The sequence below is a fragment of the Lepidochelys kempii genome, chromosome 12 (assembly GCF_965140285.1).
Source record: "Lepidochelys kempii isolate rLepKem1 chromosome 12, rLepKem1.hap1, whole genome shotgun sequence".
NCBI classification, from domain to species: Eukaryota; Metazoa; Chordata; order Testudines; family Cheloniidae; genus Lepidochelys; species Lepidochelys kempii.
This window is the reverse complement of record NC_136391.1, coordinates 17,534,652-17,673,100: the sequence shown is the minus strand read 5'-3', so window position 1 is coordinate 17,673,100 and position 138,449 is coordinate 17,534,652. Positions and strand designations below refer to the sequence as shown.

Genomic DNA, 138,449 nt, shown 5'->3' with positions numbered 1-138,449 from the left:
AATAAAGAACAAGTTTTGTTCGTTAAGTTGTGCTCTTTTGGCCAGCTGGATGGCTCCTTCCTCAGCAGAGCACTAAATATTTTCGTTACCACAGACAGTATCTTCTGTTCTCATTATTTCTTGGCATCAAAGCGGTGGAAGCTTTTTGTGGTGCAGTGTTGTTTTGTGTTTTTTAAAGAGACTTAAAATTCAGAGGACAATCCCAATAGATATCAACATTAAGGCACAAAATCCAAGCTGAGATCAACCAAAACGTTACTTGACAGTATCCCTTATTTGGCTCTCCCCAAGTCTAAAGTGCATCTCCTCAGCCAATTTATGGTACTACCTTAGAAGAAGATCAGTCTCCTTTGTGCCAATATCATAATGAGGAAGCTAGCTCCTCCCTTTCTCCGTTTCCCACAATAACTGTTGCTTTCTGCACCAGCCAGCAACTGCCCAGATTACTGCCTCCAATCCAGCCCTTTTGTCCTCTGATTTTAATGACTCTTTAACAAATGTAAAGACCAAAGTAAACATGCCTTTGTAGACCCTGTGGAAAACAGTGCGAGACTTGCACTAAGCTTTACTTACAAAGTATTGAAATACAACCTGGATGCTCACGCAGCCAAGAAAACCATTCTCTCACATATAATCTAAAGCGACCTCTCTCATTAGCTGTGTTGAGTAACACATCCCCAGTTATGCATGGGGAGTCAGGTAAGACCCTCCTTTCACGTGGGAATGTGAGAGTATTTGATACATCTTGTAACAAAAAGTTTTCTGTTATTCAAACCATATGTTGCCATGCAGAACAATCACCTTCAGGCATTGCTCACATTATGCTTCCTCCATTTGTCCGAGTGGCCTTGAGGCACAGACAGTGCCATCTTCTGCATTTGGAAAGCACCTAGAACATTCATTTAGGAGTATCACTTTTCACTACCTCTATTCTATTCCATATGTAAGAGAATGATCTCCAGCAGTGCTAACCAGTTCACCCCATTTGCACCAACACCCAATTCCCTTCTAACTCAGCCACTCAGTGAGTCCAGAACTTTCAATTTGCTACCTTAAACAGGCAGATAAGTCCTTATTAACAATTTACTTGGACACTCCTTCCCAGCTGACTCCTCCTTCCCAACAGCAAAAAGTTATTTGGATGTGGAATTGCAGTCAGAAATTTATATAATGTTGCTCCTTTGCCAAGCAACAGCAGAATTTGGGGCCTTGTAAAGTATTACATTCATAGTAATAATTCAGGGGAGTTAGATTAAACACAGAAAATACTCTGTAAGGAAGGTTGCAACAAAACACTACCTTATTTCTTAAAATCCAGACTTTAAAACACAAGAACCGAGAGAGAGAGAGACAAAGCAGACTGCTCCCTAAGGCAGAGAGGCACAACTCACCCCACCTTGCTCTATGCTGGCTCTTTGTAGACTAACTGCTGCTAGGCCCAGGATGCAGGCTTCCCTATAGAGTTCTCCAGCCTACAAGCAGAACCAGGAAAAAAACCCATTGATTTTAAAGTGACAGCTCACAATTTTAACACAGTTTTCAATACACAACAAAAGGCCGATTGGAACAGCAATTGGTAACATGGAATCAGACATTTTCTTAGTGTAATTTGTTAATTTACAACATGTACATGAGTCCTGGAAATAAACCAAGGTGGCAACAGACACGCAACTCCCTTCGGTGGAAACCTCAAGTGAGGCACAACTGCCCTGTACCCAGAAACAGCTGTCTTGCTCCTCACTCTCTCTCCCAGGGCTCTCAACAAATCCCACCACCAAACCTTCTTGCTTAATGCACAGCCTCTTCTTCCTGCCCCAGGCCCTGCATTTTTCACCTGAGAAACTCCTAATCCAAGTCTGTTTATTGAGATCACATGGCCTGGAAAAGAGAGCCTGGGCAGCTACCCTCTTTTTGTGTAGCGGCTTTGCTGTACAAAGCAAGCTGAAAGCCTTCACTGCAAGGGCATTTAACTCACACAATATCCTTAACAACCCTCTGGCTGCCGATGGCACGTGACTATTTACGAAGAGTTTATTTCTTTGTGCCCACAAATCAGTGACCCCCTAGCGGAAAAGCTGTAACAATAAGAAATATGGCAAGTAGAATTAGAACCTGAACAACTGGACCTTTTTGTCACAGGCCCTTTAATGAGAATTATTTTAAAAACAAAATTCATATTTCAGTCTGGGGTAGCTCTTGAAATACAACTTTTATATACTTATAAAGAGATTGAGGTGAGCATACCTGTAGTTATCAAAGTGTGGTCAAAAGGATGAAAATTAAAAAATAACCCAAGGGACAATGTATACACTGAGTTGATTAAAAACTTACCTGAAGTTCAGTCTAACTAGCTGTTTGAAGCAGCAGTTACTCAATAAATACTCCGGCTGACATGTAAGTCAAGAGCAAGGGACGAAAAGCGGAAGATCCTAGTCTAGTTTCTGATCTGCGTTATGCCAATGTAAGTCCTTTCAGTGGCAGAACCTGGCACTTTGTGCGTGTGCCTGCAGGCACGTATCTGAGGGCATGTGCACAAAGGAAATATAACAGTAGCACAACAATCTTCATCCTGGAATGCTCATGCAGACAAAAATTCTCATGGTAATCAATAGGAACTTTGCCTGGATTGGGGCCACCCGGGCAAACCTAGGCACACCACAGTCCTAGGGCCATTGTGGTTCAGCCTTCATGACCTCATCCCTATGTCATGGCCCTGCTCCCACTTGGAGGGGCAATGGCTCCCTCTCTTGCCCATGAAGCAGTGGCAGTGCCATGGGGTCCCATAGGAGTGACAGTAAGGACCCTGTACTGGGCCCCTCTCTCTCAAGGCTCTTCCTTGGAAATACTTCCATGTTTTTAGTTTCATCAAGTAAATGCACCCTGGATGCAAGAGCAAGATGGGACCCTTCCCCTTTGGAGAGGTATGGGTAGCAGGGGGCTATTACTGACATTCATGGGCACCAGGTTTGTATAATTTTTGTTGGCACCCAGAACAGGTCCAAGCAGAGCTGTCCTGCCCATAGGATAGACCGGAACAATCGCCCCCGGCCCCATGCTTCAGAGGGACACGGGGGCCAGGGCAGCCTGAGGGGCTAGCGGGGGGGTCTGATGCTGGCAGCAGAGAGCAACCCAGCCCGAGCCTGCCTCGCTGGCTCCCCTCATCACTTGCAGGAGGGGGTGGAAGCCAGAAAGAGGTGGGGAGGGGGCTTGGGAAAAAGGGTGGAATAGGGGCGGGGAGGGGACGGAGCAGGGGCAGGAAGAGGCAGGGCAGGAAGAGGCGGGGCGGGGGATTGGGGTGGGGTGGGGGCAGAGCAGGGGTGGGAAGAGGTTGGGTGGAGCAGGGTGGGCTGGGGCCAGGTCACTCACTGCTTCTGGTGCTAGGCCCCCTCTAATGCCCCAGAATGCTTTGGACCTCACGTTCCCCTGAAACGTGGGGTCCAGGATGGTTGTCCCAGTTTGTCCTATGGACGGGACAGCTCTGATTAAATATAAGCCCAAACATTAGTGGAGCTGGGCTCACGTTCCTGCATATTGGAGGATCACGGGGCCCATATTACTCACTGCCTATGCTTACATCCTAGCTGCAGGGGTTTCTGGGAGGGTGGAGAGGCTGGACCTGCTTCATTCTTCTTGTCCTGTCACACACAGTTTTCAGGGGTGGTGGTGATGGTGCGGTCCCCAGAGCAGTGCATGTTGGAGTACACCATTGAGATACATGGCGCAGTTCGCCCCACTCAGAGTTATTATTCCAGGCTGTCTTCAGACTCAGGCAGACATTACTGTTACACTCCACTCAGATTTTCAGGCTTTTCCTCGCAACTCTGAGGGCTAGAAACTTACTTTGTGCCTTTTTTTTTTTTTTTTTTAATGTGGAAGCTGAATTTCTGGTATATTTACAAGACTTCAGGAGCCCTTGGCATAGGCCTGTAATGCCCATGTCTTGATCCAGCCCTGTGTATAAAAATTGCAGGATTGGGCTCTATATCTCCCTACTCTAACTTGTTGGAAAGCAGTGTAGCTCACCCCACTGTATTAATGATCACACTGTAAGAGTCAAGGAACAGTCTTGAGCGAGAAAAGCTCTGGGTATAGCTCCCACTGGCAGTATGCCCAGAGAGCAGCTTCACTTTCGCTCCCTTAGAACGACAGTGACCACAAGAAACAAGACATTTTGCTTTACTCACCGAGCAGAGCTGCAGGACAGCCACCAAAAGCATCTCAGGTGCTATCTAAGCTGCACAGGGCCACCCACCACACCCAGTGGGTGGCACCAGGACGCTGCAGGGTCTAGTTACAGTGCTGGGACCACCAGGTGGCAGGCACAACAGAACAAACTTAATTCTGTCTCCAGCAGATTCCGTAAATTACACTAATGACAGACACAACGAATAAACCCCCCAACCACAGTAGGAAGTGCTATTGTTGGTGGATTGTACCTATTTTGGACAGATACCTAAAGAGACGGGACCGTTATTTAACACCTGTATCTTACATTGCTTCTCATACCAATATTGAACTGTGGCCAAATGGAATTGATTATCCAGCTGGTCACATGTTAAGTATGGAATGTGACACTGCAGTTAGACGGCATTGCTGCTCTGTCCCTGTGTAGGCCATTTCGGAGTGACATTGGCTGGAACTGGAAGAGAGTTGCTTTTCAATTTTATCTATCGGCCTGTAGCAAAGCAAGAAGGAGTAGAGCAGTGGTTCTCAACCTATGGCCAATCAGCACACAGCTGCAGCTCATGCGGCATCCTCAGGGCCATACAGGTAGTATATATATTGTGTGGATGCAAGCCCACATAACACAGAGTGCTGTATAGGCAGCCCACAATGGTAAATAGGTTGAGAACCACTGGAGTAGAGGAACAAAGGGAAGTGGAGGGGATTATCAAGAGTTGATGAAGGTGGTATCACACTGCTATGTAGGGAAGCATGCAGAATGCAGGCTACCACCATGCAGACTTTATCCAGTGCTGCAGTTCTCTCTTTCAGCAGCACATTCATATTTCTCTCTCTTCCTTCCAGGAAAGCGCTGCTTAACAAAAAGCTAATTTTACACTGAGAGGCAGTATCGGCAGCCCAGCTGGCCATAAGAATAGGGACAAAGCAGGTATTAGATGCTATTGTCTCCTAAACTAGACTTGCCTATCTGCAGGGAAGAAAATTTTAAAATGTAGCAAAAGAATAAGTATCGTAGCCTGTATCTGGAGGTTTGATTTAGAATGACAGCCTGCTCCATCCAAGGATCTCAAAGTGCTTTAACCAACATTAGTTAATTATCCCTTAACAAACATCCCTAACAAGAAGGTGTTATTCCCTGTATCAGATCGGGAAATTGAGGAACAAAGGTTCAGTAACTTTAATTCCCAAGGCTGTACAGTAAATGACTGGCAGAGCCAAGAACACCACCCAGATTTCTTGACTGCCAATCATGTACTCTAACAGCTAGCGGAGACTTTGGTTGAGGCTGGATAATTACCACTACAGTGGACTGATTAGCTCTAGAACAGGCCAATGTTTTTGCTGCTTTTTAATTGAAATTCAACTTTTCACTGTTGCATTAACAGAACTCTGGAACATTTTTCCAAAAGCAAATGACACTTTCTCCCTTTCTTCCGACCAACTCTGAATATGTGGATTGCATCCATACCTCTTGGGTGGAAATCTGATAAGAATAGCGCCCCCCCCCCCCAAATGATCTGCCTCCAAGTAGGATGGAAATGCCACAAGACTAGCCTTTTCCATCATATTTTGTCAATATTCTTCCAGACCCAACCAGGACTAAAAATATACATCTTTGCATTTCAGTTAGTATTGAATTGAATTACAGTAGAACCTGCAGGTCACGGCCTTGTTGTGCTAGATGCTGTATAGACATTTAACCAAAAAGACAGATGGTTCTGGTTCAAAGAAGTTGTGTGTCATGACACAATAGAACAAAACAAATGGAATGTGGGCGGGGGCGGGGAGAAGGTATGCATGAAATAAGCAGGTGTTGTGCCATCAGTAGTAGCCATTTCTTACCACCAGACTAGCAGTGTGGGAAATTGAAACACAGAGATGTAGGGAGTCAAAAATAATCAACGTTAGCCAAACAAGGTGGGTGAGGTAATACCTTTTATTGGACCGACTTCTGTTGGTGAGAGAGACAAACTTTCAAGCCACACTGAGCTCTTTTTCAGGTCTGGGAATGGTACTCCCAGCATCACAGAAGAGCTCTGTGTGGCTCTAAATATTCTCTCTCTCACCAACAGAAGTTGGTCCAATAAAAGATATTACCTCACCTACCTGGTCTCTCTAATATCCTGGGACTGACAAGGCTACCATTACACTGCAAACAATGTTAGCCAAGCATTTTCAATTTCAACTCCAAACTAAGGTTCAAGCCAGTTATTTAACTGAATGAGTTAATCCTTTCCACAGCATTTATCTGAAAGAGAAGGATTCTGCAATTCCATTACAAAGAAGGGAAGCATAGTGCATTGGTTAAAGCCCAAGACTGAGAAATGGAAGACTCTACTACGCCATAGACTCCCAATATGCATTTAAGCAAGTAATTTAACCTGTCTGTCTTAATTTACTCATGGGCACAATGGAAACACTTGCACAACTCATTTGTGAAGCTTAATTAAATGTCTGCAAAGTGCTTTGAAATCCTTGGAAGGAACGTTTTGCAGAAGAGCTATGGCTTGTCATTCTAAAGGACAAACATTGTGGCATTTATGGCTCATATAGTCATTGACTAAGCTCATCCTTCCCATTTTTAAAGTTTTAACTAAGCAATGTTTAATGAAATTTGCTAGACTAACTGCTTGTGTTGTCTCTGCTGGTAATGCAAAAGCAAACTGCTGTAAGTACGGTACCCTGAAGGCAGACATTAGGAGTTTCTCTGTTGAATCCAGCAGAGAAGTTTCTTGCATCTCTGTTGAATGCCATCATGCTGTGATTAGTTAATCATTAAGTACATGGTGCTTTTAATTAACTGCCAACTCTGCTTGGGCATCTGTTCTAAAAATCACATCCGATCATGCTTTTCCCACTCTGTGGTTATGGAGCTCTTCAATAATACAATTGTTGCTCCGTTCTTCAGCTCTCCCTGCTGCAAGAGATCTCGTGCCCAGAAAACACTGCAAGGAATTAAAATGTAAATTAGTAGTGGATGGGTTTCTTTGAAGGGAAAAGTAGTAAATAAAAATTTTAAAAAATTCTTCAGTAACTGGTAAGAGAAAAATAATTTTTAAAAGCCAGTTTTGATTTTGGAGAGGTTCAAATTTTTGCTGGTGGAAAATGTGTGAAACAAGATTTTTATATTTTACTCTCATTACACAATTTTTGTAAATACTATACAATTTTTTTAAATTAGGGAAAATTTTCTCTGTTTTTCAAAGAAGACTGATCACAAATATAACAACCTCTGAGCCATTTCACTACACTCAAAGAAAGGAACAAATGTATGGGTCACATGCACACATCCACCCAGTTTACTCCACATTCAGCAAACACACTTCTCCAGCAGCTTCAGCTACATCTTTGCACACTTCACTGTTTTAAAAAAGGCACGTTTTGAGGATATATTTAAAAATGAGTTGATCACACACAACACAACAAACCTGGTGTAAACACCTCGGGGAATGATATGAATAGAAGAGGGTTTTTTTTTAAAGAAAGTACATATTGGTTTCAAGGAAACATGAAAACTGCAAAACTTGGAGAATGAAAAAGGTTTGGGAAAGATAACGAGATATGGAGACTTTCACTGCTGCTGTAGGTCTGGTTCAAATCTGACCCCAACTAGTAGCGTAAAAGCTGGCTGTGGCTATTTGACGGCATTTCTGAAATGGGAGAGGGGGTCAGTCCATTTTCTTGTGGGCATGCATCCAGATTACAACTGGTTCTTAATGGAAGTCTCAAGGAACCAAGAATTTGTGGGTACCTAAACCAAACTCCACCTCTCTCCCCTAGAAATGGTGGGCCAGATTCAGGTGGTGCAAAGTCAGCAGAAACTGCCGCCATCTCCCTTGCTGAGGGATTCCCGCAGTGTGGTGTTATGGCTAGTGTAGAACCAGCCAGAGAATCAGGGCATTGTAGCTGCCTATCTGCTGTCACTGGACCCCTCCCCATGCAGTCCTACTCCCTCCAGCTCAGGATTGGTACACACCAGCTCCGAATTTGGTCTGATAAGCGGTATAATTCCATTAAGCACCCACTTTCTCCAGCGCTGAGCTTGGCCCATGGAAAAGGCTCACAAGTGAAGTGGCCATTGCTGCTTCTCCCCATATTGTACATATTCCATGGTTTATCAGAAGGCAAGAGAACACATCAGTATGGCATCCCCAGTACTAAGAACAGGAGGAAGAGGAAACGTTATGAAGCTTTAAGAGATTTTGAAGGAGTGGAGTTTTGCTAGGTACATCTATTGTAACGTATAGTAAAACACCTATAGCGCATCAATAGCCAGTGTATAGCAAGTAGGCATGAGACCATTTTGGTTACTGTGACTTAAATGACTGTATCTAGAGCTATTTTTACATAAATAACGCCATTAGAACAGAAGGTATTCTCTCTCTTCTTTAAAATTATTTTTAAAATGTGTGAAGGGGTTGCATTTTACAGAGAAAAGAAATGTTTAGGAATTACATAGCAAACATGGTTTTCTAATTGTTTCCTGTCTGAACTATATCAGGACGCAGCACTTACTGAGTTCAAGGTGTTTATTGGAAGAGACTGTTTTCTGATGACATCTTAAGAACACTGTCACTTAGGCAACTGAAAGTGTTACTATAGTAACTACATCTTTTACAGCTCTGCTATTGAAGGACACTGACCGAGACGTTGAAAACGTGAGCTGGAGATTTGCTAGTTAAATGTTTGCTGATACTGAGCAAGCAGAAGGAATAAAGCCTATTTCAGACACACGCGATAGCAAACCACTTTAGACCTTCCTGAGAGTTTGAAAATGGGCATTCTTGTATGGGTAATGCAGCTTTGCCTTCAAAAACTGTAATGTTCTTAGAATATTCCAGGATTTCCAGCAATGACATTAAACATTACCTCAACTTGAGATAGGCCTAAGCCCTGACCTTTCCCCTAGTGCAAGGCTGTTAGGATCTGGGGGATTGCTTTAGAAAAAGCAAACAGCTGCTACATGTGCAGGTTATGAGATCTGGAATTTAGATTCTCTCATAGCTAGGGAGAGCCCATTGGTATGTGAGGACAGCAATTTGCATTCAGCTTGGTTCCATTCCGGGGTAGTGCTCTGAAAAAGAAGGGAGTTTGATGTCAGCTGGCTGTGAAGAGTTGTGGAGATGTAAAAGGGGGCATAGGAGTGAAGCTTCTGTTTTTGTCATCAGCAGTGCTGTCCAGATTAGGATTGGGTTAAACCCTCCAGTTCCACACTGCTTATAGTTTAATTAAGAAGTGCCAGGTTTGAGGCAAATGGGTTTACACTTCTTACTAGGTCCAGTCAAACCTTGAAACTTAAAAAAACCCTGAGAATGAAGCCACTGAGTTTCACCATCTCCTTCCCCCTGCAGGACCACCAAATCATTTGCTATTCTAATTATGCTGGTTAGCTGTGTAAACCGTATGGTATTGTTTCTGTTACCTGTCTGACTTATGCAACTAGCCAACAAAGCATGAATCACAAAGTTTTTACAATCAAGTACACAGTCAGTCAGTTCTCCTTTGGTAAGCATCCAAGCTTAAAATTTGCCATTTGTGGATATTTGTGCTAATAAAGCTTGAACACTAAAATATTAGAGGGAAATATACAGGAAAGGGTCATGAACACAGTCAGATGAAAATTCACTCTTTAATCTGAGTGAACGTTGGCAGACTATTTCTCTTTAAAATGCAACACTATAAGCTAGTGTTGTGGGTGGTCTACTGGTCACAGCATATGGCTATTAAGAATTGGGGGGAACTATGCACAGTAGTTCATGGAATTCTTGCTAATGGCAATGTGGTAGGGTTATTCTGAGGCCAGTTGAATTAAATTGTATAGTAAAAATAGAATGTGAGTGTGAATGTAAAAGGTGAAGGATAAAATTCTTCACAGTGAATCTACTGCCACATTTTGCACTAATTAGCCTACTTGCTGGCCGTCTCAGTAGAGAGGTTAGAACCAAATTACACACTTACCTCTGGAGGTGGTCTCTCAACAACAGGACAATGAGATGCAATGGCAAGCAGCAATGTTATAATAAGCCTGTGTTGTACCTTCCCGGGGAGAATGAAAAACTTCCATTTCCAGGGCTGTAAATCCACCACCTTGCCAAAGCACCCATTTAGCTACATTGATCTGAAAGAACTTCTTTTTTAAAAAGAACAGGAGGACTTGTGGCACCTTAGAGACTAACAAATTTATTAGAGCATAAGTTTTCGTGGGCTACAGCCCACTTCATCGGATGCATAGAATGGAACATATAGTTATACACACACACACACACAGATACGTTGGAAGTTACCATAGGTGTTTCACAGGGCTCAGGCAGTTTTCTTTTTATTGCCCCTCAAAAAGAAAAAAAAAAAGAGAGATTCAGGCCAATGCTACTATTCATTTCCCTGTATTACACTGTGTATCTATTTCCTATTGGCAGTGCAGTGCCTTCCTCAGCAGAAACGTACAACTACCCCATCATCTGTAAGAACAGGGATGTAGAAAAGGCCAATTACCTTTTGAAGACAAGGAAATTACTTGCTTATAATTGAGTTCTCTGAATACGGTGTCCGCTATTAGAGCTACACACATCCTCCCACCACCCCTTGAGAGCTGGGGTTTTATTCCTATTTAAGTTATAATTATAATAATTAGTCTGAAAAGGATCTGGGAGTTGGGGGCTATGATATACCATGTAGACCCCTCAAGGCATATTTTTGTACTAACTCATTATGACCAGGTCCAAACTTTACCATTTAATCTAGTTATTCAATATCCAAGGTCACACCAGCTGACCCACGAGCATGAATCCTTAGAGGCTCTCACCTTCAGAGAACTACAATTAAAAGGTAAATAATTCCCTAGCCACCCTCTCTGGGAAGCAATGAGATAAGTCAGGGAATGGGATCCAACCACATTCTCATTATTACTCTAGTAACTTACCTAATTGCAATGGTTACAATTTACCAAAACAAAAATGCAGGAGAAGTTACAGTTAATTTAGAATTGGACTGGGCAAGACTCAGCCATCAGTTAACTGAGGGTTGGGTCCAACTGTGTGTGGGGGGTGTCACTCAGACTCCAAGCAAATCTAAAGGGCTAAACCCTGAGAAATCAAATTAATTACCACTTCAAGGTTTGTACAATTCATGCACTGAAACTAGGTCACAGCCTTCTCCATAATAGAGCCGATTTGTTTGGATATTTCATAATACGTTGTATTGATTCAATAATGATTTTAAGTTTCAAAGTATTTGAAACAAAGCTTAAGTTAAAGGGGTTTTAGACAATTTTAGAGTCCGTTACCAGTTATCTAAACTGCAGTTCCTACATTAAAATGTTCTTTAAAATGACATCACGATCTGGGACAATAGATTCCAAGAAATTTTCCCCCACCTGAATTTCCAGAATAGGATCAGCCTCAAGCTTTGCAAACCATTGGAACAATAACTTTCAAGTGCATAGTAAGGGAGCCTGTGTGATGGGGTCAGAGCTAAAAATAGTTCACTAGAGTACTAAGGTAGTTAGGTTTCAGAGTAGCAGCCGTGTTAGTCTGTATTCGCAAAAAGAATGTTAGTCTCTAAGGTGCCACAAGTACTCCTGTTCTTTCTAAGGTAGTTAGAGCATCACTCTTAGTGGCAGTAAAATAGCGTTGCTCAAATTTCAAAAATATTCACTTTGTGACTGGAATTTTACAGCAGAAATTAATTTCACCTGCAAATCAGAGACCTCCACCAATATTTGTGTCAACAAAATCAAATCCATCATGCCATGTGTCAGCAATACATTCCATTGATTACAAGGACAAAATTAGAGGCTGGATAAAGGCCTTTTAGAACAGGTGGCTTTTCGAATCTAGGTTAGAAGACGTAAGGCAGAAGAAGATTCTATTTTCTAGGTACAGAATATATTTTATGTCTTCTAGAAAACCAGAGTTTGGTACATGTTGGCTTAGGGTCATTATGATGCAATATGTCAAATTTCTATGAGGACATCGTAGTACACATTGACATTGTGCTTCCAGATATCTCAAGAATTGTAATTCTAGGACTAACTGAGCACAGTGAATGTCATGCAGCACATAACACACAAACACCTAGAAACAAAGCTATAGGAGTCTTTTTGTTTTGCCTAGAAAACGACAAATGCTGATACTTTATGCTGAAGGTAACCTGAAGTCCTGGGAGCAGCAGGTCTGGCAGCCTCAGCTTGGTTCCCGACTGCACCCAGGCCTTCTACCCACAGGACACAATTAAGTACAATAGGTAATCTTTGCTCTGAAGCAGGTCCGCAAAATGAATTCTTTTATTCCCAGCCAGGGTTAATATCACATGAGGGAGCAATAGGGAGAAGTCTGCACTGTTATTGTCTGAGCTATATGTTTGCTGGAGATAAATAGACTTCAATTTCTAATGTTGCTGGTTCTGAAACATCCCACTGTTTTTCTAAATTAAATTATAGGGGCACTACCATACTAACAGCCAGGCACATTAACCACAGAAGCAACATTTCAGACCATTTTTAAGTCCTTGTGCTGTGGAATTTGAGGGTCAGGAGAAGCAATAATTTCAGACATTGGTATCTTAATTTGGACACTTAAGTGCTGATATGAATGTACAGTCTTGAATTTGGGTATGTGATAGGCTTTCAGGGACTCACACCCTGTGCAGAGATGCAGAGCTATTCTGAGGACTTACCCTGGTAGCCAGATCAGGTGAGTCTGTCAACTTTAATGTCTGAAACTCAGCTCTTGCCCAGGGCCATTAAGCTTTTCCCACAGGTCCATTGACCCATGGCCCTGTGGGTGACACCATTTATGGGAGAAGACTCCTTCGTCTTTACCCTTTTGACGGAATCCTAAGGGTGCAGGCTCAACACACTGTTCCTTCACTGCCTATGAGAGGGTAAAGGTTGTTTCATTACCAGATAGTCTAAAACTCAAGTGGTCTAATTAATTAACAGGCAAATTTATTAAGGTGCCAAGTACTTGATTTGTGCTCTTGCCAGCAAATTGTCAATAACATGTCTAAATGGACATTTGAGAGTAATAGTATGGTACTTGTGTGTAAAATTATAACTGCATCTTCAGGAGTTCTCAAACGTGACTCTTATAGCAGATTTTTATAAATCAAAAAACATTCCAGGAGAACATATTCATACTAAAGTTTCCCTATGGTAAGTTTCCCCAGGATGATCTATTCTTGTATTTAAATGTTACCTCAGTCAAAGCTACAGAAATTCATTTCCAGATCCTCTCACTCATACTGCCTAGAAAAACCTATACCAGCAGATATTATGAAATACTGAGCGTCTCAGACAATGTGATTAAATTCTCATTCAATAACAAATACATTACCCAATCTCTTGGTCTGGTATCTAGCACATCCTATAATGGTAAAAGACCACAAGTCTCTCCATTAAGCCTGCTTTCAGTACACTGCATCACCAACCATTAGTTAATTTCCTCATCCAATAGTGTTAATGTAGGCCGGTTGCTATCGATATCCACCTCCCAGTGGAAACACTTTCCTTTGAGTACCCTGTTTCATCAAGCTATTAGATGTCCTAAAATCCCTTGGAGTCCTAGATTAGTGAATTTGAACTTTTTTTGTATTTTCGTTTTGACTTTCACCTTTCTGAGAGATGTTGGTAGGTGAATGATTTCTCTGCAGTTTCCAAAGATATATTGGTTTAATTTAATGCAGCTCTGAAAACAGACAAAGACTTCTTCCTTTCCTAGAACAGTTACCATTTGTGAACACTACCAAAGCTCCTACTTTTCCCTTGTTACCTACAATCCCTCATCTCTCGCCTTTCACCTTCCCCCCCGCATAAAAACCAAAACCCCACACTTGTTATAATCAATCTGTAGCTATGAATTCTACATTGCAAGGTAGAAGCTTAGAAGTTTGTAGGACTAGCAAAGGAGATATCTTTCCTGTACTTCTTCATTACAATCACAAAAGAGACTAAGCTCTAGTGGTTAGAGCAGGTGATTGGGTTCTCTTCCAGGATCCATCACTGCCTCACTCTGTGGCATTTCACAAATCACTTAACCTCTCAGTCTACCCTTCTGGAGTACTACTTGTCTAGCTCCCAGGGATATTTTGGAACAAATTAGAGTTTATGAAGCTCCATAGCAAACACAGTGAGCATCACACATTGGAACCTAGACATGGGCCCAGGCCGGATCTTGATTAGTCTGGGGGTGTTTAGATCGGAGGTTTTGGTTCAGGCCCATTTCCACAGAAAACAACCTCTCCCCTCCCCCACAGCACACACACACACCTTTTTCAAGGAATATATTATGCAGTTAGGCTAATTTCTCTATACTTGCCAATGAGAGTTCATTTCTGATGCAGCACCTTCTCAAGCTTGGGTTTTGGTCCCAACATCAACATTTGAAATCTGCACCTGGAAACTTGGCATTCATACCCAACTGTGTATGTTCAGCTGATCTGTCCATGTAAGTGCCTAGATGTGCAATTTTTAAAACCTCTCTGAAAACTGGCCCCTAAAAATGCAGAAAGTTGCCTATTTATCACAGCCAATGGGCAAATTTATCTTGTAACTTTATTGACACAAGCTATAGGAAAGAAAGCATATATGTGATATCCCCATGGTCGAAGGTGATATTCTTATGCCAAAATGGTGATTTACGGTAATTCAGCTACATGGAAGGAGAAAATGCTTCTAACGTTGTGCATATATTAGGGAAAAATGTTTTCCAGACTGGCAATGGTTCAGCAAGAGAAGAGAGGTAAGAGAAAGGACCCACAGTATTATTTTGAAAAAGCTTTTACGATCACATAAACACACTGAGGTCTTTTATAGTGCCTCAAGTTTGCAGTCTGTAAAACACACATTAGTACCCTTTATTAAACAATAGAGTCAGTGTTGTTCTATAAAATATTCCCTTGTTTAAAATACTCTATTTTTAAATTGCCTTCAGTTTTTATATCAGTACCAATCAGATGAACAAGAGTACATTACAAAATTCCAATTGGGTAAGCTAGCTTTGCTCTTTTATTGAGGTCATTGTCCACGTAATGTTTTCATTCTGGTTGCCAGGACACCATTCAAAGGCATTATGCAAGAAAACCCACATTATTACCTCACAGTTCTGTATCCACATTCTGCATCCTCATTAACATAGGCCAGCAGTAGGTGTCTTTACATAGAATTGCTGAGTTTATTATAAAATGTAGGGCAATAACGTGAGCCATTTGCAGTTAATCTCTTTGCAGTGGCAGGCTCAATTACTTCTGAAAGCACACTAGGGGGCTCCCCCACAGCCCACAAGATAAAAAATGGCTGAAACAAGCTGGAAGGCCATGGATAGTGGTGTAATGGACTGGCTGGACAACAAAAGAGCTAAGACCTTGAGGGTCTCCAATGACAGGGAGTCATTTCAGGTATGGAGAAAGAAAATTAGATATTTATTTCCCTTAAACATCCAGGCAGTTCGTGGTACAAATCTGTAAGAAAAAAAAACGTTTCTTACAAATCTGTAAGAAAAAAAAAACATGTGAAAATGGCAGCAGTTCAACAACAATATTCTTATTCTCCTAGACACCTAAGAAAGCCGCTGTGGATTTCTTACCTCTATGAAATAAGATAAAAGATTTAACCTCTCCAGTGAGTCATATAATTTTGCAATGGTTCAACTCTTCTCCCTAAATGTACATAGACTGCTGACATAATTGTAGAAAACGAACTTGTTAAGGGTAGTGCAATTTCTCTCTTGTCATTCAGCTGAAAAAGATTCGGCGATCACTTGAGACTATGAAGAGCATGAACGATAATCTGATGAAGCAGGAAGAAAGAAAAGTGAAAAGATGGCTAGCAAAACAAGCTGAATTATCACCATCATCGTCGTTGTCATATAAGAACTTATACAAGGTAATGAACTTATTTTCCAAGGGACATCATGCAATACATAAAAACTATATAATAAAAACAAGAGTTGTGATTTCTAAATCAGTGGCTCTGCATGCTGCAGATGTAAGCAGACCATGCTGGTAAGGCAGGCCAGAGGTTGAGAGGGGAGTTCATGGCTGGGGAAAGCGGGACAAGTTAGGTTTTGCTTCATCCTCCAAAAATTCTATCCCACACAGCAACTTGAGCAGCCACCAATAATCCTTTGGGCCAGACCCTCGGTCACTGTAAATTGTCATAGCTCCACTGACGTAACTTGTTTCAATAGCCCCATGACAATTGGCTCCAGCTGAGCATCTGCCCCTCCTCATATGACCACACTTGAGGATTTCACCAATTTCCAAATAAATGGAAATTACATGAGCATGCCTCCAAATTCATGGATGCTAAAACACTGCAAAAACAACAATGCTTGGAGAAAGCAAACACTAGTGAATTTTGGCTTCCCATAAGCTTGGCTTGGACACGAATTTCTAGCAGCTGTCTCTGGTTTTGGCATTACACAGCAACAGAGGAATGTTTCTCAAGTTTTACTGTATTAACACTACCACTTGGCAGAAAAAGAAAGACCTGGACCCAGAAGATATTTGCAAATGTTAAAAAGAAAAGCAAAACACACCCCTTGTACTTGTGGGTATTACTCATTCATCAGTGACTGAGGGGGCAACTGCGGCTGCACTGGGTCAAGAAGGTTTATAAGGTATTTTGTTGTTTTGTGGAGGGGGTTTGGGGGAGTTATGTGTGTCTACAGTTTACTGGCTGAAAGAAAAGGAGTACTTGTGGCACCTTAGAGACTAACCAATTTATTTGAGCATAAGCTTTCGTGAGCTATAGCTCACTTCATCGGATGCATACTGTATACAGTATGCATCCGATGAAGTGAGCTGTAGCTCACGAAAGCTTATGCTCAAATAAATTGGTTAGTACAGTATGCATCCGATGAAGTGAGCTGTAGCTCACGAAAGCTTATGCTCAAATAAATTGGTTAGTCTCTAAGGTGCCACAAGTACTCCTTTTCTTTTTGCGAATACAGACTACCACGGCTGTTACTCTGAAACCCGTTTATTTGCTGAAATTCGGTAGCATTTTTAATGTGAATAAGGCACCTGGAGGATAAGACAGGTGCATGAAAACTGGATATAAATTAACAAACCCCTCAGACATTTGGAGATTTGCATGAGAAGAAAGGTTGGAGAAGATTTTAAAAGCAAAACCTATCATTATCCTAGCTTCCCCATCAACCAATAGTGGGGGTATGGAAGGTTATTAAAATATACCAATTAAAATAAATTGACACTTCCTTCTCCTCCATACCCCTAACATTCCACCCCCAACTGTAAATGAGTCCATCCTTCTTGGGGAAGAGTTAAAGAAACAGCTAATTTTTCCCCTTTTTGGCCACTTCATTCCAATTTGTGGGTTGGATTTCATCTGGCTCTAAAGTTTCTAACACTTCAGATCCTGGTATCCTTAAGTAGTAGCTCAGCATCCCTTGGGAACTGTTTCTGGCATCTGTCTTCTACACTCTCTTGTGAACACAGAGGCAAAGAACTTTGTTGTTGTTGTTAAGCAATATGTCTACCCACTTTCTGTTAATGAAAGGAAGAACATGCCAAGAAGTTACATAGCTTTTAAGGGCCTATTTTTCTGCTATTCAATTTAAAATGCATACTAATAAGGATTATACATCTGTTACACTTATGTTTATCTTAGTTGATATTGGCAAGTTTAAGCGGTCACTGTACCAGATTGTATATATTAAAGATACTCACTGTATGCATTATAGGACATCTAAACCAGCACCATTTGCTAGCTGTGTCTACCTGGGATGAGTTTTCATTGAGAATAAAATAAGTAGCCTATTCTGGAGCAGTCTACCCCCAGTCCTGAAAAACTAAACCACCAACTGGATATTGCATAAATCTACTGCGGGACTGTCCAACCTTTGCCACACACAAGGCAGCACTCATCATTATAAACATGCTGCCAGATAACACTACATTAAATTGGAGTTCAGGTTGAGTACGTATCAGCAATTTAAGAGTAAAAGCTATAGGGATGTTGTCATTATCTAACAAACCAAGCATACAAAACCCAGGTAAGGTTAAACTTACAACAAAAAAATCCAAACATCTTACAGTTCGGAAATGTACAGTGTAGGCTCTCAACCAACCTTATTTCTGCCCTGTAGTTACACTATGCAATAACCATACAATTATGATTAGCACATAATAGGATCAGCATAGGGGATGATCCAGCTTTTCTTCACTGGCAGTAGCAATGGTGGGAGGGGCTGACCATTCAAAAAGAAGGCATCTTTGCTGGTCACCAGCCATTGTCCTCCCTCCCACTAAGAAAATAGGAGATGGCAGACATTTTGAAAGAGGGGAATTCCTCATGGAAATCCATGTGGAAGAAAATTATTTGTCACCCTCTGCAGAAATTTTTTTTGTCATTAAGAATTATGGCAAAATGCTTTTTTTTTTTTTAAAGAACACCTTAAAATGTTTCCTGTGCACAAGATCTTAGTGAGTTTTAACTATGGGAGCTTTGAAGGTTCTACATTCGACTACTATTAAGACCATTAGAAACAAAAAATGGTCTGACATATGGTGCTAAATTTCTTAAAGGAACCATTTTAAGTTAATTTTAAATTATAAACTAAATTCACTCTATGCTCATGAGAAAGTGCTGTAATTTGTGGTAGGAAAGACTGTAAGTGCAGAATTCAACCACCCTTAACTAAGGACTAGGTCTTCTGTAATATAATTTTTAAAAGTAGATTATACCCCTCTAAAACTTGCTTCTACTTGAGATTTCTCCTTGATAGGTGAATGTGAACTGGTTTTTTGTTTGAGTTCACCAGTAATTAGAATGTGCTTATCACTCAGATACCACTGTTATGAAGATACATATATTGAAGATAACATATATTGCACCCCTGCTTTGTCCTGAACCTACAGCTAAAGAGAGGCCAATAATTTGGCCAGTCATTCAGCGTCTCTGACCTACACCCGTGTGCTTGACAGAATTCAAAACCTGTTCCCAATTTATTTTTTAATTCCTTTGAACCGCAGTGTCCAAAGTGCCCTGTGTTGCATTTATAGCTCCACGCTCTGCAGAAGCACAAGCACCATTTTTTTTAAAAAAAAAAAAGACGACTACTTGCACCAGCAATTAATATGAATAATAAATATTTATTTTACAAGATACCATCCAGTGAAGCGAACCAAGAGGCAAACCAAGAAGTGAAACAAGTCTCCGAGAGAGGCTCCACTGAAACTCCTTGGAACCAGTTTGGTGACCATTTGCCCAACTTTGTCAGCTTTCTGCGCCTACCAACAAAAAGACCAGGTTGTGGTAGGGAAGATAACATTCAAGTCTTTATGAGGCTTGATTGTCTTTCCAGGTTTTAAGCAGCATAATCAGTTTTTCTTATTGCAATAATTAGAGTTTCTCTGACTCTGCTCAGAACAGTACTCCCTCTCTACTTTATTGGTGTAGCCCTGTGAATGGTTCTTTTAGAAATGCATCCCTGAACAGTAAAGTATTAGTTCTTCTTCTTCCTGTCATTTAAGTATAATTAAGAGATAATGTCAATGGAACAGAGCCTGGTCACAGGATGATTTCCTGCTGATAGGCAAATGGCAAGGTGAGGAGGCATTTAGTGAAAATTATATTTTATATATCCATATTCTGTGACTTAAATTACTATTATAACTACTGATTATCATCCAAACCATAACAGACAGGTGCAGCAAAGCCAAAGCTGCTGCGGGTAAGTCCTCATCAAAGAGAAAAACAATATTTTCATTGTCTTTGAAAATTAGCTTCCTTGATGCCCTAATCAATGAGAAATCTTTTCCCCTAAATGTAGTGCTTTACTATTACGAATAAAGAGGTTAATGGATTTAAATTGCAGTAGTTAAGAGTCTAAACATCAAGCAACTGATGTGGCAAATCCCAATTGTGTGTGTTCTAAAATCTGAAAGGAGAGACAGACATCAAGACTACAGGTGCCCGAGGCCTTGTCTACATGGGGAAGTAGATGTATCACAGACTGAATGACTAACCTATTAACTATATTTTCAGGATCACAATCTTTATACAACATTCAAAAGTAACTGAAGCAGCATGGACCTGAACTCTTCTCAAATCCATTTTTTCCTTCTAAGTTTGTATCTATTTTTTTGCCCTGGAGTTTTACTGAAAATTATGAGGTCTTCTTTTCACATATTGTTTGGATGCCCCTTTTATTATTCAATACACTTAAGCATCTCTGACAGCTAATTTTGTCACAAACTCATTTTATTCACCACTCCAATTGCTCTCTTCTTGCTAAATCCACCTTGTAAAGAACCTTCCGTATTCTTATAAAAAGCTGTTCAGTATACAGCCAGTTTATCTACAAATAGATCCCTATATGAACACATTGTGTTCTCTCTCTTTTACTGGATGTACCCACCTATGAGTACAGTACAAAATGCTTCAGGTCCCTTTATGAAACCTGCCACTCAAACCCAATAAAGGAACTCCTAGTCTATTGCTCACCATCACTTAAACCAGTTCTCTCATAGGGTCTGATCCTGCAAGGTGATAAGTGCTCTCAATTCTCATGGACTTCAAACACCAATTTTGTGTGTTCCAATATCTGAATGGCGAAAAGGATATTACAGTGATCGTACCTTGCAGGATTGAGCCCTTAGTGCACATATTCAAATCCCAATCACAATGGAACCAACTGGATTCAAAAAAGATTTACAAGCAAGCCTCACCCTCTTCATCTGACCTTCTTTTGTGCACTTGTAACTTTGCTCATGCTTATATCTGCACATACGCTTTTCAAGCAGTAACACTAGTGAGTGCAGTAGAAATACTTAACACCTTCCTGCTGGGTTTGTAGGTGCAGGTTTTCACGCCTGTATTTTTCAGCTGCTTGTGGGTGATTGCACCAACAACACAGGTCATTTTTGAAAACTGGCCCAGAGTGTCCAGCCTATAGCTAAAGGGAACTGAGTTATCTTCGACGGACTGCATTTTTATTGGGCAATATTCTTTTATGTTTTCATCAACCCCCCAGGAGGTGATGCATAGTCAGCCATGGTCAAGCTGGCCGAGGATGTCTAAATCTGAGGGATAGGCAAGTCACAGGAAGAGCATACCAAACAGCAACGGGACCTGTTAAGATGGGAACTGTATGCTGTAAGCAACAGGCTGAAACTCTATTTAAAATGACAGTTTCAGTGCCACAAGTACTCCTTTTCTAGTTAAAATATGCATTACAGCTTTAAGGAGTGGAACTAAACAGAACTTGTGCAGGGGTGGGAGGTGCTGATAAAAGGCAACAATCAACATCTAATGATTGATGGTAGGTGGCAAATTGAGAGCTTACAGCATAATATCGGGGTGGGGGGGTTAGTGCAGATCTTGGATGAATATATAGGAGGACTGAGTAATGTACAATAGGGTGATAACAGTGCTTCTCAGTGCTCCAGCATGTAGACCCTGTATTTGGTTCAGATAGTTAGAGTTTAGGAATGGTGTTTAAAATATTAGAGAAAATACAAAGAAGGGCAACAAAAATGATAGAAGAATTATAGAATAAGAGATATGAGGAGAGACTGCAGGAACTAAACTTATATGGTCTCAAAAAGAGAAGACTCATGGGAGCGTGATCACAGTCTATAAATACCTCCAAGATAGTAATATAAATGAAGGAAGGGAATTCTTCAGTCTCAGAAGATAGCAGGACAAGGAGCAATGGCCTGAAGCTAAGGAAGGAAAAGTGTAAAACAGATTATAGCCTCAGCCTCAGTGGATGAATTCACTGTGGTAGGGAGCAATTGTTCTCTATCGACAGAAATGCACCTCCGCCTCCCCACTCCACTCAATTTGTCAAGGGAGGGAATAATCACTGCAAAGTCCTCTCAGACTTTACCCCTGTTGCCAGAGTGAACAGCCCCACCGTGTGGGTGTGATATGTTGACTAATTTTTCTCCAGATGTGCAATCAAATATCTGATTTTTAATAAGAACTACATGAAGAATAAAGACATTGTACACGGTAGGACTGCCATATGGAAATGTGTTAACACAGCATCATGAATTCTAGCAGAGAGGTAGCATTGTCTCCAAATAGAGGTACACCCTGTTTTCACACACACACACAATTAGATTTCTCTCCTCCTTCTAACGGTATTATTTCAAAAGATATTTTTGCACCTTCTGCAAACAGTGAATAAGATCCAACCCACATACTTACCCAGTGCACTTGGTGGTTTGCCTTCCATACATCTGCTTGACTCAACAGGGAATAAAAACTAAGGGGAGCTGCTCCAAATGAAAATCCTGTCACATGAGCACTCATTTGCTATCTATTTCAGAAGGCTCATCTACTAATCCAGGGATAGGAACAATGAGAATATGTCCCATCTCCTTACATTAGTGATAATTTTACAAGGGAAAGTTCTTTGACATTCAACCAGCCCTTTGTCCTGGGAAAAGCCTAGATGAGAAGGATTCTTTTTATGCTGCACTATAGACCAAATATCACATTTCAGGCGCTTGTGCCATCTTCTTGTCTTTCACCCTCTCTGACATTTGCAATGGTGGCAGCCTGCAAGTCCTGTGCATTTAGGAGGAAATATCTACAGACTTAGAGAGGCATATGCGTCTATCAGAGACAGAATGAGACCTGCAGGATAGATGAGAGATGACTGCAGAGACCATGATGGTGACCTGAAATGGTGTGGCTGTCTACTGAAGACGGGGCTGGAGGCAGATTAACACATCAATCCAGAGAGGTGGAGCTGAGATACAGAAAGCCACAATGAGGCAGTGGATCACTATTGATATTCTGCAAAGTCTTCAAATCACTAAGAGTAAAGCAAATGTACGTTAAACCCTTAGACCCCCAAAGAAGTCCCAAGGGTTCAAAGTTGCAGGATGGTAGACAAACAAACGCAGCTTCTCTCTCTCTCTCTCTGCCATCAGAAAAGCACCCTCCCTTTTTCTAATGAGACCCTTCTAGCTTGTCTATATAGACACTTTAAAAGCCCATCATCACATTCCCTGCTTGTCTCACCTCAGTCCCTAGCCCAAACTCCGCATTCTGCTCAGGTTGCAAGGTGCTGTTCCTTTTCAGTTATCCTGCCGACACTATTGGTGGGAGGCGGGTGGGATTTTAAGTAGACAAACTGGAATTTGATCCAGATATTGGGGGTGCACTACCCAGGCCCGATCCTGCTCAAATTGAGGATTGGCTAGATCACAGCTGAAAGTAGTTTTGTTGCAGGCCGTCATTTGCTCTGCTCTAGATTTGCACTTTGTCTGAAGTCTGATTTCTTGCTTTATGTTCGGAACTTTGGTACAAAAAATTCCACTTTAAGGCCTCAACCAAGAAAATCGTTGTAATTGTTAAACAATTATTATTTTTTTAAAAATACCATCCAAACTGGTTAAGTTATAATAGTCTAAAATTAAAAAAATATGGCCAGACATTTCATGTTTGGGTGCTCAGCACCTCTGAAAATCAGCCCTCTTATTGAGGTGCCTGCACATGGATGCTGGTGTCCAAGTTTATAGGCAGCCACGTTTGAAATTGTCGACCTATTTGTTTAAGACTCACTGCCTTGTAAAACAAACAGCTAAACATTCCATGTAGTAAGCAATTAATCTACAGAATGATTCAATTCAGTTTCTTTTTAAAAAGATCCTAAACCACTGAGATGATGCAGTAAAAAAAGAAAGATTTACACAATATATTTTGTCTACCCAGTTTTAAAAGGTGTTTTTATGGTTAGGATGCCCCCTCAATAAATTATTGCATGATAGAGCTGAACCTCTGTAAGACAGCAGTGGTTTATTTTTTAAATGTTCTCTAATCACATATTTACCAAACAGAGCACCATTGTCCCAAATGGGGCTCTTGGCTAATATGCTAATAAGATATGGCTCAAATCTGGAGCCAACATATATTTGATTGAGAGGCCAGACATCTTTGTATTTACACTTTTTTTTTTTAAACCAAACACCTTATTTGTGTGTTGCCTATAGACTGGAATATCTTCTGGGCAAATAAGATGCATTTTTAAAATCTCCCTGTGTTCAGTATTTAACCAGAAATATGTAGCCATTTTGGTCCCTTAGGGAAACAACATACATGTTTCATAACTTTAAAATAATGTTGTCTAATGAAATATTATGAAATAGGACAACATTAAAAAATTATACAGTCCCACTCTGAGACAGGTTTCAACTAAGTCTCGCATTTGCACTGCAAAGGCTCTTGCAAATTAGGTAACTGCTCATTTAACTCCCTGATTTGCTTACAGAATGTTCACAGCTGGTAGGAAAATATGGCCCCAATGTTTTTCCCAAAGCTAACTTCTATGCTCCCCTTAACTTTATGAACCATGGGCCTTATCCTGAAGACCTCCCTCAGGCAAAGAGTTCCACTAATGTCAATGAGACTACTTGTGTGACTAAAGTCTTCTTGCATAACTAACTTTTACAAGATGAGCTCCTATGAGAGTTCAGATGGCAATATTACTCTTAGCACTGAATTTGCTTCTGTAGCTTTCATTGTTTTCCTACCACAAAGGATATTTTAGAAGGCAGAGCTTTGTATTTAATGTACTCTATATGAATCGGAGAAAAATCTCCCAGTTTATGTTCAACTTTATATAATATTACAATTTAGAAAAACATACTGTTCTTATTTACAAACTAACAGGTAATAGTGGTTACCACTAAAATCTCAGCATTTGCTATCAGATACCACAGCTTGTCAAACTTAGAACAGTAAATAAACAGTGATAATTCTGATATTTTTAACAGCAACCAATGTACATGGTTCTCTCTGAAATAGCAACAACAAAAAGCAGATTTTTTTTTTTAAAGGAAAACATTTACTTGTCATTAGAGTTCTTTGGAGGCTTCATCCTTAAGCAGCTCCATTCCCAAGTAGTACAGATCCAGAAGACCAGGTCCAAAACTGGTGCAAAACTAGATTCACTGAGGGCTTGTCTACACTTACCAGGGCTTTGACACATGGCAATTGATGCATCCACGGTCGATTTTGCAGGTCTAGTGAAGACCCGCTAAATCGACCGCTGATCGCTCTCTCATCAACTCCTGTACTCCACCTGAACAAAAAGAGCAAGGGGAGCCGACGGGAGAGTGTCTCCAATAGACATAGCGTAGTGTGGACCCCAGGGAAAGTAGATCTAAGTATGTTGACTTCAGCTATGTTATTCATGTATCTGAAGTTGAGCAACTTAGATCGATCTCCCCTCCATAGTGTAGACAAGGCCTTAGCCAATTTCATCCTGGAGATGGCACGCTTTAAACATCCAGACTTGTATTTTATTTTCAAAATATTTTATAATAGTCAACAGGCATCTATTGCCAAGAAATCTATAATCTACTTCTACAGCTCTACACAGCAATTACAATATAACAATGGTCTCAAAATGGAAAATATGTGTTAAGCAATAGAAGAGAAAGGGTGGGCCAATGGTTAGAGTGCTAATCTAGGCCTTGGGAGCCCTGGTTTCAATTCCTTGCTCCACAACAGACTTTCTGTGTGACCTTGGATGCATCATGTAGTCTTTTTATACCTCAATTCCTTACCTGTAAAATGGAGATAATCTTACTTCCCTACCTCACAAGGGTGTTGTAAGGATAAATACATTAAAGATTGTCAGGTGCTCAGCTACTATCGTAATAGAGCCCATATAAGCACCTTGAGTAGAGAGAGAGAAGCCGTTTAATATTTCTGATTTTTTCAGACCAGAAACACTCCAAGGATTTCACACCCTTCAGTGGAACTGACTTGTCCATGCAGACAGTATCTGCTGGAACTTCCTATGGCCCAAGAGGCAGCTTTTACAATCCTCACCCAACTGCCAGTGTCTCCAAGAAGGATGTCAGTGCAAGACAACTTTACGTGGATAACAACAGTTTCTCCATGCAAGAGGCAATATCCATGTTTCCCTCCTTGCAAAAGCTATCGGTAACAGGAGAGAAGTTCTCTTTTTCTAAACTTCATCTGCATGAAACAGCCTCTGGATCCCCAGCATTTGAAAGAAGGCTGAAGGGCATGCTTGAAAGAGCTTGGGAAGAGGAAAAATTCAAACAAACAGTGACTCTGCCACAGATCAGACCTGAAGAATTTTTGAGCTGCAGGTTAGAAAATGTTTTGTGAAAATAGCAAAGAGAACTCCCCCATAGTTTACAGATAAATGAAAATAGGTATAATGGGTATCATTAAGTCATCACTCTCTCCCAACAACAGCTAGCATATAGTGCTGCACAAAATATTTATTTTCTGGAGCTTGCATAGGAAATAACTGCATGTAGCATTTTGTGCTAGCTTTTGGCAAATGACCTTTTAATGGTGACTAGTAATGTGGGTTGGTTCAAAATGATGATGAATGATAATGAGAAATGCTTACTTCTTTTTAGAACCATTTGAAATATCAAATATCCTTACTGCTAGAGAGTGCAATCCAGGGAAAGCTTTAAAACAGAGGCAAAAAATACCTTGTAGACATACAGAGTAACCATCTTAACCCTGAAAATCTGCAGTTTGCAAATTATTTCATTTGACTCTAGGTATATAAAAATAAAAATACAGCTCAATGTTTTGAAACACAAATACCTAAAATCAGAAACTTAATAGAGGACCTGATTTCCAAAGGTGCTGAGCACCCATAAGCTCCCATTCTTGACTTCAAACCATTTTTACCTAGTTTTCAAAAGTTAGATTTATGTGCCTATTGCTATACACCACATATGGAAATTCTGACCAAAGTTTTTGAGATACTTGCAAGATACTTTTGCTCTCTCTTTTTTCTTTTATCCAGATACCTACGTTTGTCACAGAGCAATATTAACACCTTGCTACAGTTGTGTAAGGAATCAGGAGTTCACATAGACATTCATCCCCATATGAAGGAATCTGAAATCGACATCAATACTGTTCTCTCTTCAAACCTCAGTAGGATAGTGTAGAGCTTAAATTCCCTACCCTAAATTTTACTGTCATTAGATCAGTTTGTAATTTTCCGAAGTTCTGACAACAGCACATTAAATTAATTCCCATCTGTTGCTATCCTTTAAAGCTTTTCATGTTTTGATTTTTTTTTAAAAAAAAAAAAAAAGAGAAATCAACTTACACAGTTTTTCAAAATGTTATGGTTAGTAAAAAAAAGGCTAATTGGATTCAAAAGATGTTATTTGAATAACCAAAATTAGATCCACTTATTAGAATATTGTATTTCACTTACTCCCACTGGCTCAGACTGGATTCCAATTGGTTGTCGTTAGATCTAACCCCCTTTTACTACAATCGAATCTCTGATCAACACATTAATAACAAACAAAACCGTATTAGCAACACCAAGCCGTAAGAGGGAACCCTAAAGATAACTGTACCAACCCAGCCATCGGAGTTACACTACATCACACATTCACGGTGGCAGAACAACATGCCCGTGGCCTGATCAGAAGCAGCTGAATAGCTTCAGCTCCCCTTTCTTGAACCCTCCGGATTTGGCCCTAATTATACAAAGAAACTAGTTTTTTTACAAAATGGTTTTGTTTTTTTTAATTTTAACTTCCCTCTTCCTCATAAATGTGAGTTATAGTTCCTGTTATACAATATGTTCAGTTTGCTGCGTGCACACACACAAACCACCAAAGAGTTTAAATTGTTGTATGTGAAATGTTTGTTAACATGGTAGGAAAAAAGGAAATAAAATCACCTTCAACAAACCACACTGCGTGTGCCATAAGGACCATATTCTGGAAGGCCCCATCCTGGAATGTGTCAACCTCCCGCTCTGTTTCCTACAGACTTTAACAGGAATCATGGGTGTTCTGCATCTCCCAGGAGTAGGCCCCAATAGTCATGTCAACCAATCACATATCAGTGTTCCTAAATCCTAGTAACCGGTTTCCTGGTTTTGCCAGAGTGGTTGTTCTGCCCCTTTGGGTTCAGATAAAAACCCAACACTACAGCAGCAGAACCTCTCCTGAACCTCTCCAGAACCTTTCCTGCCCTGCCTCTTCCCCCCAAAGCCCCGCCTCTTCCCCTGAGGCCCCATTCCATCTACTCCTCGTCCCCCCCATCCTGTCGCTCACTGCTGTTCCCCTCCCACCTCCCCACCCAGGTCATGAGGGACTCACCTGTGGAGCCGGGGCTGGGAGCGGCCCTGGCTGAGTAGGTGCTGGCACAGGTGATGACCCGGCACATCGCCCCCCGCAGTAACCAGACTTTGAGTGTCCAATCAGTAGATCTGACCAGACACTGTCAGGTCCCCTGTTCGACCAGATTTTCCAGTAAAAAACCGAGCACCTGGCCACCCTACTTTCTATATGGGATTGTTAGTCAATTAACATTTTAACTGCATGTACTTAGACTGAGCCTGTCAATTTGTTTATAGTGGGTAAAATTTTCCAAGGTGCCAAAGTGACGTAAGTGCCTAAGTCTCACTGATTATAAATGGGACCTTAATTGCTTTTGACAATTGTAGCAAGTATTCAGAACAAGTTCACAATTTATATGGGATCATTTTACTGGGAAAAAAATCTTGCAGGACAACAGGAATAAGCAACAGACATTTTTGTTTCGTCTGAGACGTGGCTGCGGTCATGATCATGGATGGCTGGTGCCTAAAGCGAACAGCTGAATTATTACCACAAACCTGTATTGCTGAGGATTAGCCTTTAAGGAGAGGCAAAGTTCTTCACTGTTCAGCACTGTTAACCTAGCACCATACCATTTTGCAGATGAACACTATTCAGGGCTCTGCACATGAAAAAATCCCCTACTCTCTCCTCCTAATGATTTAACACATGCAAGAGTGCCCCTTTCCAATCAGTAGACCTCTGAAAATCTGCGGATAGCCGCTTTATATCGGTAGTATCTGCAGACAATAGTTGTGGATCGGACATCAGATGCAAAGGGGCCCAACAATCAGCTTAGCTAGATTGACACACTAACATTTTGGCTTTTTCTGAATATAAATTCTGCCCCATTCCCAAGATATTTTTAAAAAAAAACATTTTGGGGGGGTTGGGACAGCAGGTGAAAGATAGATTCCAAGTTTAAGAACCAGAGACTGATTTTTATCTCATTTATCTCATCAGGGTTCAGTCAGATACAATTCCATAGAAATCAATGGCATTACACCGACATATAAAAGTGTGAAACTAGAATCAGGTCAAAGACTCATAGTAAATCTGCTTCCTAGCATTAAAAAAACATCAACCCTACAATATGCTCCACTCGAGCAATTTGGTAAGGGGGGTTTCATTTGATAAGTATATTACAGATGGCTCTAAGATGCACGTATTTCTCTCATTGAAATATGCCTTTCAAAAATCAAGACATTAATTTTAGTTAAATTAAGATTTCATTCATTCTAAAGAATTTAAAATCACAGTTACGGACCCCATTATTTGTATGTTGTTTGTCTACTCAAATCATAAGATCATTGAGGTAGGCACTATGTCCTTGTGCTGAGCCTACAAAATGGAAACCACTAATTTGGAGTGGAGCCTCTGAAATATAAACATTTAACAACAACAAACAACAGTGGTTAAGACTTCCTAGTATTAAACAGTGTAAAAGGCATAATTTTCAAACCTGAGCTTCATTTCTTTTGGTGCAATTTTGTACCTACAGTAGATTGCCTCCACATTTTATACCTGCAGGAAAATAAATGAATGAACGGATTAAAGGGAAAAATTGAGTGAACAAATCATTGTGGGTTGCAAAACTGTGGCAAATGGAATCTCAGTTTAAAAATCATGACCAAAACACAGAAGTTTAAAATTTGGCTGTTTAAAAATAAAGATCTAGTCAAATTACTTTTTAGCCCTATACTGAAGCATTGCATCATGCAAATTAAACAATACAAACTCTTCAGCATAAAATGGCACAAAGCCAATTTATGTATCTTACTTGCACTGAAGCCAAAAGGTACTTCATGTTAATTAACATATCTTTTTTTTCTGGGTGCATTTATGAAGTCAGATGCATTGTGAGTATCCACCCAAGTACAGTAATAGGATACAGAAGTCCTAATAAATACAACATCAGGCATAATAGTCTCTTAAAACCAATCAAGATTAGCAATTACATTCAATTATTGTATGTTCCAAATACCATTGTATTTCAACTCCTTAGGATATCCAAGCTGGCAAATCATCAAATTTTTCTGTGACATTGCAAGCAATGCTCTGCAGAGTTTCAAAGTTTTCATAAACTCATTGTGCCAGAGGTTAAAATCCATGGTGCTAAAGAGATGCTTGTTTTCTGTAGATGACATAGTAGTTCTTTTTTTTTTTTCCTTTAAGAGTGCTTTATTGCATGTAAATCATCAGTTTGAGGTTTCTGACCTGTTAATGCTTCTATGATATTTTTCATTTTCCTCCAAAATCCTATTCTGTCCAATGGGTAATTTAGCCAGCCTGGAAAGGAAAAAGTGTTGGGAGTTAAAAATATTTTTTCAATCATGTCTCTTTTTTGTCTTTCCCCTTGCTAAAATATTATAACTTGCTAGTTACTGCTCTTCTTAAGCATAACCTAAGGCCATTGCCAACCCATACATTAATGATAATGTTTAAAGTACATGTCAAAGGACTGTTGCAAAGTACCGTTAACGCCCTCTGCCCCCATTCTCTTTCTTCCGCCGCTGCCATGCATTCTTACATTTCTAGAGTATCACATCCTTGAGAAGACAAGCTGTTACTAGCCTGGGAATCGTTCTCTTGAGCTTCATTCACTATCTTTTATGCACCACTAGATCACTGTACTTTCAGATCCGTGCATTCTGTTCAGTGCCCCAATCTCAATACTCCTTCTGTGGGCATTATAAACGCTTTCCACTTAAATTACCCTATGAGCTGTAGCTCACGAAAGCTTATGCTCAAATAAATTGGTTGGTCTCTAAGGTGCCACAAGTACTCCTTTTCTTTTTGCGAATACAGACTAACATGGCTGTTACTCTGAAACCTATTTGAGATCTATTTTTAAAGCATGGACGATCAAAACAAATTTTTAAAGGCATCCTCAATAATGGAGTAAATAAAAAAAAACAACTTAGTAGATGATTATGGATTCATTTGAAACAGTACCAAAGAATCATCAACACAGAGTTGGTACAAACTAGCTTCACTAAATCATAAGTAGCTTCTATCCTTGAAGCCATGAGCAATCTAAAAACATATTTCCTTTTATAGAATTTCTAGTCAATTTAAAATTACAGCTAACAATTTACAGAGAAGGAGTTTTAATATAAGCACAGGTATGTTAAATAAAAAATTTTTGACGTTACTGCAATATTTGTTTGCCAATTATGTGTGTTACATTCAGTTATACAAATATGTTACTATCTGTGATACACACATCATACAATATATGAAGGGTTGAATGCTACTACATAAAACTGTTCCTGTAATACGACAGTACTGTATAACATTGAAAAATCTCTCTCCTCTATGAGTAGAGTTTCTAACAGTCTAACTTAGCATGAAAGATAAAGAATTCTCAGCATTGCACTCTAGAAAGCACCAGATTTATGTATTTAAAACTCCAGTTTTAAAGTGAACACATCTTATTAGGAAGCAGCACCAAATGAAAAATATCCAGTGTGCAATAATCCATTCCGATAGCAATACATTTTTTCGACTTTCTAAATTCTTCCTCCCTCCCCCCATGTCACAACATGAGACATGTCATGGTTCTCAGAGTTTTTATTTTACCTGCAGTGATGCAAAAATAGGTTTCGTGGGGTGCTACGTGATGGATTCTGTGGTGGTTCCTCGGTAAAATGATGTGCAGATCTTGCAAAACTGTGACCCATAGAGGCAGCCCAAAGTAGGAATGGGACCACTTATGAATCTGATTAGTCACTGTGACAAAAATAGCTAGTGCAAACATAAAGCACTCCCAAGCATATGTCTCATGTATATATTCTGTACAGGGAAACAACCATTTGATTAGTAAGCAGTTTGTAAGACTTTATGCAAACACATTCAATTTTAAAAGCAAATTGTGCAAGAGAAAGCTAAGATTATGTCATTCAGTAATACAGAGATATAGTTATAGGCAAGAGAACAGTTCAGACTTTAATAGCTACCCTTATACAATAGCGTCAATGACTAAACAATGCTTATGACATAAACCATGAGCTGCTTTTTCCTGAATAGGTCTAAGCCAGAGTTGGAGAACTCTTACAGAGACAGCCAACCTATGCTATTTTCATTTTGGGGGTCCTAAGACATTAATGAAAAGCAGACATAACCCACAGACATAATAGCAGCCACAGCAACTACAGATGAGTCCATGCTAAACACCGCGTATTAACTTACACTCCGCAAAGTAAAAAGTGCGTTTTTGGGGTTTTTTTAGAAAAAAAAGCTCAACAGTCAAAACAGCTGGGAGTAAAAAAAGTTGAACTCTGGCATGGAAATAGGTCTCACTGAGAAGTGCCGAGTGCTGCAGTGGAAAACTATTTCAATCTGATTTACTTACAATTCACCAAAACTCTCACTGCACATGTAGTCGATTTTACATGGAGTTTGTGCTAAGCTCCTAAAAATCCAGCAGCTAGTGCTGCATTAGGTCCCACTGCACTGAAACCAGTGCACCTCCCCCCCTCCCTTTTTGGCAAAGTGATGGGGGTGCTAAGCATGTAAGAACTGTGCATTGCAGGACTATGCTGCTGTGTGGATCCTCCTTTTCCTACCACTTCCACAGGGGATGGCATAAGTTCCCCTATAAACGACTTCAGCCATTCCTCTTCATAAAGCAGCCTCTGTGAAATGGCTCAGCAGCTGCTGAATAGCAAATGCGTATTTTGCCTCCCTTATGCACTGGATAATAAGGTGATACCACCTAGCTCTTATCTAATACTTCGGGCTGGATATTAGCCAAAGTGCACAGGTAAGGAAAATGTACTGTGTGTGTATAGCAAATTTAGTCAGATACTCAATTTCTTAGTCCCTTGAACTAACAGGAGCCATTTCCCAATGATTTCGGTAAAAGGAATCCACATCCTGCCCCATCCCCCCCTCCAAAGCCTACTTCATCAAAGGGAACATGCACAAGGGCAGGAGATAGGAAAGCCGAACTTCCGTTCCCACGTCTGCCATTCTTTGCCCTTCACAAACTTTATTCATTCATTTGCTACCCTTTTATTATGCCTATTTCATATGGCACAGCTCAGCACAACAAGGCAACATTTACCATTCTGTGATACCCTACCCGTAACAATTTTTCTGTATATTTAGGACAGAAAGGAACTGTGGAATCCCTGACCCCACTGTGGAAACTGTTGACTCTAATCGGTGACTACTGGATGTGTGCCCGCAAATAGATAATGTGCGTGCATGCACATGCCCATACACCCACAGCGCTCTGGCCATGTTGTGTAACAATAACTGAAGCACTGTTGCACCCGGAGGTCTTTAATAGAGGACTGCTACCTGCTATCTTCTAGCAGCCAACTCGGGAGACCGTGAGATCCCCATTCTTTCTTTGTGTGTTTGTTTTTGGACACTGATGGGGGGAAAAGTCCCATGAAAGTGAAAGATTAGCAAGGAGCAAAAAGTGGGATAGCCAAGCTTTGTCAATTATATTAATGAGTCCACACAAATAATTTAATCTGTTTTCTGGAATATGTAACAACTTGTCGAGCATTTTTTTTGGATCAGAGAGAGCGAAAAGGCTTCCTAGTCAGTGCAGCACAGGCAAGCAATGCTCCAGATGACACTTAAATCTGTATTTCTCACCAAAGCGATCGCATTCACAAACCCTCAAGACACACACACACACACACAATTATAAAGACAATTATTTTAAGATATGACTATCAGAAAGGAATATTATGATTAAAAGTGATACTATTTCATTAGCCTCACATTTATTAGTTAAGACTTAAGTCTTTTGAAAAAAGGTTTGAACTCTTGTGTGAACAATCTCTCTCTGCCATTGCAATAATTTATCCGTTGTTCCCTCATACCACCACCAGATGGGGCTCAATTATAGCTGAATTAGTTTATCATTCTATAATTTTATATTCTATACTCACACAATTTATATTAGACACATTATTACTTTTAAAATACATTATAGTTGCATACTCTCTCCTCTAACAAAAATACATATTTTAATTTCCAACATAACCAGTATTATACCCACAGGACTTTCAAAACTATTTGCGACATTGCATGCCCTGTTTAGATTAAGTTTGCGTAAATAAGAAGAGCAAGTGTGTTCAAGAATTACAGTGCTAGTTTTGTAGCAGGCTTCTGCCTTACTGGGATCTATAACATATGGAGTGTCTCACTGCCTGTTGTGAAATCACTACAAGTACTTTAAAGCTTGCTCTCAAGCCAGTGCCTTGTCTAGTTCCGGGTTAAACGGTAGCAGCAGGATGAGATGCAATTTTATTAATTGTAGGTAGAAATCAATTACAATCAATCCAGAATTGTTTTTGCTTTATAAAAAGTAATTTTTACCTTAAAAAAAAAAAGAAAAAGAAAAAACCTCGTCATACAGCTTCAAAATTCAGTAATGGAAATGTCCTATTTTTATCACCTACTCTCTGGCTTTCTGGAGGCTTTCCTTATAATGTGGTGGGTTTTTTTAAACTTTCTCCTTCGCAGTTGACACAAGCAATAATTCCCATAGAAAATAACTGAGCTTCCATTTTAGATACTCAAATGTTTCAGGGCTGACTTGGAGAAGGAGAGAGCAAGAGCGAGGGCATTCGCCCACTTTCTCAGCCTAGGCAAGCCATGCTGGGCACTCTGGTCCACGTCAATCAGCAGCACTCTGTGCGTAGGATCAGCAGCAGCAGGGACCTCAAATGTCTGTTTGATTAAGAGGTGGCACCATGGCAGCCAAAAACAGGTGATAAAAATCACAAAATGGTAGAAAACACTGTAAGTTCTACAGATGCTTTGCTAGAGTGGTGGGAGGGACACGTTAAACATTAAGATGCACGCCCGTCAATCCATTCCCTTATTAATAGTTTAGAGCCATATTCAATATTTTAAAAGTGAATTTCTATGACTTCAGCTTTGCAGACTCCAGGGGGCTTATCAGGCCTAGCTCCTGCAGAGGCTAATCGTGATTCAGCAGCAAAGAGCAACACACCTCCCCTCATAGAGCCCCTCTGACTCAGGGGTTTGGCAGCACCCACTTGATTCACATGGGGCTTTCCACATCAGTATTTCCCGACAGATGTGGTCACAAGGGCATTTTCTCAAAAAAGGATTGACCTAGCAATTGATCAGCCCTCAAGATACGCTCGCTTTTAAATAAAATCTGAACACAGAAAGAGGTCTCTCTTTATATAACAATAGCAACACATCATGGTGTGAGTCAGCCAAACACTGATAATGTGTATTTTATGCCAAGATTTTTATCAAAAAGGGGAGGGAGGGTGCCTAAAGATGGGCTTCTAAATCCTTCTTTACCGCTGTAAACAAAACAGCCTGAACTTTTGTGAGCCCAGGTCATTTATGTAGGAGCCTAACCTTAGCCACCCATTTTTGAAAATCTTTGTCTGCATCTTCAAAACTTCCAAGTAGGGAATATAGGACTGTTTCCATGGCATTTTGATCATGGTGTCATTCCAACGTATTAGTATAAAAAAAGAACCTAAGCACCCTGCAACCACAAAGTTAAAATGAGACAGTCTCTTGGAGACCCTGAGCTTTCAGGGCCCTTTTCTGACTGTGTGTCCTGATTTCTGTCTTTTGCCTAGCATTGCTACAGCTCTTTGGTATTTTAGATCTTCACTTCCACTCTGTGCTGTGGGTGCTTTTCTGGGCCAGAAAGGAGGTCAGCTACCTTCTCTAGCCAGCTCCTTGTACACATGCTGCCTCCATCCTTGTTCGGCATACTTGACTGCAGGGTCTCAGCAGGGAGAAACATGGGCAGCGAGAGCAGAGTGGCCAGAGGCCACCAGGGAGAGGAGTCAGACAGTGAAGCCAGATATCTAGTGGGATTAGTACCATCAGTTCCCACCCGTTCTTAAGGCACATGATGTCTTTGGGTGATGGTCAGGAAAGGAACAGAAAGGCTAGCAGATGTGAAGGGAAAACAAGGAAAAGAGGTAGAGAGGATGGAAGTCACGATTTCGGACAGAAAGGTGGTAGGGGAGGGAGACAGAAAAGAAGATATCTCCTGCTGTCTGACTCCAAACATATTCCCAAGTAGCCAACCTGGCTACTAGTTCCACACAAGGGGAGAACAAAGGACAGAGAGGCCCATTCCAGGACTGTGAGAGTAAGTAGTGCGTCACCACAGGACACGGGGTAGGTTTGTCATAGGTTCAAAACACTTGGGTGAGCTTGGTGTAAAAGCTTTAAGAGCGTATCCTACCAAGCCCAGTCTCCAAACCTGTTGAGCTTCTCAGCTTTTTCAATAAATCATTTTGCAAATTCTTGTGTGTGTTTTTGTCAAATTGAGCAGCTCATGTTTTTATTTCTCCTGCTAGTCCTAGAAGCAGGCCAAGAACTATTTTAAAAGGGAAAATTGGAGGGTTTTGGTTATTTGTTTTTAAACTAAACCACAGCAATACTAGTTTTAACTGTAGAATTGAAGAATGCTGTATAAATTCCTACCCAGGCCAATCCATCTAGGGCATTTCAGTTTCTCACTGTCAGTGGAAATGAGCAGACAATACTTACAATGACCTTCCTCACTAATGTTTTACTACTTTATGTATTGGTATCACAATGGAATTTGGAGGGAGTAGGACAGGTTACCCTGTGGTAAGCACAGTAGCTTGGCAATGGCAGAACAATAGCAATACAATAGTACATTTAGAAGTTTGTATGTGGGCATGTCCTAAAACAAACCAATGGAAATACTAGGTGTTTATGGTTTAGAAACAAAGCAATTTTTGAAATTGTATAAATTCACCCTGTTGGCCAGTTGCAGTTCATGCCCTGATTAATGTAGCTCTGACTTCAAATCACTCTATACAGCTGTGAAAATACATTTTATACCAGAAGGAAAATACGTATTTAACTCAATTTAAGTTTCCTTTTCCTTTCTTTCTATGTCCCAGACCCACATTATACCTACAGGAAAATAACACCTCTGCAGCATGCCTAAATTTATTCTGGATTACTCAGACTATGCCTAATTTGAGACCAGATCCAGTTTCCCCAGGTCCCTACTCCAAAAAATGTGAGCTCAACGTGCTCCTGGCTCTCCCAGCTGACAACGTTACCTCCCCCACACAAGGTGAATCCCAACACTCCCTCTACATGGATCCTAGGAGCCAAATGTTGTGGCTCCACAAGTCCCCCTCATCCCAGATCCACGGACACTATCTTAATCTATTCTTGCATGGATTAAGCGTGGAAGCCAGATCCAGGACTTTCTGTATGCTCTGAAGGCACAAAGGGACTTGAGTTCTGGTGGATCTGGCCAGCTACGCATTTCTAGTTCCCAGCCTGCTGTATGGGGGTCATGGCTAGGGAGAAGAGGAGTAGCTGAAGTACCTCTACATGCCAGTTATTCCATGAGGCTGGAATGCGGCTGTGCACAGCTAGGCACAAGTTAAACCAGTCACGTGGCAGTTTTAATTACCTCCTAAATCCAGGGAGTTCGAAAAGTGGCATAAAGACACCTTTGCATCTATATCCTGCCTCCCCTGGGTTCTGTGCAGAGTAGAGTTTGGTCACAAAGAGTGAGAGAACATTTTGAGCCCATCAGACTCCCTTTACTAGACTGACCCTGGGTGTTCCCCTGTACTTACAGTGCCCAAAAACCTGCCAGATGCTGTACAGAAATGTATTAAAACACCTGTTCCCTGCCCCAAAGAGCTAACATGTTAAATACTGACAAGACAGGGACGGACAACAAGGGGGGGGGGAGGAGGAGAGAAGGGGAGGGTTCAGGTGGAAGAGAAGAGGCAGGGAAGAATCATAGTTATAGGATCACAAGGCAACTTCATTCTGGCACATGCACATCTTGTCATATTCCGTGCGATATGTTTGGTTTTTTTTTTTAATTACCACACCTATGGGTGATAAGGCAGAAGTGAGTTCACGTAAATGGGGGCAGGGGAAATTAAATGGTGGATTCAGAAAGCATGTTTCATGCATAGGAAAGAGGTGCAGCTGGGAGAAGGAAACAGAAGAGGCAGGGGGCAAGAAAATGCGATGGGTCAGGGAGGCAGGGCAGAGTGGCGGACAACTTTGGAAAAGTGAGAGCGAACAACAGAGTAACTTCGGAAAAAGGGGATAAAAAGGTAAATTTAGGAAGTCACAATAAATAAGGTATTTAAGAGCCAAGTACTGAAATATGACATTTGTGCTGAACCCAAACGTCATAAAAATTTAACATTTTAGTTTGAACAGATGCTTAATTGTAGGCACTTAATGAACCACCATAAACCAAAAAAGATTCCTGATATGGTTGTAAGCCAGGTACTATACTGCATAATGGCAGGGATAAATCAAGGAATCTCAGCCTGATGGTTTGGTAGTCACAATGAACAGTGTGTAGCAGATATAAAAACAATGTGCTAAATTCCAAACCAATTAACTCTAAGTGCTTGATTTAAAAAAAATAGATTCTATTTAAAAATTAAATAGACAAAAATTATCCCTGTAAATGATGGGTAAGGACAAAAAGTTGAGTAGCCTTCATTGAGGATCATGGAGTTAAAAACTGGGCTTCATGTTAAGCCCTACAGAATTCAATGATAATACTGAAGTAACACAGAGGGTCATAAAACCATAGATCCTTAGTGGGGATTTTTAATATTCTAATGGTGAGGAAGTTCTAGTCTCATCTACTTCCTCAATCACAAGGCAAAACATAAAAAGGAGGTAAGATCTGGGGTTGTTAAAGGTCCAGTAGGCTCAGCATCCATAACATACTGCACACACGGCTCTTTTCATTTGCACTAAAAACGGAAAGGAGAGTGATTTATTTTGGTTACCAAAAAATGCCCCAAAACTTGACAGGTTCTTCCCAAAGTTTCTACGGCTTTTCTAACATTTCCTTAAGCTAAAGAGCTGAGCCTGAACTGCCAAGTTTTGATCTAGAGCTGCACTTCCCCAGAGTTTGAGGGGATTTGGATCTGATGTTTTAGTTCAAGTTCATCTCTATTAAATATCCCTTGTGGAATGTGAGGTTAAATGTCTCTTCTTTATTTGCACTCATTTCACACTGTCCCTTTTTCAGCCTTTGGACTGGTTTATCAACAAATTAACATGAGATGTTAGGAAGATTTTTAATGACTGGTATATGTTCCTAACATTGTTGCCTGCAGCCCCATGACAGAGAAACTGCATAAATGTGAATCCAAGATTTTCAGCAGTTAACTCTTCCACTTGGAGCTGCAGCTGCTCAGATACCATCAGCTAGCTAAAACATAGCAAAAGACGGACATTGTCAAAAATCTTCTGAAGTGGCCAACAAGAATACCCATGACTGCTATGTACCGGACACTTGGGGAGAAAATGAAGATTGCATGCTATGACCAGATTCTCTTATTAAGGCCAGGGTTAGTTACGGGTACTCCGCACCTTGCAAGAGTGCTCAACACTTTGCAGGAGCAAGCCATAGACCAAATTACCTACATCTGGTTTGCATATGTACATTCTAAAATACAGTGCTGATGAACAGAGAGGTGAATTGATTATTCAGTTAGTGTCTGTCTCCCTGACCGCAGATTACGGAAGTTAATGTTGCTGTGGCAGGAATATAAGCACACTATGGAGAGCTCTGCAAATTATTTGAAGGAAAATTAATAGGAAATCTACACACTACGTTTATTATTTGTTAAATGCAATATGCTTGGCGTTGTACTAGATAGACAAAATCCAGAAAGCCCCTGCCACAAAAAGCTTTGAATTTAAGCATTATATAGGACATAATTCTCAAGGTACTATCATTTCTCTCACTTGAAAAGTTATCCACCTGTGTATTTTATGAAATCTTTTATTCCATTTTTTTTAAAGGATTCAGCTACGGCACCACATTTTGTCAAAGTGCTCTTGATCTGCATGTTTCTTCCCCCTCTTAAATGAGTTGTTAGTGGGAACTGAAGGGTCTGTTAAACCTAGAATACATTAACAAAATATATATAAAGCTAACTTGTGATATGCACTTTAAGAAACGGTTACACTGCATGTTTCCCAGCTTCTAGCTTCTTGATGCTCTCTGCCATGCTGTAGGTGGCATCCAATCAGAGAGACCGCCACTGAGGGCCAGGGAGAAGGGCTGCAGTTTTTTAATTTTATATTCCAGCTAAGTACAGGGAATATAAGACAGTAAGGTGTGTATAGCACGAATAATGAGTTGTGCTAATTCACAGAAATTCATTTTTTGCCATCACACACTGCTCCTTTTTCTATAGACCAACACTTTGAAAGTTCATTTTTATATGTCATTTACTTCCCTAGGGTGTAATGCTTCCTAAAAATACGGCCATTTCTTAGGCTTTGATAGAAAATTATTTATGTTAAAGTGGATTCATTATTCTGGACACACTGGAAGTGGAAGGTTTTATTTTATTTTTTAAATTAAGGTGATTTCAAAGAGACACATACAGCAAAGACCAATATTGTCAGCAGAGCCTGAACCTTACACATGGGTCTTCTAAGCACAGAAGGGATATCAGGAGGTTTATTAAATGAGGGAATGCTAGTCGCAGTTGGACAGGTCACTTGATTAAAAAGCACAAAGGAAAAACTGATTAAGACAACGAGGTTGCTGTAAGCAGTTACCCCACTGAACCCCAAAGAAAACAAAAACAGATCTTTGTGGTGTAAAAAAAGAATAGCAATTAAAGCTGCATAGAAAATATGAATGTGGGGGGAAGCCTGACAACTGGCATCAAGAGGTTAATTCTTCCATTCTTTTTAATCAGTAACTAGTTCTGTCATCTTTTGGTTCAGTGCAAAACCTCCCCAGAGAAGCACCTCCATTCTTTGAATGTCCATAAGGCAATTAGGTTTTACATTTTAAAACTGAAGGGTTTTACAGGATGAGCCAATTTATATGTTTCCATAATAAGAAAAGACTCAGGGCTACTGAAGGATCTATTACAAAATGGCTTAGGTAGTGCATTATTGAATCATACAAAGCCAAGAAGCTTCCAGGTCCCAAAGTCTTTAACAATCATTTTGTGGGAACCACTTGGGCAGAATACAGAACAGCTTCATTTTTGGAAACCTATAAAGAAGCCATTTGCTATTTGGAGTTCCTTCAACATGTGCAGTACAAAGCACTATAAACCTGAGGGTCAGGCTTGAACCCAGGCAGCGTTTGGTAGAAGGGTGCTGCAATAGCAGTGGGTGGTTAGGTTTCTTAGTTCCTGAGCCTTTTTATTGTCTTAATAATGCCAGTCAAGTCCCAATAATAAAAACAGTTGGGTGAATATAGCTGTGAGCAAAAATGGGTGATAGCTTTCAAACTGGAAAATTGTAACAGCTGTATCTACCAATTAAAGCTGTTCCATGAACAAATCTGATGATTAACTGGATATGTAATTAAGCCTTTATTATTAGTCTAATTGGATGGTTAGGGGAATTATTAAGGCTGTTAAGATTCTGTGCAGCAAGCTGGCTGTGCAGTACAGGCAATATGAAATTCAGCTCATTATTAGCAGGGCCAGGTGAACATGTGAGTGGAAATTCAGGCTAGCCACACCCCAGCCTTTCAGACCTAAACCAAATAACCCTGAACACAGAGTTCAGTTCAGCAGAGAATGCTGTGATATTCCACTGCAACTTGCATCAACTGGCCAAGCAAAGACTCACCACCGGGTTGCAGACTAAAGGGAGTTGATTCTCAGACACTGGCCCAGGACAGCCACAGTCTTGGACACCAGGTCCTTGAAGCCTAGGTGGTAAGGAGCTCTTGCGACATAGAGATGTGGTTAGTTAAGAAGCAGTCTGCACTGCTGTAGTCCTTCTCCCTGAAGTGTGGAGAGGAGGAGAGAGCAGACTGATTCCCAGAAGAGTCTGGCACTCCAAGACTCAGTCCCTGGAGCACAAAGCAAAGGAATAAGATTGGTTTCAGATTCTTCAAATTTACCAATCTGTGTGGCTGCCTGCAAAACCTGAACTTTCCCAGGCTCACTTAGCTCATGACCCTTTTTGGATCAAGATTCTCCTTGCTCCATGCCTATACCTGCGACAGCAGTCAGTACACTTCAGCACAGACTCTGTGGAAAAGGAACAGCAAGAGACAAGCTGAGCATTAACGACAAAACGTACCTCCAGCCCACACTTTCAGCTGCCGCAGCTTGTGACCAAGGGACTGCACTTTGGAAAAAGACAATCCTCACCTTTAGACTCTCTCAGTGGTAAAAACCACAGGCCTGATTTCCCATTGCCCCATACCTTTTTTCATCATTTACACCTGTGCAGAGTGAGTGGAGAATTCCAACCTGCAAACATTAAAACTTTGCAGTGGCATCAATGACAATACAACTTGCAAGGCAGTAGAGAACCAGACCTCAGAAGTCCCTTGACAATGACCAGAGGTGCTCACCCCCTTTGTCCACCAAGAAAAAAACAAAACAAAACACAAGCTTACCTGGTGTTTGAGAAAGGAATTTATAGAACATGAAGGCCAGTGGAATTATGCTTATCAAACAGTTATCTCCATTGGTCTCAATGAAGTCATGTCTGGTTATTGCTGTTGGATCAATATGATGCTCTCTAAATGGCCTGATAAATGCCTGTTGGTAGAAAAAACAAGATTTATTTTAATTATTTTTGCAGAGGTCCTACAGACTTTCTCCCAAGTTTGTGTGTTCAGTGTGAACATACAATCCATTTTCCTACCAATATGAAAAATCTTGAATTTAACAAAGGTTACTAAAAGTATGATTTTATCAATTAAACGTAACTTGAGAGCATTAAAAAAAAAGTATAATTTATCACCAGAACGCAAAGTGTTCACACTGAAGAGGCTTGATGGAGCCCAAGAACTGTGGTTGGCTGATCGTGCAGGAATGCGGACATTTTCCTAGTTTGCATACCCATCCAGAACCAGCCACAACCTACCCAATACAGCAAAGGAACCTTCAGTGTTACCGCCAACACAGATATGTGACACAGATGCCATGCCAAACACAGCAAATAGCTTTATGTACTAATAGGCCGGGGTATAACAAATCTAGAGGACAAAATGGGCCACATTTTAAAAGACCAGTTCTAATTTTTGTGTCCACAATTAATATCAGTGGAGAAAAATATTAATTACAGTTAAGTGGCTAAAAATACTGCCTAGGGATAACCAGCCACAAGTAATCAATGGTGTTACATTGGAATGGCATGTGTGTGTGGAACATGTATGAATTCCCTAAGGGGTTGATTGTGGGTCTGGTATTCTTCAGCATACATCAATATCTTGGATGACAACACAAATCAGAACACACAAATTTGCATATGACACAAAAACTACAAGTTACAGATATCACAGAAGTTTGTGTTTTTGTTTGGATGTAAGTGCTAGCATTCCTGTATGAGAGCTAGGTATTGTTGTTATTATTATTGAACATCATCATCTTGGTGAGAATCTGCTACTGGAGCAATGCCGTAACTTGTGACCATTTAACATCCCAATTTTCTGTGTGGGTATATTCTATTCAGACAAGACCCTGGCACATCAAATGCCTGTGGAATGAAAACAAATATGGGATATCATTACCTCGGGAGACTGCGAGAACTTTATCTACACTGCTACTGTTACAGGTTTCGTATGTTCCTCTCCTATAACCACAGAACTGAAGCAACATTTAGAAAAATGTTTCCTTTGACAACTAGCTTTTTACCAACTCGCATGGTTGTGGAGGTTTTGTAATTATATCAATTCACATGCTAGATTAGCTGCTAGCAGGTTCATTTGTTGTACTGCAGCAAGCTAAGAAAGTAAAATTGTGGGATTAAAGCAATCATTTAAAAAAAAACATGGTAAAAATTCTTTTGGATCCCCACTTCTATAAAGGAAATACTTACACAACAGCCTAAATGACAACAGGAATTTTACAACACAGAACAGATAGTTCCCACTAGAGAGACTTTCAAATACTTACTTTTCTGTATAAATATCATGTCACAGGATTACTACTCAAATTCTCACAATGAATGGAATAATTTACTTTAAAGAATAAGCAAACTCTAAGTAAGCCAAACTCCACAAACAAAACTAAGGTTTACTTAACACAACTGCAAAGAACCTTAGAGACATTTCAATTACAACTTCTGCATTTGAATTTCCAGACCAAATGATTTAATATCAGATTTTTACAGCTACAAGATTTTACATTCTATGGGTACATGGATATTGACTGATACTACAGAACAAGGAAGGAAGGAATTCATTAGAGAAAAGACAATATAAGAAAGAGAGAGAAGCTCTGGTACAGAAACTAGATTATTAAAAAAATAAGTTAACCAACCTATAATTCGTACAATTCAAAGTTCAAGCGAAGTATATTTCCAACAAAAAGTTGACCAGCAACTACATTACCTAGGCCTTGTCTACACTGGCAGCATTATGTAACGTACATATAGCTACACTTTATATAGGAAAGCAGGCTGTAGCCACACTGTGGTATGTAGCTACATGCAGCAGTGAAAAGCTCCAGCTGGGGAGAGGTAGCGGGAAAAAGCTCTGGCAGTTCCCCACTGCTGAAGCCTTTCTCTGGGACGGGAAAAGGCTCCAGAAGCAGGACGCTACATGCAAAATATAAGAGCGTAGACAGGAGTGGCACTGCTCGGGCATGTAAAGAGCCATATAGGGTACATACCCTAAGGTTCTGGCATGTCTTTGCTCTACTCACCTAGCAGTGTGGATGGTGAAGCACTGCTTATTTATACCCATGCTTGGGGGGGTCATGCAGAGTCTGTACTCTTCATGCCACCACAAGTGTAGGCATAGCCTCAGACAGGTATAGAACATCAAAATATCTCATTGTATTGATGTTCATAAAAAAAGCCATACTAATCTCTTCATACTAATTCTCCTTCTTGTCTATCAAGCACCTAGAACATGTTTGGGGCTGACTAGTGAACGAGTAACCACTCAGTACAAATAACCATAAAAAGAAGTCTATCCCAAGTAAGGGAGAGTTAATTTGTGCTTGAAGTATAAACATATCTTGGATCAGTAAGTTGTAAGTTTCCTCTGATTGTTGCTAAATCATTCAATTTATTTTAATTGCTATATTTTTATAAAAACAACGAGGAGTCTGGTGACACCTTAAAGGCTAACAGATTTTATTAATTTTTATAAAACTCTTACAATCTTGTACACAAAATAAGTAATAGATTTGTGAATGACAGTCACTGTCGCTAGGTTAATTATAACCGTATACTGAGTTCTCCCAAAGTAAATTGTTTCCAGTTACTAGTAGACTCTAAAAGAAAAACTGCAGGTGGGCAAATGCAATGTATTACTTTTTAAGGCCCTGATCTAGCAACTGACAGCACACATGCACAGATAGGCGCCCAGACAGAACCCCATCCGTTGCAATGGGGCTCAGAGAAACCACAGTGGTGCATCTGCATGCGGTCAATTGCAAGATCAGGGTCTTAGCTGGTAGAAAAAAATTCTGGTTGGATGAAAGATAATTTTTTACATTTTGATGACAAGTTTATTATCTCGTAGAAAAATATATTTCTTAGATCAACTTTCAAAACACAAAAGTGAATCTGAAGACTGCTATGTATCTTTACAAGTTGGCACATGACTTCAGAAAAAAGAAAATGATCCCAAGAACCTTGAAAGAAGGAAACACCCCTGGTTCGAAGATGACTTATGGAATATTTTGTAAAATTTCTCAGGAGAAAGGGAAGCAAAGCTGCTTTTTCCCCCATATGAAAAAGAATGAAAACCTGTCATTCATCAAAGTGGGCTGCTGAAAGAAACAAAGAAAGAAACCCTGCAACATTTAAAAGACTGCAAAAATTTCTGAATGTCATTAGAAACATCACCAAATTTATAGTACAGCACAAATAATACACCTATGTATGCATAATGATAGAAGCAAATGGAAGGGAATAGCACCATGTTAAGGTTCTTGCATGGAAATGGGATTACAACACATGTCCCATTCTAAGAGACAAATCCCATGCTTTCAGACCAAATGGGAGTTCTGCACATATAAGGAGCTATTTGCTTTCAGGAGGATCTAAGAGAAGAATTTTACATGGTATTTCAACCATCTGTATCCACAAGTGCTTCAAAAGGGATTCTATGAATAGTGGAACAGCACTGGAACAAACGCCATGATGAACTGAAAATACTGCCAAGCAGCAAATAGTGACTTTTTAAGTGGTACTGTAGTTGCCAGCTCATTAACAAAAAAGATAATGAATATCAATTGCACAAAAAATATATTATTTTTATATTATTTAAGAATATTATTTGAAAGTTAATGTATATAAGTCCATAACAAACATTCTGATACTAAGCACTGCTCCAGGTAAAATAAAAACCTGATATATATCTGACCCATTACCAAATTCTAATCCTAATTTTTACGTATCCAGATAATGCAAAGGGTCACTTTAGTATGGACGGTCGAGATGAACATTGGGCTGAGGCTAACAGGGTACTATGTTTGCTCAGAGACTGGTGTGTGAGCATGGGAAGGAGGAGGGGAAATCTCCTGCCCTGGGTCTGAGGTGAGGCAGAGGAAGCACTCCATCATAAAACCTCCTCATCTTACTCTCTCTTTTCTTCCTGGCCCTGCTTTTCAGGGCTAAACAGAAATTGTACTTCTGTGGAACATATGTTTCTCCTAGAGAACGAACGTACCAGGAATGCCAGTCACTGACCAGGATCACTTCCCAGCAAGTGAGACAATATCAGAACCCTGGTGATCTTGGCATATCTCCAAGCCGAGGGAGAACCTCCAAGAAAGGGGAGGGGAATAAAGACAAGGCACAATCCTCTTACAAAAACCAACAAATTCAACAATACTAAACACTAAACTAATAAAACTAACAACTAACTAAAGACTAGTTGAGGCAAGCTTGACTGACTGAAGTGGGCATGCTGGATGTGCTGTCTCAGGTCAAGGTGGTTGAGAAGGCACTGAGAGGGATTCATCCATGCAGCCCTATGTAGCCTTGTTGCATGGCATGAGGATGAGTAGGGTGCACGAGTGCACCAAACGGACATTACTACCAAAAATCTCCAATCGAAAGCACATACACGCTTGACATGGAGCATCCATAGGGACACTACTCAAAGATCTGTGTCTTTTGGAAAGAATGTCCCTTTCTTGTAACTCATGCTTTGAAAACATAAGACAGTCAAGCCTCAGACCTAGAAAGATCCTACATTACGAAGAGATTATGGCATTAAAAGATTTTGTTATCTGGTGTGTAAGAAGCAAGGAATTTCTCAAAGAACTTTAAAAAAACCCAGCATGTTTAATTGGAGAAATGTGTCAATTTATTTTCCTGGTATGGCTAATAGGGTAGTAGCACTTTTTGTTCTTGCAAATCTCTGTATTCATTATGCTAAGGAAGTACAGAAATCAATCTGAGAAAAGAGAGCTAATGGGAAGTATTCAATTAAGCACCAAACAATCACCATGAAAGAGCATATATTGAAATAATTGCTTAATACAAGAGCAATGATGCTGATGTGAAGTTCTGCAAGTTACAAGCAAGCTGATCTACTGATAGTTTCAATAGAACTTTCTCTATGAGTGGATTTCAGAGTTCTTACACTTCCAAAAGGAAGCATGAGAAAAGTGAACAATAGGAACAAGAAAGGAAACATAACAAAATAGCATTCATTTGTTTGAATAAATAATCTGAAGTAAACTGAAGACTAAACTGATTTACACCAAGTAATTATTTGGAATTCTACAATAAGAAATTTAAAATACTCATATCCTCCACAGCTCCTCCAATGGACTTATAACAATGCTATTTATGTAAAGAAGATGTATAGTAGCCACTTAGCAGAAGATTAAAATAACTGCTGCAAAAGCAAAATTATGTACTGAAGCACTATTAGAACTATACCACCTCCTCCTAAAATAACAGCATTAATGCACTGGCTCTGGAAGCATGGATGGATCTGTGGTCAACACTAACCACCGAGCTAAAAATATCTGTCACACAGCAAATGATAAAAATGACTGCTAAGACTATACTCTGAATAAATACATAAATTTGAGAATTGTAAACTTGTAATCTGAATAGCTATGCAGGAGTCAAACTTCAGAAATAAGATCACTGATAGCTATTAAGTGGGAGACATAGCTTCAATGTGGTAAAATAACTAATAAAATCTCTTGGCATTTCTTTTGGCTAAAATACATGGCATACAAAATGACAATTGTTATGAAAAGTATGATGGCACAATGCTTTCTAGCCTTTACAAAGAAGGATTTTTGCCTTTAAAATCTTTTAGAAAGGCCATTCAGAAGAAAGATTTTCAAAAGCACCTAAGAGATTTGGGAGCACAATCCTCACTAACTTTCACTAGGTCTTGTGATCTTAAATCTCTGAGGTAGCTTTGAAAATTTCCCTATTAGCTACCCTTGGGAAGTCATAGGCTAGTTTCAATTCATTTTTTTTTAAGTGAAAGAGAAACAGTAGCTTGCATTGTTGGGTCCCAAGGCCCTTTCCCCTGTTTACTAGAGTCGTGTTGGGTCCCTGTAAAATAGGATCTGGCTGGTGCCCTGAGAGGATGCAGGTGACACAGTGAACAAAAAATGACCAAGGAGCTGCAGGAGAAGTAACCACTAAGGTAAGATGTGGTAGGGGGACAATCTTGCTAGGGCAAGCAAAATATACAAGTGATATTGTGCTGGCAGGAGACTGAAATTCCTCTTGTAAGACATAGCTATGTGACAAAGAGCTGTATTTGTTAAAACACTGAGATTTCCATTCTGGAATCTGCAGGATGGGTAGTTCCAGAATGCTTCTGGCTATATTGCTAGAAAATGGGTTAGGGGTTGGACACCAAGAAACTATACTGCACCAGAGAACACTGGAGAAAGATTGTGCATCTGCACCTCTGAAAACCAGACCCCTAATTTAAAAGGACAAGTTAGAACATTTTGGTCTCCAAGTCCATCTTCGGGACCAGATTCCTTCCATAATTGCTCATCTCATTGTTGGCAACTGTGTCAGTACATAAGCCAATTAGAGGGCTAATTTCCCGTCTGCAATCTGAAATTATTGTTATTGCATGTGCACTTGTGTGTACAGAATTATGAAATTCTGGCACTAAATCATAGACCTTCACCCTGGCCTGCGTGTCCAGTATTACTTCAGACTAATTCTTTGATGCTTCAGGCAGGAGCCTGGGAAGATCTTTTGTCCCTTTGTTCAATGTGTCTTTCAGGAAAGTCGGAGACCTCTCTCTCCCTGCCTCTGTTCTATGTCAGTTTTTCAATCCTATTGCTAAATGATGCCCGCCTCTGCACAATGACTTCAATGCAAGCAGTAGAAATGGAGTACTTCTGGGAATCAGGCCCCCTTCCTTTAGGTTCCAAAACACGGATTTAGGATTTAGGCACCCAAGTCTGGAATGTTCTATAGTTATCTGCCCCTTCTTCTAGTTTAAGCCTGTTATTAGCTAGATCCTAAATATGTTGTTATGAGTGGGAAAATGGTTCAAAAATAATATCTCATCTCTTTCTGATAATATTGGTATAATACTTCCTGTAATCTGATGTGCCTCCCCAGAGATATTAGTAAAATTAATGGTTGCAATTCTGGCATTATGTAAGAGAGAAAGATCCACCCTCAGAAATGGGTAGACTGACATTTAAGCTTCATGTGTTTGTACAGTCTTAGTATTACAGTTTCACTGTAAATTTCTTTGCCATGGAGATTGTTACTAATATGCGAACAACAAGTCTGAGGGTAAGCACTCTACCTTGAAAATGAATAAAATATAAACATTACAGGAAAGAAAGACCTTGCAAGGTCAACTGTAGAGCAAGGGCAAACCCAGAAGCTACACACAGAGGCATCAAGCTGCAGTATGTGTGGTTCACCGACAGGACTCTAAGGAAACTCTGAAAACAATGGGTCAAAGGAGAAAAGGGAAGAAGTATTACAGCATCAGATAGGTCATGGTCTTAGCAGCTCAGCAGCAAAAATATGTGAGGATTGCAGCGAGTATGAGAAAAATCCAACCACTCTGCCAGCCTCTCAAATACAGTCTCAAACCGGTCACTGTCTTGTGACTGATTTTTAAAGAAGGAGGTAAAAAGTGCTTAGCAACCACAAGCTCCAAACACAGCCATGAAAGGTCAAGAAATATGATATAAAAACAATCACCTAAATGTAAAGGGAAAATTCCCACCCCTCCATCAAGAGCAGTTAAAATAAATGCACAGTTCAGTCTCAACTATCCAGCCTCGGGCTATCTGAAATTCCAGGTTAAAAACAATGGTACAGCTCTTTCATATAGTTATGCACAATGCATTTCTATCCCTTTTATACAAAAGCCTATCTTCCAAAGATTAAAGAAAATTTGGAATATAATAGGGCAGGGGGGAAAAATCAGGGCTGTACTGCAGAATTTAGGAATAACAAGTTATTTTTACATAATCTTTTCATACTTATCTCAAAGCACTTTAAAAAGAAAAGCAAATATAATCTCAATCTTACAGATATGGACGATGAGGCACAGAAAGATAAAGGGACATGCCCAAGATCACATAATAAGTCAATGGAAGAAACAGAAATAAAACCCAGTTCACCTGATTCTCAATCCAGTGCCCTGATTACACTGCCTCTCAGTTTAACAGGTATATTGTACACACACAGAAAACACTTACTTTCAAAATATAAAAAGCTTGATTTTGCAAAAAAAGTGGTAACCCAACCACTCCCCACTGATTTCAATATTCGATTTTACCCTGGCCTAACAACTTTAGGGACTTGAATTCAAGGGGAGCTGTGAATGCTCTGCACTTTTGAAAATCTTGGCCATTGTTGAAGACACACACATTGCTCCTTCAATACATACAAAATGCAGCTGTTAAAGTCATCTCCCTTGATCCAACTGATGCGCATGTCACTCCCCAGTATGAATTCCTTCCACTATTGCATCAGATACAAGTTCATCATCTATTTCAAGGCTCTGTCCATTCCTAATTATCCACCTATATCAAGTTTAGCACTACCCCCCAGACCATCCACTCCATCAATATTACTTCTCATCTCCATCTGCTTCTCACAAAGTCACCTGACCTCCATAACATCTGCCATGCAACTATCTATGCAGGTAATTTAAGCTAGTCTGCAAGGGCCCTTTCCATGTCCAGAATTAAGACCCATTTCTTCCATCCTTCCTATCTTGAATCTAGTTGACTAATATAAACATTCTTATCTCCCTCAACTTCTTGAATGTCTGGAAAATACATTAGAGAGACAAGGTGGATGTGGTAATATATATTTTATTGGACCAACATCTGCTGATAAAAAAAGAAAAGCTTTCAAACTACACTGAGCTCTTCTTCAGGTCTGGGAAAGGAACCCAGTGTCAGAGCTAAACACAAGGTGGAACAGATTGTTTAGCATAAGTAGTTAACACAAATTCTGAGGGACTTGCCTCTTCCACCAACAGAAGTTGGTCTAATAAAAGGAATTACCTCACCCACCCCCTGTCTCTCTAATATCCGGTTACCAACCTGGCTACAGCACTGCAAATGGAAAATATACTGTGAGTGCTACCAAGTAGCTAAATATAAATAAGTAAATAAATAATATGCATTTAAAAAAATTCACCAGATAATGTTAGAGAGGACTGACTTTAGATGGAGACCCATAATTAATTTAATTGTACCATTTCTGCTAAATAAAAAGGTAAAATTATTTTAATTACAAAACACTTCTAAAGTAGTTACATTATTACATATTGTTCCTGGCTGTTGCTAAATTGCAATTAATAATTTTGAGACTAGTCCTTTAAAATAATCCACTCTTTCTTAATGAAAACTATAAGCATTTATATATTGGAAATTCAGATCAGAAGTCAGAGTGGAAAAATGAAAACATAAATATGCACACAAAGCCTAATATCTCTCTCATATATATGACCAAAATTGTTGATATCTAAGAAGTGTGTGTACCTGTGTGTAACACACACACACACACACACACACATACTTGCACTTTATTTATTTGTACACACCTCAGATGTCACCATTTTAAGCCCATGCCTCATTTATGTCTATTAATAATTTGTTTTGTGAAAGGCAGGCATATATGTTATACCACATACAAAATTAAGTGAGGATAAAATGGAGCTTTTGCTATGTATATCCTACGAATGGTCTCATCAACCATATTATTTTCATATTACACAGCAGCTTCTCATATAGTATTTCAATGACCTGATTAAGTGCCAGATTTGGCAAGTGTGCACACATACACACACACAAAAATGAAGATAAAATGGATTCTTTTGTCAAAGATGTATTTGAGATTAACGGCAAGCTGGCAGATTGAATGTGTTACACTGCACTAAGGCAATTACTGTAGTAGGTAAAGGAAGTGATAAAGATTTATTTAGTACAAGGCTGATATTCATTAATCTCTTTAAACCCCATGTTAAGGTTGTTTAAAGCACTGTAGATCTTCTCTGGGAAGGTCTGTTGAATCTATGACAGAAAAGGCAGACCTGCATAAATGCAGTCCAAGTCTCCATGGACTATGACATTTCTATACCTCCACAGGGAGGCCAGTATTTTAGATTAGTTTGGTTAGCACTGCAGATGTAGCATGCTGATTTACTAAACTCTGATGCAAGTACCGAAAATAATTAGCGTATCAAAGATCACTTTCTTTCCCCTCTTTTATTAGTGTGCTAAATATGGCATTGTCACAAGGAAATAACTTATTTCACTGGTGTTCAGACTTTAACTGCAGACTTACAAAAATGTACGTTTCTTATAAGAGCTGTTTTTTTCCAGTGCTGATTTTTTAAAAATGACCATATTACACAATTGCACAGAGATCACTCAATTACACCCCTCCTTCCACATATCTCAGTATAAGGTACTAATAAGCATTTCTAAAAATTAAACAGTTACGTTGGTGCTCGGATACTGTAGTAATAGGCATAGTAGAAATACCTAGATTTAGTGCATAAGCTTTTCTGTACTGCATTTTGTGTGTCACAGATAAACTTGTTCAATGGATAACCTGAGCACTAAAATTTCACGCTTTTACAGCATTTACTTTATAAAAAAATAATTCTTATTGGGTGGATACAGTATTCCCAGTGTTTAAGTGAGATCCATTTCTCAATACATAAGAAAGAATGAACACTGTCTCAAGAGTTTTGGGCAAGGTTCCCAGATATTGCTGGTGGATGGGTGCGTAAAACCAGAAAGACACCCACAACCCTTCCTGATTTTTTATCTTCAGAAAGCATATTAAAATGATTTATTTCTAGTCTACTGCTCATACTGAATACAAGTCAACTTCTCCTTACCTCGCCAATGACAGGGATATCAACGGAACCCCAGGTATCAGCTCCCCAGTGAACCATGCCTGAGGCAAAATCAGCTGTAATAATTCCAGCAACTGGAAATAAAAAAGAATGTTAACAGTAGAAGCTAATCTACACACTGAAGTTACATCAACCACTTACCCTATGCAGCAGATAAAATTAAAAAAAAAAAGTCCTGATTTCCAATGCAAAAATACTTTTTATGAGACCACACAAAACTAGCAAAATTCAGTTTAATCAATTTCAGTTAAAAGAAAGGTAAAGTCTACATTTAAAAACATATTAAAAAGCTGCTTCTGGAATCATGCAGAATCAGAAAATCACTTTTACATATAAAAATCCAGCAAGTCAGCAGGTGCCAACTTCATTTTAATAGTAATCCATTAATCAGTTTTTAAAGGTTTCTCTGTTGTAGGTTTACTTAACCCAACCTAGCACAAAATAATGGGGCTAGCCCAGTGTTTCTCCAACATTTTTTCAACCATATTTTTCCTTATCTCTCTCTCTCTCTCCCCATTTTTCTCTATGTGGCCTATACAGTTTTGTATCTTCATTGAAATACCTTCCCGAAATGCCCTTCATTCCAGCAACATAAAATGGTTCCATTGTGCAGAGAGCCTTTTCCAAAAGAGCAAAATTCTCCAGAGACTGCAGTTTCCAGATCTGAATGCTTAATTTCATATACTAGCTCAACAAGGGCAAGGATTCAAAAATACTGGATCAGGGGTTTATTGTGATCAGACTACAAGAGCTACTTACACTGAACTATTCCCTCATTTTCAAATGCTGGTTCAATATTAACATCTAGCAAAAATGCTGAAGTTTTATATTAATATTTCATAAGCTTTATATACAGCATATCAGTAACTCAATCCACTATCCATGAAACTCTATTCTAGTTATTAAAATACAACTAAAAGGAAAGGATTTTTTAAATGGGCTAATTATCTAACTCCAAGATTCATGATTTGCCTGTCAAACTAAAGTGAAGAAGTTAATTCAAAACAATTGCCATACCAGTTACATTTCCCCCATCAATTATTAGCATTGTCCTCCTTAGCTACCATGTAAACAAACTCCCCTTCACAGTAAATAAATTCTTCATGCAAACCATCTTTGTCCTGAATTTAAAAAAAATATTTGAAGTCAGTATGACATGTTGTCACAGCAACAACTAGATTTAATAACCACCCTGAACTTCTATTCATAGATTCCAAGGCTAGAAGGGACCAGTGTGATCATCTAGTCTGACCACCCATATAACACAAGCCATTTAACTTCCCCAAAATAATTCCTAGAGCAGATCTTTTAGTAAAAATATCCAGTCTCAAGTTAAAAATTGTCAGTGTTAGAAAATCCACAAAGACTCTTGGTACATTGTTCCAACAGTTATTACTTTCATTGTTAAAAATGCATGCTTTATTTCCAATCTGGATTTGTCTAGCTTCAACTTCCAGCACTGCATCACACTATATCTTTCTCTGATAGACTGAAGAGACCATTATTAAATATTTGTTCCCCATGAAGATATTTATAGACTGTAATCAAGTCACCCCTAAACCATATCGTTGTTAAGCTAAATAAATTGAGCTTCTTGAGTCTAACACTATGAAGCATGTTAGTATTCAGACTAAAGGATTTTCCTAAAGTCAACCGCACTTATCCTAATATTTCAAATGGGCCATTAATTTCATAGTCTATTTTAACGGCCAAACCCCAAAGTCCGATGGATTTTCGTAGGAGTTTACTTGAGCATGGGCTGGCATAAAAACAGAGCGAGGACTTCAGGATTTCTAATAGTGTCATCTACGTCACAGAAAATATCTCTCCCTCCTTCTGGGGATCTTATTTGTCAAAATCCAGAAATGTAGATAATTTCAGTGGGAGCAGGATTATACCCTTAATTCAGTCTTCCTCTAACATGCAAACTGGGCATAATTCACAAAAATAGCATTATAGTAACAAATGTGACAGTTAATTATGTTTCATGGAGTGACTACCACCGGTACAGACAAATGGGTACATCCTTGTCTTCTGTCAGGTAAGCGGTGCTGCCCACATGAGGTACAGAAATTTTTATGCACAGCTCTGCCTCCTCTTCCATGCAGGCAAACTCCCCAGCTGATGACTGCAAAGTCTGTATAATATAGGTTAGTCTGCCTTGACTTCCTAATTTCAGTTATTCAGCCCAAGCTATACATCTGATTAGACAGTTTTGTGGGCATCTGTACCTCTGTGGTCATGCCCTGGAAAATGTGATGTACAGAAAATGTATTAAAATGTAAAGCTAGCATTTTAATCCTCAGGGGTTTCCTGGTCCTGCTTGCAGGCTAGGGAAGCATGAAGGCAGCAAACAAAAAGCCTAGAGTAAGGTGGGACAAGTTATGCCTCTGTTTTAGGGAGCAACCTGCTTTGTGTTTCATCATTCTGAATTCTAAGAAAAAAATAGTGTTAAAATACTCTTTATGGAAGGTTGCAGTGTATCTAACTTCTCTGTTGGTATGCTGTTACACATACCAGAAAACCATCAGGATAGTCAAAAAACTAAACTGGTTTTTGCAACACAAATTAAACATTTGAAAGTTTCCAAATATTTTTTTTCCATTTCTGTCCACTCCCATGATGTGACTGTCACTGCCTTACACAAATAGGTTTGACTAGCAATAACCTCAGCTCAAAAAATAGACCATTATTTTTCTGAGTTAGCCCATTGCAAGAATATTTGAAGGCCTCACTCCTGCTCAGGAATCTTTCATTTGACAGCGGAGATTTTGGAAGTCAGTGCCATACGAGAAACCAGATAGGCCCACTGGTCTGGCAAGACCTTCCAGGGATTTAGTGATAAAGGAATAGGGTTGGGACAGGGAGAAAGCAAATCTAGATCTGGGAATCAAAGTCTACTTCCCCTCCTTAACCAGTTTATCCCATTTAAAGAGGCAAAGGAGACAGCGAAGTGACACCCATGACAGAGAAGTCGGGGACAAGATCGGAAGCAGACAGGTGAGACAGAGAGCTGAAAATGGGCCTTCAGTTAGGAAGATTTTAGGTGAAAAAGAGAAAAGGCCACCTATGAGGGAAGCTCCATATGCCTAGCTGATACAGGTAATGGCCTCTGGAACCACATGTTTTCCAAGTGGGGGCACAGAAAGGGGTAAAAGGATACCCTTACCTTGGGCTGGACAGCCTCCTCCTTGACACTGCTTTCCTCCTCTTTCTTCTACCTCAGGGGCGGGGCAGCTAAGAGATTTGTCCAGCCCTGTGCCAAGTGTCTGAAGCGTCGTGAAAGTGCCCTTATCAGCCTTGCCTCAGGTGAACCAGTGACCATCTGCGAAGAGGACTCCGTGCCTCATGTTCATACAATGCCCACAACAAAGTGCTGGAGAGTAGAGTTGCAGTCAGTTCCTGGCCAACTTCTTTTTCTTTCCCAGCTGAAGAATGAAGCAGGTTGAAAAGGTTCAAGATGCCACCTCAGCATGAGGCACCTGCTGCTTCTTCAGCACAGGCAAGAATCAACTGGGGAGTCTGGCTGCAGGGAGGTGAGAAGCAGCTGGAGTGGACATGAAAATTTCTGTATCCTGACTGAGTACCCCCAGTCTGATGCACAGATGATAGAAACACACAGTGCCTAATTTGTAATGAAAGAGGTGCCGGGGTTCAAGCAATTTTTTTTATATTCATAAGTGATGCAGTAAGCCCAGAGGTGCCTGGCTATGGACTGCCATGCCTAGAGGTGCTGGAAACATGCCTATTTGCCTGTATCAGTGGCAGCCACACCATGGGAAACAGAGAAGGCATGATGGTGGAACATGAAGGTTGTATCAACATCAACTTGGAATGGCCACATTACTTACAAGTGGTAAAGGCACATGAAAATTATTCAAATACATTAACAGTGCTGGTACAATCTTTATACCATACAGTCACATATTCTATGCATTCCACATCCTTTACAGAAAAAACATTTTAGAAACTGTTTGAAGGAGTTTTTCAAAATTTTTATATCCCTCAACTTGTAAAGTCAGATTCTCTTTGTGCCTTAATCCAATGATACAGGCCTCAGAATGATAGAAAGATGTTCTCAAATACATTTTAGAAACCTCTAAAATGTGATTACAATAGATTGTCTATGCAGAATAATGTGATTTTTTTAAGGTTTGCTCTTAAAGGACTCAAAGCAAGTTTTAATATTTGGCATCTCAGAGCTAAAAGCCAGTGGCTTATGCACTGGAAAGCTGGCAACATCCCCATTACACTGGCTGATATAAAGTTTCATTTTCTAGTCTGATGGGTTTCAAGATAGATATCTGACTTTAAACTTGTCACTGTTCCTAAATTGTTCCTATGCTTCAGGCAAATGTAATTCTGTGGGAAATTCCACATTTATGAGACAGGAGGAAACAGGCAAGTTGTTTAAAAATAAAAATAAATGGCAGCTGTCTGGAGGGGTCTGAATGTTTGAAGTAGTCCCAGATGAGACTGATTAGTGATGGTGAGTTGGCCAAAGGTGTCTGATAACCATTATCACACAGCCTTTCCACTTACCACCACCACGTGTGTTATAGAAGGTATTATCATAATTGTTTTTGATACTGTTTAATTCTTGCACTATGCATCTATATTGTAAAACACACTATTTGGAGATTCATAAGTGACTGGAAAAATATTGGTTTTTTTAAATAAATTGTACACGTATATATTTTAGTATATTGGAAGTTTTTAAGTCCTCCATTTAAAAAAAGATAATGTTTAACAACAGTGCAAGAAACTAAAACCCCCCACAGGCTTTTGGGTTTAACTCTCAAGGTCAACTGATATCATTAGACTTACATGAACTCACTTAAAGTTACAGCAGGGAAATCATGTTAGGAAATATGGGTCAAGTCATCAAGCAGTAATAAAGCTGTTACCTCCAGACTTAGTATTTGAAACATTCTTTGAAACCTGTCATAGTTTAGTATTTCCATTATTAGAATGACATTTAACAATGAAGTATATCATTTAAATGACTTTAAAAAACCAAAGGCCACTTAAAATGAATATCAAGTCAAATGTATCAGGAAAAAAGTTACAGACCAAATAACATCACATTTTATTTAGTCGATAGCCATTTTGTCCCTATACATAAGACATGAATGAAAAAAAGTGGAGAAAACTTCTTAAGCTTCAGGGTAATGAAATAACGATGCTATTTAGAGAGCTTCAGAAAGGTTTTTGTATGGCAACTGATATGGGCCTACATTTTGTATGGCAACTCATACGCAGCATATGAGTACCAAAGAATAAATTATATGTAAATATGAATTACAGTGCCAAATCCACATCAAATGGATGAAGTGACATCATCAAGCATCATCAAGCAGATGAACTCACAAATGTAAGTCACTCAAATAGCACAATCATAAGCACGGTATAAAAATTTATGTTGTGATATCCTCAAATGTATATTCTCATTTACAGTTTAGGGAGAAAGAAAAGGAGGACTTGTGGCACCTTAGAGATGAACAAATTTATTTGAGCATAAGCTTTTGTGAGCTACAGCTCACTTCATCGGATGCATTCAGTGGAAAATACAGTGGGGAGATTTATATACATAGAGAACATGAAACAGTGGGTGTTACCATACACACTAGGGAGAGATTTTCAAAAGTGCTCAGCTTTTGACTGACTAACTTTGCTCCCGATTAAATCAACAGGAGCTTTATAACTGATTTGAAAGGGAGCTGGGTTAGACCAGTGCCAAATGCTTTTGAAAATCCCACCCTAAATTGTTTTCATGAAGAGAATTTAAGCTTGTGTGACAACTTTGGTATTCCAAGTACCTCCACGTGCTTCAAAAAAGGAAAGATTAGATACAAACTGAATACTCATTATACTTGCACAAACCCTTGGCATTAGAACCTGTTTAACTAAGCACAAGGATTGGTGCAACAGTGCTGGCCCTTATTCTTTTCAGAAGCTGCCAGTCGTCCAGATGAACTGATAAAGACAATCACCAGACACTGCCAGAAGGGATTAAAAGGCCAAAAACCCATCCCTATCAACTGCTGATTCAGTGTCTCCCCTCTGTCTATCTTCCGCTCCTGATTTCACAATCCAAACACTCCTCACAGTGCTTCTCGATGGATCATTCTTATATGGATCATTATTAAATTCTAGCAACCCTGTTACCCTCTAGCCCCTGCACAGAATTAGATGGAGCTACTACAGAGGCAGCTGCGCAGACAAGCAGGGGACAGCCAAAACAGATCTTTGGGGCTGCTAGCAGGAATAGGCACACACATGCTAGAACATCCACATTGCCTGTATGCTGTCTGGGTTACTGGGGACCCAAACAATTTTTCAGGAGTTAAAAGGAAAGTTTCTGAACACCTTCAAACACTGTTTTATTATATAATGTATATATTGTTTCAAACAATCATAAGAATCAACCGAAGTGGTGTCGCTTTTTGTACATTTGTTTTATTTCTGGATTTTTAAATTACATTGAATTCAGTAAAGGTGTTATATTTCATTTATACAGGTATTCCACACATACTAAATAAAATTTACATTTCCATAAGTTAAATTTAGGGCTAAAAAATAAATGGCTGAGTGTCCTTTTAAAGAGCTAAGTAGAATAGAGTACAGTTTAAATGAATAATGCATTTTTTTAAAAATGGAACAAAGTAATATAAGTGGGGCACATTAATTCCCAAGCACATTAAATGTATTGTCATGTAGGTGCCCACTGGGAATAATTTATGCAACTTCTATTAAGAAAATATTTTAAATTTAAATTTGCATATTTTGCTCATTGGGACTAACCTTGCCAGGATCCTTTTTGGAGGTGCCAAGCCCTCTGCTGTGGACTTTATAAAATGTCCACTTAGCAGGAAAAATAATGAAACACATACATGGGTAAAAAGAAAAGGAGTACTTGTGGCACCTTAGAGACTAACCAATTTATTTGAGCATAAGCTTTTGTGAGCTACAGCTGACTTCATCGGACACATACTGCGGAAGTGATCGGATGCATACTGCTTCACTTCCGCAGCATGCATCTGATGAAGTGAGCTGAAGAAGATTCATGTGGACACTCTGCCACGCAGGACAAAAACAGGACATGGCTAGGATTGGAGAGGTAGGGGGTTGGGGAAAAGAGAGAGACACACAGGAGAGGTATATTCCTCTCCAGAAACTACAGAAGGATATACCACTCTGTGACACTCCCACACCCCTCCAAGAGTTCACAGTGTGTTATCAACAGATGGGGTACAGTAAAAAGGGGAATTACAACCAGAATGAGCCAGAAAGGTGATATGGGGATTGTGACCCTAGATATCCATGGATCCCTAGCTTTTTCAGGCTGTGGCCTCCCTATACCCTGATGGACCCCCCCACGCTGGGTGAATGAGCTGACCCAGAAATATTGCATTAGTGAGTTCCACTTCTTGGGTTTGAGAGGAGGGCTCAAAATACTTCACAAAACAGTAAACTTGGAGGTAAGACGTACAAGAAAGCATTTATATAAGGGTTTCCCACTTATTTTAGATGGCTTTAGAAATGTAGATAGTTGGGATGAGCCTCCAAGCTATTCACCTATTAGCAATAATTACAATTGATTTAAAATATCTTAAGACATTCCCATGCTTCACCTACAACACCACTGCCTTCCTATAACTATAAATGTAGATAATTGGAAAGAGATTTAACTAAAAAAAGAAAAACAAATATGAGACCAACAGTGGTCATACTAAAAATACCTTTGGGGAAAAAAATTAAGCCATATATAAACGGGGAAGGACTAGCTGAGATAGATGTCAGGGGAAAGGAAATTCCACATCCAAAGTCTCCGCACACAGCAAAGGCCAACCCAAAAAGCAACAGAGTGGAATTCTAGAGCACAACTAATCAATAAAAAGGAAACTTCAACAAGGCTGTTTTCAATATAGCCAGGGCCTACACCATTAAGGGAATTAGAAACCCAGGGGCCAATTTAAAATTAATCCACCACTTTATAGGCAGCCAATGTAAAGAACAAAAAGATGGAGGGGCATAATATGATTGTTCAAAACAATGAGCAAGGATACTGCTTCAAGCAACAGAGGGGCAAAACTGGAAGGAGTCATGCTATTAGGGAATTAGAGACACAAGCCTCATGGGCAGGGGACTGCAAAGTATTAGAAAGCTAAGACAACCTGCACATATTATGTACAAAGGTTCCCAAATAAGCAAACTCACACACTCACTCATCCCACACATGGCTTTCCACAGTCAGATCAGTGCTTGCTTTAACAATAACTGAGATGAGTTATGTCTCTAATTGGCCTTAGTATTAACACTCCTGTATGACCACATAAAATCACTGTACAGGCAATGAAATTCCAGGCAACCTCAGAGGCTTTTGTAGTTTATATTTTTTTAAATCATGGTTATCCTTTTAAGAGCTTCCTAAAGCAAGAGGCCATATTAAACTCCTAGTAGCACTAAACCAATTGTTCTATAAAGTCAAGTAGAATTACGATGGCACATCAGTTCCACTACAGCTAAAGACTAGGTGGACTTTCCAGTACAAATCCTTTATTAGTGCTTCAATCATTTCAAAACAAGTCAGTTGTTTTACAGCTTATTTCCTAGGGAGTATTGCCAATTTCTAAGGGAAGTGGGTGGGAAGGACACTTTTAAACAACTTGGAAAAGCTGGTGATGAGCAGTATAAGTAAGGGCAGGTCTACACTACCGCTTAAGTCGATCTAACTTATGTTGCTCACGGGTATGAAAAAGCCCCTCCCTGCCTGAGAAACGCAAGTTTCACACTGTCCACACCGCTTTCCCACTGACATAGCTTCTGTTTCTCACCGAGGTGGAGTAATTATGCTAATGGCAGAGCGTTCTCCCATTGGCATAGTGCGTCTTCACCAGACATGCTACAGCAACGCAGCTGCATCGATGCAGCTGTGCCGATGTAGCGCTGTAGTGTAGACTTGCCCTCAGTGACATGTAATGCGACTCCAAATACCACTGCACTCAACTGCATTACATGAGACCGAGTGAGTAATCAGTGTCAATTACAGATTGAATAGGAAAAATTCATTTTTAATTTATATTTATACGGTTAGGCCCCCTGCACTTGAATCCATGGAGCTGGGCCCCTATGACTGCAGGGAGACCCACCAAAGTCACTGGGGCTCTGCTGCATGGATCAGATTGCAGGATCAGGGCTTTAGTCTCTGAAAGCTAACAAGTGCCTTCAGAATATTTCAGGAAATGAAAACTGGAAATAAAATCAAGAATGCCTTTATAGTTGTTTGAGAATTAGGTGAAGAGAACGCATCTGAGCTGTTAAAATATTTGTATTATGGTTGTGATAATATGTCCATAAGGTATTCATGAGAAAGTACTCTCATATCCGTACTTCTCAAGACTATGCTCTCCCGTGTATAACACTCATGGAGCGTGGCTGGAACAAACTTTTGTACAAGTTCCCCTTGTGAATTAAATTCATACTTGCAGTACAGGAGCACTACATTATCCATAAAGTGCTCCTCTCCCTGCCTCATATACCCAGCACTTGAGAGGCCTTTTGTTGGGTAGAAAGTGAATAGGGATTTCAACTGAATCTGGTCCTAAACTGTTTTTCCACAGCTCAATTGGCTGAACAACCTACCATTGCAATTGCAAAGCCAGTCGGCTTCACTAGAGAGGAATAGCTACTGCTCTAAATGGACACCTGAAATGAAATCTGTATAGCACCCTGAGAATGCCTATGTTTGTACGTCAGGTTCTCATTTACAGTTGAGGCATTAAAATAGACTTTGAGGTTGATTGGTTCTTCTAGACCAGTGGAATTAGGCACTCTAAGTACCTTAGTATTTGGAGTATGACAGTGCAGACAGTACAGATGGCAAAACAATTAATATAGATACAAATAAATTATAATAAACCAATTCTTTTTATTTTTCAGTGGAAGTTTTGAGTTTGTGTTACTACAGACAGACTTGCCATAAATTTGTTGCTACATTTATATTTAATATGTTTAAAAGAGGGATGAAATAGACTTTAGAAATGCTGGTGAAATATTTATAAAACCACAAAGAAACTATGTAACTGGAAGAGAGGAAAATAACATAGCTCACACATGTTATTAAATATACAAGTCTACCTTTTAACCTGACAGTTTCCCAATTGAGTACACTGCCAGCATGCAATTGAGTACACTGCCAGCATGTCACAGATCTGCAACACCTGAGATGGCAGGGGGGGAAAAGTGATTAAAAGAGGGTGCAATAATGTAATTCTGTCTTTAACATGTTCATCCCAAAATACTCTTGCACATCTGTTCCACACAAAGGCATCCTCTACTACACAAGTTTCTAACAAGTTTCTCCCCTTCATGAAAATATCAGCAAAACACTCTTTCAAGGATTGCACTAAAGTTCAGGATTTCTTCCCTCCTTTTCTCATTATTTCAATATATTCAAGTGCCACAGATGAAAATTTCACAAACCATATGCCACAAAGAGCAACTTAGATGTGGCATTAAAACAATGTCCAGAAAGTCTATAAGCCTGTGGTAATGTCATCTAGTGAATGCTAATTATGGTGGAAAAGACACTGTATAGACACCAATTCATCTGAATAGTAAATGTGATAATAGAATCCACTGATCCTTTCTCAGTGTTTTTATATATACACATACATAAGTTATGCACATAACTGCTTTGCTGATTGGGGCCTATAATTCTATATCCTGCTATTTCAAAAATACAAAACATAGTAGTTTATTCAAATCCTCTGGCCTAGAACAATACTGCTATATTACTGTGTATCGGGGTAGTTGCAGTACCAACCTTAGTTCTGAATTTCTCTACATTTCTGATTTTGCCATTCTTACAGTTAATTAAAAACACATTTACAACAATATCTGCCACATTGCTGCAAAATGTGAAGATTTGAACTGTGCGTATTGATAATTTTAAAATATGCTGAGGGTTAAAAACTGAAATACTTACCTATACCTGCTATTATTTTATAAAGATGATTTGCTGAAAAATGGATTAACAGGAGCAGAAAGTCAACTGTGACCAAGATGATGCAAAGGATAACAGAAATCCATTCTTGCAACCGTTTACCTAAAAAAGAGAAAAAATAAGAAAAAATAAATTTAGTGCAAACTGAATGGAGAGGAGGAAGGAGAAGAACACCGCGGAAGAAAGCGGTGGGAAAGAAGTAAAGGAGGAAAAGAAGAAAAAACTACAAGTATATTACAAACACTATTTGTCCTACTAAAAAACTATTTGTCCTACTACTGTGATTCCTTAATAAATCTTGCCCAGAACATAGATGTTAAAGGTATGCAAGTGACTGGATCAGAAGAAAAAGAAATAACCAATTGCAGTCAGCAAAGTCATCTGCTCAAGGTCTAATGTTTATAATGAGGAAAATAACGCTTGGGTATGGAACCTGACTATCCCAAGGAACTCTCCCATCTTGAAAGCAGTCAACTGCTAGTCTGCATAAAGAAAGGATTAAGCGGAGCTGAAGTTAACCTGTTATTCACTGAGGAGCAAGGTAGTGCTCAAGCAATCCGTCAGAAAACATAAAATAAGGCCTCAGTCTTGCCAAGGGATCCACTGTACTTTTTCTATCTTAGAATCATAGAATATCAGAGTTGGAAGGGACCTCTGGAGGTCATCTAGTCCAACCCCCTGCCCAGAGCAGGACCAATCCCCAACTAAATCATCCCAGCCAGGGCTTTGTCAAGCCTGACCTTAAAAACTTCTAAGGAAGGGGATTCCACCACCTCCCTAGGTAACGCATTCCAGTGTTTCACCACCCTCCTAGTGAAAAAGTTTTTCCTAATATCCAACCTAAATCTCCCCCACTGCAACTTGAGACCATTACTCCTTGTCCTATCATTTGCTATCACTGAGAATAGTCTAGATCCATCCTCTTTGGATCCACCTTTCAGGTAGTTGAAAGCAGCTATCAAATCCCCCCTCACTCTTCTCTTCTGTAGACTAAACAATCCCAGTTCCCTCAGCCTCTCCTCATAAATCATGTGTTCCAGACCCCTAATCATTTTTGTTGCCTTTCGCTGGACTCTCTCTCCAATTTTTCCACATCCTCCTTGTAGTGTGGGGCCCAAAACTGGACACAGTACTCCAGATGAGGCCTCACCAATGTCGAATAGAGGGGAACGATCACGTCCCTCAATCTGCTGGCAATGCCCGTACTTATACATCCGAAAATGCCATTGGCCTTCTTGACAACAAGGGCACACTGTTGACTCATATCCAGCTTCTCGTCCACTGTCACCCCTAGGTCCTTCTCTGCAGAACTGCTGCCTCACCATTCGGTCCCTAGTCTATAGCGGAGCATTGGATTCTTCCATCCTAAGTGCAGGACTCTGCACTTGTCCTCCTTGAACCTTATCAGAATTCTTTTGGCCCAATCCTCCAATTTGTCTAGGTCCCTCTGTATCCTATCCCTACCCTCCAGCGTATCTACCTCTCCTCCCAGTTTAGTGTCATTTGCAAACTTGCTGAGGCTGCAATCCACACCATCCTCCAGATCATTTATGAAGATATTGAACAAAACCGGCCCCAGGACCGACCCTTGGGGCACTCCGCTAGATACCGGCTGCCAACTAGACATGGAGCCATTGATCACTACCCGTTGAGCCCGACAATCTAGCCAACTTTCTACCCACCTTGTAGTGCATCCATCCAGCCCATAGTTCTTTAACTTGCTGACAAGAATACTGTGGGAGACCATGTCAAAAGCTTTGCTAAAGTCAAGGAATAACACGTCCACTGCTTTCCCTTCATCCACAGAACCAGTTATCTCATCATAGAAGGCAATTAGATTAGTCAGGCATGACTTGCCCTTGGTGAATCCATGCTGACTGTTCCTGATCACTTTCCTCTCATCTAAGTGCTTCAGAATTGATTCCTTGAGGACCTGCTCCATGATTTTTCCGGGGACTGAGGTGAGGCTGACTGGCCTGTAGTTCCCAGGATCCTCCTTCTTCCCTTTTTTAAAGATTGGCATTACATTAGCCTTTTTCCAGTCTTCCGGGATTTCCCCTGATCGCCATGAGTTTTCAAAGATAATGGCCAATGGCTCTGCAATCACATCACCAATTCCTTTAGCACTCTCGGATGCAACGCATCCAGCCCCATGGACTTGTGCACATCCAGCTTTTCTAAATAGTCCCAAACCACTTCTTTCTTCACAGAGGGCTGGCCACCTCCTCCCCATGCTGTGCTGCCCAGTGCAGTAGTCTGGGAGCTGACCTTGTTCATGAAGAGAGAGGCAAAAAAGGCATTGAGTACATTAGCTTTTTCCACATCCTCTGTCACTAGGTTGTCACCCTCATTCAGTAAGGGGCCCACACTTTCCTCGGCTTTCTTCTTATTGCTAACATACCTGAAGAAACCCTTCTTGTTACTCTTAACATCTCTCGCTAGCTGCAAATCCAGGTGTGATTTAGCCTTCCTGATTTCACTCCTACATGCCCGAGCAATATTTTTATACTCACCCCTGGTCATTTGTCCAATCTTCCACTTCTTGTAAGCCTCTTTTTTGTGTTTAAGATCAGCAAGGATTTCACTGTTAAGCCAAGCTGGTCGCCTGCCATATTTACTATTCTTTCTACACATCGGGATGGTTTGTCCCTGTAACCACAATAAGGATTCTTTAAAATACAGCCAGCTCTCCTGGACTCCTTTCTCCCTCATGTTATTCTCCCAGGGGATCCTGCCCATCAGTTCCCGGAGGGAGTCAAAGTCTGCTTTTCTGAAGTCCAGGGTCCATATTCTGCTGCTTTCCTTTCTTCCTTGTGTCAGGATCCTGAACTCGACCATCTCGTGGTCACTGCCTCCCAGGTTCCCATCCACTTTTGCTTCCCCTACTAATTCTTCCCAGTTTGTGAGCAGCAGGTCAAGAAGAGCTCCACCCCAGTTGGTTCCTCCAGCACTTGCACCAGGAAATTGTCCCCTACATTTTCCAAAAACTTCCTGGATTGTCTGTGCACCGCTGTATTGCTCTCCCAGCAGATATCAGGATGATTGAAGTCGCCCATGAGAACCAGGGCGTGCGATCTAGTAGCTTCTGCGAGTTGCCGGAAGAAAGCCTCGTCCACCTCATCCCCCTGGTCCGGTGGTCTACAGCAGACTCCCACCACGACATCACCCTTGTTGCTCACGCTTCTAAACTTAATCCAGAGACTCTCAGGTTTTTCTGCAGTTTCATACTTGAGCTCTGAGCAGTCATACTGCTCCCTTACATACAATGCAACTCCCCCACCTTTTCTGGCCTCCCTGTCCTTCCTGAACAGTTTATACCCATCCACGACAGTACTCCAGTCATGCGAGTTATCCCACCCTGTCTCTGTTATTCCAATCACATCATAATTCCTTGACTTTGCCAGGACCTCCAGTTCTCCCTGCTTGTTTCCCAGGCTTTGTGCATTTGTATATAGGCACTTGAGATAACCCGCTGATCGCCCCTCATTCTCAGTATGAGGCAGGAGCCCTCCCCTCTCACACGCTCCTGCTCGTGCTCCCTCCCGGTATCCCGCTTCCCCACCTACCTCAGGGCTTTGGTCTCCTTCCCCCGGTGAACCTAGTTTAAAGCCCTCCTCACTAGCCCTCTTCTCAATATGTGAGGTATTTTCCAAGAAGCTGAGAGAAGAGAGACATCTTGTTACTTTGGTCCATTAGACCTTAAGAACCCCTCATAAAAAAAGTGGACTAGCCTCTGCCTTCCGTTTATCATCTCTCTAAGGAGGTCATGGGAGGAAAGTGCTAGGACTTATTCATTAAAATTGTGTTTTCTAAGTTTTCTACTCCTTTTAAATAATATAAATCCTAAATAAATAAAATGTAGCATGGAAGACGGTGCATCAGGTGCAAACCTAAGTGTCAATGTCACCCACACATGGGGTCTTCTGCAGTGTCATGGTACCAAATCTTGTCCTGCCACAGTTTAGTAACGCCTCAGATTACCTACAGCAGAGGCAAGTGCCACAAGCTTCAGCTGTAAAGGCTCTAACACAGTGGTGGGCAACTTGTGGTCCATCAGGATAATCCGCTGGTGGGCCACCAAACAGTTTGTTTACGTTTGCATGGCCGCCCGTAGTGCCCAGTGGCTGCGGTTTGCCATTCCTGGCCAATGAGAGCTGTGGGAAGCAGCGGCCAGCATGTCCCTGCGACCTGCGCTGTTTCCCGCAGCTCCCATTGGCTAGGAACGGTGAAGTGCGGCCACTGGGAGCTGCGGGCAGCTGTGCAAATGTAAACAAACTGTCTGGCAGCCCACCAGTGGATTACCATGATGGGCCGCAGGCTGCCTACCACTGCTCTAGCACCCGGCTGACCCCAATATACACTCTTCCACTGCCTTCAACTCAACGTTCTGCCCTGGGCCACAGACATCCTACTTCTGAGATTCACTTCTCCCACCTGGCCTCCTAACGGCCAAAGAATCTCCTCCTGGGTTTATGGCCCATCTTCCTCCTCAGCTGGAGGTTTAGAGCAGCAGAACAACCACCATTAGCAGGCTCCCCATACTGCTGTCTGCTGACCAGACACTGCTCTTCAGCTCACCAATCCACAAGGAGCCCAACCCTAAACTTCCAAATTCCACCTCTGATACTTCTCCCAAGCCATTCAAGACGACGGAGCTAGCCATATTAAGGCCTGCAGTCAATTTACCTGATTCAAATTACTTAAAGGGGGCACAGACTTTAGAAACTATCCACAGCTGGTGTAAAATCATGTCATCTTTGAACTCAATGAAGCTATCCTGATTTACACCAGCCAACGATCTGGCCCCAGAATTAAATCATCAAAAATCTTAATTCTCAGGCAGACTCAGAGAGAGATGACAAACTGAGGGCAGACGCTAGTCTAATCCTTATAATTCAGGTTATGTAAGGACTAACTGCCTCGACTAACAAAAACATCTCTTCTTGCACCTTCTGAAAAAATCACCACACAGGCTGAGAGTACAGGAAAAGTGAAAGTATTATTAATTAATGACAGTATTGACTTTGAAGAAGCGCACAGAAATTAGTTAACTCTTTTCAGAAGATCTTGCACTGACTTGCTGGAAATGTAATTAGATGGAAATGGTCCAATTAGCCACCTCTCCTTATTACAGTGCCACCAACTGACTCTTTGTAAAACCCTAGTTACTGAATTCAGGCTATATAGTTTTGCTGAATTTAAAGAAGCCTTCATAGAAATTGAGAACTTGATTCTGCTCCCATTGACTTCACTGGTGCATGACTGAGTGTTTTAAGATTGTTCTACGCCAAGTTAAAACGTCAATGTTACAGATATCTATTAAGAAATTTAGAAGCTTTTAATTGCATAAGAACCTACAAGTATAGAAAGCTGGCACCATAAACATCATGCTAAACACAGTGTAGTAGAATCAACCTTCAAATGCATATTACACTAGTTTTTGCATTTGGAATTAAGTTCCAACATCACATATAGCATAATATTAAATCTCACACAGTGTACTATACGCAATTCTCTACTGGCCCAATCTACTAAAATGATTTATGCACAGAAAGTTTAACTGTATAATAGGGAGACTGCTGCACATTTGCTCCTTCACAAAGAACTCTTGTCATGCAAGTCACTGGTATAAATGCTGTTTGGGCAGATTTTAGACTGGTAAGAGATTTAGAATTTTAAAATAAACCCACCTTCTTTCAGTGCAAAAGGACAACAAACACACTAAATGGAATGTATACCATTTCTTGTGCACAAACAAATATATTTTATGGCAATCACATCACAAAAAAACCTCACCAGCATTAAATAAGAGACCTGCCATAACACAGCCTGTTACTCCTCAGAGTATCAGGTAATTAAAATATGATTTTGCCATACTGAAGCACTTTCACCCCCTCGCAGTCAGCAACGCCCTCCCTCCTCACTGTATTCATGGTGTTTGTTTTAACAGATTACCTGCACGCCTGTCAATACGTTGATGAACAAATATAGGAGCATTTATGATTAAGATGCCTCTATTCTTCTACATAAAAATAAATACTTACAAGGAAATGTGTTCAGGTTTGTTTTGGTTTCTGCTCTCTGTTTCGTTCGGGAAAAGCGTAAATAAAATTACTGAAAACATTTTTGTGTTTCCTACTTGCAAATATAGAAAAACTTTTGTTTGAAAGGCCTGATTCTGCAAACGGTCTGCCCTCAAAACTTCCCACTGATATCTTGATTGGATACAAGCTACTCATATGACCATTTATGGCTGTAACAGAAATTCAAGAAACATTGCTAGAATGAGCAGATACCAAAAATATGGAGTTGTTTGTTAGCAAGTAGAATTTATATCAATGAAGAAACTATCTTCCACCATTCTGTACATTTAAGTAAGCTTGAAACATTCAGTAACTATAAAATTAGAACCTGATATTTTCCATTTTATTTTGTCTAAGCACGTGTTTCTCTCTCATTTTAGAGTCTCCACCGATTTTCATAAAGTTTCCAATAAAAATGATTTTGTTGAAGCTACAATAAAACAGGGTCTCAAACCCACAATTTAAAGCACATGAAACAACAAAATTACATGGGATTCCAGTATAGCTGTGAAAAGGGGACTGCACAATTTGCTACCAAGCGCCTTTCTCTCACCCCTCCAATCCTGTACCCTTTTACCCTCAGCATCCACCCTCTCCCCTGTTGAAATCAAGAATGCAGAGTAGATATTAAAATTAACTAATACAGTAAGTGAACTGAAGAATTAGTGCCAGTCTAGCAAATTAAACAAGGGAATAACATAATTTTCCCCCCCATTTTTTCCTTTTTTATTACCAACAAATTAGAGGGCTCCAGTAGATTTTATCAAATACTGAGCTCTCCACTCTCTTTCTCAAGCTGTATAAATGCCTTGAACTCCCAAAAGAACATCGCCATTCCTTAGCCCCATGTAGTTCTCTTTCATTTACCCACTTCCACAGCACCATTTTCAAAGATTTGTTACAGCCAAAGGGAACAAAGTGGAAATCCTGAAAGGATCTCTGCAGATTTTTCCAGAATTTTTACTCTGCCCCCTCCACCAACTGTCCATAAGACCTCAACTCCCCTGCTGCCTATATCCTTTATGGATGACTCCTAAGATACTTAAAGATTAAAACAAAGGACAAGCCTCACAAGTCTTCCACAGAAATGCCAGCCATAATAGTTTAGTCACACTATCTGAACACAAAAGGGAAGCCTTACCTTACCTTTGAAGTTGCAAGCCTTAGTCAAGTCCAGAAAACAGAAGATAGGCACGACAAAAACATTATATAATTTGTTTCATTACCTACACCCATGCAGACTCATGCTATACAATCTGAGCAGACACACTAAATAAAAAAACAGGTCTCATCTATTAAGTTCAATATATTTCATTTAAAAAAAATAGTATTAAGCTATGCTAAAATAAAATTTATAAACATCTTCATGGAGCAACATTGCAAACATGTAGGAAATAAGAAAAATGTCTCTTTAATGCACAAGCCTTTCAAAACTGGGCCCCAAGTGTTGCGAGAGGCTAACTACAATAGATAGCCTGCAGGCTCCTTTAGAACTGTACAGGCACGGAACGTAAAAAAGAACTACAGTGCTTCTATAGCAGCATCAATTCCAATTGAAGCAAAATAATAGGAAAGAGCACAATATTCTACACTTGTATCACAAAAGGCTAAATTTCAAATATTTGTGTACGGTCACTCAGCCAGATGCTAAAAAAAACAGTCATATGTATTTTTTAAATATGATCACATTTTGCAAACTGCAGACTTCTAATTCACATATGTCTAATTGATGGCAATTTTTCCCCCCCGTTTAAGATACCATTTGCTTTGCTTTCAAATGAGCCACAATTTCTAACTATTTCTGTGGTGCATTTTAACCTAAATAAATCTATGCAGGTATACTTTTGTAATCACTTATTTTGCAGTTTACTAACCTCTACTATCAATTGTATATAGATATGAGATTCCTCGGTGCTCTGGCACAGGACTGCTTTCTTTGAGTAGAACTGTGCCTACAGGGCCATCTCTGTAAGGGTTCACCACTGGTAGATGCTGTGGTCATTATGGTCACACAACTACATTGACTGTGCCATACTTAAAGCTTTCTGTATGTGAACGAAGAGCAGATATGTATAGCGATCACAGACTGAGGTGCTCCTAAACAATGGGCCAGTGTCACAACTGGACTGAGATCAGAAGGTAGCATGCAAAGTCATATGGATGGAAGCCTCACTAAAATGACTGGTCAAAACCACCAAGTCCCAGTGTCCTTTATGGAGCCAAACTAAATGCTAGAGATTGCAAGAAACTTCCTAAACTATGAAAGTGCAAAAGTTGCTTAAGATCCAGTCTCCTCCTCTACTGTGTGAGGGAAGAGGGTACGAATTACTTTACAGGAGGAAGCAAAAAGATCACTGAAAGCAGACAGCCTGGGTGAAGGTCCAAGGCACCAAAGGCTGTCTCTGAACCTCAATCTACAGGACAGAGAAGCATTCTCTCTCTCTAAGGCTATGTCTACACTGCAAATTACTTCAGTATAATTTACGTTGCTAAGGGGTGTGAATAATTCACATCCAGAGTGACATAAATTATACCAACCTAAGTGTCTATGTAAACAGTGCTATATCGGCGGGACAGCTTCTTCTGCCGATATAGCTACAACCTCTCACAGAGGCAGGAGTTATTAAGCAGACAGCAGAACTCCCTCTAGTTGGCTTAAAGCATCTTCACCAGAATATCACCTAGTCTGACCTCCTGTATAACACAGGGCACAGAATTTTACTTAGCAATTCCTGCGTTGAGTTCAGCAACTTTTGGATGAACTAGGATATCTTTTAAAAAGGCATCCAGTCTTGAAGTCATGATTTAAAGTGACAAAGAATCAACCACTTCCCTAGGTAAGTTATACCAATGGTTAATTATCCTGCGTTCATGACTGTATGCAGTTCAAAACTATTCTGCTCAGGAGACATACTGAAGTTAATACAGAACAGTCTAATCTGCCAGTTCCAGCTGACTTTGAGAAATAAATTTATACTAAGGAGATAGGGCACAACATACTCCCTTGCATAAGAGCAGGAAGTGATATACTGTCTCATATTGGTGAATGTTACTACCTATTTCTCTCTCAAGATCAATGGTGGGCAACCTGAGGCACGTGGCCCATCAGGATAATCCACTGACGGGTTGCGTGACAGTGTTTACATTGACCATCTGCAGGCACAGCTGCCCGCAGCTCCCAGTGGCCGCGGTTTGCCATTCCCGGCCAATGGGAGTTGCGGGAAGCGGCATGGGCTGCAGGGATGTGCTGGCCGCCGCTTCCCACAAGTCCCATTGGCCGTGAACGGTGAACTGCAGCCACTGGGAGGTGTGGGCGGCCGTGCCTGCCGACAATCAACGTAAACACTGTCTCGCAGCCCGCCAGCGGATTACCCTGACAGGCTGCAGGTTGCCCACCGCTGCTCTAGATTCTTATATCTAACACCACAGGATAGACTTTGATTCCTTAAAATATGTGCCCATTACTGTGTCCGATAGGCATCAGCCACGTAACCCAATACAGAGTGTCAGGTTTGGAAAGAGTACCTTTTCATGTTCATGTACTGGGTGTCACAGTGAGCTGAGACACAAGTAACAAATAACACGCACACACTAACAAATGAAGACCAAGTGACATGATGTACAATACACAATCAAATTCTGTAAATTAATGATAGTGTGTCTAGAATATACTGTACTTGAAAATAAACTAAAATAGGTTTAAAAGCATGAATTTTCAGCCACGTCTTTTAAGATGCCAATTGTATGAGACTACCACTACACAAGATATAACAAATATCTAACAAACCTCTTGTTAATTGATTTACCCACCTTTAATCTTTTAAGGCTAGACAATGCAATGAATAATACATTCAAAAAATATAAACACTTTTCATCCCAAAGTACTTTAGAAACTTTGGTTGTTGTAAAACAGGGGTTCTCAAACTTCATTGCACCATGACCCTTTTGGACAATAAAAATTACTATGCAACCCGAGGAGTGGGGATTGAAGCCTGAGCCAGCCCAAGCCCCCTAGTGGGGAGGGGGCCAAAGCCGAAGCCCAAGGGCTTCATCCCCAGGCAGGGGGCTAGGGTTGCCAGGAGTCTGGTTTTCGACTGCAATGCCTGGTCAAAAAGGGACCCTGGCAGTTCCAGTCAGCACCGCCAGCCAGGCTGTTAAAAGTCCGGTCAACAGTGGAGCAGAGTCCCAGGGCTAAGGCAGGCTCTGCATTGCTCCTGGAAGCAGCCCCCAGGTCCCTGTGGCCCCCTAGGTGCTGGGGCAGCCATGGACTGGGAGGTTCCACACACTGCCCCCGTCCTGACTACCAGCTCCACAGCTCCCATTGGCCAGAAACTGCGACCAATATGCACTGTGGGGGGCGGCACCATGCAGATCCACCTGCCTGCCCATGCACCTAGAGGCTGCAGGGATCTGGTGGCCACTTCCTCAGAGCTGCAGTAAGCTCTGCTGGGACCCCACACCCGAACCCCCTGGTCCAACCCAGAGTCCCCTCCCACACCCCAAACCCTTCATCCCCAGCCCCACCCCAGAGCCTGCAGTCCCAGCCCAAAGCCCATACCCCCTCCTGCACCCGAACTCCCTTTCCCAGCTCAGTGAAAGTAAGTGAAAGTGGGGAAGAGTGAGCGACAGAGTCAAGTGAGGATAGAGTGAGCGGGGATGGGGCCTCGGAGAAAGGGTGGGGCACGGGTGTTCGGTTTTGTGTGATTAGAAAGTTGGCAACCCTACAGGGGGCCTGTAACAGGAGTCCTGATGCCCAGGGCTAAAGCCCTTGGGCTTTGGTCTCAGGCCTCAGCAATTCTAAACCAGCCCTGGCAACCACATTAGAATGGGGCCGTGACCCACTTTGGGGTCCCGACCCATAGATTGAGAACCGCTGTTGCAAAAAAATGACTGAGTAGCACGAATAATTTAACCCAACTGTGAAACGCCGTTAATTTGAGTTCAAATTCATTTGAGTTCAAACTTAGAAATACTGGACTTTTGAAACAAAACCCCCTTTTAGGAATATAGTCCTACGTTAGACATGGGTGAACTATGATTTTAAATTGAGATCAGATGTTGGCATGGATAATTGGTTCAAAACATGTGACCAAAAAAGAATGAACTCATGAGAAAGGGGATTGTTTGTGTTAAAATTGTAGAGACCCTGGGAATATCAGTGTAATCTTATTTAAGGTTTGGGTGTAGGAAATAGAAATTTAAAAAACTATGGTTAATTGGGTACCCCCAAGTGCAGTAAAAAATTGGTTTGTTTAATTAGGCAGAAATATGGCAAAGTTAGACCAGAAGAAAATCACAAAGAGAGCAGATTTCACTGTTTCATCTGGTCTTAGTTAATAACTAGCAATGATTGTACTTGTTTGTTATAATGTAAAAAAAGCAAGGTTTTGTAGGGGTTTCTTTGTCAGAGCTTTTCCTTACCCCTCCTGAATCACACCATGATGGGAAGGTATCTCCCAGACCGGATTCTGTTGCAACTATTTTGGCCAATACTAATAACAGTATTGTGGCTAGGATATAGAATAAAAGACTGTAAGTATATATTTATATTGGTATTTTGGATGTAATCAACACTTGGTTTTGGACTAATAAAGGAATACTTGTGTGGAAATTGAGTCATGGAAAATCTTAATAAAATTATTAGGAAAATTATTTCCAGCACTTAGGTCAGGTAGACTGGAAGGCACAATTGCTTATAAAAACCTAGTCACAGTAATGTTTAAGATGGACTTTCAAATGACTAATTCACCTTCTTCCCCAAAAGCAAAAGCAACCAGATTTTAAACAACATCATAATATATTTTTCTGACAAGACTCAATTGAACATCTGCATGTCAGTTAAATAAAAAGTTTAAATACATTTGAAACGATATTTGGTTAATTTATAGATAACTATACACACCCAAAATACATGTCTATATCCCCAGAATGGTTAACTAAAGTTTTAATCAGTTAAAATACTATAATATTCTAAATTTCCACATTAAATCTGAAGCGGTCTACATTAGAGAAATTTTCACTGAAGCAATGATTGATGTAGTTACACTGATGCACATCCCTAAATTAAACTAGACACGTAATTCACACTGAAGTAAACCCAACTTTATACTAGTGAAACATGTCTATGTTGGGGAATTACATTAGCCTAACTGTACCAAATTAGCTACAGAAGAGCAAACTTCCCTAATGTAGACTGGGCCTTATTTACTCCTCAAAAAAAAACAAACAAACCAGGGAAAAATAAAATCCACCACATAACAGAATACATTAGAAGATCCAAACACCAGACATGCATCCTTACCTGGTATAAGTTTTTATTCAACATGTAGTGTTCAATATTGATCTTAGATACATGGGGGCGCATCTCCAAACATCTTGTAACTATTGTCATAGTAGCTGATTTTGCAAACTACGGTTACACACCAGTATCTGATGTCAACATTACACATAATGCACTTTTAAAAGTATTCGCCTCTCTCTTTGTATACTATCTTTTTCTCCATTAAACAGATGTGATCCAGAATTTAGGAGCTTTGCATTCATCATGATTCAAAGCCCTCATTTGTTTAAGAAAAATCTCTCTATGTCCATGTGTTTCTTTAAAATGCATGTTCTAATAACCCTGTTTCCCACGTAGCAGACAGCTGAATTGGCAGACGAGATTTTTGTGAAATAGACAACTCCAGAAGAACTCAGACCTGAGGGAATACCACAATTTATTAACTCAGATTGTGAAACATTACATTTATTACTCTTCTATCAACACGGAGCTGTTCCATAAAGGTAAATTTGGAATTAGAAAGCTGTGTTAAAAAGGCCGCTGAAGGAAGTTTAATGCAGTAGATCATAAAATTGTAACATGTTTACTCAATTCCAAAGACTTTCAAATTTACTTTAATTAAAAAAAAACCCTCCTCCCATGCTTCAGCATCCAACTTTGACGTTATCAATTCAAAAACTAAATAAAAATATATATTTGAAAGATTCTCTTACAACTGACCAGTAAGCAACTCAGTGAACATTGCTGGCTTTCAAATGATATTTAAGTCTTGGAGAGAAAAAACTCTTCCAAAGAATAATAGACTTTTTTTATTTTATCTTCAATGGTCGTATTTCCATAATATGAACTGCTTGATAGTCCCTTTCCCTTTAAATTATTTTTTAACCATACAGGCAGTCACATCTGATTTCTGATTTTCCTTACCTTACTTTTCCTTTCAATTACTTCAGTTCTTAATACGAACAATAAGAGTGCTCATCGCATGTCCTCTGTGGGACTCCTGGAACTTAGATACTCTATAGACAGGTGCATAGACAAGGATTCAAAGTCTTTGTTCCACTGTCCAGACAGAATATGTTTAATCTTTTTTCTACCTTTTCTATGCCATTTAAACTTTAACCTAGTAGTAAGTTTTACTGCCTTGATTCACAATTCAAAGGTTTAAAGATGAAAAGTCCTTGCCTTGGAACATAGCTTGAAAACTTCATTCTTAGTCTTTATTTCTTTTGAACTTCTTCTTGCGGTTTTTGTCTTTATTTTTCCAGGGTTCCAACTTTACAGTATAGCACTTTCCAAACCTAGCAGCAGGGCTACTCAGAGGGAAGAAAAGTGGAGCAAAAGTCACTGGAACCAGCTCACCCTAATGGAAAAATATTTAAATTGCTGACTGAGGCTACATCGTTTCTGATGTAGAGGGTTAGTCGGTGCATTTTTTTTCCGTATAACAAGCTACTGCAAGTCCCTTATATACCAATTACATACATACATCTTGATCTGCTAAGGCATCAAATGTGGGACAAGGACGAAAACAAAGTAGTAGTGGAACCACGCTTTGCAACATGCCCAACTTTTCCCATAAATTCATTATTTCATTATTCACAATTTTGAAATAATAATCACTCGCAAATGTGGAAGAACAGCAAGTTTATATGTATCAAGCTGGTTGGGTGTCTGATATGAAACACCCTGTATGAGGAGGAACCGTTCAAAGAGTTGTTAAAATATCCTTCATTCAGTGCAGCTAAAACATCCAGGTTCTGGAAAATTCAATAACTTTCCTGCGGTGTAAATGGTGTTTATGGAACACATGTGCCTCTAGGATGTTTGCAGGACCTACTTGTGGGCTGAAAGCAGCAGGGGGAAATGTCTGGTCTTATGGGACATGTAAAGTAAAGAGACTGAGCACAGAGTCATTCTGCTCCAAGAGTATTTCTTTTTATTTATTATCAGTGTAATAGTCCTGCCCTGTGCACAGGTAATTCAACAACATCAACAACCCCTCTGTTACATGGGTGGCAACGGAGGGCTCATATATAAACCTCCCAACCCATTAAAACAGCCCCATTCCCAATTTACAGCCCATTCCTCTGGCCCCTTGTGTGGCTGCACAGGGGATCTGTTGTTACTGTGGTCCTAGGCACTATAACTATTACTGCTACTCACCACAGATGAGAGCTCTCTTAAGAAATGGGAGGTTTCACTATTTACCCCCAACCTGTCTCTTCACCTATACATTGGTTTAGGGAAGAGGGAGTGCTGGAGACTGTATATTGCCCGCTTGCTCTCACACAATGAATTCCCCTTCAAAACGATCGGCTAGGAGACCTCAGTTTAAGGCTTCCTCAACAGACTTAGTCAGCTATGAAAACCAGTATTTCCTCCCCCACTGCTGGGAAATCTGTAAGGCCTGGAGAATGCTCCCCAAAGTGCAATTACCATATACAGCAGTCGAAGTAGAGGATGTGCAGTCTGCACTTCAGGGCATGGGTCTTGTACAGGTGACTACATAAAAATAAAACCAGCTTTATACAGTGAGAGACATGGGGCTGCAAGTTGCTTGGAATAAGGAGCAGCCCCCAGAGCCAGTGTTCCAAGGCAGGCCATGGAGTTTTCAAGGGCTCTACAACCTTTGAAGATAGAGCCCAGTGCTGGCCAAAACTATCTGGTCTCTATCACTAATAGCCTTCACATCCCATCACACTAAACCCAGATTTGACACCAAACCATCAGAAAGGTATTTCTAACCATTCTGGTGCCATTAAATTTTCACATCAAAACCATATCATATTTTTAAAAATATTTTCTCAAATGTAAAAATGCAACATTTTAAGAGTGGCCTCTAAATTATACCACGACTTTATTAAAATTACCTTCATCCATGGGTACTTCGAGATCAAGAATTCAGGGGCAGTCATAAGATGCTTCAAGAAAGTAAAGATTGCTTGTAGATGCTGTTACATTTTCTCACATTGTTCAAGTTATTTTAGTGTTACTATGTACTCTTTGATAAAATTATCGCTATCGGTTGAAAGGGAGATCTAATGAATGTCCTCTTCAACAAGGTGAAAGCCATCATGAAGGCAGGATTACAGCACACAGACTGTCAGGTAGCAATGTGATAAAGCTACTATTACAAGCACAAATCCGGAAGCTATAAAAAGCATTTAAAGTAATTATGTAAAGGATATGCCCTCACACTCTGCCATTTAAATACCATTTAATTCATCATTTAAATTTACTAACAGATGTAAACTCGGATCAAACACAAAAACGATGTCAATCAGTGCATTCTCTGTTCTTTTCAAGAAATTTCAATTTTAATTTATTCAGTCAGCACAACTTTCTAAAGTGCTTTATTCACTATTAAATTTAGATTTACAGCTAGACAATTAAAAATTTAAAGGGCATATGTACACTATACTTAGTCACAGTATATTTTTTAATTGGAAAAGTTGGTAAAGGTCTTCCTAACCCTCAGGAAGGAGGCCCTTGAAGAGTGGAGTGGAGGACCAGACAAAAGTACAATAGGATTGTGCTTTGGGAGGGCGAGCCAAAGGTGTTGTCCAAACTAGAACAAAATTAGTTCTCAAAAATGGTTCAAAGTCCTTCTCAATCCCTTTTTGGCCTATTTTTGTGGAGCTTTCCATATGCTGAGCAGTTCACCAACATTATCTCCATGCCTTCTTGCATTTTCACTATTTCCCCATGAATTGGATCGGTCTCATTTAGGGCACAATCCAGAAAATACCTCCCACTAGTCCCATGTTCATCACTGTGTATATATATATATATATATATATATATATATATATATATATATATATATATATATATATATATATATATATTTGGGAGGGGATGGTGCAGCAGGTGAATTAATAGGAAACAAGGTGAGGCAGGAAAAGACAGGGGACATTGAAAAGGAAGGAAAGGGAGGGAAGAAGACAGGAGAGATGGAAGAAGCATGGAGTCTGGCAGTGGAAGGATTGAATCTACCTAGAGTTTTATAGTGCCACCCATCACTGGTATCCAAGCACCTTCCACATAATAGCAATAGCTATGGACTTCATTGAGTCTCTGACACGTCTCCCTTTTCAGGGTCAAAACTCTTCTTGAGGTACAGAGACTGTGAGGGAAGAGATCAAAGCAATCAGCCAATCAGAGGAGGAAAGAACAGCCAGAGTCCACACTGGAGAAAAAAGGTTGTGATCATGTGTAGAGCCCTGCAAATCCATGAATATCCACAGATGTGGATATCCATAGACCATTTTTGCAGATCACAGATCAGATGCGGGTACAAGTTTTGTATCTGCACAGGGCTCTAATCACGTGCATCCAGACCTTTCTGAATACACCCTTGTGCTGCTGCCACCTCCACTACAATCCTTTGCTCACCTCTTTCCCCCCCTCTAGGGCTTTTCTTTTAAGACTAGCACAAATAAAAATAAAACCAAGATTACATGATTCAAAGGAAAGATATCAAGACACTAACAAGAAAGAAAAAATGAGAGAGTGCCAGATGAGTCATTGCCATGCCTTAACCACACTGCCATAACTCTGCTCATGGACCTTAACTACACCTCTGACATAGGTATGCGCATCTCACTTGCGCCTTTACTACATCAGCTGGGTTCTAGACGGCAGTGTATTTTTATACTGTTGTGCACAACGTAATCCACAGAAACAGAGTCTGTGAGTTTCTCCTCCAGGGGCTGTAAGATTAGCCGAGGAATATGTAAACGAAAGGAAGACTACAGAAATATACAAGATGTCGTTTGAAAATCCTGCAGAGAGATTTTTTTTCTTCGCTTATATATAAAAGAAGGCCTGATGGGTTTGAGGTTTTTTCTGCTTGTTTTATACTTGAGAAATATGAGATACCTCAAGTCCGTTCTTCCCAGATCTTGCTGAATGACCTATAGATCATATATTTTGAACTTGAACACTTTAATGGAAGAGTGAGGAAAATATTCCTTTCTCCCAATGTCAGCTGAAGAATAAGTATTAACCCCACACACAAAAATTTTAACACAGCAATTTAAAATTTCTTTCCCCTCTCATTTCCTCTGCATTCCTTCTCTTGGCTCTTGTGTTGTCATCATTTCACTAGTTCTCTCGTAATCATACAGTTTTCCAAACACAACATGACTCAAATCTCCAGTGTAAAAAACAAGCAGAAAACAAACCTTTTAAGCACCTTCTACATTATAAAGCAGCAATAATGGGCACAAACTGATTTTTTTCACCTTGTAGGTCATTTTTTAACAAAAAGGAGACGAGTTGAATCGTGAATGATGGAGGCATGATGTTATGAGTTTTCATGGTATTTGAGAATTTTCTCATCTTGTTGCTCTGGAAGCAAGGAGATAGTATATAGAACTCACTACACAAGACGGAGAAGTCACTCACCTTGCAAAGTAACTGGAGTTCTTTGAGATGCATGTCCCTGTGAGTGCTCCACTTCAGGTGCACATGCACTCCAGGTGTCTCTGATTGGAGAATTTCGACAGCAGTGCCCGTTCGAACTACACGTGTCCAACTCATCCTCGTGCCTCGGACCAAAAATAGAAAGGGCTGCACGGGCAAATTTGCCCCAGTTCCTTCTCCACCATATAGGAAACTCTGATGCAAAGGAGAAGGAGGGAAGGTAGTGGAAAATCCATAAGGACACACATCTGGATCTCCAGTTACTGCACAAGGTGAGTAACCACTGTTCCCTCTAAGCTGTGTGCGTGCACGCTCGCACACAGATTCTAAACCCTGCGCACATGGGGAAACACTGAGCGCACATTTGTCTCACGTCCTGACCACACATTGGTCAGGACACCCACTCACCATCACCGCCAAAGTCCCGGGGCTGGCGTGGCGGCACTTCCTGGGGCAGCTCCCAGTGGCACGCCCGCCCTCTGGCAGGAGCCTGCAGTGCAGGCGGCTCCCTTCTGTCCAATCAGAGCTGCAGGGGCGGGGCTTGCAGGTGCCACCTCCCCCCCCGACCCAACCAGATCCGACCCTAAGAGCCAGAGGGACCTGCTGGCTCTTAGGGTCTCTGCATGCTGCCAGCACCTGCAAGCCCCGCTCTGGGGCTCCGGCAGCTCCCATTGGCACTTTTCCCAGCCAATGGGAGCCACGGAGCTCACACTTGTGGTGGGCACAGCACATGGAAAGTGGAGACCCCACCCCTCACCGCTCTGACCCTAGGAGCCAGAGACCTCCAGCAGGGCTGGTGAGTGCAGCCAGGGAAGGGGGCAGGGTGTGGTGGAGTGAGTGTCTGGGAGGTGTGTGGGAGGTGCTGGGCTGTGAGGGTGTGGAGGGCACTGGGCAGTGGGGGAGGTTTGTGTGTGTCAGGGCACTGGGCATCTGTGTGGGGCATTGTTTAGTTGTGGTGGTGAGGCTGTGTGGAAAGCACTGGGAGGGAGGAGAAATCTGTGTGTATTGGGAAACTAGCGAGTGGGGGGTTCTGTGTGGGGTGCTGGGCAACTGGGGTGTGGCGGTGTGCACAGCACTGTGCATTTGTGTCAAATATGCAGGGTTGTGGGGGCCTCTGGACATAGTGGGTTCAGGGGGTGCAGGGCAGGGCAGGGGAGCTGTGTGGCTCTCTTCTCCCCTCCCCCCCGCTCACCCAATGTGTCCTGAAATTTCACTCTTGCGATCTGGTCACCATATTTACGGGCAACTTTTGACATTGTTCGCCCGCTATCTATCAACACAGCCAGATTCTACTAGCTGGCAAGGGGGGGAAAGGGAAAGGAGGGCAATGAATCGTACCCCTCACGGCCAGCATTTTTAACGTGGAAAGCTGATCACGTCGGGACGGTCGGGCGGGGGGGGACCCACACATCTCCTTGTAGTCTGTTCATTTGGCTGTGTACAAACTCAAGTACGTGCGAATAAGTCAAAATGCCTGGCCATAGTTGCTAAGGAACTGCAAAGATTTCCCAGAAATGAACAAAGGTAAGTGTTGTTTTCATGATTGAAATCTTTCAAAGGCATTGGACTTCATACATTTACTCATGATGTTTTACCATTTTCCCACTTTTTTTGCCACAGATACATGGACGTGATCAGATCTATGCGCAAACTTCCAGTATCCTGATCTGAATGATCTCCCGTTTGCCTTTTTGTCGAGTCATGCTGTTAAGAGCATTGAAATAGTAGCCATATAATAAAAGTATTAATTTTAAATAAACCAATCTGGTAAAAAAAATCAATCCCAAAATGTCACTGTCTAGAGGTCAAAAGCGTAAAAGAACAGCGACTTCATTTAAATCTGGATGGCTGGATGAGACTATAGAGACGGTTACACCAAAGTCACATAGTGTAATGCCTGTTAAACTTTGTGAAATATTCACGTATGATGAGGACAACGAAGTGGTTTGTGTATATTGTCAAGATGCCAGAGCTCTGGAAGAATTTTCAACAGGAAGAATGTGGAACGATGTATGGAAGTTGGATTTCTTAAAGTGTCATCTGTCAAATAAGTCTCATTTAGATGGTGTAACAAGACTTAGAAACAAAAACCCTTCCTTCCGGTGCGGATTGCTTAGCATGATTCTTGAAAGTCCAGCTGAAAAGCAGAGGCGGCAACTGGGGTACGCAAGCACTCAAACCCAGAAGAAATCAAGGTACTTATTGACAATGTATTGTTGGCTATTAAAATGAACAGCTCAATGCTTTCTGTTCAGGATATTAATGACCATATTGAAAAGTATGTGTGCATACCAGCGAGCTGGAGAAGTAAAAATTGTGCTTTTGAATTTCTTGAAATTATCAACTGCATTGTCCAAAACGACCTCATGCATGAAATAGCATTAGCAATGTGTCATACTCTAGCTGTTGATGAAAGCACTGATATATCCACTAACAGATACTTGATACTTTACTTTAAATATAGATCCATAAATTCTGCAGACTATAAAACTTCGTTTGGTGGACTATTACGATTGCAAGAATGTGATGCTGTTTCAATAGTGTCTGCAATCAAAGACTTTTATAAAAAACACCAACTTGATCTAATGAAAATGGTAAGGTTCACATCTGATGGTGCCTCCGTGATGTTGGGCAAACTCAATGGCGCAGCGGCTCAGCTGAAACATGATATTCCACACTTAGTCCAGCAACATTGCATTACACATTGGGAAGACTTGGGGGATTTCCGATGCATGGAAAGAGGTCAAGCTGATAAGAGACATCGAAACCTTAATGAGAACTGTCTACATGGTGTTCTGTCAGTCATCCAGGAGAAAATGCAAATTTCAGGAAATAGTGTATGTTTCTGAATGCGAATCAGTGGCTTTCAGGCCACTCAGTGAAGTGCACTGGTTATCTAGGCACTTTGCACTTCGAGCAATTATTCACAACTATAATCCTCTTCTGGAATATTTTGAGCAAGACAAAGATACTGATCCAGTTTCTAAATACTGCCACAAAAAGCTGAATACCGCCACAAAAAGCTGAATACCATGGAATACCGAATAACATTAGATGTTTTGAATGATGTTTTGTCGGAGCTGGTTTCACTATCCACGCTGCTCCAGAAACGGGGCCTTACACCTCTTGAAGCATTTCACCTCGCCCAAGGTAAACTGAACAAGAGCAGAAGACAGTACCTTGGAGATTCAGTCTTATGGAGTGACAAATTTAAGGCTCTCTTAGATATGAGCTCTCAAGAAAATAATGAAACTGATACCATTTCCATAACAACTTTCATAAACATCTTGTGTGCACATTTGACAGACGGGTTTCCAGAGGATGAAGTCCAGGAGTGGTCCGCTTTTGATTGTGCAGCAATAGTTAAGTGTGATTTCAATTTTGAAATTCATCAGGTCAAATCCCTATGTTCAAAATACAAAGACTTTCTTGCTGAAGAGATTGTTATAGTCAGTCAGTACGACTTCAAGTTTGCAGTAGCCGAAAGAATCAAAAGCCAATTAGTTTTAAGTTTTCTGGATATGGTGACAGTTGCTCACCAGAACGAACAGTTTCAGGATCTTGCAAAGTTGATGGATATTGGAGGAACATTCCTAGCATCAAGTGCAGACTGTGAGCGTGTCTTTAGCTTAATGAACACTCTAAAAACCAAACTATGGAATCGTTTACAAGTAGATCATTTGGACATGCTGATGTGTATTAAGAGTTACCAGCTGGATGGAGGACTGATAGATCTGGACAGAGTTTATACCGAATGGGCAAATGAAAAAGATCGCAGGGAAAAACAGTAAGGTTAGTTTAGCAGTCTTTGACATTTTGACCAATAAGGAAATTAAAATGCATTTGTAATTACATATCTTATTCTTGGCTGATAATCATTTATTGATATTTTTAAAGAAAATTTTAAATTTAAAACACAAACTCTTGTTTCTCTTTTTTTACTTATGATGTCTCTATCTGAAAACCCATATAAATTGACACAAATTGAAAATTAAAACTTTTAAAATGTATAAGCATTTTACTTGCTTGGGCGCATTTGCCTCATGGCGCACAAATTTGCACAGAAGAAATTTTTTGCGTACACGGCCTGTCAAAAATTAGAGGGAACACTGTGAGTAACCTTGTCTTCTTCTTTGAGTAGCATCCCTCTGGGTGCTTCTCCTCAGGTGATTTCCAAGTAGTATCCATGAAGTAGGGAGCTTTGGATCAGAGTCCAGTGCTGAAGCCAACTCTGCACTCCCAAGGACTGCATCCGACCTAGAAGAACGAACCACTACATAATGCTTGGAAAAAAGTATGTTTCGAAGTCCAAGTAGTAGCTTTCACATCTCAGCAATGATAATGTGTTTAAGTAATACCATAAAGGTAGACAGAGACCTCATGGAATGGGCTAACACCCTAGGAGGAGGTTGTATATCGGCAGATGCATAAGAAGAAATCATACGCTCCAAAATCCACCTCAAGTTTCACTGGGAAGAGACCGTGGACCCTTTGGATGTAACAGAAAATGAGATGAACAGCCTGGGAGACCTTTTAAATGATTTGGTTCTGCCCAGACAGAAGAAAAATGCCCTCCTGACATCAAGAGTATGGAAGGCAGCATCTTCCCTAGTCTGATGTGGCTTCAGGAAAACAAAAATGGAGATGGATGACGTAGTTGATGTGAAACAATACCTTCAGGAAACTTGGGATGTGGACATAACTAAACATCATCTTTGAAAAACACTGTTTAATGTTTTCTCCGCAATGCTTTCACCTGAAGAATAAATGTGCTTTCTTATAAAGGGCTGCCTGGCAACTTATAACTGTTGGCAATTATGCTGTTCATAAGATTTCTGAAAGAAACCAAAGCACTGGCCCGTTTAGACAGTCTGGCTTGGTAGGAATAGCACAGTGTAAGCAGGGAACTATGCAGCCTGTCAGGAGGGAGAAAGATGTGGATCTCTGCCCAAAAGAGGTGACAGCTAAGGATCCAGGAGCCTCGTGTGGGTGTCCTCAAGAGACCATGCAGGGGGAATACAGGTGCAGTTGCTCTCTACTGTGACAACCTCAACAAGCTGATTATCTATCTCTTACTATGCCACATAAAATTTCTGCAGATAGTCAAAGTGGGAGGATTTGCAGAAACTGTAACACTCAAGGAAGATCATTCATTTTTACCAAGTTGACTCAAGCAAACAAAGAAAAAACATACCATTTGAGGGTCACAATGTAAGGTATATAAAAGGGGTTCTAGATTTAGTGTTATTAGTTTGGTTAAATTGGGTGAGATTTGTATCCCGAAGTGTCCAAATCCCTCAAAGGGTGGGAAGAGGATTATTGACATGAAAAATTAGAATATGCTGAATTAGTACCTAATGGTTTCCCCTCAGCCTTGATTAAATATACATGGACAGTTATAGTGACATAGGCCTTTAAGATACTGAATAGAGGGTGTGCTTCCAGACACAAAGCAAGAGGTCACATCTGGAAAGGACAATTTATGTTCTTTATAGTGGCTCGGCATGGCCTAAGTCTCAGTATAATCTCTGATAGCTAGTGCAATTGGTTCAGTGGAGACAACAAAGGGAAGATGGTGGTGCTCTTTAAGAAGAAAGCTTCTGCTGTTATGTGCCATTCAAACGAAGGAAAACCGTAGAACAGTTGGACAAAGGTTATAAAGCGATGTCCAAAATTCAATTTCTCTACTACTACTGAATGATAGCCCCAAAGAACCCTGTTGAATGTCTTCTCTGCATCTAATGCTAGGAGGTAGCCACATTAATTCACTTGGTTAACTTGATCAATATGCTTAAATGCTTGTTAAATTGTTATGAATTGTGCCTGCTCATTGAATAAAGCCAGACTGGTCAGCATGAATGAGTAGTGGTAGGGCAAAATAAAGTTGGTTTGCTAAGACTTTCACCAGTATTTTATTCATCAAGATTAATTAATGTATTAATCCTTGGAGCCCACTTATAGAACCTGCACAAAAAATGTGGCATTATGTTTAAAAGGGACGATGAAAGAGGAATCTTTGGTCCTCCTGCATCACACCCATCACCTGTCACTTTCACGCCTCTACAACATTCCACAAGACTAGAACATTTCCCTTAAAGCACCCCCAATATGAGAGCAATAAAATTAGCTTGCAGGGACACAGTATAAGCACAACAAAGAATCTCAAATGGACTGTGCAGATTTGTGCAGAACATCTTCTTTCCTTTGGGGCATAGCCTCAACATTCACGTTTTTCCACTTTTTTTCTTTCATCTAATACATGGATAGTTCTACTTTCTACACCCCTATTCTTGTTGCAGCCACCACTATTGCTCCCGCATCCTATTTCTGCTTCCCCCAACCATCTGACTAGTTTCCTGAACATGTCCCACGGTCTTCTTTGACAGCCAATTACTTCCCTACCACTCTAGCACACTTACTTGAGTGTTGGAGGCAATACCTACCCTTCCATTGAGAGGATATGCCTGTCTTTTTTATTCAGATTTGCAACTAAGGATCCCTCTTGAACTTGCAGATGCTATTGGATGTACAGTGAGTGACTGTGGCCAAGTATGCTTTTTGAATCTGCAGTTGGCAAGGAGACCTATCCTTTCAGATATGAACCTAGTCATCAAAACTCATGCCTTTGTCACCTCCAAAACAAGTCACCGAAATGCATTTTATATGGGGGTACACTTGGAAGCTTCCTGTAGCGCAGAATGCAGTTGCCAGCTTACTTTGAAGGTATTTGCACCCATGCTCCAGAAGATGCATTGGCTGCTGCTTTCTTTCCATGTGCAATTCAAACTATTATCTTTGATCTATAAAGCCGTTTTCATTTGGACTCTCAGTATCTATGACACCCCCTCTTTCTGGGAGGTATCTCAACACTTGAGATCAGCTGGATAATTGTTCATCTGGGAGCTATGGGCAAGTCATTCTCAGCAGAGGGCCCTTCACTCTGGAATTTGCTTCCTGGCTTAGTCTGCCGGAGCTTGAACCTATTGACCATCAGGACACATTAACATTTTTCTTGAGAAGGATGATTGGGAATAAGAAGGCTTTAACTTGATGGAGAATCTTAGTTGGGGCTGAAAGATTGTAATGTTGGTATGAATCTGATCACCGCACATGTTTTTAAAAGTTTGAAAAGTGCCTAAAAGTAGTGTATAAACCAAAAGAATTAATAAATAATGATCACCACCCAACCACTTCTGCTTTAATCACCACCAGAGCAGCAGCAGTTTGAGCAGAGGCCAAATACAGCAAGTTTCCAATTGGCTAAGCCTCATCAATTAAAGGTGGGATCTCAATCTTGTGAAATCTAACACAGGTTACCGTCAGAGAGTTTAACACTGCAGTCCATTATATTAAAAATACATAGCTTTTCAGCAGAAGGAAGGAGCCTGTCACAAAAACTGCATGTAAAGGGGGAAGCCCCTCTATTGTTCATCGAATTGAAAGAAAATTCAAATCAACACTTCTGTATTTCTCCAGCCACTCACCCATCAGTGAATCTCAAGGCCTTTTGCAAATGTTTATTAATTAAACCTCACAATGCCCCTGTAATGGTAGGTAAGGCACCAGATACAGGAATATCACAGCTGAATTTCAGCCATCCCTAGGGTGGAATACAGCAGCTGTTTAATGACACACACAGCAGTACTACACAACTCTTTAGAGCAGAAAGTGAACAATACCCACCATATCCAATCAGAACTTTGCTGGGGATTCAAATAGATGGCATGTAATTATCCAAGCTGTAATTTGGCCAGGACCCATACTCCTCCAAGAAGTCCCATAGGATCTTTTAATGATCGGACAATCTCTTTTGTGTCCCATCCAAAAGAGGACACTTCCAGAAGCACAGAGAAAAGCAACATCGGCAGAATCACCCACACCTTCCCAGAGCACCTGTTTCTTAGAGGTCTCCCCTGCAACTACTGGCCTGATCTATGAGATCTGGTATAGCAAAAATGGCAAAAATTATGCTAGAATGTATTTCCTAAAGAATAGCTAGGAAGCTAATCTCAATTTGTTCCTGAGAAAGAACACTTTTAATTTTTAAAAGTTTGCATGCTTTAATATCAGACACCTGTTCTCTGCCAGTTTCACACAGGCCCAAGCCTTGAGATGTTGTGAATGGAAAAAAGAAACTTTTAATAAAATTTCTCCATGCTAATTAACAGGAAATGGAATAATATGATGCAAGGAAGAGACTACATTGAAGCAGGTAAAGCTTTAAATTAAGAAAAAGAAAAAAAAAAAAAAAAAAACGTATGGACCTAAAAAGTGGGGAGAAGAAAGCTAATCTTAGGATAAAAAAGAAAAAAATCTAACACATTTTAGAAACCTAAAACCATAAAACAATCATATAAGAGAAAATTGAAAGTATGAATAAAAAATTGCAATATAAAAGCTTAGGCAAAGATGATAAAAGATGGTAAAAGATCAAAAACTAAAGTAATATCTCAAACAAAGACACTAAAGATGAAGAAAAGAGAGTTTGTATAAGAGCTAGTAAGTGTTCTTCAAAAGAATTGTATTTTAACTTTAAGGAAGATTTTGCCTTCTTAGAGGAGAGCCTTTTATGTGATGCTCCATTACTAAGGGTCATCAAGAGAATTACAGTAAAAACCTAATCTTTCCATTACATGAAAAATCAATCTAGCATATTTATTCTAAAAAACTATCAAAAGAGACACAATCACATAGTTAGGTTCTAACATTTGGGTTTTGTATATGAAAAAAATAAACAAAACACATGAACACCAGAAACCACAAGATAAAAAACACTTTTTTTGCTTTAAATTTAAATATGTCCCTGCCATGTTTGCGGCCCAAACACTGTATCAGAGAACTGAGTATTTCCTTGTCCTGGAAGAATGAATTGGAAAATAAAAAAAAAAACCAGAAGTCGTAAAGTGGTGAAACATAAATTAGAAATTAGTCTTAGAGGTCCAGATCCCAGGCTCTGGCCAAGGCGCACACACTAAAACTCAGGAGAGAATTGTGCAGACCGTGTGCCAGCATAAGATAGAAAAGCCTGAAGACTACTCTAATTTGCACCACTGCCAATTGCTCCAAGGGGCCAGTAGAGCAGCTAAGGAACAGCAAAGCACAGGGAAGTGCCAGGCAGAAACCCTTGCACCAGCCACGCCTCCTACAGTGTCTGCAGGTGAGGGATAGCATAAGGGCTGCTATGTATCTATCTATACAGACAAGCACACTCAAATTTAAAACATGAGATTCAATACACACATATTGTACCCCTAGGCATCTGTGATAATGTGGGCATGCATCCCCAGGGGAGGCCATATGCTGTTTTCATGGCTGCCCTTCACACTGGTTCTGCATTTTGCACAGGAGCCCAACCAACAAAAGCTGCATGGAGAATATACTGACTCAGCAGCATTCAGCCAACCTGGCCCATATTACCTTCTGAACTGTGCCATTTGCCTCCCTGACTCCTTCTGTACCACCAGAGTGGGCTTGCTACTGTCGGGCACCCCTGCAGGCAGTTTTTTGCTAGCAGAAGTCGGTGGAAAACACTCATGAATGTGTCCCAGGATTGTAACCCTCCAATACCTTTTTAGCAATCTGTGTACTTATGCAGTCCCTGTACATGAGAGCCTCCCAAGCACATTAAAACCCCTATTTTATGAACTAATTGGAGACTAAGTTCATAAAATTGAATATCTCAAAGTTATGGTAGGTATGGCGCACACCTGGCAGTCTGGTGCACTACTTTGCTTTCTTTTTGTCCTTCAAACCATGTGCTGGATGCTCCCCTGCTGCAGACCTCCTGATGTAGGTCTCTCCAAGAAATATTTATAAATCTATTTTATGGGTCAGAGATAAGGCTATTGGAATGCGTAAATCTTACTGCTGGTAACCAAATGTATGAGCTGCGAAGTATTACAATATGCTTTGTAAATGACCTTAACTCATCATTTTGATACTTTAACGTTTAGGTTTGTTTGAATTTTTTTTGCATAAAGGCTTAAAGTACTTACTGAAGCAACTGTAACTTTAAATGAAAGTATTTTATTTGAGAATATGATAGCTGTGCATTACACACACACATACACCCCTGAAAGATGATACAGTTAAAAAAAAAGAAACCACCACAAGTAATAGAACTCTCGGAATTAAAAAGTTTCAGCATTTCTCTCAAGCAGAAGGACACACCTGGCTAGTGACTGTGGATGCGATTGCACAAAAATCAGTATTATGGAAAGAGGGTGGTGGGGAAGCTAATAATTGGACCCTACTGATTCAATGTATAAGCTTTCCAACCTTAAGCAAGAACTCTATGGGAGACACCCACCACAGAGCCAGATCTGTGGACTTCTGTACCACAAAAGTCTGTGGTTCTTTTCTGCTGAACAGAGCCCAGTGAGATTAAGATAAAATGCTTCCTCTCTACATGGCTCTTTTAACAAATCAAGGATTTTGCATGTGACAATGGACTGTGTTAAAGCATTTATTTCCCCCTTTTTATTACATCTTTCAGTAAATTAGGATTTTAATATTGCCAAAAAAATTGCAGAAATATCCCCTTTATGTGAGAATAAGTATACTGAAAGAGACAACAACTTCTTAAAAATCCATACATAATAAGGAATAAGGGAACAGGCTATTCAGCTATTCATTTAAGACACTCTCCCCTTCACAAAATAATGCTAACAGTATTATTTTATTCCCAGACCCGCAACAATGCCTAACCCTACTCTTCATTTCAGGGTTCCCCACAATGAATGTAGCAAGCAGGATAATACAGAGTTCCCTACAGAGGTCCACTACTTAGCAGGGAAGGAAAGTTATTAGTGGGTAACATCATGAAGGCTGAAGTGTTTAATGCCTGTTTTGCTTCAGTCTTCACTAAAAGGGTTAAATTGTGACTGGCTGCTTAACACAGTATTAGCTACAAGGGTGAAGGAATCCAAACCCAAAACAGGAAAAGAACAGATTTAAGAATATTTAGATAAGTTAGATATATTCAAGTCAGCAGGGCCTGATAAAATTCATCCTAGGGTACTTAAGGAACAAGCTGAAGCAATCTTAGAACCATCAGCAATTATGTTTCATAATCCATGCAGGATGGGTGAGGTCCAAGAAAACTGGAGAAGGGCAAACATAGCACCAATCTTTAAAAAGAGGAATAAAGATGTCCCAGGGAATTATAGACAAGTCAGCTGAACTTCGATGACTTGGATAATGAATTGGCATGAATGCTTATAAAATCTGTGGATGACCTCAAGCTGGGAGGGGTTGCAATCACTTTGGATGACAGGATTAGAATTCCAAGTGTCCTTGACTAATTGGAGAATTGGTCTGAAATCAACAAGAGCAAAACACTTCAGTAAGGAAGGGAAAAAATCAAATGCACAACTACAAAATGGGGAATAACTGGATAGCCAACTGAACTGCTGAAAAGGCTTTCAGTGTTATAGTGTTTAATCACAAATTAAATGTGAGCCAACAACATGAAGTTGCGAAAAAGGCAAGCATCATTCAGGTTATATTAACAGGAGCGTCCTATACATGACATGGGAGGTGAGGCCTCAGCTGGAGTACTGCATCCAGTTTTGTGCGCCACACTTTAGGAAAGATGTGGATAAAATGGAGAAAGTCCACAGAAGAGCAATAAAATATTTTTTTTTAGAAGATGTGATAGATGAGGAAAGGATAAAAATGGGCATGGATAATCCTGAAAAAAGAAAACGGAAGGGCAACCTGACACCAGTCTTCAAATATGTTAAGAGCTTTTTTAAAGAAGAGGGTAAGCAATTGTCCTCCATCTCCACTGAAGGTAGAACAAAAAGTAATTGGTGTAATCTATAGCAAGGGAGATTTTAGGTTAGAGATTAGAAAAAGTTTTCTAACTATAAGGATAATTATGCACTGGCTTCCAAGGGAGATTATGGAACCCCCATTTTTGGAGGTGTTTAAGACAGGTTGGAAAACACCTTTCAGGGAAGGTCTAGGTGTATTTAGTCCTGCCTCAGTGCAGGTGGATGCACTAGCTGACCTCTTGAGATCCTTCCCAGCCCTACATTTCTATTTCAAAGGAAAACTGCGAAGTGTTTTTTTTTCTTATACAGTCTGTAAAATCACAAAGCAGAGGCAGCTCAATTCATACTCACCCCTCCTTCCATTCTCCCAAGCAATGACATATACTGACATAACTCATGCATCCTTGCAGCCGTTATCAAAGACGTAGCCCAATTGGTGGGATTCATAGAAGTTTTAAACCTTGCCCTTTGTGGTGGGAAACCACCTCTCCTGTTATCTGTGGGGACGGCACCACCTAAACAGAGTCTGACCACTATATCTACAACTCAAGATTGCAAGGTTAGGGAGTTCTGGTTTAATTTAACCAACAGAACAGGAGCAGTGCTACTAGAAACAGTGAGGACTTGACTCCAGGAGATAAGATCACCTTTTAACCACACTAGCTTGATGGGGACAGGACAACACACAGTATCTGGATACTATAGTGAGGGGCAGAAATGTAACACACTAACACAGTGTATGATAAATATTCTGATTGGCTCCTGGAAAGGAATGGGGACAAATGGCCCTATAAAAGCTGTTCTATATCACTTGATAGAGGGTACGAAACAGAACAGCTGTGAAGCACTGAGGAAAGTGTTACAGCTGACTCTTAATCCATTAAGGGTATATATATTTATTGGGTTATTAGAAGCAGGAAAGAGGAAAGCATGACAGAACAAGGGTTATTGTGCCAGTTAAAAACTACACCATTTTACACTTTAAAATGGATTTCTCCTTTAACAATAGCTTCGCAATAACAACCCAAAGAACAGTTGCAGCTCATAACATCTACATGAAGTTGGAACTGCAACATGCAGTCAGGTAGTAATTGCAGGGCTTACACAGAGTTACAAAGATGGCTTGGTTAGAGCAGTTTGTCTGCAGCCTTGTCATGTGACTTCAGAGGGGGTGGTGACAGTGTCACAAAAGAACTATAAATTAAGCCTCAAAAATTCTATTATCCCATTTTACAGATGGAAAAGAGAAGTTATTTGGCACATAGGAGTTATTTTCCTGAAGTGATGCAGACAGCCTGTAGCACAGTGGGCAACAAAACATACACCTCCAGAATCCCTATGTCCTAATTTAGCTACAGTACCATGTTACAAAGATCATGATATAATATGTCAAAAGCATTATTTCACAATTACTCAAATTTTACAATCCAAGGACATTATTTTGCACAGATACTCGAAGCTACAGTTTCTATTTGTTGCACTATATATATATATATAATTTTATTGACTAAAAGTACAATTTGTAAAGCATTCACAAAAACAGCATGAGTGTGCTATATTGATTCCTTTGCTTGTCTCTTATCATGAACAATAGTCTATTGCCCAATCGCACTATCTAAAATTGTCATCACTGTGGTATTTGAGTGCTCTATTGTCCAGCTTTCTAGCAATGGCAGAGAATAATAACAAGTTGCATAGTGCTGTTTACTCAGAAAAAAAAAAGATGCAAAACATTAACTCAATTGTTATTTTAACAAAAACAACATTCCTGCTTTTATGTCAAATGGTCAACACCTACCAATGTGGATACATCTTATACGCATTACATGGTCTATTGCTGGTGACATTAAGTATTCCTCTCAACCATTTCACAGCTGAAACTATGTTCTGGAGTTGTTCTTTCATTAAGTTTCCCATGAAAAAGTGTTTTAAAGTAAGGGGGAGGGAGGAGTTTACAAAACTAAGAAGTTAGTAGAATCCATTGGTCTCTTGGGTTCCATGTATCTAGTATACTAAAATCAAATTCAGGCACTGCAATAATAATACAACCTATATGGTCAGCTCTCATGGGGATGAAAATAATAGAATTACCTAGAATAGCCAGACGTTATGTACCAACGGTCTTTGGGAGGGGTTTACAATGAACAGTGTGCGTGTGTGGAGGGGTATCACATAGATAGTACTAAAGCGTGATGAGCTAGTTTTGCTAAGAGATGTCAGTGCTCCAGTTTGAGAGAATTGTGTCATGTGGGAAAAATCTCCCAGGAAACCTGGCCTTAGGAAAGAGACTGTCACTAGGTTAAGTTTGTTAAAACTATGCAACTGGAAGCTCAAGGCAATACAGAACATGCTGTCAGCATAAACTCTAAGTGAATCATACTTGGAATGTACCACATTAAAAGCTCAGGATCCTAAAGTTACATGGTAGTAACCCTCAGTTAATTTCAGCATGCTGAAAGCACAAATTGTAAAAGCAAATTGACATGGGACCTTGCCATTCCTCGGTAGTTTCAGAAATACCCCTGTAACTGGTGGGAAGTCACACAAATGTGATGGATTGAAGGTTGTTAAGAAAGACTACAGGAAGTAAAAAAAGAAAGCAAACACATAAAAACCCCACCAGTTCACTTTAGTTGTTAGAGGACATTTTTAAAAGTCTTTGGAAAAAAATTAGAAAACCTGTGGAAAATGTTTTTTTTAAAAAAAACAGCTTGACGGAATCAGTAGGGGATGCTCTGAAACTAATGAGAAAATGCAGGCAAGCAAGAGAGGTAGATCAGGTCAGAAATGCCAGATATGATGGAAGAACTGTATGATGTGACAGTGGAGGCCCTGGAGACAACAGACAAAGACAGAAAAGCAGAGAAAGAAACAGTGCTCAAGGGATGGTACCGACAGAGAAAGAAGCAGGTTTTCTAGCAGAGAGGGAAAAAAAACTTGAGGACCCACAGAAAGCCAATACATAAGAACCAAAACTGTTTGCCAATCCTATTTATTCTGAATTAATCATGCAGAGTGACAGAGCTCGAACTGGGGTGGGGGGGGGGAATACTGAAGATAAGAATAGTAGAGATGGTACATTGGTAGGTTGCTTAAGTTTTTGAAAGAGTGATTGCATAAGCCGTTTTAAAGAAAGGTGGCCACCATATGCAGCAGAGATCTTCTGAAGGATGAAAGAGAGAGAGAGCGAAGCTGCAGATCATGCTGATGCCAAACAGACAATGAACATGGAGAGAGCTGCAGCTTCCAAAAAGCTACAGAAAGCACTAAATCCAAAAGAGGGAGTGGGATAAGAAAGGCCACCCAAGAACATGTGGAATCAAAGTGGAGGTACTAAAAGGACAGCAGATTAGAAGAAGAAGAGGCACAGCAGATCAGTGGTCAGAAGCAGAGAAATCTCATTTTATAATCTGTGCAGCGTGAAGGGCAAAAAAAAAAAAGTAACACAGAGCTGGAAGAAAGCAGTTGTTATACCATACAACAAGGAAATCATAAAGAATAGTTAAGAATGTCCATGAAACAGACCTGTCAAGGGTTCCAAGGAAAATGTAAAACAGGGTACAGGGTCACCTGAAATAAGTAAGAAACTGAATAAAGTTAGCACCAGGAAAGGCAAAAGTAGTACTTAGTTAAATTTCCACCTATAACAAATAACAGAGAAGTACCAGAAATTTGGATCTGACCTGTAGGCGTGTTTTCTGGACTTTAAACATTTATGGATTTTCTTTGGTGAAAGGAAGCTATTGGAGTTAAATGGTGTGCCAAGGAAGATCACACAGTTACTCACAGAGTTAAACAAGGGCACTGAAGCCTATGTTAGGGTTACAGGATAGAAAGTGCTGAATCTCTCTTACTTACTCTTTTCAACATTAATGAATCACATACTGAGGTCAATGGGAAACACAGAATAAAGTTGGAAGGAGCATCTGTTAGTTGATCTTGATGAGGAAGATTATGATACTGTACCTCGTTAGGAGAAAGGTTAATTGAGAGAAGAACTAAAGCAAGGAAAGAATATACTAATTCCCTTAAAGAAAAAATTAATGCTTGTGGGAAAGCAGGCTGAGATGCGAGTAACTCTCTCTTTTAGACCAGAAGGAACTAGAGAAAGTAAGTTATTGGATTCATTTTAAAAACATGTGCCAAGGACAGGACCTAAGTGAGAAGGAAGTAAAGTAAACATTTCTTTTGTGAAGCATGTTAAATGGGTTTTAATCCATTCTCTTATACTTTAAAATATTTGAGGCAGGGAGAGGACTGGGTAGGATTGTTTTTGTTGTGAAGTGCTGTGAGTTGAGCATGAGTAGCATCATATCTGGATTTTAGGACTACCACTGTAAGGAGGCAAAAAGCTAAATGAGCTAAATCCACATGAGAGGCAGAAGAAAGTAATCCAGTAGGTGTTGGTTTGCTGTTGAACAGCAAGTGACAAGTGACCTCCTGATGTCCCTTCCAACTCTGATATTCTATGATTCTAAGAGAGTTTGAGCAATTAATGCCAACAGGTACTTTTAACAGAACTCAGTCCACCCAGTACCAAGGTCCAGAGAATCTGTAATCTTTGCTGTCACACTGAATATCACTTACCACTCATAATTAATGGAAGTATTTTTGTACAGGAGAATTACTCAGTGTGAGCATGTGTCACAGAATCAGGCCCTCACTGAAGATGTGGTGATATTTAAGCTACAATAGTGAAGAATTTGCAGTGAAGATTCAGAGGTAAATACCTGGATCAGATTGAAAGAGTTACTTCCACGAGGTACATAAAAACACATGCACGAGGAAATCAGGACAAGGTGCTGGTGATAGAAATATCTCTGTGCTGTTTCTGACTGACTGACTGAAACACATATGCATAAAACTGTCACAGGGAGTAGCCAGACAGGATTTCCTTTGTATGAAGTTTGTTTTTTTTTAAAAATACGCAAGTTTTTCTGCATTGATTGAGTCATTGTGTAATGTGTATGTTATCATTTCTGAGCAACATCCAACCAGCGTCAAAATACCAGTAGATCATTTATTGAAATTATTTACCTGCTTAAGGATCATCACTTTTCCTGATGTGATGCAACAAAGCTTATTTTAAACCAGCTGTGCAGCAGTTTTTAATAGATGGAAAGAGACTGAAAGGTAACTTTGATGTGTAGGCTCTAGACACTCATTAGAAAATTATACTGACATCCTTTGTAAAGTGCTTTCAAATCTACTGATGAAGGTGAGATATTGTTATAACCATTTGTGTCTACACATGGAGGAAGGTGTGAGGGTGGAGGAGCCAGCTCCACTTCCTTTGTCACACTGATACCAGCAGTAACTTCTCCAGCATGAGGGGAATTCTCTGCCTGATGGCTATGACCAGAATCCTTCCACTTGGTGCCACCTGAGCAGTGCAAAGTAAACGTAGTGGACCGGAAATTCCAAATCAAAGATCAAAGCTTTGGTATATTGGTTCTGAACATAATTGCTTGAATGAGTATCTTCTTATACATAACAGCAATAATATGCATGCTGAAAATGAATCCAGGTCAGTCCTTGGGGTCCACAAAGCTTGCAACCCAGGCTCCCCTGGATTGAGAGAGAGCGCATGTGTGTCTGTGTGCATGCAGAACATGACCTTGATTCCACAAACAGGTTCACTTGCAGTGACCCTTTCACATATATTGAGTCCCGCTGGCATCAACAGCACTTAGCATAGGTGTAAAGATCTGTACCACCTATCCATTTGCAGACTGGGAGCCTGCGTTAGTAAACTGGGTCCTAGCTCTGTGGAGTGCCGCACCTTTTCTTTGAGACCTGCAATTGAAACAAATTCCAGAACTGTGACCCCCCCGCCCCCGATCTAAACTGCATTTTTCCAAGGAGGAGGAGGAGTACCATTTCCAGATTATGAACGCAACAGTGATATTAAACAAAAATACAAGTTACACCAAAAACTTCAATATTCAAAGAGAGACTTCACAAAATAGCATTTTTACCTTATATTTATTTAGCTGCACATGCTCCTATTCTGGACATACATTCAACACAGATTTTTAGCTGCAGAAAGAACTTTTCACCATTTCTTGATTGTTAGGGCTCATTTTTTATGTTTTAGTTACAAACATGTTGAAATTACAATTGTATTATTTTAAACTGTATACACAAATTAGTTGCCACTCTGAAGCCTAAAAATGTCACTGTTCAAGGCTAATTAAGAATGATTTTACTATTATATAATTACATCTAAAGAATTTTTTAGGAAAACGGGCATAGATATAGTTGTGCTATTCACATTAACATTAATGGAAGTCATGCGGCTCAATCTGTGACACACTGTGCCAAAAATACCCCCTAATCCACAGACATGACCTTTTCATTGTAAAATACAAGGTTTCAAAACCAGTTGAAAAATTAACCCTTCAGACCCCATCTCCATTAAAATTACAAACATCTTAGCAATTTGCTTTTCATGAAATAAACATATGGATACTCCACCAGATGGGACCTCTTTTTAATGAGTAACATACACAAACCTCTTCAGAGGTTGGCAACAATGTCAAATTCAAGGCTTTTGCTTTCTCCATATTACTGAAAGTGTCATCATTGTCTCCAGTGACCAATTCCTAGACAAATCCAAAGGTCTCTTCACTCTGTTTGTTCTCCTTGACCTCTTACCTACCTTAACATCATGGATTGCCCTCTTTACAAAGACACTCCCCCCTCCTTGGGCTTCCAGCACAGTGTGCTATCGTTCTACTTTGGGACTACTCTTTCCGCATCTCCTCTAGCTAGGTCTCATCTTCCCATCTCCCCATATCTGTAGGTAGCCCACAGGGTTCTCACTTCAGTCTCCTCCTTCAAATGCTAATTACTGAGGTGACATATCCACAGTTAAAACACAGATACAATACTTATGCCACCAAGTCCCAACTCCACCTCTCCCCATCTGTCACCAGTGACATCTTTCTGGATGTCCCGCCATTATCTTAACTCACTATGACAAAAGCCAAATTTCTTAGCTTCCATCCAAAACCCTCTTCCTTATTGCACTACTTACTTTATCACTGTTATTAAAACCACTACTCTCCCTGCCATACAATCTTGCAATCTTAATGTTCTGTTCTTCTCCCTGCTGTCTTTCAGCCCATTTCCAGAATCATGCTCTTGCCAAGTCCTGTCACTTCTTCCACTATATTTAAATATCTGACCCTTCCTCTCTGTACATTTTATGACAAACCCAGTCCACATTATGATCATCTCTTACCTCATGATCTGCAACTGCCTTCAGTCCTCCTACTTCACTAGTCTATCCAAAACACTGCAAGCTAAAACACCATCTGCCATTCCAACCACTTTGTCCCTGCTCTCAACTAACTTCGCTGGGCCTTCCACCTTTCAATCAAACATATGCTCTTTATTCTCAAATCCCAAGTCCTGCTCTAGCTCTGCTTGAGCCTACTTCTCAGCACTCATTTCCACCTCTACCCCAGACAGAAGCTGGAATACCAATCAATCCTCTCTCCCTAATGTTCCCTTTGTCTCTTCCACTTGACCTTTCTATTATCATGCTGTCCCCTCCACTTTGAGCAGCTTCCCTCTTCCCCGAAGCAAGCACCCTCACTCTCCCTCAAATTCCTCCTCAGTGCTTACTTCTTTCACTTATACTTCAAAGGCTGCTCTCTTCTCCAAAGCCCTCAGTTCCTGATCCTCTGTCATTTGTGTGGTATCTGCCTAAATTAGATTAGGAGCTCCTCAGTGAAAGAGCCTAATCTTCCGATGCAACTGTAAAGTGGTATATACAACTAAAACACCGTATAAACAACAGTAACTTTTCTACATCTTCAACATATTTGGGACTGTCCGGAAAAAAAAAACACCCAAAAATACTGGCCACATAAAACTTGAGCAAGTGTAACACTTAACTTGAAAAAATTTATGAAGTGTTTATTAAATACTGATCTGTTAGAACAAACAGTGATTTGCTAGTAGAGTCCTCCTGAGGCCAAAGGGGGGCGGGGGGAGGCCGTGTCAAGCTCTTTGTTTGTTCAAGGCCAGGGTACATCACCACATCAATCGGCTTCACCCATGACTCCGGGAGCGGACCACCTCTTTGATTGAGACCACAGTTCAAGCTCCATTCAACCCCATTCTCTGTCAAGACTGCTGACAAGGAGACCAATTAGTGCTACGTTTGTCATGCGGACTCTCATTCAAATAGATTGAGATCACTAACTCATTTCACGTAGGACACTGAACAACCTGAAGATGGTAGCCACCTCCAGTCACAACCAACTTGTCTCACATTGAAGGTGGCAAAAAGTGGGTCTGGTGACTTTTGGTAAGAAAAAGGAAATGTTAGACAAAACGCCATTTGAAGAGTATCTACTACACGTATGCAATATCAAGCTAGCATTCAGCTCCGCTGATCTGAATGAAACATTCTATAGAAGACACAATGTTAGCAACACTGACATTCCTAGAACCAAAGTAAATGCACCAGTGCTAGACCAAGAATGGAAAAAAAATGCCTAAAATTTTCAGTGTAGATGCAGTCAAGTGGTTAGCACACTAACATCATTCCACTGCCCGTCTAGTCAAAATTTTCAAGAGTGATTAGTGATATTGGGTGCCCAACCTGAGATGCCTTAAATGTGTGTGATCATCAGATAGTAGGAGCTCAGTCCCCTTCAGACAATCAGTTTGGGCACCCAAAATCACTGGTTACTTTTGAAAACCATAGTCTGTGGCTAGACGCTAAAGATTACTATCACAGAAAGAGATTACAGGGTGAAAAATATGTAAAATCTATTTTCCAAGAGAAAAGGAGGACTTGTGGCACCTTAGAGACTAACCAATTTATCTGAGCATGAGCTTTCGTGAGCTACAGCTCACTTCATCGGATGCACAAAAGCTCATGCTCAAATAAATTGGTTAGTCTCTAAGGTGCCACAAGTCCTCCTTTTCTTTTTGCGAATACAGACTAACAGGGCTGTTACTCTGAAACTTTTCCAAGAGAGTTTACTTTGTGCATTTGACATCACTCTACGCAGCTAGTCAGTTTCCTCTCTAGTTGCCTGGCCCTTTCAGACAGCACAGAAAAATGTTTTAAAAGATTAGAAAATATGATTGTAAAACCACAAAAGTATGGGGGACTCAGAGGTGGCTATAATACCCCCCAAACTACTTTTGACTTTTTATTTTTAAATTAATTAGATTTGGAATCCCTCTATCCCCGGCCTGGACATCCATCTCTAAGGCGGTATTTAAAGTCTTCACCTTAACATTGTCACTTCTTCATATGTTGTTCTATTACACTTTTACAGAGGACATGCAGCAATGTTGCCCTGTCCATCTAGCTGTTATCTTGAGTGTTTCACGCTGTCCATTGAACTAAAAAAGCAGCCACAGTCACCCAAATGGGCTTGGACTGAAAACCAGGATATTAGATTATGAAGCTAAAAGGTGCCAGGGCGAAGAAGAGCCCCAGTTTGGGCTCAGGGAATGGTTAGATCAGTGCAATCTACATTGAACACCGCGAGAAGTACGCAGCACCTGGGGCTTTGGAGCCAGGGGATAAGGCCCCTCCACTTTCCGCAGCTGTGGGAATCAGTGCGATGGGCGCGAGGTCCTGGGCCGCCACATTCGCCCTCCCTTCACGCCCCGTATCCGCGGGGCTCTGGGCCACTTTGCACCGCGCTCGCCTACGAACTGCATGAAGCAGCGGAAGCAGCTGGGGGGGCCGAGGAGGATTAAAGCGCCTCGGCAAGCCGGGGGCAGGATGGCATTAGCCCCTCCCTCCGCGCGAGGTCCCTGCGGGCGGGCCGGGGGCGCGCGCGGCTCACCGGGCGAGTGGAGCCGGGCCAGCCGGCGGGCCCCGGCGCGCTGCGGGCCCCCGCCCGGTGCTGCTTGCCGTTGGGGTCCTCCTCGGCCGTGGAGCGGTGCTCGATCTCCAGCTCGCCGCCATGCTCCCAGCTCCGCCGGAGAGCGGGGCTCCGGGCAGGCGGCGGCGGCGGCGGCGCCGCGGAGCAAAGCGAGAGGCGAGCGCACCTGAGAAGGCGGCAGCCCGGGCGGGGAGCGCCCAGCCCGGCGCAGGGGGAGCCGCCCTCCCCGCGGCGGCCACGCGCCCACACCGGGCGAGGGGCGTCAGCCCGGGGGAGATTCCCGCAGCTCCCCCGGGGTCCGGCCCCGCACACAGGGGAGCCCCGCCGGCTGCACGCGGCGCCAGCCCTGGGCGAACTCGCCGCAGCCCCCGCTCCATGAGCAGCGCCCGCTCCGTGTCCCCCGCCCGGGGCGGCGGCGGCAGCTCCCTCCCCTGGGGGTTGGGCGCGGCGAGCCCGAGGGGAGCAGCGCGGGAGCCCCCACTGAACCAGTAGGCCAGGTCCCCCCGGCGGAGACGCGGGGGGGAGCTGCAGCTGGGCAGGAGACGCGGGGCAGGGGCTGCTCCCGCTCCAGGGCGTCTCCACCCCGGCCCGCGCCCTTTCGGCTCCCGCATCCCCGCCTGGAGCGGGGGCGGCCGCTGGGGGGGGGCCTTCAAGGCACGCGTCGCCCCCCTCCCCGGCTCCCCCGGGGTTACAGCTGGCTGGGGAGGAGACCGGCGCCCACCTGCCCCACGTGGGGGCGCCCACGGCTACCGGGCGGCTGGGGTGTCCCCCTTCCCTAGTTGGGGATGGTCGCCCGCCCGCCCCTCACCTGCAGTCCGGCTGGTGGCCCCGGCGTGCCCCCGCTGACGGGGCCGCCCGCCGACACCGGCTGCGCCCCTTCCCGGCCGAGCGGGGCCGAGCCGTCCTCCCGCTACTGCGAGCCCGGCTGCCGCTTGGGACGCGGCGGGGCTGCCCCTCCCCTGGTCCCGCGGCTCGCCCCACGCCTCCCTGACCAGCTGGCGGCTGCTGCTCCCCTGAGCCTGCCGGCCCCGGGCCCGGTTACCCGAACCGCCCCGCGCTGCCGGGGTAACAACCCGAGTCTCCGCGTGCCCAATCCCGCCTGGCTCAGGACTGGAGCGCAGGGTTGGGTTAGGAAACGCTCTGACGAGAGCTCCCGCGACGCGGTGTGGGGACCAGGTTGTGGGCAATGGCCTGGCTAGGGGAAGAGATGAGATAGACTCATAGACTATCAGAGTTGGAAGGGACCTCAGGAGATCATCTTGTCCAAGCCCCTGCTCAAAGCAGGCACAATCCCCAATATTTTTTTTTATCCCTAAATGGACCCCTCAAGGATTGAACTCACAATCCTGGGTTTAGCAGGCCAATGCTCAAACCACTGGTAGAGGGGGGCCTGCAGGGACCCCTGTATTTGGGTTACCTAGCATGGTCCAGTGTAAGACTCTTGGGACCATATTCTGTGTAGCTCTGTCACCCCTGTGTTTGCAGCAGGCTTTTGAAATATGGCAGTGGCATGGCCTGGGGGTTGCAGGGGGAGTACCTTTTGTTGATCACCTGTATATCTGTTCAGATTTGGGAGTGATTATACACTATTGAAACAATTCTTTCTTGGTCTTGTTGTTAGGAACCACAGGGCTCCTCCTTGTGTCATAGGCATCCTCCAGGTACTGATTTAATTCAGGAGATCACACAGTTGCATTTTTCTATGCCAAACGCTGGATACTCATACTTTTCTCTCATTCACATAATTCTTTGCTATGATTACTGGGGACTTGTATAAATAGACCAAAACCAGTGATCATGGACATAGTGCTTTCAACTCCTAACTACTGTACAAACATGAACTAATGAATTTTAGCACTTCAACAATCTCCAGAGCCACCTGGCCTTCACCATTTCCCATACTTTCAGAAAAGCTGCAGGCTCAAGATGTTTAATGTAACAAACCTTAAAATTCTCCTCTCATGGCCACTCTTCCTTCTGCAACCAACACCTTTCCCTAGTCCACCTGTGCCATGCCATCAGTCGGACAATGGATGGGATATTTACTTAATTTTTGAAGCAATTAGCCAAAGATAAGGTCCACATTAGAATAATGGTAACTCACCTGGACCTCAGTAGTCATCTCAGATCAGCAGCAACTGAACGATAATACAGACAAATTGGTCTGAGTTTGACCTTTTGACTAAAATCAAGTGTAGTACTATCTAGTATCAAGGGATTACATTTTATAATGTATTGTATTCTGTAGGATATTTCCATACGGAAAATCAACGGAGAGTAACCTTTTAAACCAAGTCGTTCCTTGCTCTCTTACTATACCTTTATATATTAGCTACTCCTTTTATTACTTTGCCCTTGCACCGTAGGGTTTCATCCTCCTTTTCTCTGCATAGTATGTCACAGATTGCAGTACTCCTTAGCCAAGATTTAAAACATTTTAACTACATCTCTGTTTCTGTGCTTCTAAATTAAGCTCAGATACATTACGTTCTTTTATTCCTCCTACGAGTGGATAGCAATACATCACAGGTGATCAAATATTTTCAGATTCATTGAGATCTAACCGAGTTCTCTGAAAAAATAGCACTCAATCCTAAAGTCAAGGAATTGTACGAGATTTAGTGATTTGATGCCCACAGGAATCAATGGCCGTTTTGGGGTTTAAATTGTGTGCAATTCAGGGGCCCAATTATCCTGGCAAGTTCGTATGCACTACTTCCATTGCCTTCAGTGGGAATTGCACACATGCAACTAACAGAATAATCAGGCCCCTGAAAATTTAAGCTGGTGTCCCTAAACACATCTACTGTATTTTTAACTCATTCAGTGTTAGATGCATATGTGGCATCAGAGCAACAGCTAGAACCAGGCACTGGCAACTCAGAAGGGATTTTCTCCTAGCGAATGCTCTCTGTTTCAAATGGGATATACACCAATCTATAACCTGCATTGTCTGCATTTAAAACATAAACTTAGACATAATATAAGGTAAGTATTTCTGTTACCATGACATCAAGCAAGAAAATAAACATTACTCTCCATAGAAAATGAAATGCATGGTAACAGAACATTTTAGCAAGTCTAATGACAGAACTCAGCGCCATCATAACAGATTATAGGAGACAAATAAAAAGATTGCTTTTGATAATCTGAAATGAAAAAAAACTTAAATATTTTGCATACAGAAGGGGAGAGAGAGAGAGAAACCATTTTTAGATAATCTGTCTTTGTTCCAAGCAAATGACAGAAATGGACTAATTTAATTTTTTACTGTAATCTCCTTTTTCTCAGAAGCTGCTTTTTGTGCCTGAATTCACAAACTATGGAATGGGGCTGGAAAAGAAACTCTCTCTATATTTCCTACAAATCAAGTTATTTCTTGAAACACAGGAACAAAGAATCCAGATTACAGAAAGAGTTATTGTTTATTATCAGTAAAATATGTATTGTTGTGGTTCTCAGGAAAGAGAATGTTAGTTCAATTATTTCATACCTAATATTCATAGACATTTTAAACCCCAAGCCTTAAAGTTGGATTTACTCAGCCACCCACAGAGGTATGTAACAAAATATGTAACAATAAAATAACTAGAGCCCTGTGCAGATACAAAATTTGTATCCGCATCTGCAAACATGGTCCATGGATATAAAGCGGTTAGCTGCAGCTTTCCAGGGCTCTAGATATAAAATTTGGATCCGCATCCATCTGTGATCTGCAAACATGGTCTGTGGATATCCGCATCCATGGATACAAAGTGGATATCTGCAGATTTGCAGGGCTTTAAAAATAACTTTGCCTAAAAGCTAAAGGTTGCTTGACTACATTTGTGATTAAAATTACATAAATACATATGATTCAATGTAAAAAAAAAAAAAAGCTATAAACCAATATTCAAAGTGAACTCACATAAGGACAGAAATCAGACATTTCAAAGGTATACCCTAAAGCAGGCTAAGCATTCCAGAATCAATCTATCAAAGTCTCTTATGTTAGAGTAGATGAGATAAAGTCATTGATTTGCAGCTAAAGAGATTCTAATTCTAGTCCTAGCTCCTGTACTTGTTTGTAACAGATGTTAAATAACTTCTAGTGATAATTCAGTGGAAGTCCTGCTATTAGATGGATATAGGGGATAAATTAAATATCTTAGGCCCTGATTCAGGAAAGCACTAAAGAATATAAGTACATCTCTATTCAGGATAGCAATTAGGCCCCAGATCAGCAAGGTGTTTAAGCATGTGCCTACCCTTAAACACATGACCTTGCTAAATCTGGGCCTTCACTTTAGGCATGTGCTTAAGTCCCATTGTCTGTAATTAAGCATATACTTAAGTGCTCTCCTGAATAGGGATGCTTTCCTGAATTGAGGACTCCCTTCCAGACCTGAACAGTTCTATGATTTTCCACACCCTACTCATTTGTAACATTACATTAAGCAGGGCTTTCCAAGCTTCTTTGGTCTCATTCTGTAAAAGCCTCCCTTGGGCAGACAAGAGTCAGAGACGTTATTTTTAATGAGTCCCTCCACCTCCACCCAAATTCTGCCCAGTTCAACAAAGTAAAATAGAGTCAACACCACACAAGCTGATTTGAATTATTTATTTTTTAGCGGTATCTGTCTTAGAGCTGAATTAGTGAAACACATCTTTAACTGAGCCAGGAGTCTGGATTGTCATGTTGATGTTCTCATTGGGGAATGATGCTGTAAACACCCATACTTGATTCACATGCATGGTCTCTTGGTTGCCTAGAGTAATGCCCATCTGTTTGGATGGCATCATGCCCACACAAGTTGCCCCAGAGAATACGTGCTGGGCAATGATTGGTTTAGGTAAGTGTTTCTCAAACTGGGTCGGTGTCAACCTCTTTTGGGAAGCCTCAAGAGAAATGAAACAAAAAGAAATTTTATTTTTTTATTTTCAATGGATTGTTTCCATTTAACATTCAGCAAAAACATCACCACGTATTGAATATTAAATATTTAATATTCAGTAGATGGTTGTGTTAATTCTTAGGTAAATATGGCCCAACAGGAAGAAAAAATGAATAAGCACCCCTTTCCCTTTTTATAAACACCTGCACCATCTTCTTTTTCCAGGGGAAGGTTTTCTCTGTTCCTTTTGCAAAAGCCTTTACATCAGGGAAGGCTGAATATTTTGCCATATTAGGGATAGCATGCTGTGCAATGTTTGAGAAATCCCACTTTACATTATCATTCTGCATAGCACTGCAAGCACCATCCCATCTATAGAAAAGAAACCAGTCTCAGAAATGAAGCCATGTCACCAGCTAACAATTAAACCAATCGCTTTTGTTGATACCTAGTAGTATGTGCCCAAAAAATGATACAGAGTATAGTGGCAGGTGACTTTTGTGTCTCCAAATTATGATTCAGACCCAAACAAGTACCACTTCACAAACATAGCCCCACAAAAAAGAAATCACACACACACACACTCATACCCTTTATGTGTGTGGTGTCATGAAAGACTTAAAGCCCTTTTAATTTTATAATAATTGCCAGTTCCCAGAAGCAAAAGAACTTTCATATAATGACATGGACTGTACAGTGACATTGTTGTCTGTCATAGTGCTCTATAATTCAACGGGGCAAGAGGGAGGAAAGTGTGTCAGCCCCCTTTTTAAATACATTGCATTAAGAGAAGCTATTACTTAAAAAGAAAATGATCATGATCTTTTTCATTTGAGAAACAATATCCTTTTCATTGCTGCATCCATGATCTTTGATTCTACTGTGTTGACACAGTGTCAAGATGCTCCCTCTCTGCTCTAGGTCTCAGATCACAGTTGGAGTGTCTTGATACAGTGTTGAATCAGGAGTGGCAGCAAGTATCAGAGCAGAGTCAAAGAGCCTCAATGCAGCACTGGAGCAGGTAACATCAGTGAGCCCTTTCCCCTCAACTAAAGCAGGGAGTGGGGGAAAAGGAGAGGTGGTGGTGGTTCTTTTTTTTTTTTTTTAACTGTTTATTTTGTTGCTCTTTGACCCAGTAGTGCAGGTTTCATACATGTAACCACATGCCCTTTGCAATAAGATGCCAGAAATATTATTCTCCCAGCACCAAATCACTGTTAAAAAGAGTGGAATAATAATTATTCTCTTAAAAGGATTAAATGTAGAATAGGAACAGGAATCAAGGCACCAAGCTTCTAAATACCAGCCAGCATTGCCGGAATGCTGCATTAGCAGGACCAGATTGTGCCTTGGGGCACTGGCCCTCACTTGGGGATTGGGAATAGCTGCACCACCTCAGGGGGAGCTGCAGGGGAGATTGTGCCTCAGGAAGTCCCTCCTGGGGCTCCCCAGTGCAAAGGGGGACTGACCCATCCCTTCCTGTTAGAAGCCCAAATTTCAATCCCCCACAAACCTGACTGAGAATGTGAGTGCACAAGGGCAGTTTCATACTAATGACTGTGAGATTCTACACCCTTGTCTGGATGAAGGACAAGAAATCTGTGATTGTTCTAAAATGGTGACGCTGCTGAACGGCAGCTCACCCTCTGCCAACAGCATCACAAAACTTGGCATGTGGAATATTAAGCACCAACAACGACATGGGGTTTGATTCACCCTCAGAGGAGGCGCAGCAGCTACTGCCCCTCTTCAGCCCCTACACCGGACCAGTTAGTCTCATGTCCTTTTTTCAGAGTAGCAGCCGTGTTAGTCTGTTTTCGCAAAAAAAAAAAGGAGTACTTGTGGCACCTTAGAGACTAACCAATTTATCTGAGCATAAGCTTTCCTGAGCTACAGCTCACTTCATCGGATGCAAATCTCAATCAAATGCAAATCAAATGCAAATGCAAATCAATCAAAGAGATTGAAATGTTCTCTAATCACATCAGCCACACTATCAGAGGCTCGTTCACCTGCACATCTACCAATATGATATATGCCAGCAATGCCCCTCTGCCATGTACATTGGCCAAACTGGACAGTCTCTGCGTAAAAGAATAAATAGACACAAATCAGACGTCAAGAATTATAACATTCAAAAACCAGTCGGAGAACTCTTCAATCTCTTTGGTCACTCGATTACAGACCTAAAAGTTGCAATTCTTCAACAAAAAACTTCAAAAACAGACTCCAACGAGAGACTGCTGAATTGGAATTAATTTGCAAACTGGATACAATTAACTTAGGCTTGAATAGAGACTGGGAGTGGATGAGTCATTACACAAAGTAAAACTATTTCCCCTTGTTTATTCCCCCCCACCACCACCATTCCTCAGACATTCTTGTCAACTGCTGGAAATGGCCCACCTTGATTATCACTACAAAAGGTCCCCCCCTCCCCCCGCTCTCCTGCTGGCAATCGCTCAGCTTAAGTGATCACTCTCATTACAGTGTGTATGGTAACACCCATTGTTTCATGTTCTCTATGTATATAAATATCCCACTGTATTTTCCACTGAATGCAGCTGATGAAGTGAGCTCTCATGCTCAAATAAATTTGCTCGTCTCTAAGGTGCCACAAGTACTCCTTTTCTCATGTTCTTGTAAGCGTGAATCCAGTTTCACCTTCCCCATCCCACCCCAACAGCCTGTTCAGAGGCTCTGTAACATCCCAGGGAGCTGGAGGCTTTTCTGTGCAGCTGCTGCACACCCAAACATCTCCCATAGGGGGCATAAGTGGTGCCAAGGAGTCTACAAGGGCCCTCCACACCAGGGTGAGATTCACCCCAGAGAATAACGTAAGTGCCATAATCAGCATAAGGAACGAAGCATAGTGGATGAACATGATTATGTTTTATGTGATGAGTTACAGTATTAGAGCAGGAGGGGATGTAATTGATGTGATATCTTTAGACAGTAGTGACACAATTGATAAGTGACTCAAAATCTTGGCAGAATTATTTCACGTTGACTTGGATCTGGATGCTGCCATATATGGGCATGAAAAATGGCTGAGGATTGCAGACAAAGGGTAATGAGGCAATGCAGCATATTGGGTTGGCAAGGTGGCAAATAGCGTGCTGCTGGGATCAGTTGTAGACAAGGTGGGTTTTTTGTTGTTGTTGTTTTTGGTTAAAATCCTTGTTAATTATCTTGATGAGATAAACACCATGGTACACAAATGCTTAGATGACAATAAAGAGGTGCCTGTGAGGGCAGAGAACTAATGGAAAGGGACCTAAAGACAGATAGAAAATGGGATTTTGTCAAAGACGTGCTAGGCTACTGTACAAGCAAGGCACACACAACCTGTGTGTATTCCTGTAGCTGCCTGACCTTCCTCCGCATAGCAGCCATCTGCAAGGGAGGAACTTCCTTTTCTAAGAAGCCTTTTTAATCTGAGTAAGCTAAAACCTAAGCTAAAACCTTGGTCCATGCCTTAACTGCAGCTCATCTTAACAACTGAAAACTCCCCTCTGGTCTCCATGCATCTTAGCCCTCTCCTTCCAATCAGCCCAAAGGGCTGTCACTTAGACCATCTTCCTTTTATGCCCTCTACCCAGAAATCCCTTCACTGGATCAACTGCCTTCTGATCTTCCAAATTCTGTAGAATTCCACCCCACGTTACGTGATACCTCTGCTGTCACTTAATACTTCATCTTTGTACCCCTTCAGCAGCCTCTGCTAAATGCACACTTTGGCCTTGACTCTCATCTCATTCTTGATGTATACCAGTGTGCATAACTCCAGTGAAATCAATGGAGTCACACTGGTGTGAAACCAGTGCAAGGGAGATCAGAATCAGGCTCCTGCCTACTTGGACAGTGTTGTACTTTTTGTCCAGCTGCCTCTACACTTGGAACAGGCTGACACTCCATACAAGCCAAGCTCTCTCCCTCACCTCCTTCAAACCCCTCTGACCTCACTGCGTCTGTATACCTAATTGCCCTTTAACTGTTATCCTAGGTATTGTGTTTGCCTAAGTAAAACTGCAGGCCCTTTAGGGTGAGGATGCTGCCTTCTCTTTGTTTGGCACAGAGCAGTGTATGTTCATGGTGCTGTTTAAAAATATTTACTCTACTGAATGTACTTTAAACGTACCACCATTAGAAAAGTTTGCCAACATGCAGCTTTCAGGATGAAGAATACACACTCTTGGCTGACTCTTGGCCAGGACTTCACATATGGGGAGAGAGAGAGAGAGAGAGTGTGTCAGTCAATGGGAGCGAGCTACCCAGAAACCTGTAATGCTGACAAAAACCAAAGGGCAGCAAACTGTGTGTCAGCGTGTAGTACAACGTTGTAGCAAAAGAGCCAATGTGATTTTGTGGGCTGCATAAACAGATGGGTCATGGGCCTGCTCTTAGAAAAGGGGCTGAAAAATGCTGAGCTCCGATATTTTCAATGGGTGTTGAGGACATGCCACTCCTTGAAGGATTGAGCCTTGTGCCATGAATAAAGGAGGTGATCGTATCTTATGTACTACGGAGACTACACTGTGAATACCAACTACAATGCTAGTTACTGGCTTTTTGGTACCAGAATGATATTAGTATCTGGGGAGGAATATCTGGATGCAATAATAATCCCTAGTTTTTATATAGCATTTTCATCAGTAGATCTCATGATGATAAGATTGATTTATGAGGAAAGATTAGGAAATCCGAATTGTCAAATTCAACATTGGTGCAACATTATTGACTTCAGTGGAGTTATGTGGAATTTATTGTGTCCAGTTTTGGTCACCAATGTATAGAAAGGATGTGGAGAAACTGGAAAGAATCCAAACGTGAGCGACAAAGAGGTGGAAGGAACTGGGTATGTTTAGTTTGGAAAAGAGGAGATTGAGGGTGGACGTAACAGTGGTCTTCAAATATTTGAAAAAGATGGAGAAAAGTTTTTCTCTCTTGCCACAGAGGGCAGGACAAGAGGCAATGGGTTCAAACGACAGCAGAGCAGATTTAGATTAAATCTCAGGAAAAACTTCCTCACTGTAAGAACAGCAGGACAATGGAACAGACTGCCTAGGGAGGTCACGGAAGCGTCTTCACTGGAGATTTTCAAAAGGAGGCTGGATAGCTACCACTCTTGGGTGGTTTAGACACAACAAATCCTGCATCTTGGCAGGGGGTTAGACTAGATGACCCTTTCGGTCTCTTCTAACCCTGTGATTCTATGCCTGCCTGCACCAGGGAGATATGTAGCCACAGTGTATGAACTGAACCCATTCTTTTCATAATTGGGTCAAATTCACTGAAATCACTGTTACAGAAGGGATGAATTTGCCTTCTGTGTTTTATTGTACTTCTCAATAGCACACACGTATGTTAACTATTAAAGCAAAAATAGAAAAAAAAATACATATAGGTACAGTAAATGCTCATGTATTGGATTTGAATCAAGTAAAATACAATTGAGTTTTAAAAACATGTATTTTAAATTATATTATTTAAATCTATTTAACAAAACAGTAGTAGAGAATATAGTCTAGTGGTTGGTGCAAGTAAATGGGAAATGGGACTCCTAACCATTTTGTGCCTTAGTTTACCCAAATGGGGATAATTACCTTCCTGTGGAATTATGGTGCTTAATTAGTATGTGTAAATTCTTTGAGATAAAGGTGCTATTGAAGTGCAAAATATTATTATTAAAAACCCCAGCTTGATGGTTGTAAAGGATGACTTATTGGAGGTGTCTTTATAGTGTTGGTAGAATCCCATGGTTTACCCTTCTCTTCCATTATGGTCTGCCCAGAATTGTCTATTCAGAATTAGTCACACTTGTCTTTGGTGGCAAATTATCTTTGGGAGCACTTGCCCTCCTGCACCTTAACAAGCAGTTAAGCTAGAGCAGGAAATGGAGGAGAGAGAAATTAAAGAATGCATCTTCCAGCACACGAATTAAAATCTTTACAAGTAAAGACCGGATAGAAAGTCTCAGAATAGAATGAATTATGTATTTGAACACTTAAGATTTTCTTGCTTTTATTACAGCATGGGGTCTGAACTCTGTTTTCTTCTCTGCACTTTATTACATGGTTAGAAGTCCCACAGTATGAAACTTGTCGTTTGAATTTTGAAGCACCTATATTGTCGTGCTTTTTATTTTCATATTTGTCACCGACAGTGCCGACAGCTAAAAAGTGCTGGCTCCCCATGGTGTGATGTGCGGGATTTTCAATAGAGCTACACAATTGCATTTACTAAGTGCTTGCGGGGCTCACAGTGCCAAAGCCCGCAAATTGCCCCATTCATTCCACTGTGCAGCAGCCAGCCCTGCACTGAGGTGAACTGCATTGAAAAAGGGATTTACCTGCAGGAGGGACATTTGCCTAAATGGCTGATTTCTTTTTAAAGTCCTAAGCCATTGTCTTTAGCCATTTCTACCACACAATTCTATACTCGCAACTTTTAAGAGCTGGTGGGAACTTTGGTGTTGTTTACAGTTTATTTTATTTATTATGTGTGATTTAAAAAAAAAATCTGTGTTTTTCCATCCCCAAAATTTACTGGCCAAAGAATTCATGGAAATAAATGGCTCTAATGACAGTACGGAATCTACATATGTTACTCTTTTCTCTTCTTCCCTCTATATTCTTTTATTTTTCCAATTCTCATACTTCTGTCTTAATGTATGGCAAACCTTTCTTGTTGTTTGTGATCTACCTTCAGATCAATACTATTGTGTAAATCATTTGATGTGCACAGCAATGTTACACACTGTGACAGTTACGCTTTGGGTGTCAGGGGAGTCATTTGTATCCCCTGCCTACCTCCTTTGTCTTATTCACATGTCAATTAAAAAAAAGATGATTCCGACAAAAAGGTCCATGATGATAATTGTCAGAAAAAGATTTGGCTGAGGATTGGTTTATTGACAGCTGAACGAATCATTGGGAAATGCTACTTTTGTGGAGTCTAAGTTGTACTTAATGAGCCAAATTCATCCCATGGGGAGCTCCATAGGCTTTAGTGGAGTTACTCCAGGAATGAATTTGGCCCACCCTGCACATCATTGCAGAAAAGACAAATGATTCTTTTCAGAGTAACAGCCGTTTTAGTCTGTATTCGCAAAAAGAAAAGGAGTACTTGTGGCACCTTAGAGAATAACCAATGTATTTGAGCATAAGCTTTCGTGAGCTACAGCCCACTTCATGGCTGCATTGCGGAGCTTTGGTGTCCTTTATCAGTGTATGTAAGAGGCATCAACTCTTCCTGCATAGACTTGGTCTGCCTTTACTTTTGCACTCTGCAGTTACACGAGAGGGGAATTCTCCAACCATTTTATATATTTTGTTTCTGTCATTGAAGGAAATGAATTCTATGAAACAGATGGAAGTATAGGCCCAGATCATCTTCTACAAAGGAAAATGCCAGTCCAGGGGACTGAACAGGCAGGGATGCTCCATTCACAGAGTTTCCTTTGTATTTTTCCATCTGGGATTAGAGCAAGGGGTTCTTCTCCAAAACCTGCACATTTTGGAGATCTGTCAGGTGGCCTGTGTCTCTCCACTTCCTCCAAAGTGGCCTTTGATTAAGAGGAACTCAGCACCTGCAGCTCTTATGGACTTCAAATAGACTTGTGGGTGCTTAGCACTTCTAACAAAATCAGACACTAAGGCACCCAAAATCATCTTGGGCACCCAGAATTATTGGACATTTGAAAATTTACGCCTAAGTGACTTTCCCATGTCAATATCAGAGGCTGAGCCAGGATCAGAAATCAGGAATTCCTGCTTCCTGATGCTTAATCCACTAACTCTCACTTCCTGGACTTGGAAAGGTTGGTTGAAACCTTTCAACAAAATACAATTCCTACTCAATGTCATCTGCATTGCCGAAAGACAACTGCGAAAGACATCTCTGGAGAAGACTTCCATTACCAGGGCTATGCAGAAGAAGAATGAGAAACTTGCATCTGGTTTGAAAGACATTAATGAGACTCTCTTGCATTCAAAATATTTGTTCAAACACCCTTATGGGCAAAGTAACACAAACTTGAGTAAAGCACTGTCAATGGGGAGCTCAGAGTGAATGAGATGCACCAGTAGGGCTCAAATAAGGAGCAAAATGTCATTTCTGAGCATGAAACTGGGCAGGAAGCAGAGTCAGTTTTTCAGACCCAATTTGCAGCTATTACGAGGTAGGTACAGGTATGTGTGTCAGCATTACTTTTAATATTTATTTTCCATATTCTTGCTTCTTTCCCTGTTGTTCCTTTGGGGCATTGTACAATGCAGGGATGTTCTTGGTTCATCACATAGTTTGACATCTCCTCTTGTTTTCATTTTCAATAGAAGAAATATTTTACACCCTTTTAAATGTACTAAGAAAACCTGTAGACATTTTCACCTAATTTTGCCCCCCCAAAACCTCCCCCAGCACAAACCACACCAAAAATTCCCAACATATTGCAGACTTAGTTTTGAGCAGACTAGATGTACAGTATCATTCTCCAGCCTAAGGCCCTGATCCTGCAAGCTGTTACTCATAGGCTTTGCTTTATGCATGTGAGTAATTCCACTGAAGTCAACAGAACCAGTCGTATTCTTAGAATTGGAAGCATGCACGTGTTTGCAGCATCAGGATGAGAGATGCAATTTGCTGCCATTCCAGGGAGAGTGTGGGGAGGGGGGCGAAGAAAAGGAGAGAGTGCCCAGAAAGCAGATGAATTCAGTATCTTAAAAATAGGAGCTACCTGCAGAATGAAAGCATCAGACATTCTTTCTGCGAGGCTAATACACAGAAGAGTTTAGTTTGGGCTTATAGTTTGTGCCCTATCTTAGTTCTACACACCTTAGAAAAAGGTTGTCCAGTACTTTATGATACATTGGACTTGAATTTGCTGAAGAGAGTAGGTGCCCTCTTCTATCATCAAGGCTCGCTTCCCCTGCGGAGATGGATGTGTTAAAACCGAGTCTCCGCTTTCCCTCTTCCTACCCACCCGCCCTAGCTGTAAAGATCACAACAAATGTGGCCAGTGTGAACTCGCAAGTCCTTCTCCTCCTTTCCCAGACAATCAGCCCAGATACTCTGAACAAAAGGAGATCACTAATTCTTAACCGAGGGCCTGTGCTCTTGGCAGACTCTCAACAGAAACATTGGCAAACCACAAACCCCGTCACACATGAAGATACCGTCGTTGGGGGGAAGTTGGAAAGGAGTAAACACGGCACTGGAAATGAAACACATCCAGCAAGCAGAGCCACAGGCATCCTGCCCCAAATGTCTCTCAGCTGCCACCACTAAACAGGGCCCCTTTCTTTTGGGAGTGGTCCATGCACTCCGACAGCAACCCAGGAAATCAGGCAGCTGGTCTTGGAGAGCTACAGAGCTGTTTCACCTCATTGTGTCTCAGCCAGTGAGTAGCACCATATGTGCGGGTGCTGCAGTGCCTAAACCTGCAGGAGGTAAGTGAAGAACCGAGTGGCAGCCTTTAAATGCTGAACTGGCCTCATTTTTGTTTGCTTTAGTCAGAATTCTACCATGGAACTTGATTGAAACAAAAGATGTGCTGGGTATTTTAAGCCATCATTTCCATGACAGTCACCACCAGGGGAAAAACTCACCATGGACTCCCCAAGCATTCCTTATTCAGGTGAAATGTGACAATGCAGATGTTGCCTCTCTCGCTCTCGGTTTCACTCATCATCCTTTTTCCATCCATCATCTGTTAGACTCCATTTCCTGGCTCTGCCAGCAGAAAGACAGGAGGCAATACGTGTGGTTTCATTAGGCCGCAACTTTATTCACTTCAAATATCTGGGAGTACCCAGCAATACATTGCACAGGGCAGGTCTTCATCATTTGCTTCATAATTTCCACATAATCCCCAACCTGGTCCCAGCCATCCCCACATATGACGTAAAAGAGGGCTACAAAAGGATTGGCTCCCCACTGTACCAGACATAGGAGCCCCAACCCCCCCTTAGCTCCCTTAAGAACTCTCTTTCCTTTATATCCTTTTCCAGTTCATTTTATCTGGTAACCGTAGCTCTTCCATACCAAGTACTCGCACTGGACATCTGCCACAAGTTCTGCATACTAAGCTGCAATTTTATAACTTAACCCCTCCTCCCCTAAACCCTGCCCTGCCCCACCAAGTCCCAAACCCACTGTGGGGAAGGTGAAAAACTCTACCCTGCCTCAGCTGATCTTGTGGTGTAGGAAAAATTCATTTCCAGCCTCCAGGGAAAAAGAGGGACTAGTGTAATGCCCACACTGGTCCTGAGGTAACCCAGTCCTTTTGCAACCTTCATGGGTGGGTGGGTGAGTGCTGCCAGCCTGAGTCAGGTGACAGAGAGCTTCTCTAGGGCTGCATGGGGTATAATTGCCCCCCCCCCACACACACATACCCATTCTCCAGGCCAGCAGGAAGTGCAGTGCCCTCCCCTTGACATTGAGCTGTGGTGAGCACAGTACGTTCTGCAGTAAATGTAGCCCACCTCTTCAACTTCTGAATGTTTTTAGCACTCGGCATGAAATGCAGGAGAGAACATCTGATTAACCCTTAGACCACAAGACACCTCGTATGGAATGCGGTTCACTGTATCCTTCATTTGAGTGACTGTTTCTGCAGCATTAGTAAGGCAAAGTGTTCCTGCTACCTGGTACAAATGGAAGCTATTTACCATTTCCCTTAGTCTCATTACAATAGCAGTAGCTTTACAGTATGGTCACTTGCACACTTCCCTTAGCCCTCTTATGTGGCAAGGTTATATTAAGATCTTTTGTGAATAAGTCAGAAAACGTATAGTGGAAGCTATATCTTTTGCAAACAACATACATATTTAATAGCTTTCATGCCCAGAAGCCAGTTTCTTGAGGATACTGTCCATAAATTGCAAATGAAAGAAGAAGATGCACTTCTTTATTACATTACTTCCAACCAGGAAAAAAAATGCTGTCTCTAATTTAAAGGCCCAATGAAAAAAATCAAACACCTAGAGTATGTTGCTCAGACACGCCAAGTTTTGAAGGCTTTCCTGCTTGAGTATTTATTTGTGATGTAAGAATGATGCTGGGGACTCAGGTACCTCTTCAGCTCACATAAGGTTTAAGAGATAGGGCAGCATAATTGGTGAATTTCAAGGTGAGCTTAAGTACAGTGGTTGTACTTAAAGTTTCTTCCAGTTTGAGTTACATTACCGTAGCAGTATTTCCCTCAGAGAGCATAAGAGATGTCCCTGGAAGTGTTAGAGCCCTAGTCCATATTTTTTCATATATTATTTGTTAAGTGTGAAGGGTGTGCTCCGTGCTGCACAAGACTCTAAATACCAATACGCATTCTGGGGCACCAGGAGCAACAACATTAAGCAAGTGAATTCTTGCATTTTCCCAGCTACTCAGCAAATGTATTTGCATCTTTTCCCCCCTTTTGAAGTCACTTTTAATGCAGAATCTCATTATTGAACATCCAGTGTGTGTAAATTAGAGCTGGGCATCACTAGTGAAAATCTTTGCACAAAATTTCATCACTAGCTGGCTTCATGCAGTCTGTAGGTGTTGCCAATGGCTGGACAGTATCGGCATATATGTATGTTTTCATTTTCTGAATATCTGTATCCAAAGGAGATTTTCCACAATGCCTATGTAAGGTGATATTACTGGGTTTCAATGCTGGAAGGCCCCCCCGAAAGGGAGGGTGATTGAAAGGTTCAAGTCTGGCCTTGCCTTAGGAATGTGGGATTGGAGACAATACACTATTGGACTGATGGATTAGGGTGCTGGAGGAAAGAACAAGCAGATGAACTGCTCTGTATCAGAGAATAGCTGCCTGGAAAGGGGGACAGATGGTTTGGAGAACAGAAGGAGGGAGAGCAAGCAGCAGGGCAGCCTGCCATAAACTTGGAGAGACAGAGAGAGAAACAAAGCTAACGGGGCTGATGAGGTCATTGACATGTAACATTACCATGAATGTCCCTGAGCTTTTGTATTTTACACACTCATGGCCTACATTACTGTTGTTATTTATTGGTTGTGTTATAGTAGTGCCTTGGGGCCTGTAGCGAGGTGATGACTGGTGGTCGTCTGGGAATTATCTCTTTTCCAGCTTACGGAGCGCCCTCTGCAGGCCAACGTCTCGCTTGCCGCTGGCCCCATGTTCCTCCCAGACCCCGGTTCCCTTTGCCCTGGGGTTCTGCACACCGCAGTACCCCTACACTCTGGGTCTCCCCTCCCAGGGGACCCCCCCAACCCTCTAAACCCACCTTGCCTCAGTGGCTACTGCCAGTCATCATCTGGCCCCCGCGCACTGGGAGACTGCAGTCTTTAAACCACTCATCACTGGCAATGGGGGTTTGGACCTGCTGCCTTTCCCTGCCGTGCAGTGCCTCTCTTTAGGCCTTGCCAGGCTGGAGCTCTCCAGCTCCTCTTGCCTTTCCCCAGCACTTCTCAACCTCTGGTATCCTGCTCCCAGGCAGCTAGATCCTCCTTTCTCCACCACTAGAGAAAGACTCCTCTAGCTTCTGGCCCACAGCCTCTTATAAGGGTCAGCTGGGCCCTGATTGAGCTGGTCACAGATGTGGCTGCTTCCCCACTCAGCTTTTCCCAGCCACAGCCCTCTCCAGGGCTGCTTTTAACCCGTTCTGCGGGAGTGGGGCCACGCCACTACAGGACCTAATCAGGGACCTGCACCCCATTGTGCTAGGCACTGTACAAACATAAAACAAACAGCTGGTCCCTGCACTACAGAGCTTAGCACAATTTCTGGCAGTGGCATCTACACAAGGTATTGTAAACACTTTGCCGCCTTTTCTCTCTTTTTTTAAACAGCATCTTGCTGAAACACAGCTCTGATTGGCTAATACTGAGGTGCTGACTATACATCTTGGGAAACTAGAAAGGCTCTCGCCCTGAGAAGGAAGAACAAATGAATGACGCTTAACTGCTCAGCAGTGCCAGGGGCTCTCAAAGAGGTGCATGGGGTTGTGTGTGAAGTGCTCAGTGTATGTGTCTGGGGGGAATGCCCCGTTACAGTAGTTAACGCACACAAGACAGTTTCTTGAGGGTATTATTTAAAACAGTATTTCCAAACAGGGAAAAATATGCTTTTCCTAACTTGGAGACTGAACCAAAGGCCACTGAGGTCAATGGAAAATGCCCAGGCCTTGATTCAGCAAAGCACTTATGCACATGCTCACATCCCATTGAAGCCAATGGAATTTAAGCATGTGTTTAAATTTAAGCATGTGCTTGAGTGCTTTGCTGAATCAGAGCCAATCTGACTACAGTGGAACCAGGCCCATAAAACCAAAAGGAAAAATAAATTTCTCTCCAGAAAATTAAGAAAAAATAATGGTTTAATAAACATAAAGGAGTTCATTAATAAATTGACTTTCCTAATCTAATCTAATCTAATCTAATCTGTGTTTACTAAGTAATACCATAGTAACAAAACATAGATGAAATTCACATGCAATGCTTTCCCAAACATATCCAGCTATACTTTCTTCACGCGTATCAAATAAAAACTGTCCATGTAGTGAATGTCATAATAAAAAAATCATTTTGATTCCGTACTGAGATGCTCTCAAGCGATTAAATTACAGTTCATTAATAGGGCAATGAAGATTCATACTTTGTTAAGAATCCTGTAGGTGATGTGGTAATTATCTTATCTTACTCTTGGAGTGCTTGATTATTTTTTCCTTTGGATGCTTTCTACAGATAGGCATATGCTAGCTCTCTCTCTCATTTTATCTATTAAACTTTAGAAAAGTAACAATAATTCCTTTATAAATAGACCATAGGTCAGGCTGTGGCTGATACTATAAGAAGAGGATCTTGCAGTTAGGAGGACAACAACAATTAAATGAAAGATAAGCGAAACTAAAGAGCACACAGAATTGCAAGAAAGGAGAGTTTGGGGAGAAAAGAAAAGGTGCAGAGGGAAAAAAAAATCAGGAGGAGGAGATATTCATGTTCTGTTCAATTTAACTCCGAGGACCTTGTCTAAATTAAGGATTTTGGCACCCGGGTAGGCACCCCAATGTAAATTTGCAGCATGAAATCGTGCCTCATTGAAGTCAATGATAAAACTCCCATTTGCTCCAACAGAGTGATAAACTTAGAAGTGGAGGATAAGAGAAGGGCTGGAAGACCCAAAACTAACTGGATGGATGTAACACAAAAGGATTTGATTAGCCATGGAGTTTCCAAGGAACTGTTTCAAGACAGACTGGAATGTAGGAGGACTCAAAGAGCCAACCTGGGATGCGATTGGGCTAAGGCTAGAAGAAGAAGATAAGCTATCAGTGAAACGTATGAAATATTTAATGTTAAGAATTAGTCTACAGACAAAGATCTGAAGTTGTGGTCAGTCAAAACACAAATACTGTATGTAAAAGGTGATTGTACAGACACTGTAAAAATTATGTCCTGCAACATAGTTTAATAACTTATGCTTAGTTCAGAGTATTTGACTCTTCTTTTGACATGGAGGTATGCAGACACGGAAAATGTAAAATCATTCAATATATAAATGGTAATCTGTTAAATTGTTACAAATGTATTGGCTTCATTGAACTAAATTTACCAGTAATCTGTGTGTCAATGTTTACCTCGACTTTTATATACAAAAGAGCAATAAAGTTTTTCTTTATACTCTCATAGCTTGTATCTCAGTGTCCCTGATACCACTCAGGTACTTTGAAGGGTGGTTAGTCTAACGTGTTTTGTGAATTCTCTGATACGACCTCATCTTTATAGACCATCTTGCCAATGACGCTCCCACTTACCGGTACATCTTCCACATTAACTGGAATCTGAACAGAATCCTCCTGATCCATATCAGCAGCCACCAGTTTGAAGAATAAATTAATGTTACATGGGCAAGTAGATAAAACTTTACATGGGGCTTTCAGAGAGCATCTCCATTCAGTTTGACATGTTATAGATTCAGACAACCTTCCAGGCCAATATATCTCCTTTTGGCCACAGGCAAAAATGGGAACAAGACTCAGAAATTAAATTTTCCAGCAACTGAAACCCCTCTGTCTGCACCTGCATAGCCAGTGATGAGAGCCAGATGCAGTAACAGAGGAAACAGCATCTACCAACAAAGGGTCTGATAGGTGCTAAGAACTATTGTCAACGGGAATGGCAGGGGTTTGGAACCTCACAGGATCAAGCCCATAGAGAGAAATCATCACAGTAACTGTGAAAGCTGAACACTCTCCTTCCATTTCCTAGCACCAGATTTCATTTTCATATTCAGAGAAGGCTGAAATTCATAATTACTTATTAAAACAGCCCCAGCCATTTTGCCTACATCATCTTTGGCTCATAAGCAAAGCAGTAATTGAGGCGGCAGCATCGCTGGTCATTGTGTGTGCTTTCATTAAGTTCTTTTTTTTTTATAGACGCTGGTTATGGCAAATATTCCACAAAACAAGTTGCTAGACTATAACTTACATTAAATGTCACTGGACATTTGTAGGTATGATCACACTGCGGTGGAGTGAAAGATTCTTAAAGAAAAACAAAAGTCAGCATTTGCAATCAGATCACTTGAGTTCTGACATTACTAAAGTATTGCAAGGCACAGCGGAGACTGAAGAAGAGAGCTATAACTCAATTTTTTCCAGCCTCAAGCGCTAAGTGCAGCCTAGTCTGGCCTTCCTTTCTTTTCTAACTTGTGCTGCCCATCCACAAGACTCAGATGGCAGAAGAGGCAAAAGGAAATTGCCCACTCTTCACATCTCTAACTCTTGATGACCTAAGCCAGAGAGATGGTTTACATCTTGACCCACTGCGATTGGGGGCAGGAGGAGAGCAACAAGAATGTGCTGAGCGAGCTCTCAGACACATTCAGGTGACCTATCCAACTGTGGCATGTTTTGCAACTCATCCAAAATGATTCATTCAGTATAGGAAGTCATGTGGGTTGGTGGATAACACTGAACAACAAGTTGGCACAGCTTCTATTTCAAGGAGAAGTAGCAGGTGTTACACCTACCTCCTTGTCAATCTGCATGGAACAAAGTCAATTCCTGACCCCTAGGGTTGGGGTTACCTACCCTTTTAACCTAGTGGAAAAGTAAACTAGCATGCGGACACAAACACATTCTTCATCTTCTGGGAGAGAGTTAGTCTCTCATAGTTCCCTTTTCCTCAGGGTAACGTGGCTGGGCATGCGGTGGTCAGGTAAGCAATTTTCCCATCCCACTGCCATGAGCGTCTTTGAACCACACTCTCTGATATGACATTGAATACAGTTTGACCTTGGCTAAACTTTTAGCTAAACCCTGTTCAGCACCAGATCAACCGCACCAGTAATTTTTGTAGCATAGCTAAGGCGTTAGAGAGCAGTTGGAAGCAGGAGCCAGATTCTTTGCACCATCGGAAGGGTGACTAAGTTACTAGCTGAAAAAGGCTTCTTTTAGATTAGCTCAAATGTTGGCTGTACAAAGCCACCCCTTATTTAGTTAATTTAGTAACGAGGCTGAAGGCAGCCTTTTTTTGATCTCCTAGGTTAAACCCCTAACTATAAGAAGTTTTCGTTTAAAGTGGTAGTAGGTATGGTACATTTAATGGATGGTATTTTCTAAAAGCATGTAATGGAGTTAGGCATACAACTGCGTTGAAATTCTATGTCCCGAAGGCACTTTAGAAAATCCCATATTAAAATTTTGCCTGCAAGTTGGCTGTGGGTACAGTATGTGGTTAGAAATGCATTATTACATTATTTGTGGTATTATTAATTGCTGCAGTTCTTATTTAATTCTTCAGTGCTAAAACCAATTTAGTGGCTTACATAGAAAAAATGTCTAAAAGGTTAAAAATTGAAGCTGTGTTTTTGGAACTGGATGTATTTAGAACAGTGCTTAGGTTTCAAAGGTAGCAAGAGAAAATTTATTTAAATAAGAACAGACGCATTTTCACTGAAATGAAGAAAAATTATAACTAGTTTTCTTTTTAAAATTGAGTTTTAAATTTAATAATAAAAACAAAATTTTGAGCCTAAACTACCTGTCAGTGTCCAAGTCAGCTTTCACTAAGAAGAAAATTAACCAATTTCATGTCAGCAGAGTAACTGGAAACAAAAATGCTCTTATTTCCCCGAACAGGGAAATGAATCTAATTCTCTTGAGAAATGTGAAACATTTCTCAAAATAGCTGTGTATAATTTACATTTGCCCTAGTCCTTTCTAGTTTAGGAATGAACCCAAATCCCTCTTTGTAACCAGGAGTCCCAGTCTGTCCTCAGTTACAAGTGGGTATCTCCCACTGCCTTAAAGGTGTGGTGCGCCAACGTAACAGAGAACAATCAAAACCAGCAGGAAATTAAACATCAAAATATAATCTGCAGTATAGAAGGTGTACTAAAAAGAAGCTTCAGCCTTTCCATTTGTTACACAGTGTATTCCAATCCCAACTGTAATGCACTGCATAAACCAACTGAGGTACTTAGTGTTTTTACACTAAAGGGTATATGACCCTGTAAAGTACTTTCTACAAGGTGTTAGTGACATCCTCCAAGCTCAGACACAGGGCAAAGACAACAAATTGTGCTCAATTTTGGTATGCTAAAGAAATCTACTAATTAGCAGTATTAATATTAGATCATAATTAGGGCCCTAACAAATTCACAGTCCATTTTGGTCTATTTCATGGTCATATGATTTAAAAAATAATACATTTCATGATTTCAGCTATTTAAATGTGAAATGTCCCAGTGTTGTAATTGTAGGGGTCCTGACCCAAAAAGGAGTTGTGTGTGTGTGTGTGTGGGGAGGGGGGTTTGCAAAGTTATTGTAGGGGGGTTTGCGGTACTGCTACCTTTACTTCTGCGCTGCTGCTGGCCGTGGCGCTGCCTTCAGAGCTGGGTGGTGGAAGAGCAGCGGCTGCTGGCCGGGAGCCCAGCTCTGAAGGCAGAGCCGCCGCCAGCAGCAGCGCAGAAGGAAGGCTGGCCTGGTGGGTGTTGCCACCCTTCCTGCTGCGCTGCTGCCTGCAGAGCTGGGCCCTTAGTCAGCAACCGCCGCTCTCGGGCCACCCAGCTCTGAAGGCAGCAGTGGTATAACTGCCCTTACTTCTGCACTGCGTCTGGCGGGGCGCCGCTTTCTGCTTTCAGGGCTGGGCATCCGGCCAACAGCTACTGCTCCCCAGCTGCCCAGCTCTGAAGGCAGCGCAGAAGTAAGGGTGGCAATACCACAACCTCCTCAAAATAACCTTGCAACCCCCCTGCAACTCCCTTTTGGGTCAGGCCCCCCAATTGAGAAACATTGGTCTCCCCTGTGAAATCTGTATAGTATAGGGTAAAAGACCAGATTTCATGGTCCACGACATGTTTTTTATGGCTGTGAATTTGGTAGGGCCCTAATTATAAAAAGGCAGTTTAATAGGTCAGGTGTGCGGTGGCTGAGTAGAGAACCCATACCAGGAGGTCTAGAAGTTCACATGGCTGATATACACACAGTCTCCTAACTGGCCCAGCATTTACTGCATTTGTATATAAGCATGAATGTTAATTACCTTGTGTTGAAACAAACAAAAAAGCAGAAGGAAGGGATCCAATCCTTCAAGATGCTACGTACCTTCAATTTTCATTGGCATCAGTAGGAGCTGAGGGTGCTCCAGCCCCCGATAGGGCCAGGGCTTGGAAACAAACAAACAAAATAAACCCAAAACCAATTCTATGCACAAGTTTTATACAGTTAATTTCTAAAGTGCCAACTGTTCCATCATAATGCATGTGCTTAATTCCCATTAACCTTAAAGGGAGTTCTGTGCATGCATCAAAGAAAGGATACACTACTCAGTACAAGAGTATATGTTTTGCACTCCTCAAGGCTTCACTTTTCATGGGTTACTTCCAGTGCTGAATTTGTAATGAAAGAGGTGTTGGGGCTCAAGCAATTGTTTTACTTTCATAACTGATGTTGCAAGCCCAGAGGTATCAGGGCTGCGAATTGCCAAGCCTAGAGTGCTGGGGCTCAGTCCTGGCAAGCTCTGGCACAAATTAAGCTCTGGTTACTTCATGGGTTTACACGTGTATGGTAACAAATTATTTTATACTCTAGTCCTCTGACACACATGTACAGGTGGTAGTGACATAACGTGTACTGACAGATGCATTGAAGCTCTGACACTAATCTCATGTATTCCCTTTATTGAACTGTACTAGTTATTGCAATCAGATTAAGTCACATTTATAAAGCAGACCATCCAGTTGCACTGAAACCGATTATATTCATTACATAGTTTTAATCACTGTCCGGTGAACTGGCAAATCCAATCAAAGCATTAGTCTTTAATTAAAAAATTCAAAAGAAATATTCCGACAATAGCCAAGCAATCACATCACAATGCACAATTACCTAAAATTGCAATTAAAAAGCAGTTAAAAAAATCACACCTAATCTTTAACTATCCATATAATACAAGAAGCAACAAAGGGCAACAGCATCAAAGCAGATTTATCTAACACTATAAATTCAGTCAGAAGCAGAAGCTCTAAAGTACACTAGCTGAAGCAGGACAATAAAAAATACTGAGCATGGAATACTTTTAATCTCTTCCATTAATATTCATTTCCAGCTGCTTATAATAGCAGCGCCTCATGGCCAAATCATTAGAGTTTTACATCTGGGTTGCAAATGACACTTTGATTGGATGTAATGTTCAAATGGTCCTCCCCACTGTGCCTCCGTCAAGTCTTCTGCAGAGAGGTGTCCTGTAGTGCCAGTGGCTCACTGTGTGTGCTGACTCAATGTGTGGTTCTGGAAAGATGAAAAAAGGATACATGCATGAGGGGCAGACTAATAGAAAGCATGCCCAGACCCTCCTACTCACTACCCTTTATGCAGAGTTCTACATAAAAGCTTCTCAATTATTACAAAACAAAATGCAATAAAGAAAAAGTACTCATAAGTAACAGCTGCCAATATGACACATTCACTTTGTACTGATAGATCTGTTAATGTTGGCATGAACTTAGGAAAAAACATTTTTTTTCTACCAACCAAGTACAGCCTTTAAGATTTTCAATACATATAGAGAAAATGGTAACATGTCATGAGAAAAATCTGCCTTCAGCTATTCACTTAATTGTAACAATTAAAACAAAACTGTATCACTGAGGGATCCCTTCCCATATTTTACTCTTGATTCTCACTAGTCATTGGTAGAAGTACTGGCAGAAAGAGACACCAGATTGTGACACACACTTTGCAATCCAAGGAATACTTCAGCAATAACAGCTGAACCACTAGTTCTGGCAACAGGGTAATTTACACTGCAGAAAACAAGCTGGATATGTCCCCCAGAAGTTCAATCTCTTTACAGAATAGACTATGCTGCACATCTTTGTGAGCAGTCCTCCTTTTTTTAGTAGAGCTGTAACCACCACCTGCAATCACAAACAGCTCTTTTAGCATAGGATGGAGACATTACAGTCCAGTCATGCCACTTTGTGTAGAAGCCAAATAAATCCAGAAGCAATTTCAAAGCGGTATTTTCAGTGCAGTACATACCCATACATTTTGCTTGCATACTACAGCCCTAATCCTGCAAACATGCATGGACGTAACTTTATCGCATGAGTAGTCAATAGGATAATTTGTGCAAATAAAGGTATACTTGTGCATAAGCCTTTGCAGGATTGGGGCCTAAATGTTTTCAAATTTTGCCAAAATGCCTACCAGTCAAAATTCACACATTTCACTTCATGCTAGTTTTAATTTACTAATTTCTATCTCTCTAGTAATAGAACCATGCAGGTCTCCCAAAGAAAAAGGAAAAGTTTCTAAAACCCTAGCTTAATTTTGAATTAAATTATTTATGTACAATGTATTTCAAATACATGAAGATATTTTAACTTTTCATAAATCATCTGTTCCTTCTAAATTATCTACTGTTACATCTCAATCAGAAACAAATGGGTCCTCTACTTCATTATGGCAATGGCATCTGTCTAATGAAAATTGTCTTGTGGAAATAGTTAACTAATGAACCTTCCATTCGCAGCCGTAGTCTCTCTAGGTAGCAGTGACCCCATTTAAAGCTGGTATTATTTTCTGAACTGTGCACTCCCAATAACTGACCACAAGGTGTCAGAAGTGCTGTTGAGTTTCTAAATCATGTCAAAAGTTATCAGCAATAGATATTGTGGCAGGCAGATTCTTACGAAACTCTACACAATGATCAGTCTTTCAACATGACAAAAGATTAAGGAAACGGAGGAAGTGTTATAGTTTAAACATGCATAGGATGATACTTTGTGAATTAAACAATCTGATAAAATAGCAAAATAATGGCATCTTGCTTAGCATAACTATAGCCCATAGCACAGCTATTGCATGTCCTGAATATTGCAACAAATTAAGCTAAAATATTTGAGATCCATAACCAAAACTACTGTGTAGAGAAATGGAAAGCTTACTAATGTACTATGAATCACATCTGTAGAATGTAAAAAGAAACTATATTTTTTGCTTTTAAGTGATTTAACATAATCAAGCATAAAATCTGACAGTTTGTGACTTTTTTAAATATGGAGATATTACCAATCATACAGAAGAACAACCTTTGCAGTGCTGCATGTTATTCACAAAGGGAACAGCAAGTAACAAAGTTATGTAATAGGACTAATGTAGCTGTATAGGGTAACAGCAACACCGATAAATGAGCTTGCACACCAAGACAATTGAAAAGATTTTTTTTTTAAAGTTGAAGAATACACACATATCCCCATGTTCAAACATGTTCCTGAGCATTTTAACCATGGCTATTTCTAGTGCACTTCATTGTAATTCTATTTTTAGATCACCCTCAATACCAATAAAAAAATGCAAAAGGTTTACCATCCACAAATTGAAGCAAGGACTATTCATGGTAGACAAATCCATACTTATTTAGGCAGTGTCATTTAAAAGATAATGCACAATCAGCACTAGATGCAGGGCGCACAGTCTACAGTCAGGGTACATGATTTCAAATCTGTGTGGCTGCTGCACTGATTACACCAGGCAGGTCAATAAAGGAATGGTATGTGACTCTAAATCTGATAATGAAGCATTCATTGTGAACCCTCCCTCTTCAAACATGGGTTAATGATATGTTCTGCCACAGATCTAATATAAAAAATAGAGTGTTTTGGTGAGCAGAGTCTATACAAAGATGCAAACAGATTATGCCCCAAACTAGCAGCTGTATGGAGCCGAGGTCATCTGTTTTCAAATAAAGACTCCTATACTGAACATAATACACAAGCCATCAGTCAAATGGATCAGATATACATTTTCCATATGCAAAACTTGATGTCCTGGGGAAAATGCTGTTCCCCCTTTCCCCTCACATGTATTGCAGGCAATTGACATGCTGACTAATCCCAGCACCAAACAGTTAACATATAAGGCCAAATTTTTAAAGAGCCTCAAAAATGCCCTTACAATATGATGGGTCTGTCTGTGTATACTAAATCCTTCCTCCGTCTATGAGAAAACTGAATCTACACAAGCGAAATGGATAAAACTTGCATGCACAAGTGCCTGAGAGTACTTGACTGTGGGGTTTCTGTACATGCAAAGAGCTAACCCTACAAATACCACAGATGCATATTTGGAAGGCCTATGGGAATGTGCTCATCTTCTGTATTTCCAATATACATTTTTACCTCCTAAATATGTTTCAGACCACAAAAGTGAGCCACTCAGTTAAAGCATTACGACCTCCAACCCACACTACCACTCACCAGTAACATTACATTTCTTTTTTTCCTGCCTAGTCCTGAGGTGTGTGTTTGTGGCTTATTGCCTCTGCATTTTGGTGAGGCTGAAAACTGGCTATGTTCAGTCCTTGCATTTTATAACTTTGTTCCCCAGCGTGAACATTTTTAATCCAATCATCACATGTTTTTGAGCTCAAATCTTTTTGATGGTAGCCATTTTGCAACATTTTGCACGGCTGGCAACAGACAGTGTACCAAGATGACCAGATTTTCAGACCAAAGCAATTTAAACCTTATCAGTACCAACTTCAAAATCTATTTCAGACCTTTGGGGAAAATGTGTTAACCATATTATAAATGAAAAAAATGACAAGAGGTAGAGAAATAAAGCACAGGCAGTAAGAAAAGCCATTAGCACATCTTAAATTAGCTAGTAGAGATCCCTTTTCATTGCACCCCTTTGTACTAAAACTGAACTATTACACCAGGTAGGCAGAAGTGTAAATTTGAAACCAGTGAACACTGTATATTTCCCAATATATCAATATTACTGCTATACTTCTGCTAAGTAACTGTTTGTTGACCAGCTGTGAAAATTCTCATTTCCTACCAATGGAGGGGTGGATTAGAACTGCAGTGGGAATCAGAATTGCTTCAAAGGGTTTTTCCAACACAGCAAGTTACACTTTACCAAGAACAACATAAAACAAACTATAACCGCCCCCCCCCAAACTTTAAAGGTGACCTGCAAAAGAATATTGAAGCAGTCACAGACAATTGTGCTAAACCTTCCTCATCTTCCAAGCATGCCCTTTGCGCATGGTTTGTGTGTTTGGTGGTTCGGGGAGTAGGGCATAATGTATAAACTAACCATTAAAAGAAAAGGAGTACTTGTGGCACCTTAGAGACTAACAAATTTATTTGAGCGTAAGCTTTCATGAGCTACAGCTCACTTGCTCACAAAAGCTTATGCTCAGATAAATTGGTTAGTCTCTAAGGTGCCACAAGTACTCCTTTTCTTTTTGTGGATACAGACTAACACGGCTGCTACTCTGAAACCTAACCATTAAAAGCTATTCTTTACATCTCCCATTAAGTCCTTTTACCAGGACATGGTGCACTACCGAGACCTCAGCATACATCATTCTGAGACATCATGGCAAGTGGAAAACTGCAGCAGCACTAAGCTAGCCTATCAAGATAAGGTAAGTCACTGCCTCAGCATATGAGAAGGTTGGGAGATTTAACTGATGCCAATTCTGAAAGCCATGTCAGATAAAACTGGGCATCATCCCTGGGCCCCAAGAGTGCCTGAATGCTTATGTGGTGTTTTCTACTCGCTGTGGCATCCCCAATCATTCTGGAACTGGGTGACCGCTTTTGTGGACAATAAAAAGATTTACTGTAAGGATTAACTGGCATACATGCATTTAGTGATTGCTCCCCACAGGATAGTTAGTTGGGGACATCAGTGCTTGCTTTGGTGGTTGATTCAAGCTAACTTTGCAGCACACCTTGAATGAGCATGTCTTTGTTATCATATGTGTACATGGTGCATTATAATCAAAGCACTTGCACAGCAACCTCTATTTTCAGAGCACTTCATCAATAAGAAGGGAAACAGCATCTACAGCATTAGAGCAGTAGAAAGAAACTCTTACAAGCTGTATAAGGATTGGGAGAACCACCTCAAAAAAAAAAAGCAGCTCACGGTGGAGCAGAGCTACAAGGCTGGCACACAGGCTGGGAGTCTCCCACACTGCAACCAAATTCCCTGCCAATAAGTCACAGGTGTACTTCACAGGAGCAGGTGAAAAAAATAAAATGCAACTGCAAGGGGTGTGATGATGGTTTGAGGCCACAATACATCCAGTCTATGGTGGCATTGTGCATCTGTTATGTATTTAGTACAAGCTGTTATAGATATCTATACATTTGAGCATATACACCTAAAAGACTTCTGACAAACAGAAGCATATACACTTCTGACAAACAGTTGTACAGGCGTGAAAAGATGGCACAACAAGACTGGCAATATGTGCCCTTCTTGAGTGAAATTCATAAGCCTCATAGCCGTTTCATACACAGCCTGGGACTCTGATTAAAGGTTATAAAGTCTCTCACTCTAACTCCCATTAAGATGAACAGCAACCTCTCCTCAAATCATTCCAACAGAAATTATGCAGATAACAGATCTGTCTAACAAACAGCAACATGAAACTCGACAGGTGTTTAGCCCATTGGATACCCATGAATATGAGCATGCCTAGGTATTTCTGAATAGAAGTGGATAGCAAGTATTTTACTGCCCACATATCTCTTTAATTCAGCCTGATGAACACATTATCATCTGGCCAGACAGCACACCAGGTTGCACAGAGTCAGGGTAAATGGAAGTCACTGTAGTTACAGGCAACAACACAAACTGTAAGTGTTTACTGATGCTGCAAGAACACAACTGCATGATCTTGTGACATCTAGGTAGATAATGCCTATAAATTATTGTATTTCTCCCAACCACAGAATCCTCCAGTTCCCTGTAAGAGCCTCATGGATTCTTCCCCTGCCATTTTCTTCTCCCTCCTCCAATGCTTGAGGCCTCATGCTACCATCCTGGTAGCCAAGGAGGACTGCATAGGACACCTTTCAGAGTCAACCACCACCCATCACAGAGCAGGATACTAGCGGAGCAATATGAAGACCTCCTTACTCTCCACGTTCCCTCACCTACCCTTAATGGCATTACAGTGGTCGGAGAATACCCAAAAAAGAATCCGTTATTGAACAGCATTCAGTTCTGCTGGTGAGAGTCACATGCACAAAAACCCTCACCTTCCAGATCAGCCAAGAGTAAATCCTGCTCCTCAATGCAAACGCACACAAGGACCCACCTGGAAACTCTACAAAAAAAGTCTTGACAAAAGCAAGCCAGGGTGTCTAAATATCTAGGAAGCACCATCTGTAATGTCTTTTTTTTTTTTTCAATCGCAACCTTTGTTAGACTGTCTGAACCCCAAATGATCCAAAACTCTCTCAGAAAATGTCCTTTTTATTTATGTATTTGTATTTTATACATTGTGGGTTTTTTTCAATTAACAACAATCCATCAATAAAGATCAAAATCTTTGTGCCTTGACTTTATAAAGAGATTAGTTTAGACAGAGGATACAAGAAAACCCTTGCCTCAACCATTGGAGATTATCGCTCCCTGTGGAAAAACAATGAGCCTTAAATTGGTGCTGAACTAACCCTAAACTTGAGAGGCATTCACGGATGTCATGACCAACAAGAGAGAGCACAGAGGAAAATCAGAAAACCTCTCAGAAGAGAAAAATCTGATCACAGAATGAATAGCTTTATTTTATTTTTTTGGTTGCTGCTCTCCCTGTGCCATAATACTCAAAAGAAAAATCACCTTTGCAGTTTGTATGTGCTTATTTTTAGAACTGTTTGACAATTATCCAAGGGTCTAAGACTAACAGATGGCCTGTCTTAAAGCCTCATATGTTCACTAGTTTGCACTTCTGACAAACAGTAAATGTACTCAAGAGTGTGCCATAAACAGAGCTGAATGAATACTCAGAACACAATTTAGTTAATACACTTCATTCAAACTGATAGTGGTAACCAATGTTTCCTGTAGAACCAGGTGTTAATTCCCCTTCCAGTTTTTTCAGGTAACTCTTATCCAGTGACACATATGTGTTTAGATCTTTGTTTTTCAGAAAATACAGTGTTATTTCTTTCCTTTCCCCTGATATTTCCCCACGATATAAAATGCTTCTAACAAGCGAACTCCAAGTCATCATGGCACTCAATAAAAAAATTGTCAGGCAAGACAGGTTCACATGTTCCCATTCATTTGAAGAATCCCTTGAAATTGTGGTAGAGGCAAACGAAAGGTGGAATATCCTTTGTGAAAGGAAAAGTCTGCCTGTGTTACTGCTCCCTTCATATCTCAGAAATCTGATAACTTGCCATACGTCAGTCAGTCGCAGTATTAACACACTTTTGGATTGCACTTGAATTAATGCAGTTAGAAGCCCCTGCTTTACAAATTATTGAACTCAAGAAAATAGGTTTGGAGGATCTTCACCAGTTAAAAAGCAAAGTTGAATATTTCAAATGAGAAATAAGAATTAAAGGGGTTTTTTTGCTTGGTTTATGCACCCTTAGGGCCAAATTCATCTCTCAGTTGTACCAGCAGAAAATGGAACTACTTCCAGTTTACATCCAGGTGAATCTGGCCCTCAATCTGAGTTGTCATCTACATCTCTGTGCACACTAGGTAACCAGAACAGAGCAGCTTGATTCTGCTCTTACTTACACTAGTGTAAACCTACAACAGGTCCGCTGAGTGTATGGGTGGCATAAATGAGATCAGAATCAGGCTCATGGACTGTAGTCAATGGAAGGATTCAGAACTCATAAAATATGAACAGAAGACAAAAGCCTTATTCTATACACGTCAGTCTGCCATGTACATTTGATAACATTACCCCCTATGATGGTTTTAATCTTTATTGAAATGTATCAGCACATAACAGTGGTTTTTAAAAAATCGTAAAAGAAAACAGGAAAAAGTAACTTTTCATAATCTTTATTTTGTACCTGAATGGCTGGTGGGAATTTGTCTCAGTATCTGCTGGTGTTTCACCTCTCTACCTATCCTGCTCTACCTCTATATTCACACTGTTTTCATTTTGCTGTAACAATGTTCTTGCATTTTGATGACGACATTTTCCATTTTATTCTCAGTACCATATTATTACTTTCTCTGTGGTGTTTGCTGTAACTGGTGGAAAATATCATTTTATTCACAATTACATTAAGTGATTTATGAATTTCAAATACTTCCAATCCAGATTGTTTGTAAATAATCAGACTTTGACACCTCACCCATCACATTTTCAACGTTCCATTTAGGTCTGCCAACATAGTGGCATCCCTTCTTTCTAAAGTTTTCATCCATCAGTTTTCTTCTCTGGAAGCTCAGAAAAAAGCAGGGCAAAATAATCAAAAATTAATTCCTCCAAATAATTGTTTCAACCTGGCTCAGTCTCACATACTCCATTAAATATTTCACCAAAAAGTCTATGTGCTCCGTAGAAAAACCCTGGATAAAATTCTGTTGTGAAAAAGTGAACTGAAGCCCATGGGAAAATTTCTTTACCAGAGCACTTTGGAAATAAAGACCACTTGAGAATACATTATGAAGAGATAACCAGAGCCTTCTCTCAGAGAGACTAGCCGTAAACACTATGATTTACTCAGGCACCCAATGAAACAAGGGAGCTAATAATACTCGTCTCAGGGGACTGCGTGCCCCTGAGAATTTTACTCACAAATGCAAATTTGCCAATAACTCTGATTTGCGGTCTATAGTTTGCCATGCAGAAGATCAAAAAGAATCATAGAATCATAGAATATCAGGGTTGGAAGGGACCCCATGTCACGGTTCCTCCCCCACTCTGAACTCTAGGGTACAGATGTGGGGACCTGCATGAAAAACCTCCTAAGCTTATCTTTACCAGCTTAGGTCAAAACTTCCCCAAGGTACAAAATATTCCCCCCGTTGTCCTTGGACTGGCCGCTACCACCACCAAACTAATACTGGTTACTGGGGAAGAGCTGTTTGGACGCGTCCTTCCCCCCAAAATACTTCCCAAAACCTTGCACCCCACTTCCTGGACAAGGTTTGGTAAAAAGCCTCACCAATTTGCCTAGGTGACTACAGACCCAGACCCTTGGATCTGAGAACAATGAAAAAGCATTCAGTGTTTTACAAGAAGACTTTTAATAAAAAATAGAAGTAAATAGAAATAAAGAAATCCCCCCTGTAAAATCAGGATGGTAGATATCTTACAGGGAAATTAGATTCAAAAACATAGAGAACCCCTCTAGGCAAAACCTTAAGTTACAAAAAAGATACACAGACAGAAATAGTTATTCTATTCAGCACAATTCTTTTCTCAGCCATTTAAAGAAATCATAATCTAACACATACCTAGCTAGATTACTTACTAAAAGTTCTAAGACTCCATTCCTGTTCTGTCCCTGGCCAAGACGACTACAGACAGACCCAGACCCTTTGTTTCTCTCCCTCCTCCCAGCTTTTGAAAGTATCTTGTCTCCTCATTGGTCATTTTGGTCAGGTGCCAGCAAGGTTACCTTTAGCTTCTTAACCCTTTACAGGTGAGAGGAGCTTTCCCCTGGCCAGGAGGGATTTCAAAGGGGTTTACCCTTCCCTTTATATTTATGACACGCCCCCCAAATCTCAGCTAGGGTGAAACACTGGCTGGGATTTCTTCCTGGAGCTCTAGGAAAACAGAGTTAATAAGACACATGCATCTCTAAATATACTACCAAGTACATAAAGACTAACAATATTTTCCACATCTCAAGGACGATTTTAACCAGTTGATTCTGGGAAACTTTCACGGGAGAGTGCATCAGCCACTTTGTTAGAAGCTCCTGAGATGTGTTGGATGTCGAAATCAAAATCTTGGAGAGCTAAACTCCACCGAAGAAGTTTTTTGTTAGTTTCTTTGACGGTGTGAAGCCACTTTAGTGCAGCATGGTCGGTTTGCAGGTGGAAACGCCGTCCCCAAACATATGGGCGTAGCTTTTCCAGAGCGTAGACAATGGCATAACATTCTTTTTCAGTGACTGACCAGTTGCTTTCCCTCTCAGACAGTTTTTTGCTGAGAAACACTACAGGGTGGAATTCTTGATCAGGTCCTTTCTGCATTAAAACTGCTCCCACACCACGCTCGGATGCATCTGTGGTTACTAGGAACGGTTTGTCAAAGTCTGGGGCCCTT

The 138,449-nt window shown here is 40.9% G+C and overlaps 2 protein-coding genes across 13 annotated transcripts in view; both read right to left on the bottom strand.

Moving 5' to 3' along the window:
• Positions 1–28,553: 28,553 nt before the first annotated feature.
• Positions 28,554–106,165, bottom strand: LOC140896499 (plasmanylethanolamine desaturase 1). The gene is made up of 9 exons (XM_073308424.2): positions 106,148–106,165; positions 104,005–104,209; positions 64,596–64,715; positions 53,588–53,679; positions 42,692–42,836; positions 31,873–32,085; positions 30,508–30,579; positions 30,275–30,424; positions 28,554–29,814 (listed from the first exon to the last, which is right to left on the bottom strand). Exons 1-9 carry the CDS (start codon positions 106,163–106,165, stop codon positions 29,786–29,788), a joined length of 1,044 nt encoding a protein of 347 aa, XP_073164525.1. The 3' UTR covers positions 28,554–29,785.
• Positions 106,166–128,050: 21,885 nt separating this feature from the next.
• The window catches only part of ZNF423 (zinc finger protein 423), a 334,537-nt gene continuing 324,138 nt past the window's right edge, over positions 128,051–138,449 (bottom strand). For all 12 annotated transcript variants that reach the window (XM_073307696.1, XM_073307686.1, XM_073307690.1 and 9 more), the window contains one exon: positions 128,051–128,677. In XM_073307696.1, coding sequence (XP_073163797.1) covers positions 128,580–128,677 — 98 coding nt within the window. In that variant the 3' untranslated portion in view covers positions 128,051–128,579. The remainder of the gene's footprint in view (positions 128,678–138,449) is intronic.

Coding starts and splice junctions, on each gene's coding strand:
- LOC140896499 (XM_073308424.2), bottom strand. Junction 42,837..53,587: donor ATATCCCTGTCATTGGCGAG/GTAAGGAGAAGT, acceptor TTCTACCAACAG/GCATTTATCAGGCCATTTAG. Junction 29,815..30,274: donor TAAGGAGTTGAAATACAATG/GTATTTGGAACA, acceptor ATTTTCCTGCAG/GTATAAAATGTGGAGGCAAT.